General features: G+C 48.0%; 3 protein-coding genes, 5 long non-coding RNA genes and 1 other non-coding gene across 15 annotated transcripts in view; 6 read left to right on the top strand and 3 right to left on the bottom strand.

Moving 5' to 3' along the window:
* Positions 1-7,960: 7,960 nt before the first annotated feature.
* Positions 7,961-20,270, top strand: PSMC1 (proteasome 26S subunit, ATPase 1). Of its 2 annotated transcripts, none has more exons than XM_081510877.1 (11): positions 7,961-8,085; positions 11,545-11,598; positions 12,648-12,744; positions 13,756-13,880; positions 14,086-14,271; positions 14,457-14,585; positions 15,727-15,823; positions 17,753-17,942; positions 18,409-18,560; positions 18,852-19,006; positions 19,954-20,270. In XM_081510877.1, exons 1-11 carry the CDS (start codon positions 8,044-8,046, stop codon positions 20,086-20,088), a joined length of 1,362 nt encoding a protein of 453 aa, XP_081367003.1. In that variant the 5' UTR covers positions 7,961-8,043; the 3' UTR covers positions 20,089-20,270. The 2 variants fall into 2 exon arrangements, with proteins under 2 accessions (XP_081367003.1, XP_081367002.1); XM_081510876.1 differs by having other exon boundaries at positions 7,961-8,007.
* A 489-nt stretch (positions 20,271-20,759) lies between these two features.
* On the bottom strand, positions 20,760-66,623 carry NRDE2 (NRDE-2, necessary for RNA interference, domain containing). Of its 2 annotated transcripts, none has more exons than XM_081510874.1 (14): positions 66,529-66,623; positions 51,275-51,386; positions 49,688-49,921; positions 45,904-46,053; positions 39,678-40,128; positions 37,822-38,227; positions 35,994-36,127; positions 34,329-34,449; positions 31,935-32,110; positions 28,653-29,039; positions 26,356-27,272; positions 25,203-25,341; positions 22,107-22,178; positions 20,760-21,690 (listed from the first exon to the last, which is right to left on the bottom strand). In XM_081510874.1, the coding sequence occupies exons 1-14, from the start codon at positions 66,584-66,586 to the stop codon at positions 21,565-21,567; spliced, it is 3,483 nt and encodes a 1,160-aa protein (XP_081367000.1). In that variant the 5' UTR covers positions 66,587-66,623; the 3' UTR covers positions 20,760-21,564. The 2 variants fall into 2 exon arrangements, with proteins under 2 accessions (XP_081367000.1, XP_081367001.1); XM_081510875.1 differs by lacking the exon at positions 66,529-66,623 and adding an exon at positions 66,286-66,399.
* On the top strand, positions 28,674-32,374 carry LOC145513889 (uncharacterized). Its single transcript, XR_014059756.1, has 2 exons — positions 28,674-29,294; positions 29,652-32,374. It is a non-coding gene; the product is annotated as an uncharacterized LOC145513889 (long non-coding RNA).
* On the top strand, positions 40,360-41,753 carry LOC145513888 (uncharacterized). The gene is made up of 2 exons (XR_014059755.1): positions 40,360-40,551; positions 40,637-41,753. It is a non-coding gene; the product is annotated as an uncharacterized LOC145513888 (long non-coding RNA).
* Positions 66,414-87,879, top strand: LOC145513887 (uncharacterized). 2 transcript variants are annotated; one of them, XR_014059754.1, is made up of 5 exons: positions 66,414-66,647; positions 69,169-69,336; positions 70,113-70,611; positions 71,624-71,781; positions 72,232-73,307. It is a non-coding gene; the product is annotated as an uncharacterized LOC145513887 (long non-coding RNA). The 2 variants fall into 2 exon arrangements; XR_014059753.1 differs by lacking the exons at positions 70,113-70,611; positions 72,232-73,307 and adding an exon at positions 87,570-87,879.
* Positions 87,880-117,929: 30,050 nt separating this feature from the next.
* LOC145513892 (uncharacterized) lies at positions 117,930-124,449 on the bottom strand. Of its 2 annotated transcripts, XR_014059760.1 has the most exons (3): positions 124,310-124,449; positions 120,795-121,033; positions 117,930-118,249 (listed from the first exon to the last, which is right to left on the bottom strand). It is a non-coding gene; the product is annotated as an uncharacterized LOC145513892 (long non-coding RNA). The 2 variants fall into 2 exon arrangements; XR_014059759.1 differs by lacking the exon at positions 117,930-118,249 and having other exon boundaries at positions 120,212-121,033; positions 123,161-124,394.
* A 363-nt stretch (positions 124,450-124,812) lies between these two features.
* Positions 124,813-134,030, top strand: LOC145513891 (uncharacterized). The gene is made up of 4 exons (XR_014059758.1): positions 124,813-125,101; positions 129,048-129,371; positions 130,784-130,944; positions 132,941-134,030. It is a non-coding gene; the product is annotated as an uncharacterized LOC145513891 (long non-coding RNA).
* Positions 134,031-137,516: 3,486 nt separating this feature from the next.
* CALM1 (calmodulin 1) overlaps positions 137,517-141,800 on the top strand; it is an 8,594-nt gene continuing 4,310 nt past the window's right edge. Inside the window, exons 1-2 of one of the 3 annotated variants that reach the window (XM_081510880.1) lie at positions 138,157-138,342; positions 140,866-140,896. In XM_081510880.1, the coding sequence (XP_081367006.1) occupies positions 138,340-138,342; positions 140,866-140,896 (34 nt within the window). In that variant the 5' untranslated portion in view covers positions 138,157-138,339. Of the gene's footprint in view, positions 138,361-140,859; positions 140,897-141,800 lie in introns of those variants that run through there. The other 2 variants (XM_081510878.1, XM_081510879.1) reach the window with 2 other exon arrangements.
* On the bottom strand, positions 141,387-141,459 carry TRNAG-UCC (transfer RNA glycine (anticodon UCC)). Its single transcript has one exon. It is a non-coding gene; the product is annotated as a tRNA-Gly (tRNA).

Below are 141,800 nucleotides of genomic sequence, written 5' to 3' on the forward strand. Positions count from 1 at the left end.
GGAGATGTGGGACTTAGCAGAACAAGGCTCCAGCTCATTCATGATAATACATTCAAATAATTAAAGGAAAATATGTTAATAATGAGTCAACAATATAGAATATTGACAGGTAAATGCAAATTGTAAAAAAAAAAAGGAACTTCTAGACCTTAAAACTCAGTGGGTTCCATGGGCAGAAGAAAGAATCAGTGTATTTAAAGAAAGATAAATAGAAATTAACCATCTAGAAGACAGGGGGGAGGGGGAGGAAAGAAGGAGCCTGGGAGATTTAGGACAATATCAAGTGTAACAACATGGAAGCAATCATAGTACCAGAAAGAAAAGGAAAAAATGAGGCAGAAAATTTTTATGAAAAATAAATTGCTGCTACCACCTTAAAGTTGGCGAAAAGGGTCAACTTACAGATCCAAGAAGTTTCATGAACTCCATGTAAAACGAAAAGCACAGGGGTACTTTCCTGGTGGTCCAGAGATTAAGACTCCACGTTTCCATGGCAGAGGGCACCGGTTCAATCCCTGGTCGGGGAACTAAGGATTCCACATGCCACACAGCACAGCCAAAAAAAAAATTGTATATAAAAATAACCAGTGTAGGAGAGAAGGTGGAGGGAATTGGGGCGGTCTGCACAGAGGTGCTGGCTGGAGCCCTGGGCTCTCCTCGGGGAGGACGTGCATAAAGCATCGGGGGGCCAGGGGGCCTCCCCGGAGTGGCCGTTAGAGGGGCTCGAGCAGGGGCGGTCGGAGGGTGCGAGGCCCACCCAGACAGGGGAGCGAGGAGGAGACCGTTCTCAGGAGGGCACTGCTGTCGGCTGCACAGAGCCCCGCAGGATTAAAGACAAGGGACCCGAAGCCCCGGGGACAGGACGGTCGTCACACCTCCAGGGCACTCTGCCAACGCCCTCACCCCCTGCCGGGACGCCCGGCTAGCACAGCCTTGCTCAAGGGCAATTTGGCAAAATGACAAACATTTAAAAATACTAACGTTGACTCACTCATCCTACTTCTAGGAATTTATCCTACAGGAATTACTAAGTGTGGCACACAGGCTTCTGCACCTGCACGGCAATAATAACGCCGACCGACTTGTGTTAAGTGATTACCAGGTGCCGAGTCCTCTGCTTGTGTTGCCTCACTCACTGAGGCACACGCCATGCTTACACCCATTTTGCAGATGAGGAAACTGAGGCGTAAAGGAGTTGAGTAACTTAACAAAAGCACATGATATGTGGGAAAGCTCAGGTGTTTCTGACACAGAGCTCCCGCTCCGGAATGTGAAATCAACATAAATATTGGAAAATACTGGCTTGGCATAAATGATGGTGTCTCCAACAATCAAAGTACCACTCTATTGTAAATCTCTTTCCCTTGACAAGGTCAGCTCCATGATCGTGGGATCTTCATCTGACTTGTTCCTCAAAGCCCAAGACAGCGCCTGATACACAATAGATGTTCAATAAACGCATTTATTTCATATTTGTTCACAAGACACAGTCATAAAATGAGTGAAGGAATAGGCCTATATAATGGAATATGTTGTTGTTTAGTTGCTAAGTCATGTCCAGCTCTTTCCGACCCCATGGACTGTAGCCTGCCAGGCTCCTCTTTTCAAGGGATTTCCCAGGCAAGAATACTGGAGTGGGTGGCCATTTCCTTCTCCAATAATGGAATATTAAAGGTCATGAAAAATTATTTTTTCAAAGAGTAATTAATGACATGAGGGAAATATTTCTGATAAATGACTGTGATACCATTTTTTAAGTAAAAAGGAGAAATACATAGTACAGTCCAAATTTTGCTTAATTTTTTATTATACACAGAAAAAACAGCTTAAGGAAACACATCAAAATGTTAATGGGGTTATATATGCATGACAGAACAGTGTGACTGGCTTGTATTTTCTCAGTTACATGTTCTTCTTTATTTTTTAATGTCATGTAATGAATATCTGTCACTTCAGAGTTAGGGAAAAAAGTATGAGCGGGATCAGAAGAGTGAGGGCTTCCTGGTGGCTCAGTGTAAAGAATCTGCCTGCCAGCGCAGGAGACACGGGTTCGATCGCTGGGTCGGGAAGACCCCTTGGAGAAGGAAATGGCAACCAATTCGTCAGCAATAATCACCCAACTCTGGTGGGATTCTCAGAGAAAAGAAGGGTAAGGAGACACAGCTGAAGTAGAGATCAGATCTGAGAAGCAGGCAGAAGATGCCCTGGGGTGGATGGTGTTACAAGAGAGGAAAAGAGTTTCCTCTACCCGCTTCGGTTCAGTTTGTGGGCACAAGTGAATTCAACTGAAAAGAGACATAGTAACAGGAGCCAAGGGTTTATTCATATGCATTTGGGAGCTTGGAGTATAAAGAAAGCTGAGAAGAATTGATGCTTTTGAACTGTGGTGTTGGAGAAGACTCTTAGAGTCCCTTGGACTGCAAGGAGATCCAACCAGTCCATCCTAAAGGAGATCAGTCCTGGGTGTTCATTGGAAGGACTGATGTTGAAGCTGAAACTCCAATACTTTGGCCACCTGATGTGAAGAGCTGACTCATTGTAAAAGACCCTAATGCTGGGAAGGATTGGGGGCAGGAGGAGAAGGGGACAACAGAGGATAAGATGGCTGGATGGCATCACCGACTCAATGGACATGAGTTTGGGTGGACTCCAGGAGTTGGTGATGGACAGGGAGGCCTGGTGTGCTGCAGTCCATGGGGTCTCAAAGAGTCAGACACAACTGAGCGACTGAACTGAACTGATATGGGAGCTGACAAAAGAAGTAGGTAACTCAATAAATGGTTAAAGTTAGAGGCTTGGTGGTGGTGGTGCTCAGTACTCTGTCCCTGGAATTTTCCAGGCAAGAATACTGGAGTGGGTTGCCATTTCCTCCTCCAGGGGATCTTCCCGACCCAGGGATTGAACCTGCATCTCTTGTGTCTCCTGCATTGGCAGGTGGCTCCTTTACCAGTGTGCTACCTGGGAAGCCCTGAAGTTAGAGGCTTATATGCCTAATTTAGCAGGGGAAAGGGAAGGAGGAGAAAAGGCTTCTATGGAAGAATAAATAGGTTTCTTTAGGAAAGACAAATGTATTTTAGGAGAACGAATGGGAGATAAGAAAGTTTGGGATGATGTTTGTCTGTTCAGGTGTGAGTAGGCTTTCTGTCTTCAGGGCCATGAAACTCCCCCAGAGGGAAGACTCTTGGCAAGTTTAGTCTTGGTCTCTCTCCTGGAAGTAACTCCCCCAAGAGGAAATTCATGGCAGCCTCACTTCCCAAAAAGAGAAAGTGTTAGTCGCATGGAATTCTCCAGACAAGTATACTGGAGTGGGTTGCCGTTTCCTTCTCCAGGGGAACTTCCCAACCCAGGGATCGAACCCACGTCTCTCGTGCCTCCTGCACGGGCAGGTGGGTTCTTTACCACTAGCCTCACCTGGGAAGGCCCATTTCCCAGAAGTTGCAGCTTTCAGTCAGATAAGGCAGCTCCAAGGTATCTTTCTGCCTCTGCTGACTCTCACACATTTTCAGCTTCTAAATACTCTTCGCACCAGCTCTACATTTCTGGCTAGCTCCCCGCAGCATCTAAGCTGAGACCTGAAAGTTAAGTAGGAGGAAGCCAGGCAGAGATGTCCCCAAGCAGAGGTCGTGGGCCCCCCAGGGGCTGGCTGAGACACTGAGCAACCGTTTGTAAAGTGTAGAATGTGAACTTGACGCTGCATCCCAGTTCTAAAACCCTCTGTATTTTCCTGTGAAAAAAAGATGAAAATAAGGTTGAGAGCCAGCATGTCTAAGTTGGACCTGACTGCCCATTAGTGATGTGGTAGGAGACGGCAATGGCACCCCACTCCAGTACTCTCGCCTGGAAAATCCCATGGACGGTGGAGCCTGGTGGGCTGCCATCCATGGGGTCGCTAAGAGTCGGACACGACTGAGCGACTTCGCTTTCTCTTTTCCCTTTCATGCACTGGAGAAGGAAATGGCAACCCACTCCAGTGTTCTTGCCTGGAGAATCCCAGGGACGGGGGAGCCTGGTGGGCTGCCATCTATGGGGTTGCACAGAGTCGGACACGACTGAAGCGACTTAGCAGCAGCAGCAGCTCAAGCACCTCATTTAATGTCTCTGAGCCCCAGCTTCTCATCTGCAAATTGGGGGGTAATAGGATAAACTCAAAACATCCTGTGGGGTCATCTGAGCCCCTGTCTAAGAAGGTGGCCAGCGGGCACTGGGTAAGAGCAAGTGGAATCCAAAGTTTTTAGCTTTATTTCATGTATCTTGGGATCAAGTGACAGAAGCGGGCAGAAGTGAGGAGTGGCTGAGCAAGGAATGTCGGAGAGGGTGCGGGGGCAGCTTGGGCGCTTCAGAGGAGCAGCACCTCCAAAGGCAAGGTAAATATTAATAATAATCTATTTAATTTATAATAATTAAAATTACAAGGAGCATCTATTAATAATCCGACCACTGGGAACCATTTGGTTGCGTGGCGCCCCTGCTGGTGCGTTTCTAAACTGCAGGTACCGGTCACCTCTCAGCCCTCCTTGTCCCCCAGCTTCAGGAAACACACCCAGTCACAGGCACCCTGGGTGCTCAAGCGGGGCTTTGCTTTCAGTAGCAGGTTATCCAACTCCCAGTCATCTTACCTACACCCTTTATTTTAAAAAATAGTTTCACATAAATATAGGCAGTGCTTACTACAGGCCAGGTACTGTGTTAAGTATCAAGTAGTTCTGTGAGCGAAAGAGTTGGCTTAAAGCTCAACGTTCAGAAAACTAAGATATGGCATCTGGCCCTATCACTTCATGGCAGATAGATGGGGGAACAGTGGAAACAGTGGCTGACTTTATTTTTCTGGGCTCCAAAATCACTGCAGATGGTGACTGCAGCCATGAAATTAAAAGACGCTTACTCCTTGGAAGGAAAGTTATGACCAACCTAGGCAGCATATTAAAAAACAGAGAAATTACTTTGTCAACAAAGGTCCATCTAGTCAAGGCTATGGTTTTTCCAGTAGTCACGTAGGGATGTGAGAGTTGGACGGTGAAGAAAGTTGAGCGCCGAAGAATTGATGCTTTTGAACTGTGGTGTTGGAGAAGACTCTTGAGAGTCCCTTGGACTGCAAGGAGATCCAACCAGTCCATCCTAAAGGAAATCAGTCCTGGGTGTTCATTGGAAGGACTGATGTTGAAGCTGAAACTCCAATACTTTGGCCACCTCATGCGAAGAATTGACTCATTGGAAAAGACCCTGATGCTGGGAAAGATTGAAGGTGAGAGAAGGAGATGACAGAGGATGAGATGGTTGGATGGCATCACCGACTCAATAGACATGAGTTTGAATAAACTGTGGGAGTTGGTGATGGACAGAGTGAAGCCTGGTGTGCTCCAGTCCATGGGGTCACAAAAAGGTGGACACAACTAAGCGACTCAACAACAACAAGAAGAACATTCTCTATTGGAGTCTAGTTGATTAACAGTGTTGCGATAGTTCCAGGTGTACAGCAAAGTGATTCAGGTTCACATATACACATTATCTATTCTTTTTTTTCAATTGGAGTACAATTGCTTTACAACGTTATGTTAGTTTCTGCTGTACAACAACATGAATCAGCCATATGTATACATATATCCCCCCCTCTTAAGCCTCTCTCCCATTCCGACTATCCCGGCCCTCTAGGTCTGGGGAGAAGCTTCCTTCCTAACTGAGTCTGTCTTCTAGGTCCTGGAATCTTTCCTTGCCCCTGTGAAGCTAGTTTCTGATCCTGGCTTAGGAAGCAGAAGCACATTTTTCTCTGCTTTGCACCAACAGATTATAAATTTTGTGAGCAACATGTGACCATCCGATAAAGAACAGAACGAGGAAATCAGGAGAAACTTGTGTATTAAAAATACTACTAATAATAACTGTAGCTGATGCTTAAAATTCTAGGCACTTTAGTCCTGAAACAAGGACTCTGTGAGGGAGTTAAGCTGTTTAAAAAATTTTATTGGAGTATAGTTGATTTACAATGTTGTGTTAATTTCAGGTGTACCGCATGGTGATTCAGTTGTATATATATATATATATACACAACAACAACAACACACACACACACACACATATATACAGACACATATTCATTCTTTTTTTTAGATTCTTTCCCCATATATACAGTAGGTCTTTGTTGGTTATCTATTATATATATATATACATACACACACACACACACACACACATTGATAATAGTATGTGTATGTTAACCCCAGCTCCTAATTTATCAAGGGAGGAACTCTTTAGGCTCCTGTTTCACAAATGCAAAACTGAGTTACAAAGGGACTTAAATAGCTCACCAAGACCACACAGCTCCTCAGGGAGAAGGTCAGGAAGGAGATTGGAAGTGGCAGCCCACACTCTTAGCCCCTGAGCTGATTGCCTATTCAATTGTTCTTCTTTGTTAAATAAAAGATTTAGTATATTGTGGAGAGATATTCTGAACTGTTGGTTTCTTCCTATATGTTGACGGCTGTCAGCTGAGTGAATACAGGAGTCCGTGATGGGGAGAAAAGAGAGGACCAGGTTTGCTCTGTGTTAAGAAGTACTTCTTAGTGAATATCCTCCAGAATAACTTAAGTTGAGACTATTAGCCCATGTTCTTCAAATGTGATGCCATCTCAGGAACACGACACTTCTTCAGATTACACACAGATGGCCTAGATATTCTGCACAACTCTGGATTCGCTTTCAGCAGTCACGAAGGGAGAGCTGTCTTGTCCCTAACCTATCGCATCATTTCATACATGAAGTAGATGCCAGATTTGTTAGTGGAGCCTGACAGTATCATGACTTTCCATTACAGTGTTTTAGTGGTGATGAAACGGAAAGAGTAATTTCCTGTTGTGTGTTAGATAAATATTTTTAGTGTTTCAAAATTGGGCAGGGAGTTGCCAGGCAGATCAGACAAACCCATCTCTCCAGTTCAGCGTTTTGAACACCTGCTATGGAAGTTTCTGGAGACTAAAAGGCTGCTTGTCATCTTTATTTTATTTTTTAAAGGCTGTTTTGAATGTTACAATATTGCTTCTGTTTTATGTTTTCGATCTTTTTGGCAGGGTGGCATGTGGGACCTGATGCTGAAGCTCCAATCCTTTGGCCACCTGATGTGAAGAGCTGACTCATTGGAAAAGACCCTGATGATGGGAAAGACTGAAAGTGGGAGGAGAAGGGGGCGACAGAGGATGAGATGGTTGGATGGCATCACCGACTCAATGGACATGAGTTTGAGCAAACTCAGGGAGTTGGGGATGGACAGGGAGGCCTGGGCTGCTGGAGTCCATGGGGTCGCAAAGAGTCGGACACGACTGAGTGACTAAACTGAACTGAATGTGGGATCTTATCTCCCCAGCACTGGAAGGGAGTCTTAGCCCCCTGGACAGCCAGGGAAGTCCCAGCTTTGTTTCTTTCTGATGTCCTGATGGATGTAATAAATGAGGGTACAAACCCGGTGCAAGATGAGGACTTTTAAGACAACATTCGGCATTTTGACCAGGTGTCGTAAGTCATCAGGAAAAAAAACAAACCATCAGGTTTAGATGCTTCATGAGACAGCTTCTCAGATGAGCAGATTAATTCCAGAGACCAAATTAGACGTGAAATGCTGGTGCAAAAGTATATGTCAACCTCGCGTTCCAAAGGCTACTCCAGTTCCTGGAAAAGTTAAGGCAAGGTCTCAGTTTGATTTTGGCCTATTTAAAATTGTTTATATCTTCACAATTGTCTTTGACAGCCGAGGTCATCGTCTTAACTTGTTGACAATAACCTAATAACTGCGATTTAAGCATTTTTTTCCAGTGAAAGTTCAATAAGGCCCACGTCTCGCTTGTGAGTTAGAGCATCAACACCCTTCCGCTCGCACAGGCCCAGAGGGCGCAACCCGGTCCTCGCGAGATTTGGCCCCTATCGGCTTCCGTGGCGCCCCCGGCTACTTCCGCCCCTGACGCACCGCCCTGGCGGTGCACTTCCGGCGGCGGCGGCGGCTCGAGCGGCCGGAGCAAGATGGTGAGTGACTAAGGGCTTCGGCTGGCCGTGCAATAGATGCAGGCGGCCCGCGGCGAGAGAAGCCGGGCGCTGCCGGAGGTACCGGGTGCGCCCGCCGGCCCGGTCTCCGGGGAGGCACGAAGGCGCCTGGGGAGCGTGCTGAGGACCACGGCTGGCCGGCCGGCCCTTCCCCGGGCCCGGGGCTCGGCGCCGGGCGGGCCCCTGGGGCGGCAGGGCGGCTGAGGTGGGCTGGCTGTGCCCCTCTGCGGCCGCGGCGCTGCGTATCGGCGCGGGGAGTTTCGGCCGGAGCCTTCTCGAGTCACCGGGCCGAGCGCCTCGGGGCCGCGCGGCGGGGGGGGGCGGTGGGGGCGGTGGGAGCGGGTGGTGGGGACCGCGCCGCGCGGGGGCGGTGGTCCGGCCCCTCAGGGCGCCCTTCTGACGGGGCGCTCGGAGCGGACGGCCCCTCGGGGCCTCGCTTAGCTCGCGTTGGTTTCTTCGTTCCCGGTTTGATGCCGCTCTCTGTGGGCGGGGGTGGGTGGGGGTCCAGGCTCTGCTGTAGGCGCTGCACACACACGGGACGGGCATGGCTGACCCAGTCTTTGCCTCTTGAAGCATGCATTCGCTGGAAGGCAGGTTTAAAAAACAAGGGAGAGAGAGGAAGGAGTATGTGATATGCTACGTAGGGGCGGGATGGGGACGGACGAGTGGCCATTGCTTATGGCTGGTCTGTGCAAGGACGGGAGAGGCGGCTGTTTTACACAGGGTGTCAGCGAACCTCAGTGAGGAGGGGAGACCTGAATCCAGTGAGAGGGGAGCCCGTGCAGGCATCCAAAGAAGACTGGTACTGGTAGGACTGGAAGTGCAGAGGGCCTGGGTGGAATATGTTTGGTCTGTAGGGTGAGCAGCAGCAAGTCCCACTGCAGACCCAAGCAGGTCTTGGAAGGACTTTTTGGTAGCAGTATTCTAGGCCTGACAAGCACATGGCAAGTACTTTTCCAACATTTGCTCGTTATTCTTCTCAACAGTCTCTGGAGGTGATTATTATCATCCTCAGTTTACCAAGGAAGAGCCTGAGGCAGGGCCTGCGGGTGCGCTGTGATGGACCAGTGACCCATGCAGTAGAGAAACGCAGATACTGGTGTCCAGTGGCCAGGAGTGTGCTGTCTCTCCGACCAGCTTTGTGACAGCTGTCGAGTCACTTAACCCTCTGAGCCTCGGTTTCCTTATCTGTAAACTAGGGATAATGATAGTGGCAACTTCATAGGATCTGTTTGTTTAGCACACCGCTTAGTGTTTAGTATAATACATATAGTTACTTAAGACGGAGAAACATCATGTAAATGCCGCAGACGTGGAGAAGTTTGGGGCTGACTCGGGGAAATGTCCTCCAATGGGGCCAGACCTGGAGGGTAGTGGGAAGGGTAGACAAACCTGGGAAAGCTTAGTTGAAGGCAGTTTGGCAAGGGCCAGGCGTGCCAAGCTAGAGAGTTTGGACATTACGCCATAAATGCTGGGGAGCAGTTGAAGGTTTTTGAGGCGATTTAAAGGGTCAGCTCTTTGTTGTAGAAGGTAATATCCGAATGGGTGAGGGAAGAGACTAGACCTGGAAACCTCAGTTGGGAGACAAGCGGTCCAGTAAGATACGGTAGCCTGGACAAAGCCAGAGATGGGAGGGGGACAGGAAAGCGGAGACCTGAACCAGAATGGATTTCGTTTCGGAGCCCAGACTTTTTAACCGGCCTGAGGAGGTCCTGACCCTAACATTTCTTATTCAACGATAACATTGTGTTGGTGAGGAGGTACCATGAGTCATGCAGATTCGAAGCGGTTTTACATCCGTTACTCACTTTAGCAACACAGAGGGGCTAATGTCATCCCTGCTGTCCAGTTAGGACACCAAGGCTGGAGAGGTGACTTAACTTCCCTGAGGTCACATAGACTGTTAGGGATGAAGTCAGAATTCAAACCTGGATGCATTTATTTCCATAGCCCATGTTCTTAGGTGCATTGCAATCCTCATCTAGAAAGTAGTAATAATGAACTCTACCTTGAAGGATTGTCTGATGTAAATATGATAGTGAAGGAAAATGCCTTGTACAGACTTAGGCACATAATAAACACACCACAGACAGTAGCTGCCCCAGTCAACAGCACGTTTCCTTAGGGGTATAAGGAATTGTTAAAGGCCTGTAACTTGGACAGCTTATTGCAGTAAAACTAATTGTGTTTCCCCAAATTTCTCAGAGCCGTTAATTACCTTCTTCAGAAGAAAGTGAAAAGTTTTAAGAATCTTGCAAGTGGGGAAATAGATTTGACCTTAATTCCTTTAGGGGGTTGTTTTGTCTTGATAGTGAAGCTGGTGATTCAACTTACAGGTTCCTATGTGGAAGTGATTTGAGGGGGCTGAGAGGGCCCTCTAATTAAGTAAATTCACTATTGCATATTTAAAATGCTGTTGTTTCTGAGACCTCGCTATGTGTAAAACATTGTCCTGTAACTGAAGGGTCTGTTTTAAAATCAGAAATCCTCCTGAACTTATTAATACACTAAGTTCTTGATAGCTTAAGGTGATACAACTTTTTGAAGTGGGAAGAAGGACCTGCCTGAGTGCCCTGGACTTATGGGATGGGTGATATTTAAGCTGCCATTGAAAGGAAAGTCTCCGGGATCTTGGTGTGTCCTTAGTAAGGAGTAAGTGATTGACAGATGATTGTTGGATAGGTTAAATGATTTAGCTCTCATCATGGCCCAATTTCATCCTCTTGGTGGCCTCAGCTAGGTAGGTTTATATTAGAAAATGTCCAGCTCTACACGTTCCCCTCAAGAAGGGGTGGTTAGGATCTTAGTCTCATGACACATGGTACATGCATGCTAAGTCACCTCACTTGTGTCCAGCTCTTTGCGACCCTGTGGACTGTAGGCTGCCAGATTCCTCTGTCCATTGGATTTTCCAGGCATTCTCCATGGAGTGGGTCACCATGCCCTCTTCCACCCAACCCAGGGATCAAACCCATCTCCTGCATTGGCAGGCAGGCTCTTTACCACTAGCTCCATCTGGGAAGCCCTTATAACATATTACATCTTTTTCTTAATAGCATTGTCTTTGATTTAAGATGCAGGCTGTGGCTAGGTGCAGCACTGATCTACCAGCAGCTTTTTGGGAAAAAGAAATTGTGCCACGTTAAATTTACACATTGACGGCAAGGTGTATCTTGAGTTCAGAAATGTTACAATGAGGGGAAAGTGTTTGTGTATTACAATCACAGGAGAAGAAGGGTTTTTTGAAGTGATGGTATTCTAAATTTATGTTGTTGTTGCTTAGTCACTAAGTCGTGTCTGACTCTTTGAGACCCTATGGACTGTAGCCCGCCAGGATCGTCTATCCATGGGATTTCCCAGGCACGAATACTAGAGTGGGTTTGTTATTTCCTTCTCCAGGGGATCTTCCCAACCTAGGAATCAAACATGCATCTCTTACACTACAGGTGGATTCTTTACCTCTGAACCACCAGGGAAACCTCCCTGAATTTATACCTCTGCTTAAATTTTTTTTTTCAGGGTCAAAGTCAGAGTGGTGGTCACGGTCCTGGAGGTGGCAAGAAGGATGACAAGGTAAATAAATATGAAACCAGATGTCTGTGATGTGAGTAAATTGTGGAAAATGTCAGATCTCAGCTGAGAAGTTCTTTGGCAAGTCAAATACCCTTTTCATGTTTAACAAAAGATCATTGACCATCAAGTAGGTACTAATGAATTAATAATTTTTAGAGGTGTAAAAGTAATAATATTACAGAAGTGTTAAATGGTCTGTGATTTTAGTGTTTAATGTCCTTAGGTGTGAAGAGTTTTATCAAATTATTTAACTCCAGCTTCTGGCATGTAACTCTGAATTCTGAGCTCTGTTCCTTACTGAATGATCTGTTCAGTTCAGTTAAGTTCAGTCGCTCAGTCGTGTCTGACTCTTTGCGACCCCATGATCCGCAGCACCCCAGGCCTTCCTGTCCATCACCAAGTCCCGGAGTCCACCCAAACCTATGTCCATTGAGTCAGTGATGCCATCCAACCATCTCATCCTCTGTCGTCCCCTTCTCCTCCTGCCCCCAATCTTTCCCAGCATCAGGGTCTTTTCAGATGAGTCAGTTCTTCACATCAGGTGGCCAAAGTATTGGAGTTTCAGCTTCAACATCAGTCCTTCCAGTGAACACCCAGGACTGATTTCCTTTACGATGGACTGGTTGGATCTCCTTGCTGTCCAAGGGGCTTTCAATAGTCTTCTCCAACACCACAGTTCAAAAGCATCAATTCTTCAGCGCTCAGCTTTCTTTATAGTCCAACTCTCACATCCATACATGACCACTGGAAAAACCATAGCTTTGACTAGACGGACCTTTGTCAGCAGAGTAATGTCTCTACTGAATGACCTATCAGTGTATATTATATATTAAAAAAAAAAAAAGATAATTATGTTCACACATAAAAGTTGAAAGAATGAAAAACAGATCTTTTTGTTTATTTTTTTTTAAGGACAGTTTTTAATAACATCCTAAAAGATAGGGAAAATTATATCACCTGGAAATAGATGATGGTCCTGCAGAAGTACGTTTGTGTTTTAATATGATCTCTGTGATTTTTTTTTTCCTATGCTGTTCTGAAAACCCAAGGACAAGAAAAAGAAATATGAACCTCCTGTACCAACTCGAGTTGGGAAAAAGAAGAAGAAGACAAAGGGACCAGATGCTGCCAGCAAACTGCCCCTGGGTAAGACCCGGTTCCAGTTCCTGGGGGCGCCGTCCCTGCGCGTACAGCTCAGAGGGCTGAGTGTGGACAGACAGGAAATAGTGCGCGGTTGAAGCTCCAGGCCTGTGACTTTGTGTGGCATCCTCTAGGTTGGAATAAAAGCTATATTTTAGTTTTAACAGTATACAGAGGATACAAGTGTGCCTCACTTCAAGAAAGTCCATTAATTTCCTTTAAATAACCAGCTTCTCTGGGGTATTAGAGTGTAAGGTAGGGTAAAAAACTCAGGTTGAGCTTGATTACCTTAGAGATGCACTTATTGCATGAAAAAATGGAATGCCACTGTATTGGAACTCACAGCATGAGTTTATGCTTGAACATAAAATTTTTCATGTCTTCCTGCTAAATAAGGAGTAAAACTCAAACCAGGTGGCAGACCCAGCCCGCCTCTCCGCCCTCCGTCTCCCTCGCTCCCTTGCGTGTTGTTCACACGCCCCGCTCGCACGTCAGGGCCTCGGCTTCCCTCTGCTTAAACATGTCCTTCTCCAGTCCTTCCATGGCCGCCTGCGTCTCGCCCCTGCAGGCTTCAGCTCAGATACCTCCACCCTCATCTACCACCTAGACAAGTCTCTTCCAGCTTAGGTGCAGTAAACTAATTTTTAAAATACTGCTCAGTTAATAGTTGAGTCAGACAGTTAAAAATGCGCCATTAACCTACTGTAGTGAATCAGTATGGTGTTGATAAAGAAAAGGTCATCAGACCAGCAGAGGAGCATATAAAGTGCAAACCCAGAGTCAAGCTACGGGTAATTAGTACGTGGTAAAGGTGGCATTTCTGTCTGTTCGTCCCTCTCCCCTCTGCCCTTAGGCACCTGCTTACTTAGGGTCACTAAACTGTATTTCTCAGAGTCTATCCAACTAAAATAAACTAAGCTTATTTTAAGTGTTAACGTCCCCTCCTCCAAGGGTGAACTGAATTAATTGCAAACTTCAGGCTCCAAGTATAAGAAGACTCTATTTTTTTAATTATAGTGACACCTCACACTCAGTGCCGGTTAAAATTACTGAAGCTAGAGAGAATTAAAGACTATCTTCTCATGGAGGAAGAATTCATTAGAAATCAGGAGCAAATGAAGCCTTTAGAAGAAAAGCAAGAGGTAAATTGAGAAATTAAAACTCGTTTCTTTTACAAATTGAATTCTGTTTAGAACTTAGAACTAAATAGTTGAACCTTTCAGGCTTTAATGAATTATTATTTAGTTGCCTTGTAAAAGCACCAACTGCTTTTAAATTAAGTGAACTATCAGCATCATCTACTTTTTAGGTCTAAGCTGCTTTTTCTTCTTGCTCTGCTCTTAATAGGAGGAAAGATCAAAGGTGGATGATCTGAGGGGGACCCCAATGTCGGTAGGAACTTTGGAAGAGATCATTGATGACAATCATGCCATCGTGTCTACGTCTGTGGGCTCAGAACACTACGTCAGCATTCTTTCATTTGTAGACAAGGATCTGCTGGAACCCGGCTGCTCAGTCCTGCTCAACCACAAGGTAAGTTGATGGTCTCGGAAAGCCCCTCGGAGCGCTGTCTCTTGCCTCTTCGTCTGTCCACCTGTCCCGTGGAAGCCGACTGCCGGAGCACTCCTGAGGGCAGAGAGGATTCTGTGATTGTCACCTCATTGTCAACAGGGGGTGAACCTCAGGTTCCGGTGTTAAAACTCCCTGTTTCCTGTTAGGTGCATGCGGTGATCGGGGTGCTGATGGACGACACAGACCCCTTGGTCACAGTGATGAAGGTGGAAAAGGCACCCCAGGAGACCTATGCTGATATTGGGGGGCTAGACAACCAAATCCAGGAAATTAAGGTACGTCTAGGAGCCAGCCCTGTGCTTTCTTACTGCTGCCTCGTTCAGGGTGCTTGGAGCTGTTCTGCATGTTTTCTCTTGTAACGTTGTCTTGGGCTGCGTCGGGTCTTTGCTGCTGTGCCAGGGCCTTGTCTTCAGTTGTGGCCGACAGGGATACTCCGTGGCGGTGCGTGGGCCTCTCGCTGTGCGGCTTCTCTCGGTGAGGGCCCCGGAGCAGGCGGGCTTCAACAGCTGTGACTCATGGCCTTGGTCGCCTCTTAGCACGTGGAATCTTACTGGAGCAGGAATCGAACGTGTGCCCCCTGCCTTGGCAGGCAGATTCTTAACCACTGGGCCACCAGGGAAGTCCTGTTTTTTCTTTATTGATCAGACCTGTAACTGACTCAGAGCTGGCTAGTGGCGGTATTTTGTGTTGCTAATACTGAGTTAGGTAACAGAAGTAAGAATAAATTATATGATAGTTCTTATAGCAGCTGCAGCTTAACATGTTTTATATGTAACATTTAATAATTACCTGTGTGAATATGTTTGCAGTTTGTTGATTCCAGCTGTGGCTACACAGAAACCAAGTGATGTCTGGGGTAGGGCGGTGGCACTCACGCAGTGCTGGCTCTGGAACATAGTCCAGCTCCTGCCCCAGTCCTGGGGTGGGGGCACATGGGGCAGCCCTATGAGGGCAGCCCTCTGCGGGCTTCTCGTCTGTAGGAAGGTCATTCAGGGCCGTCACAGACCTCCACAGGGACTCTCAGCTGGGAGGTGGCCGTCATGGCTTGAGGTGGGACAGCAGCAGACAGCCTTGCCAGCTCCTGCCTGCAGTTTCACTGAAACGGGTGAATTTAAGCTTTAAATTCCTTCTGCTCAGGAAGGGCAAATGTTACTGTTAAATGTTACCCAAGGCTGACTTTTTTGGGAAATTGGGCGCTGTTAGAAAGACGGGAGGGTGCTGGGAGACCCCGTAGGACCGAGGTCCTCTGCAGCATGTCCTTGCTGTCGGGGGAAGTCAACATCGTCTCTAACAAGACTGAGGGAAATTTTAGCTTGTTTTTGTTGCAAGTGAGACACACTCATGATGCCAGTTAATGAATAGGATACATTTCAGTAGGAAAGCCTTTCATTTTTACCAAGTGTTTGTTTTGTTTAGGAATCTGTGGAGCTTCCTCTCACTCATCCTGAATATTATGAAGAGATGGGGATCAAGCCCCCCAAGGGGGTCATTCTCTACGGTCCGCCCGGCACAGGTGTGTGTGCTCCCGTTGGTCGCTTTCCAGGCACTGAGCTCCCTTCTTGACCTGCGGCATCGGCGGGGTATAATCACTTGGCCGTTGAGTGAGGAGGCCTCCATTCCTCAGTTTAAAAATGTGCGCTCAGTGACACGTGGGGTGTTGTGAACAGGCAGCCCTCTGGACACACACTTGTCACAGGAAGGCGCATCGTGTGTCTCGGAGGCGTGCTAGGAGACTGAGCCGTCTCAGGCTGTAACTGCAGGCCTCACAGAGTTAATCTGCTGCCAATCGGAGGAATCAATAGAAAGGGAGCAGCAGGAAACGCCCCCAGAAATGCCGGCTCGGTGTGGGTGCCCGTCCACTCCCCAGCGCTCCTGAGGCACACTCGGACGTGCTAGATGCGTGTGTCGTGAAACAGTGTTTTTCAGTATTAAGAGTAACGTAAGTCTATTGAAAATAGTTTGTAAAAAAAAATAGGAACAGGGCGCTCACTTTGTCTGTATATTGGAATCCCCGTGGGAGCTTTCGAAGACGCCGATGCCTGCCCCCTTCCCTGGAGACTCGGTGCGCGCGTCCGGAGCGTGGCCAGGCCTCAGCACCGAGGTGCGGGACCACCGCTGTGAGGGCCGTCCTGGGCCGCTCAGACCAGTGCCTTCTCCTGGGCCACTGGCAACTGAATGAGTATAACGTCGGATGAGTAAACAGATCAAGATAAAAACGCGTACACATACTTGGTTCATTAGGCGGGAGGTTGACCTCGGTGAGTTGTGTAGTCCAGGCTCAGTAAACTCACTGCTCTGTAAGTTCCAGAGGAAGGGGGGGCATTTGACTGAGTGAGCTGAGCCGTGTTCCCAGGAGGATCTGTATCGAGGCCCGCCCACGCTGGAGGGACGGGGAGGCGCCGTGCTGAAGCAGGGAGCTGCTGCAGCCCGTCGTGTTATAGCCCAGGAAAGGAAGTTTCGAGAGAGGCCAGCGACATGTCGGGGTCCCCCTGCTCCCTGGACATCCCGGCAGCTGTGGTTGGCTGCTTCTGGACTGGCAGATCTCCGCTTAGGAGGTCCTTTGGGTCTTCTGTCTGCGGCCCTTAGCTGATGCCCTCAGCAGGTAGTCCAGCCCTTTCATAAGCATCCGAGCCTGCTGCTGGCTGCCACACTGAGGGGCTCACTGCCTCACCTTGTGGCGGAGCTGAGGTCTCGGTCCTCCTTCCCGCTCGCACACAATCCTGTGTGTCACCTCTGCCAGCCTCCTCCCTCCCCCCCCAGGCCCGAGGGTGGTCCTCTGCCAGCTCTCACCATCCCAGGGCCATGGTCTCGAGCTCTAAAGTTCTCAGGGTGGGTACTCTTGCTGACTCGCGTTCTCGACTTGAAAGGGAAGTGTCAGCAACAGAGCAGGGTTGGAAGTTGTCAGGGCTGCCCTGAGATCACCGAGGAACGTCCCACGAGGGCACAGCACAAACAGGGAAGTCTCCTGAGCTTCCAGCAGCGCTCAGCCGTGGGCTTTGTCAGGGGCTGGTCCTGGCTCGGCGCACAGAGCCCTTGGATGCCCTCAGGTCGCCGCAGGGCGCTGCAGGCCTGCTCAAGGACACTCTGTCCTTCGGTCAAACCTAGTGCCCCCAGGGCTTTTATCATCGCTCATAGTTTTGTAGGAGTTGAGTTTGGTTCTCTAATCCTGGTTGAATAGGGTCAGGTGAATATTATATGCAACTTTGAGTAACTTGCAATAAAAATATTTTCTGACATTATCATGATGAATTTAGGAAGACAGTTAAAAATAATCAAAATATGTATTTTAGGGTGTTTTTTTTAATTTCCTTGTCTGCTTTGAGCACATGCTTTTCATAGAGGGATCCACCAATTCTTGGTGTCTTTTAAGGTGGTAATGAGAGTTCTAAAGTTAAAACAGCACTTACGGTCTTTTCCCTTTTTCTTTTCCAATCTAAAATAGGTAAAACCTTGTTAGCCAAAGCAGTAGCAAACCAAACCTCGGCCACTTTCCTGCGAGTGGTTGGCTCTGAACTTATTCAGAAGTACCTGGGCGACGGCCCGAAACTCGTTCGGGAACTGTTCCGAGTTGCTGAAGAACATGCACCGTCCATCGTCTTTATTGATGAAATTGATGCAATTGGGACGAAAAGGTAGACTTTCTCTTCCTTCTCTTGGTGTCACTAAGGGGTAAACACGGCGCAGCCCTGCTCTGAGAGTGAGGACCACGGGCAGGCCTTGGGGCTGTGGGTTGGTTTCCCGCGGCCCCCATTGTGCACCCCATGGATGCCGTGGGTTCCGCTGCCCCGTGTACCAGGCAGCAACTACCCGTCAGTGGGTTCAGTCTATCCGCAGCCGTGCCATGAGCACCGGCTCTGAGCCCGGCACCTTCCGGACTCTGGAGACAGCGGTGAAGATGAGTCTCTGCCCTTGAGGAGCTCACACGTGGAGACTGAATAAAAATGATACAATTTCAGGCACGAAAATGGCTGCACAGGAGATACTGTGGTGTTGGGCCTGGGCTCGGGCGGGTGTGGCACGGGTGGGGACAGCCGAGTCTCAAGTGCCCTCACCAGCTGGGCCGCGGGGGCTGCGTGTCTACCTTGCTGCTGTTCCCAGGTACGACTCCAACTCGGGTGGGGAGAGAGAGATTCAGCGAACCATGTTGGAGCTGCTGAACCAGCTGGATGGGTTTGACTCGAGGGGAGACGTGAAAGTCATCATGGCCACGAACCGGATAGAGACTCTGGACCCAGCCCTCATCAGACCAGGTCACGCTTGCGCCGGCTGCATCGCACTGGCCTGGATTTGTATTTCTAAAGGGCGCTTTGGGGAGGATAGGTTAAGAGGTGATGGCTACAAAGGCAAATACTGCCTTGAGACTAAGAACTTACCAAAACTATGTCCCTCTGAGATGATATGAAGTGGGATTGTGATGTACTCTGTGTAGCCTGACCTTTTTAGCCTCGAGATGCGTTTTTAAGGTTTGGCACAGGACACTGTGTGACTGGGATGAGGCGTGAGGCGCCGGGGCCGGGACTGAACACCCCGTGTGCCCACAGGCCGCATCGACAGGAAGATCGAGTTCCCCCTGCCTGACGAAAAGACCAAGAAGCGCATCTTCCAGATCCACACGAGCAGGATGACGCTGGCCGACGACGTCACCCTGGATGACCTGATCATGGCTAAAGATGACCTCTCTGGTGCCGACATCAAGGTGAGGAGCTGGGCTGGATTGTACCTGTTTTATCACGTGTTCCCAGACGCCGAGGGGGCTGGGCATGGTGGCCGTGACTGGGCACGGCCTGCTCCCTGCAGGGCTTCTGGGTGGACGCTCCGGCTAGCGGGGGCGCACACGGCCTGGTCCCGCTGCCTGCACCAAACTGCGTCTCATTGGCATCTATGGAACTAGGCTGGTCTCGGCGGGGGGCGGGGGGGGTAAGGTGAAATTATTTTAAAATCTTAACTTTTTATTTAGAAAAAATTTTCAAGCCTTCAGAAAAGTTGCAACAATGGTCAACACTCATATACTCATCACCCCTACTTACCAAATGTTACCCTTCTACTTGTCTTTGTGTGCAGAAACAGTTTTCCAAATCACTCGAAGTAAATGTCCTAAAGGCCATAATCCAATAAGAATCTTCAGTGCCAGGAGTGCGTTTTTATCACATCATATTGCTTGGGTTCTTGTTTTACTTTTGGCAAGTAATTATTGAGAAAGTGAATATATTTGAATACATACTGTCTGAAACTTATATTTAACCAGAATATATGTTAAGACTGTAGGTAAATGAAATGGATGTCACTGTATGTGGCCTCTAAGTTTCTGGATATCATTTTATGTATTTCTTAGGAGGATTATTCCCTTTAACGAAAGCAGAGCTTTGAGGATTTACTGACCTGCCAGGCTACACAGCTAGTTAGAACCCAAGACAGGCTTCTTCCTTAATGAAATACTCCCAGTTTCAGCCACCTCAGGTCCTTTGAGAAAATAATTAGAATGCTTGAAACATTAAAAATCTAATCTTTCCCAAATGGTTTGAAAAAATTTGTGTTTGGCCTGGATGCCAGCACCAGATTTCAAAATAGTGCTCTCTGAATTGTTAGGATAAAAAGTATTTCACTTCTCTGAATACACTGTTCATACACTGTTCTTTCATACAGGCAATCTGTACAGAAGCTGGTCTGATGGCCTTGAGAGAGCGCAGAATGAAAGTAACAAATGAAGACTTCAAAAAGTCGAAAGAAAACGTTCTTTATAAAAAACAGGAAGGCACCCCGGAAGGGCTCTATCTTTAGTGGACCACATTTGCCTTCCAGGAAAGGCGGGGAGGGTCCCGGCCCCTGGAGGGGTGAGGTTGGGGGGCCGCCTGGGCGCCCGTGTGCCCGCTGGCTGCGGTTGGCAGAGCGTCCCGTGTCCCGAGCGCGGCGTGTGGGGCCCCGCGGGCTGCCCGCGTCCCAATAAAGCGTGCTTTCTCTAACCGAGTCCTGTCCACACACGGCACGCTTGGCGGCAGGAGTGGGTGGACCCCGGTGTGGGGAAGCTTCTGGGTGACCAGGGGCACTGCGGACTGAGTCCCTGCCGCCCCCATGGCACAGTCCCGGAGCCGGTGGCAGCTCTTACCAGCAGCCGCTGGCTCACGAGCGCACGGCCGGCCAACTTTGCTGTGAAGGCAACGAAGTCTGCGACCCCCCGGCCGGGGCTGCGTTGGAGGGTCTGGGGCAGGAAGGGGGTTCCCCGCGGACTTTCACAGGGGCAGCCCTGAGGAGGTCAGCACCTCGTCCCTCTCTCGAGAGCTCCGAAGCGCCAGCGCCGCCCCTCGCCTGTCTGCCCCTGTTCGGCGCTCTGAGCCCCCGAGACCCGCCCCCGCCGCGCCGCGCCCCTCCCCCCAGCCTGCGTCCGGCCGTTTCTGGCCCAGGTTCCACACCACCTGCTTTTCTGGACGAGGGGCCAAGGAAATTCACTTTCAGCAGTTCTAGAGAGCATGATTTAATTAGAAACGCAACGCAGAAGTCCAGTTTTTTAAACAGCAGGACCTCGGAGAAGACAAAGCCTTTCCGCTCCCGGCTCTTGGAGACCGGCATGAGCGCATGGCGCAGAGACGGGACGGCGCGGGCTGCGCGCTCGGCGACTGTGGCCCCGAGCCCACTCCCCTGCAGCGGGGTCCTTGTTTGCTCACGGTCCTCTCCGTCGCAGTCCCCTAACACGCGGTCCTAGAGCCCTGTGTGACTCGGCAGGGCCGGGCAGGCCAGGGTCTCCCCTGGGCATGAGCTCCAGGCGACGCTGACTGCCGGTCCGTAGGCGAGGTGTCCGTGAGTGGAGCTCAGGGAACAGGAAGGACACGACACCCTGCCGCTCTGCTCCCAAGAGACAGGCAGAACGGGCTCACCAGCTGCAGGGAGGAGGGCCTGGTGGGTAATCAGACCTTTCTTTTGACTGCAAGACCCAGGAGACTCAGCAGGATCCCCAAGGATGCCCACAAAGAACCTTCACCCGGGCTGGGCTGGGGACAGTGGACTGAAAGGACCCACAGGAGCCCTGACGGCCGAGCCCTGACAGCTTTGGTGTGATTCTTGTCTGCATGTATATACACGTATTCACATGTATCATGTGCAAAACAATAGCTTTGTGTCGTTTGCACATGCAAAAACTGTGCAAGAGGTGAGACTGATGGCCCAGACACGCCCTGTCAGGGAAGCCCTTCAGAGGCGTCTTGGGGCTGGTCCCGGCCTCCAGCGCGTCGCGGGCGTCCCAGGCAGGCCCGCTCGCGGCCTCTAGTCCTCCAGCAGCAGCTCCAGCTCCTCCAGTGGCAGCCGCACCCGCAGCTCCTTCTCCGTCATCAGGTCCACGACCTCCTGCATCTCATCGGGGAAGTACTCCACGGCGTCCATGTACAGCACCTGGGCGGGGGCGACACCGGTCAGCGGGCGGCCCCCCGCCCTTCCCGCCCTAACTCAGGGCCCCTTAGCGAGCTCCAGGGGGCAGAGGGGAGCGCGGCCTCTCTCCAAGGTGGGCTGGAAGCTGGTGACGCGGTGGTCCCCAACTGTGGGCTCTCAGCGTCCCCTGACCCGGGCGCTTCAGGGCAGAGTGGAACACGGTCCCGACGTGTTCGTGTTCGGGGTCTGCGCTGGGCTTTGGCAACTGCTGGGAACCAGCCGCCCCCAGCCGTGCCCCCAGGGCAGGAAACAGGCCCCGCAGGCTGCAGGGGGATGCGGGCCGTGGGCAGCCCTGGGGGGCCGGTGCCCATGGCACGGACGGGATGAGGCCTGGCAGGAAGGCCCCTGAGAACCCAGAGACCACGGCCTGTAGAGCTTACCTTTGCCCAAGGACAGTTCTGCAGTGCTTTGTAGAACACACCCTTGCTTCTTTCTTTGTTTCCTAAGGAAACCTGAAGCAAGGGGGAAAAAAGATACAAAACTGAGAAGCTGGAAGAATCTAAGGCCATCGGCTACAGACCCGCACGGGGGCTGCGCGGGTGCGGGGCCACGTGCCGTGGGCCGCCTCTCGGCCGTGAACACTTCTGACGTGTCTTCATGGCCTTTCCCGCAGGCCACCACACCTGGTCTTACTAAGCGTGCCGAGAACAAGGGTGATGACAGAAAAGGCTTGCTTTAACACAAGCCGTTTTCTGAAAACTGTCATAGAAATGAGATGACCAGGATTAACTGACTCAATAACCTTATCAAGAGCAAATTTCTGATCAGGAATTTCAGTCTGAGAGTGCGCAAATATTCAGCACATTTCTACTCGAAGCACATTTTTATACAAGGTGTGTGTGCTAAGTCGCTTCAGTCATGTCTGAGTCTGTGTGACCCCATGGACTGCAGCCCACCAGGCTCCGCTGTCCGTGGGATTCTCCAGGCAAGAACACTGGAGTGGGCTTCCATGCTCTCCTCCAGAGGATCTTCCCGACCCAGGGATCGAACCCGTGTCTCATGTCTCCTGCACTGGCAGGCGGGCTCACCACTGGGGCCCCCTGGGAAGCGTTGATACAACACTCAAGTAAGGAAGCCAGAGCGGCAGCCAGTCTCCCCTCCACCCCCTCCCCCGGGAGTCACAGCCCCCCCGGCAGTTCCATGGGTGGGCGCCCACAGCTGTGAGGGGGCTGAGCTTGCAGAGCTGAAGTCTGCTCTGAGGCCTCCTGCCCACTGGCCTCCCCAGATGTCCCGTTCCCACTGCAGCATGTGCCAGCAGCTGCCCACTGGGCAGGGAGCAGACAGGGCTGTAACCAACCCCTGGAAGCGCAGCTGACGGCTTTGGGAGCCTCCCTCCACAGCTCAGGGCCTCTGTCCCTAAGGATGGCCTCGCCTCCCACAGAGATCCTCCACGTGGATGCCCCATCGGGAAGCCCGTCCCCTTGGGCTGTACCAGCATCCCTGGTCAGCTCCAGGCAGGGCTCACCCCTAACCCCGGGACTCCCGGCTCCCTCTCGGCGGGAGCCCGGGCTGTTCTGAGGCTGGACTCAGAAGGGACGCCCGAGAGGCGGGTGTGAGCTGCCCACCCGCACATGCCAGGGCCTGCGGCGTCCTCTGCTGGGACAGGAATCACACTGAAGGCTCGGTTCTTGAAAGAAATTCTCTATTAGTGGGCTTCGTCCACTGCTGCATTTGTGAGACACTCAGGTAACCCTGGAATCCAGCAAACCCAGGCAGAAGCTGCCCAAGCCTCACACAAGAACTGCCCTCTGCTGGCTTCCTCACCTGCCGGCCCCTGGAACAGGCCTTTGCCGAATCAGGTGTCACAGGGTAGACGCCAGGTGAAACCGAGATGGTGACTGTTCTTCCCCAGGGCCCCAGGCTCCTGCCAGCCGGGCCGTCCCAGCCGACACCTCACGTGTTGGCTCTGATTTGATTTCCTTCACCGTTTTTGTTGAAGTGTTAGGAGCCCACCCAGACGCCTCAGGAACTGGTAGGGGAAATCACTGCTCAGTTAACTCTTGGTCTGATGCTAATCTTTCCAAAAAGAAGACATTCCCTAACAGCCTCAATCTTTTTTTCCAAGTCAACAAGAATTTTTCTATCTACAGTCCAACCAGATCATGGCAGATCCTCAGTAAAGATACTGCAAGCCTGCACGTCACCCTGTCTGTCTCTACCTGGAAAAGACTGGAAGAAGTTAAACTGGTGAATCTGCAAGCTCTCCCTCTTCATAAGTGGAAAGGTCTTTCCGCGGCCAGGCTCACAGGGCATCAGCACTGGAACCGGGGGAGCGTCCGACACGCTCCTTTGGCCGAGGGGCCTGGCGACGGAGCGGACCCCGACGGCCGCCCAGCAGCCCTCCCGTGTCCCCTGGTGAACGGGTGGGCCGCGTCCCGGCCGCACGGGGGCAGGGACACCACACGGGTGTCTGGACTTCTGGGGGCTCCCATCCCACACAAGGGAGGCAGGACATGAAATCTATGCTTTTGAGCATGAAGAATAAACAGTAAAGCCACAGAAACTTTGGTGGTGATTCATCTTGGTGCCGCCTGGTGCCCACTTGTGCTGGGTGTCTTGACACCGTATGAGCTGCTGTCTTGAGACATGCTACCCAGGCCGTTCAGAGCTCGGGGGAGGCGCTCCCCGATAAGTTCCAGACCCTAAGAGGCTGGGGGAGGCCCAGACTTCTAACCCCGAGCTTCTCCTAGCCCCTGCCTTCCTCTCTCTGTGTCTCTTTACACCCCACTCTGTCAAATGTCACTGGGAAATGTTCAAATACTTTTATCTACTTCTGAGAAATTATCCTATGGAAATAACCAGAAATATACCTATTTTTATAAAGAGGATCACTCAGGGGTTCTGAAAGGTACAGTAGTCAGTGGAAGTCACTCTGATGTGACTTAACAGCCTTGAGCATTGTCTAGACACTCAAGTGGCCTGGAAGACTGTGTTTCTAAAAAACCATGAAACTTGGCAGTAGATGTATTATAATATAGGAAGTCCAGCCCAACGTCAGGCCTTTAACCAAAGGCAAAGCCAACTCAGACCCCGTGAAACCCAGGAACCACCTTTCAGCCTGCAGAACACATTGACAAAATGAAATCGCCGTGGTGCTTCTAAGTGAAAACAAAGCTGCTTTGGAAATGCCTATTTTAAAAAACCACAGTCCAGACTGAATCTTACCTTTTAGTAACAAACAGAATGAGGACCTGGAAATTCTTAGAAGCAGAACAGCAACAAATTTAGGTCTCTTTTGAATGAAAAGCTCTCAGACCAATTTCCAAGTTGTTGCCTGGACAAAGTCAACTCACAGAAACTCACGTGACATCCCGGGGCTGCCAACGGCCCAGGCGGCCCTCCCCAGTCAGTCTACCAGGGCCCCTCCTGGGTCCCGAGCGCACCCTCACTCTACCAGGGCCCCTCCCGGGTCCCAGCGCCCCTGCCCTGCTCTTATGAAGAGGAAGCAGGAACAAACGCCCGGCGTCTTTTCTTACCAGGAAGTTCAGGTACATCCTCCACAGTAAGGGGCACTGGCTGCCGTGGTCGCTCTGCATGGCATTCTCAAACAGGGCTCTGATCCGGTGCGTCAGGCCGGTCTCGGGAAGGGTGGCGTGGACCTCTCTACCGTCTACCCTGCAAGACAGAGGCTCAGGTGACTCTGGGACAACCGCTCATGCTGACGCCGCAGCAGGGTCAGCGACGGGGGTCGGAGCGCATTGCAGGCAGTGCTGCCCCTGGGTCTGGGGGCGCGGGGTGCGGGGTGCGCGTACGACGGGGCTCCTCCAGGGCCAGCGGAGTCCACCCTGAGGGCACAGAGACTCCTTCTCTCAGGAGAACCTGCCCCTCCGTCAGCAGAGTGCACATTTACCGTGAGACCTTTCAGTTGAAAAGAGAGGGAATAAAATTCTAATGGAAGGAGTGAAAAACAAGGAAACTGAAGTAGTATTCAGAGGCAATCCTGAACACCACCTTTCTCAGGTCAGAGTAAAACAACAAAGAAGGTTCTAGAAGGAACAATGATGCCTCAGCTAACACGTGCCCGAGCCTACTGCTTAACCTTCAGACATGAAATACTGTTATCCACACAGAGACATTTAAAGCATGGCCCTGTTATCAGCAGTGGTAATAACAGCCTAAGTTATTTTGGACTCGCTTTGTGCTCAGCACTCTCTCTTCCCACCCTCTGAGGTAGCTCTTTAATTATTCCCATTTTACAGAAAGGGAGCCGACCAGAGCCACGCACTGCCCTGCCCAAGACCACACAGCTGCTGAGTGGAAGCGCCGGGCTTGGACTCCAGGCCCGAGTGCCCGCCCACACTTGCTCTAGGAGGTCTCAGGCGCCGTCAGCAAAGCCCAGGACGCCCGGGAGCCAGTCCTGGGGAGACACCCCGGCAGCCCTGACGAAGGGGCCGCTCTCTGCGCTCACTCCTTTTTCAACACACTTTCCGGCCGCTCCTTGGAGATCTTTTTCCTTTTTCAAGACGTTTCCCTGTAACCCAGAGCAGGCACCGCTCCCCGCCCACCCCGGCAGGCGGTCCAGGCCTGGGCCGCGTGCATTTCTGCCTTCCAGAGGCTGGTGGGCCGTGGGAACAAGGCAGGACCATGTGTAGAGGCTGCGGGCCCCCGACCGAGGCGCTCTGTAGTTACCTCTGCACAGTGTCCACCAGCCTCTTCCTCATTCTCTCCGCTTCAATAGCAAACAGCCATGGCTCCAAGGGTTTGGCGGACCTGGTGACCGCGTGGAAGAATCTTCTGGTCCTGCTGGCGCTGTGGGACTTGCTCTGAACCTGCACGTACGACCTCCAGAGAAGCTGGTTGCCCGGGTACAACCGTAAAGCCTCTGAGAGCGCCTCTCGCAGGGGAGCCAGCGGGTGGACGGCAACCCTGCCATGGAACCTGAGCAGGCTGGTGTGCATCAGGGTGACGGCCTCCAGGGCACTGCCCAGGCCCGGGGAGCCCGCGCCGCCCTCCAGGCCGGCACCCTCCGCGGAGACAGAGCCCCTGAGCCCCGCAAACACCTGCTCGTAGGCACGCGCGGCGGCGTCGACCCCCACGGTCAGGTACTGGAAGAGCATGAAGCACTTGGCCAGGCTGACCAGGCGGCTGAAGCGGTTGGGGGGGCCCGGGTCGGGGCCGCGGCACTCCCCCAGACAGTCCTGCAGCGCGTGTTCGTACGCCTTCCGAGCCTTCAAAACGTGCACGGCCGAGATGGGTCCCGCGTAGGGCCCGCAGGGGCCGCCCTGGGTCAGCCCGGTCAGCACGTGCACGGCGCGGGCCGGGGCGGGCGGCGACAGCTCCGCCTCCAGCGCGGCGTAGAGCAGGCCGAGCTCACAGAGCTCCCCATCCTCCAGGCCCCGGTTCCCCGCGGCGCCCAGGGCCGCGTCCAAGACCTTCCGGGCCTCCTCTGTGTTGCCGAGCAACCACTCCAGGTGCGCATACTGCTGCCAGAGGCAAAAGCTGTTGCGGTTGTCTGGCTCCTTGAGGAGATTCTTGGCTAGCTTTTTGCAGTTCTTTCCTTGTGACCTTAATCTCTTCTTGTTTTTAGTGTGCAGACACCAAATGACCTAAAGGTAAAAAGGAAAAGAATGCCTTCAAATGCTCCGTGAGGTTATAGACATCGCTTTGTACTGTTGAGTCCCCTGGTGGGTAAAGAATCTGCCTGCAATGTGGGAGGCCTGGGTTCCACCCCCGGGTCAGGAAGATCTCCTGGAGAAGGGAATGGCAACTCACTCCAGTGTTCTTGCCTGGAGAATCCCATGGATGGAGGAGCCTGGCGGGCTACAGGGCTACAGTCTATGGGGTCACAGAGAGTAGGACGCGACTGAGCGACTACACTTTCTTTCTTTGTACTGTCAGCTGCATGAAGCCACACGAGGCGTCTACACTGCCTGCCTCCGTCACATATCTGGTAAACACGGAGGCTCCCTGAGAAACAGATCAGGGTTCCAAGGCCACGGGAGCCCTGAAACGAACAAGTCCAGGTTTCCATCTGACACTCCTGTAAACAAGGCTTAGACACTCCAAACGTTCTTCTTCAAAGATAAGTGATCAACAAATGTTGTTGTTGTTTAGTTGCTAAGTTGTGTCCAACTCTTTTGGGACCCCATGGACTGTAGCCCACCAGGCTCTTCTGTCCATAGGATTTCCCCAGGCAAGAATACTGGAGTGGGTTGCCATTTCCTCCTCCAGGGGACTTTGCCTGACCCAAGGATCAAACCCGCGTCTCCTGCATTGGCAGGTAGATTCTTTACCGCTGAGCCACCAGGGAAGCCCCATCAGATTTTACCAGACACTATTTTAATAACACAGCCTGGTGTGTGCCATTTGCAATTAAAGGAACAGAACTTTGGATGTTAAAATTTAATTCTAGCTGCTGGCCAGCAGAGGGCAGAAGAGTCAATCCTAGACAAATTTCTAGCAGATAATAGAGACTAAAAAGCAGGTACGTGGCTTATTTTATCTATTTTAATAAGTTCTTAAATCCTCTAGCCCAGCTTAAGCTCAAGCGTGGTCCTTAACACTAACTGCTCACACAATCACGTGGTCCTTAACACTAACTGCTCACACAATCACGTGGTCCTTAACACTAACTGCTCACACAATCACGTGGTCCTTAACACTAACTGCTCACACAATCACATGGTCCTTAACACTAACTGCTCACACAATCACGTGGTCCTTAACACTAACTGCTTACACGATCACAGACATCTGGTAACAAAGAGTCAACACAACAGACAGGTCCGGTCACTGACGAGCTGGACTCAGTCTCCCGCCCCCCACTTCCCTGCAGCCCCTCAGAAGGGGTAGCCACACACGGGGTGCCCTCGGGTCCCTGGAGGAGGTGCTGTGGCCCAGCGCCCTGCAGAACGCTGAGAGCCCAGCCACCCCACCAACACATTAGGAGCCGAGGTCCCCACCCAGGGGCGGGGGCCCGGCGTTACCTTGGTGATCTCATACCGTAGCCAGGAGATGCAGAGCTGAGACCTCTCCCTGCCTGCAAATAGAGGCATCGCCAGGTGGAAGACGTTGCGGATAAACTCCTCGCCCTCCCGAGTGGGACCCTGGGGCCAGCGCCGGCCACCCAGAGGCTCCATGCGGCCCACACAGCCGACGCCGGAACAGGAAAGGTCGAGAAAAGTCAAGGGCTTTTCATCATAAAGTTCATTGTCGAAGATGCTGTTCTCGTCCATGGCCAGATAGAGGCAGGAGGCGGGAGGGCTGAAGCCAGAAGGCACCCCCAGGAACTGCAGGAAGGCCGCAATCAGCTGAAACTGGAGACCCGGGCTGGAAAGTCGGACCAGAGACTGCCCGAGATCGTCGAACAGCACCTGCCAGGAAGGCAAAGACCGAGTGACCGAATGCAGCGAACAAACAGGCCTTCACGAGTTTCCCACGGTTCGTTCTGAACTGTGTTTATTTATGGCTGTGCAGGGTCCTTGCTGCTGCGGGGGCTCCTCTCGAGCTGCGGTGCCGGGCTTCTCACTGCGGAGGCTTTTCTTGCTGCAGAGCCCGCGCCCCAGGGCGTCTGGGCTCTTCCCGGACCAGGGATGGAGCACGTGGATTCTTTACCACCGAGCAGCCAGGTAGCCCCTCACCACCCCCAGCAATTCTTTTTATATGGATATGCGCCAACATTACTCAAGTTTAAACACACAGGAGCTAGGTTTTCTGTAAGATGAGGCAAGCTGAGGGCGGGCAGGCGGTGCCGGGGGCAGCGTCTCACAGAACGCTTGGGCCCCCTCCTGGGGTGGGCAGGGGACACAGCGGGGACTTTCAAAGTCGCCTAATGGATTCACAGGAAATCCAGAATTGCATTCGCTTCTGAGAACACATGTCGTTGCTTTTGTAGTTAGTTGCATAAGTCATAGTTGGGAAAAATTTTTATTTCAAGACAGAAGAACATTACTATTTTGTGGTTTCTTTGTACCAAATTGCTTCAGGAAATGAAAAATATGCTCCAAAATATATAAACAGCAGCAAAGCAAAAAGGACACTGCGGGAGCAACGGGCCATGCTGGGAGCAATGATAAGGGCCTCATACTAACCGTGTTCACCGCTGACTTCACATAACAGCTCCAAACCGTGAGGCCCCGGGGCCTATGCTCCGCCTCCCAGCCTGCCTGCCTGCCTGGTCTCTGGCCCTCAGCAAAGAGGAAATCAAAACACGAGCACAACAAAACGGGTCTACCTGGGACTCGACCCATCAGAACCACCGATCAGTCAGAAAGCTTTTCTCCTCCAGGTTTTCACTAAAGCCAAGAAATCTGAGAAACTGCTCACAGCAGTGGCTCCAGGAACAAGCTTCCGGAAACCGTCAAATTGCTGAGCCTCGAGAACTAACTTCTGGAGGTCAGCCAGGAACTTGGTAAAACCCACCAACGCCAAAGACAAACCCCACCCGCCCTTCTGAAACCTTCAGCTCCGCCAGGGCGGGGACCTCGCACGCAGACTCGGCTCCCTGGGAAGCCGGGGCCTCCCCCCTGCCCAGAGAGCACCTGTCTCCTTCTCCCCGATCCCGGTTTCTTAACCGCAGTCTGGACACCCCATTCGCTGTCCTGGGACACCCCAGGTCCTCCAGGGCCTGCAGTCATGCCGATCCCTCTGCTCGAGCGCAAGCTCCCGGATCAAACAGATGCTCACTCAACATCCAGGACTATCTAGAGAGGCCTCGACCCGGGGCAACCTCTGTGCAGACGCTGGGGACGCAGGTGGCAACAGAAGTGCCCGCCCCCGAAGCCCGCGCTTTGTCAGAGCCCGGGAGCCTCGCTGCTGTGAAACCTCTCGGTCTGTGCCTGTGACTGTCACAGGCCGGGCACACCGTGGACCCAGACCCTAACTCGCACATGGGTTTTTTCACTAAACATGTCCCCCAGGACCACATGACCCATGGCTGGTTGAATCTGAGGCTATGGAACCTGGGATGCAAAGTGCTGACTACCAAGTTATACTCAGATTTTCAACTGCTGGGGGCTGATGACCCTAACCCCCTCATTGTTGAGGGTAGACTGTAGTTGGCATTTTGTCAAAGCGGCTCAATTCCAGGTATTGAAATAGAATTTCTTCCTTTATTTTAATGGAAAACTTCTTGGGTTCCAAAATCACTGCAGATGGTGACTGCAGCCATGAAATTAAAAGACGCTTGCTTCTTGGAAGAAAAGCTATGACCAACCTAGACAGTGTATTAAAAAGCAGAGACTTCACTTTCCTGACAAAGGTCCATATAATCAAAGCTATGGTTTTTCCAGCAGTCCACATCCACATGTATGGATGTGAGAGTTGGACCATAAAGAAGACTGAGCCCCAAAGAACTGATGCTTTTGAACTGTGGTGTTGGAGAAGACTCTTGAGAATCCCTTGGACTGCATGGAAATCAAACCAGTCAGTCCTAAAAGTAATCCACCCTGAGTATTCACTGGAAGGACTGATGTTGAAGCTCCAATACTTTGGCCACCTGATGTGAAGAGCCAACTCACTGGAAAAGACCCTGATGTGGGAAAGACTGAAGGTGGGAGGAGAAGGGGATGACTGAGGATGAGATGGTTGGATGGCATCACCAGCTCAATGGACGTGAGCTTGGACAAGCTCTGGGAGACAGTGGAGGACAGAGGAGCCTGGCGTGCTGCAGTCCATGGGGTCACAGAGAGTCGGACACGACTGAGCAACCGAACAACGACCACGGAATCATGCAGAGCTGCCAGCCATCCAGCAGGGCACCAGGCCGTGAGGGAGGCAGCCTGAGTGCCGGGCAAGTGCCAGCGGCTCAATAAATGCTGCGTCCTCGCCAGGAGGACGGGCCTGCACACCCACTGTCCCCACGGCCTGCACCTCCTGCCCCCATCTCCCGAGTCACACGCACACACGCATCTTCAAGGGTCACGACAGGGAAAAGTGCACACAGAGGAAGAATCTAGGACAGTGACTCCGTGGTTTCCAACCTTGAGCCCTCAAGGCTTCATGTGGAAAACTAACTGAATAACCTGGGAGACAGTCTCTGGAGGGCTGACCACCAGACCCAACCGCCTCCTCAGGCACAGGAACCAGCAGGGCGAGTGCCTCGAGGCTCCTCCATCACCAGCAGCCAGCGCAGCCCTGCCCGTTTTCCCGGGAGAGGACGTTTCTGAAGACGGGAGCAGGAGTGGGTCGGCCTCTCCCGAGCCAGGCGGGGGCTCAGACAGCCCAGCGGGACTGGGAGAGCGCAAAGGCCCGCGCAGGCGGGCGCTCACCTGTCTCTCCGGGTCCTCGCAGTCCTCCTCCGTCTGCTTCCTGGCCTTATCCGGGCGCCACGGCTGCCACTGCCTGCGGGCTCGGGACCGCTCGGCGGCCAGCCAGATCTGCCACCGCGGCAGAGTCTTGTCTCCAATCTCCTGCTCGTCATCCTCCAGCTCCTCCTCGTCATCATCTAGGCGAGAATAAAACTTCCAGCAACTGAACCAGCAGACAGCGCCACCCTCAACCCTTAATCCATCTGCTCAGGCCAGGGACCGGGTGGACACCTGGGGGGCTGAGATGAATGTAACCCTGGCCCGGCCTTCTGGGAGCTCAGTGGCATTTACGGACTCTCCCGTAATCAGTCAGGTTCCCAGAATAGGAAGGTGAGCCGATGAAATCAGATGATTTTTTATGCTATCACAGCAATTAAAAATGGGAATGACATATTTTAGAAGAGAACTGTCCAGGAGAACTTTCTGTGATGATGAGAATGTTCTAATCCTGTGTGATATGGTAGCCACATGTGACGTGCTGGGCACTTGAATCGTAGCCAGTAGAATAACTGAATTTCAAATTTTATTTCAACTAATTTAAATTAAAACAGCCATGTGTTGCTAGCAGCTACTGTACTGCACAACAGAGTTCCAGAATGCTAAAGACATTTAATGATACCACTGCTTTAGATTTTCTTAAGCCATCAGAATTTTTAGCCAGTGGCCCTATGATTATCATGCATATTCATTTTTTTTTTTAAAGAAAGAGGCAATTCAAGATATCCTATATTTTATTTTACTTTGTTTCCTAACCCTGAACATGCAGAAGAAAAAAGGAAAAAAGTCTAAGTCTTCTATTAAAGTTCAATATTTAAAAATAAGCAGAGTATGTAAAATGGTACGGCCACCCAGAAAACAGTCTGGCAGTTTCTTATGAAACTAAAATGCACTTACCATTAAGACCTAGAAATTGTATTCTTGGGTGCTGATCCCAGAAAAATGAAAACCTGCATTCACACAAAAACCTGTACACTAGTGCCCACAGCAGTTTTATTCATAAAAGCCCCAAACTGGCAATAACCCAAGTGTCCCACAGTAGGTGACTAGAGAAACTATGGTACAGCTATGCCACGGGCAGCACTAAGCAATAAATACGAACAAAACTGCTGATGTACGCAAGAATGTGGACGGATCTCATGGGGATTCTGCCAAATGAGAAAAAGCCAATCTTCAAAAGTTATAGAGAAAACCCCTGTTGGAGAGGGTGTGAGAAATCAGAGCCATGGTGCGCTGGCGGTGAGGGCGAATGGTGCAGCTGCTGTGAGGAAACGGTGTGAGGCTCCTCACAGACTCAGGCACAGAACCGCCACGCGAGCTGGCAGCTCCACCTCTGGGTGTATTTCCCAAAGGACTGAAAGCTGGGACTCAAGGCTCAAACAGGTATTTGCACATCCACGGTCCTAGCAGTGTATTCACAACTGCCGAAAGGTGAAGCGATGCGCCATGTATATGCGATACGCGCGTGCAGTGGACAATCATTCAGCCTTAAAAAGGGGAGAAATACTGGCACACGCCCCACGCTGTACACACCTTGAGGACACCACGCTAAGTGAGACAGACAGTCACAAAACACAAACGCTGGCTGACTGTGTGCGTGTGGTGCTCTTCAGGCGGTCGGATCCATGGAGACAGAAAGCCGGGCGGCAGCGGTCGGTGCAGGGGGGCCAAGAGGAGGAAGTGGGGAGTCAGTTGAATGGGTGTGGGGGCCGTTGGGGGAGACGGAAGAGCTGAGATGGATGGAGGTGATGATGGGTGACAAGTGTCTGAATTTAACTAATGTCACCGAACTGCACAGTTAAAAATTGTGTGTGTGTTTTACAACTAGGAATGCTGAAAAGAGTTACATTTGATTCCACTTATATAAACACGTGAGAGAACATGGCAGTGCAACGGAAATGCAGAGGGCCCTCGCGGTGGGGTGGGGGCAGACCGGGAGGGGGCCTCGAGGGAGGCAGGACCCTGCAGCGAGACGGGCGGGGGCTGCGTGTGGCCGCACACGGGATAAACTGCAGAGTGCGGAGCAGACACAGGCGGAAACGGCGAAATCTGAGCAGGCTCTGCCGAGTGTACCAGCAGCAACTCCCCCCCGGGGGCAGCAGGGTGAAGGGTGCACAGAACCTCCCTGGGTACTCTCTTCCCCAACTTCTTGGTGGGGGGGAAGGGGCTGCTTTAAGGTGTCTAAGGGGAAGAACGGCCTCCGCGCCCAGGTCATTCACTTCATGCATTTCTGACACTTTGGTGTCTGTGTAACGCTCCTGAGTTACTCATGAATAGCTTACACACATAAACAGGCCAGGAAGACGTGAAAAGCCCGCGAGGAAGAGGCAGCGGCCGCTCCCCTGAGAGGCGCCTCACCTGGGCTGACGGCCACCCAGCCGCCCCACTCCTGCTGGTGCATCCAGGCTCTCCAGCCTCGGGCGCCCTTCTCCCCGGCCCGGGGCTCGCCGCTGTCCCAGAAGGGCTCAAAGAACTCCACCTGTCGAGGTGTAACACATGGAGGTTAGCCCGCCACGTTCAGCTCTGTGCCAACAAGCCCCGAGTCCCTACCGTGTGTTGGGAAGATGTACTGAGGTTTGGTCATGCGCTCCAGAGTATTCGAAGCCTCCAGCGCATGGACTGGTCCTGGGCCAGGCTTTAGCACAGGGCGGTGCCCCGACCCTCGTCAGCAACGCCTCCCATCACAGAGACTGTCAGTCAAGGGGTGGGGATGAGGGCAGCTCTGACCCTGACCCCCGACCCACGCCCCAGGCTCTGCAGAGAAACTGAGTCACTTCTGCAGTACAGCATGTTCTTCAAACAGCAAAACATGTCTTAAAATAACTGTGTTACCTGGCTTGCTATACTAACAATCAGTTATGTCAATACTAACCAGTATTCCTGAAACAATTTTGTCCAGAAAACAAAGATTAAAAATAATGATGATAAAAATAGTTTTCGCAGGCAGTTCATGAAAGCTCCACAAGATGGAGACTATAGCCTGTCACGAAAGACCTTCGAAAGTCCACCACAAATTGAGGTACCCTGTCCATCTCCTACCAGACCCTCTTCGTCAAGCAAAAAACTGAGTTTTCTTAAGTGGAAAAAGGGAAAAGAAGGTTTTCTTATATCCCTCCCCTCCCCACCTCAAGTTAGGATCAGTGTTGACAAAGCACCAACATGTAATTTCACTGCAACTTTAGCCAAGGTTTTAGGTGGAGGAAAGGTTAACGAGGGGAGACTCATGAGACCCAGGTTGGAATCAGGCAGGAGAGGACCCGCGGTTTAAAAGCTGCTATATGGACTTCCCTGGTGGCTCACTGGTAAAGAATCCGCCTGCCAACGCAGGGGACACGGTTCAATCCCCGGTCCAAGAAGATCCCACATGACTCGGAGAGACAACTAAGCCCCTGCACAACAGCTACTGAGTCTGCGCCCCAGAGCCCGGGGGGTCACACCCCAGAGCCCGGGGGTCACGACTCCCGAGTGTGCGCCCCAGAGCCCGGGGGGTCACGACTCCCGAGTCTGCGCCCCAGAGCCCGGGGGTCACGCCCCAGAGCCCGAGTGGTCATGACTCCCAAGTCTGAGCCCCAGAGCCCGGGGGTTCTAAGTACTGAAGCTGAAACACTCTAGAGCCCCTGCTCTGCAACAAGAGAAACCACTGCGAAGAGAAGCCCAAGCACCACAAGCAGAGAACAGCCTGCGCAGATACAAAGACCTAGCCAAATAAATAAATAAAATTATGAAAAAAATTAAAACAGCATGATAACTGCTTCCCTGGAGGTGGGTGGTAACTAGCATTTAAACAGGGGCTGAAAGTAAGAAAAAAAAAGACATCAGTGAGTCTTTATAGCTGGGGAGGTGGAGGGATCGTCTTTCCGCTCTGCACACCTCACTGCTTTTGTGATGGAATTTTCCTTGGACTGACAGCATATTTCTGAGAGACAACCCTCAACTGATGTAAGAAGGATATAAATATTTTGAAAATACTACCACCAACTCCTATTACTCACACCCCTCCCCAGAAGACGGCAGGACACGCACCTGGCCTTTGGTGGGCAGGCCCTTCACACTGTCGGGCTTGAAGAACGTGAAGTCGACCATGGCCTGGAACAGAGAGACGGCCTTCTCGGAGTGACCAGCCTGCCGCAGGAAGTGGCACTGCTGGAGGAAGAGGGCTGAAGGCGGGAGAACAAAGGGGGCAAGCCCTGGTGAGCACCTGGGAAGGGAGAGAACAGCTCCCACAGACGTGCAGTTCAGCACCCAGGACGTCTACTCCCTGAAACCAGTGACTGCCACAGCTTCAAATCGGTGAGACACACAGCTCCTGATTTTAAAGGACCCAAATAACAGTACTGCAATCATAGTATATTTATTCTCATTTTTAAAGGAAATGGCCACAAACAGTAACAATAAAACAACACCAGAGGATGGTCTGAATATTGGTTATCAAGTACTCAGAGCTCACTGCTGCTGCTGCTAAGTCCCTTCAGTCGTGTCCGACTCTGTGCGACCCCATAGACGGCAGCCCACCAGGCTCCGCCGTCCTGGGATTCTCCAGGCAAGAACACTGGAGTGGGTTGCCATTTCCTTCTCCAATGCATGAAAGTGAAAAGTGAAAATGAAGTCGCTCAGTTGTGTCCAACTCTTAGCAACCCCATGGACTGCAGCCCACCAGGCTCCTCCGTCCATGGGATTTTCCAGGCAGGAGTACTGGAGTGGGGTGCCATTGCCTTCTCCATCAGAGCTCACTATTATGCGAAAAATTCTCGGAAAAGGATGGCGCAGTAGATTTTTTTTTTTAATCAGGGAGCCAAGCTCTGTACTCAGTTGATCACTAGATGGCATTATTCACCAGCAATTTTCATCATAGACTCAGTCCTGCTGTAAACAAATCTGGGTTCCATGTTTGAAATTTTCAGTTCATTTAAACTGAGGTACAGTTCTCTTTACAAGATACCATTAAGCTGTGTGAGCATATCAACACATAATATCAAACATGAGCCCCTTTAAGGCAGTGATGTAAATGCTTATTATTTCTACAGCAATGTATTTCTTCTGTCTTTAGAAATTAGTAGCAATATTCAATAGCAGGGGTTTGATTAAAGAAACACCTGCTACTGAGCCAGACCCTGAGCTAGGCTCACCATATACCATCTCAGCTGACAGGCAGAGCCCTCCTGTGAAGCAGGTACTGGACTGCTGTTGCTGGGGGAGAAACTACAGTTCAAACAGGTTAAGGAACCTACCCAAGGTCACACAGGAGCCTGGGAAGGGCAAACCCAGCAACTTAAGGAACCTACCCAAGGTCACACCAGAAGCTGTGAAGAGCAAGCCCAGCATTCAGGTCAGGAGTGATACACTCCAGTATAACAGGCCATGTCTGGATCTCATTACTGGACAAAATGTGTAACATAGTCTAGTCTCCTTCGGGACCTACTGAAAATGTTGACAGTATAATGATGCCAATAACCTGTATCTATCAGTGATTTCCAGCCAGCCAGGGCACCCTGCAAGCGTGACCGCCTAACCCCCACAACGGGGTGAGATGTGGGCATCTCAACAGATAAGGCCCCCAACAGCCAAAGCAGTTAAGAGACTGCATTTACCTGAATAACAAGTGGAAAAGTTGAACTTCCAGTCTGGCGATATTTTCCGGACTGTACTGGCTTAATGCCTCCTGCTACCCAGAAGGTGGGGGGTGGGGGGGGCCCATCATCAAAAGGAGTCATAATGTCATAATACCCTTTTTTAAGCATCAGTTTTATCGACTTAGACTTTCCTAAAATAAATCAAAGATAAACTATTTTCAACGAAGCCAAAAGAAAGAACCGCCCCCTCGCTTAACGGGACTGGGTCGTTGTCTCCTTACCAAACATGGCCTCCTCGGTTCCCGGCAGCTCGGGGTGGGAGACGATGCTGCCGTCCCTCACGGCGGACAGGGTGCTCAAGCACTTCCCATAAAGACTCTGAATTTTTGATACGGAGAAGGTGCTGAACTGGCTCTGGCAAAATAGCAGGTATTTCTGCCAGAGGGCTGTGTTGTTGGGATGCAGGAAGATCAGCTTCTGCCACTCCTTGACCAGAGCGGCGGGCTCCCAGAACTCGGCGCAGAGCCTCAGCTTGGCGAGCTTCAGGTCCACGCTGCTGGGGTTGCTCTCGATGGCCCGCTCCAGGATGGCCAGCTTCTTCTCCAGGACCAGCCGCAGGGACCGCTTCTGCGTCTCCGGCTCTCCTTCCTCCACGACGTAGAGGCCCGGACTTCTCATAACCTCGTCCTCGACAACAAAAACACCAACTCACATGGGCAGGCGGAACCAGGGACCCTTGGGGTGTCCCCTGCTTGTGGAGTGACTTACAAGGCCCACAAGGTGTCTCACGCCACACAATGAACTGTTCTTCGGGTTGGTAGCTCTGGTCTTGTGTTTGGGATTGGGAGTTTAGTCGGTAAGCCATGTCCAACTCCCTGAGACCCCATGGACTGTAGCCCGTGAAGTGCCCCTGTCCATGGGATTCTCTAGGCTAAAGTACTGAAGTGGGTTGCCATTTCCTCCTCCAGGGGATCTTCCCGACCCAGGGATCGAATCCCCATCTCTTACATCTCCTGCACTGGCAGGCGGGTTCTTTACCACTGGCGCCACCTGGGAAGCCCTATCCACTCTCTATCTCTTGAGAGTCCCTTGGACTGCAAGGAGATCCAACCAGTCCATCCTAAAGGAAATCACTCCTGAATATTCATTGGAAGGACTGATGTTGAAGCTGAAACTCCAATACCTTGGCCACCTGATGCGAAGAACTGACTCATTGGAAAAGACCCTGATGCTGGGAAAGATTGAAGGTGGGAGGAGAAGGGGATGACAGAGGATGAGATGGTTGGATGGCATCATCGACTCAGTGGACATGGGTTTGGGTAAACTCCAGGAGTTGGTGATGGACAGGGAGGCCTGGTGTGCTGCAGTCCATGGGGTTGCAAAGAGTTGGACACGACTGAGTGACTGAACTGACCTGAACTGATTTACTTATTTATTTATTTACCTGGCTGTGCCAGGTCTCAGATGCAGCTTGCGGGATCTAGTTCCCTGGCCAGGGATTGAACCCGAGCCCTCTGCATGTGGAGCATGGAGACTTAGCCATTGGACCACCTGGAGAGTCCCTGTCATTTTAAACTTAGATTTCTGTATCAATAACTAGCAAGCAGTGTCTTGAAAACGTTTTCTGAATAGCCGATTTTACCAATAACACGAATGTGGGACAAGTGTGATAATTACATAAGTGGTTCCAAAAATAAGTGGGACAAAGGCAGATCCACGTATTTCAGAGAGGGAGCTGGGAGCTCTGACCACATCACTCCATAGACCACCCTGCGCCTCCGCACGTTCTCCCGGCGCTTCGGGAACGCCTTCCCGCTGCGTGGCGCGCGCCTACCCCCATTCTGCTCACGGCTCACCATCTCTTGGAGGCCATTTCTTACTCCCGAGTGGCGAGTCAGCCCCTCCTTCCATCCCCAGCTTCTACGTCCTAGCATGTCCTGCCCCGACTGCAGTTACCCCTCACACGTCAGTCTTCTTCACTGGGCTTTGAGCAAACTCAGGGCAAGGACTGTAATCTAATCTTTAGAGGCCTGGCACCGGGTTCCTCGCAGGAGCTCAAAATTCACTGCAGAAGAAATCAGCGCCCAACACTCGGGCCGTCATTCCCAGGTAGGAGAACTGGGACAGCGACGCTTACCTGAAAGGCAACAAAGGCCATCCACAGCTCCGTGTCCCGAGGGTTCTCCCGAACCTTCCTGTTAAACTCCTCCACCCTGGCCTTCAGGAGCGCGCTCTCCCTGTCGCGCTGTGAGTCTGGTGGCCTGGACTCCTGCTCCGAAGGACCCTGTCCCTGTAACCACTGCGTAGTGGCCTGATCGTAGATGCCCAGAGGGTTCAGCCAGCTGGTAGCAGGGGGAATCGCATCGTCCGCGCCCTTCACCGGGATAAAGGAGAGCGGCTCCAGCGACGGAGGCGCGGGCTGACTGCTGACGGCGGCTCCTTCCACGCGCATTAATCCCACGCTCTTCTTCGTAAAATAGCGCTCGATGTGCTTGTGTGAGCGCTTCTTTTCTGTGGAAGTCCCCTCCCAAGATACACACTGCTTCTTAGGGTTGAGGCCGAGGCAGGAGTCTCCTTTCCTCTTGTATCTTACGTTTGAAAAAGAAAATGGGTTACCGGGAGAATGCACACACTGGCTCCAGGGACTGAAGACCCAGCAGACACGCTATCGCTCGGCCAGTTAAGTTCACGTATTCAAACCCACCTTCCCTTCAAATTGTTTCTATCCAGAGAAGCGCGAGGACTTTCCCTCTACTGTGACATTTCGTTTACGTCTCCCGAGTTACACATCATGCCTGTCTCCCAGATCTTAGTACCTTACACCCCCCTAAGCTCTGCACAGCGCTGTCATCGCGTCCTCTTAGGCCGCACAGCCGCTTGCGACAGGCAAGTGGGAACCATCGTCTCCTCCTTGACGTCCTTCTTAAATAAGGACGCAGAGGCCTCGGGTGAGCCCAGGTCATCCGTCGCCTGGACCAGTCCCTTTCCCTCCGTGCCGTCTACTTCAGAAGGTAACAGAGAGCTCTAAGGTTCTTTTTTAATCCTGAGACAAAGTGTGTCAAATAAAATTACATGTGGCTATTTTCTCCTCTACAGGAAAAGAGGCTGGGTTCTAAAATGCTTTTATGGATCGTGTAGGCGTCCCCGGAGCTACAAACACATGACTACTGAGTATCTGCACAAAAGCAAAGGAAAACTGTGCCCTTTTCCGTGTGTGCTACACAAACAACTCAATTAAAAAACATCGGCAAAAGCTCTGAGCAGAAACGTCAGGAAGGACACGACTGGCCGATGAGCACATAAACAAGCGGTCAGCGTCGTGAGTCACCAAGGAAAGGCCAATGAAAACCACGGTGCGGCAAAGCAGACCCCAGAACAGCCGAAACGAAAAGGCCTGACGCCGCCAAGGCCGGCGAGTGACGTGTGGGGCGACCGGGACGCAGGCGCTGCTGGCGGGAACGTAAACCGGCAGTCACTTTGGGAAAAGGTCTGGCAGTTAAAAAAAACCTAAACATAGGCCTTACCCCAGGACCCAGCAATTCTCCTCCTAGGTATTTACGCAAGAAAAGGAAACCACAGCCCTACACACAGAGCTGTACACAAACGTTCTCGGCACCCTTCTTCCTAACAGCCAAACCCTGGAGAAAGCCCAGGGGCCCATCTACAGAAGAACGGGTAAACGGACGGTGGTGTGGCCACGGACGGGGCACTCCCGCCAGGAAGAAGGAACCAACCACCGATGCCACAGCCGGGTGAAACGAAAACGCGACAGCGAGTGAACGGAGTCAGACACGGAGGAGTACAGACGACACGATTCCATTTACACGAAATTCTAAACCAGACAAAAACGATCGCTGATGGAACAAACTCAGGACAGTGACCTTCTCGGGGAGGTGGGGTGTGGACAGAGTGGACCGGAGCCTGAGGAAACTTTGCGGGAGGCTGAGCGGCGGGCGGACGAGTGCCGTGCGCTGTGTTTCCAGCCGCTGCCCTCCGCTCGCATCCCTGCTGAGCTCCGCTCCGGCCAGACCAGCAGCGGCAGGACAGCAGACCCTCACGGGAGCGCCGACGCCACCGGGCCCGCCGACCCCACCGGGCCCGCGTCAGCCCGAAACCACTCCCCTCACCACACCTCTGTCCGGGGAAACTGGTCTCTGGTGCCAAAAAGATTGGGGACCGCTGCCCTAAGAAACAAGTGTTAAGTTAAAAACGAGCTTTGTTCTCCTTAATTACTATCTTCACTAAAGTCAACAGTGTTTTAGATATTCAGCTAATCTCTTACAAAACGTCTGCTGAGTTTTCTGACTTTAAAACTGTATTTTGTAAAGGTGATTTTAACAGCTTCCTTTTGTAGCAAACTAGATGAAGATGATACAGGAGAAAAGAGAATGCAACTATTAAGTATCAACACTCAGATAATGTACATATGTATTATGTACATTCATTTACATATCCGGTTTTTAAATAGCTGATATATAGCTTCAGGTTTTTCTCCCTACTTTTAAGCATTTCTTCATACCGTTAGTTTTAGAAAACAATCATTTTTATTGACTTCAAACTGGCTCACTGGAAGTGTCCCATAAATTATTTAACCATTTTCCTATTGTTGGACATTTAGGTTCTACCTAATTTATCACTTATCACAAACTCTTCATTACTGGACCGGACCTAGGATGTAATTTAATGCAATGGTTCTCCCAAATAAAGGCACTTTTCCTATAAAATCCTTATCAAATAATCAGCTAGTCTTCACTTGAATAATTCCAGAGGTAGGAACACCCATTTTGTTTGGAGGTTCAGTGAATGATATCAAATGTATCTATTATAAAATCAGATATAGGCACTTAGGGGCTTCCCAGATGGTGCTAGTGGTAAAGAATCCACCTGCCAATGAGGAGAGGCAAGAGACGTGGGTTCGATCCCTAGGTCAAGAAGGTTCCCTGGAGGAGGGCATGGCAACCCACTCCAGTACTCTTGCCTGGAAAATTCCATGGACAGAGGAGCCTGGTAAGTTACAGTCCATGGGGCTGCACCAGAGTCAGACACGACTAGCGACTGAGCACGCGCGTTAGGCATTTAGTCACCAGAAGAAAAAGAGAGAGAGATGAAACGAGAAAACGAAAGAGGGCAAGGGCTGGGGAAGAGAACATGTTTAACTCAAGTGCCCAACTCTGTCCTGAGTCCACTCAGCGGGTCTGGGTCCCGGAGTGAGCTGGGCTGGGCAACATAAACCTGCCTTTCCTTTGGCGAATTCAAATCACACAGGCCTTCTGAGAGTCTTGACTGCCTTGGTCCAAATTCCAGCTTCTTCGTTTACTAAGCTGGGTGACCATAATCAAGTTTTAAAAAGCAAACAAACTGTGCCTCAGTTTCCTCATCTGTAAACAGGGACTGTAACAGTAACTTATGTTGCAGAATTGCTAGAATGATCAAAAAAGTTTATATATGTAAAGGGCTAACCCGTACAGTAAGGACTAGATGAGTTTAAATTATCATTATTATTTCATACAACTTGGCTCCTAAACAAGAGCCAACTATTTCAGCTGGTGGATAGCCAAAGAAACAATAAACTCTTCCAAAAATGGCAAAAAAAAAAAAAAAAAAATAGCTGAACTTCACTGACAGTGTATCAGTCCTAGGGAACTTTCCGAAGGTAACCTGACCCGTTTACCACAGCGCTCCCACACGCTGCACGCCATTGCTGGGATGCTCATACTCTTAGATCTGCTTTTATGCTGCGCCAAACTTCCACTCGCCGGTCCTGGTGCCGCTTCCCAAGCTACACAGGACACTGCCAGCCCACCCTCCCAAGTGCAGCGAAGCCTACAAGACGATGACCATGTCCCTGACACAGGCTGGACCCACCAGCCCTCACCTGGTCCTCACGTGATGGCGTTAGCCAAGTGTCTGCTCACTGTCTTGTCAATGCTCATGGTTTGTCAGGATCTCTCTTAACAAGTGTGCAAATTCAGGACCTGACACCATATTCCCACCGTCCTGACCAGCTCAGCATGCCACGGGACCACCACCTCCCCAGACTGGGATATTAACAGTTGTATAGCTATTAATCTGGGCAAGACTTACCTGACTTGAGTTTTAGCAAATTACTAGGAAATCTCACCAATGCCCTACACCCTTTGGAGTAGTCTCTTTGCAGTTTAGATGAATAAAGTGTCTCTAATAACTTCTTCCTCAGCTCTGGGCCATTCACCAGCAGAGGTTCAAGAGCCACTCTCTGTTAATATTGCTGCCTTTTAATCTAGTACTAGATAGTAAGCCTTCATCTTTGCACACCAATTTCTAATTCCATATCAAACATTTCTGATATCTGAGTGTGAGGCACAGTAGGAATTACAATTTGCAGTTTACAAATGAAGACACAGGGGCTCAGAAAGGTTAAGTCAGTGGTCCCCTTTTTGGCACCAGGGACCAGTCTCCTGGAAGACTTTTTTTCCATCAGTGGGAGGGATGGCTCCGCACTGAGGAGCAAGAGATGAAGCTGTGCTCACTCGCCCCCCACCTCCGGCTGTGTGGTGGGGTTCCCAACAGGGTACCAGTCATCGACCCGGGGGCTGGGGACCCTGGGTTACGTGACTTGCCTGCGATTATGGTACCAGTCAATGGCAAAGTCAGAAGGAGACCCAGCATCTTCTGTTTCCCAACCTAGAAAACGTCCTACCACTGAACCTGTCTCTTCTTTGGGGATGGCGGAAGAGCATCAGAGAAGTGTGGGTGTAAACCCCAACTCTCTAACCTCCTGGCTGGGTGACCTTCCGACGGTACTTCATCCCTGAGATTCCTCTCCCTGGCTGGGTAAGATCACAGCGCCCTCCTCGGGAGCGGCTGTGAGTCGGCAGGCTGACTCCAGCAGGAGAAAAGCACAAGCAGGCACTGCCCGCTCCATGCCTGCCGGCGTGTGCAGGGTCCGCCCGCTCCATGCCCGCCGGCGTGTGCAGGGTCTGCCCCACATCTGCGGCATCAGAGACCACGGAGCACTTCAGGGAGCATTAACACCACTCCAAAATACACAGAGACACTGTCAATATGAGCGTCATTAACCCCCTGCCATGAGGTTTCAGCTGACAGTACGCAGAGACAAACATGCACCAAAAAATAACTGATTCAGCTCATCATGAAGGGAATTATAACTGGAGTTGCTTATGTGGTGAGCTACAATGTCACGCTGAGTGACACCCTAATTAAAAGGTGGAGGGGCACCGAAGGGATGGGAGTGAAAATTTACTTTAAAAGGTAATCAGCCCCTGAAGAATGATCACCAACTTCAAGGCCTCCTCTTGGCCGTATATTCCATGATTCTCTACCTTCAGTTTTCATTACCTACTAGCTGTTTTGGAGCAAGAGACTGTGTATTAGTGTTCACTATGTCCTACAAAGTACTTACTAAGTATCTGAAGAGTTTATTGAGGATTCAACTATTTTTGATTGACAGATTAGAGGAGAAGAGCATCCCTTTTTTACAAGAACTCCTTTTTACTGGAGTACAGTTGCTTTACCACGCTGTGTTAGTTTCTGTTGCCCAAAGTGAACCAGCTACCCCTGTACACACGCCTCGTCCTTTTCTGATCTCCCCCCCTGCAGGTCGCCAGAGCGCGCTGCGGAGGGTTCTCTGCCCTGGACACAGGCTCTCAGCAGCTGTCTGCTTTAGGCTCCCTACGGCCAGTGTTTACGCGTCAGTCCAGCCTCCCGGTCCCTCCCCCACACACCCCGTCCCCGTGGTGTCTCTAAATCTGTCTCTCTGTTTCTGCTTTGCAAATAAGATCATCTATACTATTTTTTCTTGATTCCACATATATGCATTAATATACGATAGAGAAAAACGCTTAAACTCATTACTGAAGCAAATACTATCACCTGTTTTTATGGTTATCTGGTGACATATGCTGGAAACATTATGAAAAAGTTATCATTTAATGTCATTTTTTTAAAATGGCATGCGTGGGGTGGGGTTTGGATAAATAAAAGGCTTTTGTAACTTTTAAGAAAGGCATACAGATTAAACCAAATGGTTTATGGATAGTCACAATCAGTTCAAGTATTTTTAGACTCATTCAATCTACAAATATTCATTGAACGCCTACCGTGCCACACACTATGCCAAGCGCCATGGCTGAGTAAGATTAACCCAACCTGGATCCTGATCTCCAGGTTTAAACTTTTATTTTACAGTATGAGATTACTCACCTTCTCCTGTGTATGCCTAAACAACTGAGCAATGGATAAAGCTCAACAGAGTCGATGGTGGGGTCGGGGGGACACAGAGACGGAGACGGTGCTGAGAGCTCGGAGGAGAGAGCAGCCCCCTCCCCCCAGCGACGACCGGAGAAACACTTGGTGACACGCACCTGGCAATGTCTCCTCGGTAGAGAGACTTATACTCCCAGTTGGCAGGGTCCGGCTTCTTATCCGTCCGGAAGGTTTCTCCCGTCAGAGCCTGGATGTCCTCAAGCCAGACACAGCGACTTCCGCTATCAGCGGCGCCATCATTTCCTTGCCTGTGGGACAGAGGAGGGTGAAGAAGAAAAAGGCAGAGGCGCTTAGAAACCCCCCAGTTACATATTTCACGTCTCAGAGACATGAAGGTGAGACACGTCAGAGCCCACGTGGCCTCGCGCGCACCTCCATGCAGACAATGTGCACGCACCCTAAAGACGGGGCTGGGGCTCCTGCTCCGGAGGATGGGCTAAAGCACAAAGCGAAGACTGTCAACTTATCCCAAAAATAAATGGGAGAGGTATAGGTGTCTTTAAGAAATAACAATAATAATTCATTTAAATGATTATAACTTGACTTTCAAACGTATTTACACACAAGGTTTTTTCTTGAAAGGAAGGAAGAAAGAAAGAAAGGAAGACATGAAGGAGGGAAAATAAGGCTGCCCTGACTTTGCCTGATTTATCTGAAAGTGCTCAGATAATTTATTTCAACTCAAAACTTAACAACAGAACAAAGCCACGGTTCTGGAGGCTTCAGTCTCCAGTGTCGCTTAGACGTGGTCTCAGTCTCCTTACAGTCTGGGCTCTGTGCAGGGTGTTCTGCCTGTACGCACGGACCCTGACCTAAAGGGCAGAGGGTCCACTGGAAGACAAGACCCTTATTTATCGCTTTGAACCAACTTGTGATGTGGCAGACTTTCAGCTCAGACACAAAAAGAACTGGTTCCCTAGGAGTCAAATAAGAGGAGGGGAAAGGTTCTTCTGGCATCTAACACCTTTCTTCCTCTAAAGAAAACCATTCATAATGCTGCTGACACAAGAGGCTGCCAGCGGGGTCACGACAGCCATCAAGCGTTGCTCCATCCTTGCCTGTTGGCTCTGCCCAGATAGAGATCAAGATTCTCCAGGCTTCTAAACCATTCCTGGCTGGGAATGCAAGGGTATGGTATTCCAGGGATGCAAAGTAGCTACTCAATAACTATTTGCAGGATGATGCATCTCGGGTTAAAACACATGGTGAGTTTTAACTCACGCCCCTCCAGAACAACTGTGGAGGGTTTTCTGATGACAAAACCGAAAGCAGCAGCAAAGGGGATAGAAAGAGATCGATGCATTCGGGAAAGAGATGGAAAGCCAGCTGGGGGTGGGAAGGGCGGCTGCAGACCATGCTCAGGGAGCAGCAAGCCCTTCACGCCTCCCCTACTGGGTCCCACAGGCAGGAAGCAGGATGCGGTCTGGGCTGTGTACACGGAAGGAAGTGCCACCACCTGGAGGTGAAGAAGAGCTCACCCTAGGAAACAGAGATCATCAGAAGCTGTGGGGAGGCTGTCCCTGATCACCCTGAAATCATAGTCCCACACAGGACACAGGCCCCCCAACCACCCCAAGCAGCTTTCCTGACATCACGGGAAGACACTCATGACTCACTAACATCTTAGCCCCTTGTCTACATGGAAACAAGCACTGCTTCCTGGTCGCCTTCCCAGGAAGAGGCTGCACCAGCGAGTAAGGAAGAAAGAGACAAGAGCAGCCCACTCTGAACCCACTCCAGTGTTCTTGCCTGGAGAATCCCAGGGACGGCGGAGCCTGGTGGGCTGCCGTCTATGGGGTCGCACAGAGTCGGACACGACTGAAGCGACTTAGCAGCAGCAGCAGCAGCAGCAGCTCACTCTGACCTTCACGGGGAAGCTCTACAAAATACCAAGGCTTAAAATCGCTGTCTGGATCATATAGCTGCCAAGATGCTGTAAAGATCACTTCTGATGTGGTTAAGCACAGACTGAAAATAACTATCTTTCAAATTTCTTATGGTTGCTTCTGTACCATTTCAGGAAATCCTTTAAAACTTATTTTCCTTGGTCATGTAAAGAAAAAAAAGACAAACAGTTAAAGATGAGTCTTTGGAACACACAGCCACTAATGTATTTTGCTTTGAAGATGCACTAAAAAGCAAGAACATCAGTGATACATTCATTCACTCACTCACTCACACTAACAGAAATGTACTGGAGTCTTTCCTGCGCATCGGGCCCTGCGCCAGCTGCCGGGGGACCCGACGGCAAGCCAGGCGGGAGTGGTTTCTGTCCACATGATGCTGTGGTGGTTTAGTTGCTCAGTCATGTCCGACTCTCTGTGACCCCATGGACTACAGCCCTCCAGGCTCCTCTGTCCATGGGATTCTCCAGGCAAGAATCCTGGAGTGGGTTGCCGTTCCTTCCTCCAAGGGATCTTCCCAACCAGGGACCAAACCTGCTCCTCCTGCATTGCAGGCAGATTCTTGACCACTGAGCCCCCAGGGAAGCCCTCCTGCCCCCAGAAATCCAGCCCAATTTGGAACCTTGTGGCTGGACTCCTTTATTTCTTCCTCCTCTAGGGCTACAGGTGCAGCACCTGGGACACAGAGTGGGCTACAATAAATGTGGACCCTCTGAGCCCCAGAGGCCTGCGGCCTTCTTCCACGCGGGTCTGACGACAGAGGACCCTGGGAGGCACGCTGTTTGCGTCCCTGACGGAAACCACAGGCCAGATTCCGGACTCGCTCCAACCAGAGCTCTCACTGACATCGTGGGGACTTTAAGCACACAGCAGGAACAGATAATCCCTGAAGAGCTGCAAAAGCCTTACCAGCACCAAATGTTTTTAAGTGTGCCATGGGGAGGACTTAAACTTTTCTCTCATCTAGACCACACGAACAAAGACAAGAAAAAACAAGGCAGATGAGGAATAATCCAAGTCGTTTCACCACAAACCACCTGCCTCTCGTGTGGGGAAAGTGTCCCTCATGCAGGGGGACATTAGACTAAGCAGAGAGGAAAAGCTGTCACGGGGCCGACCTGCAGCGTGCCTCGCACCCGGTGCTCAGGGGAGACGGCAGGCAGGAAGGCAGGGAAGAGAAAGGCCCCAAGGGGAGGGAGTGCTGCGGTCAGGAGCCACTCACACCTTCAACACAGCGGTTCTAGACAAAGGCGAGAGAAGGACAAAAGCAATGATTCTTTTCAGGGCTCTACCAGCCTTAACCGGACAGAGAGAGAGTGGGTCTGGTACACACCCAGGGTTTTCGTTTTTCACACTCCTTTCCATGGCGGTCCGTCTCAGGATATTGAACAGTTCCCTGTGCGGTGCAGCAGGGCCTCACTGCCTGTCCACCCCACACACGACAGCTTCCATCTGCTGACCCTCCCCTCCTCACCCGTCCCTGCCTTCACCACCCGCTTCGCACCCACGTCTGTTCTCTGTGTCTGCAGACGGGAGTTTTGATGTGAGTGACTGAAAGATTTATCAAGAAAGAGAAAGCTAAGATAAGTTTCTTACTCTTTATAAAAGTGTAAAACTAAATAGTCAACTGGCCCATATGCCCACTGTGAGGCCTGTTTGTCATCTTTTAAAAATCCTGTAGGCTTTTTGTCTGAATCAGATTTTGATACAATCATTGCTTAGCCCAGATAACATTTCTCAAATAAAATCACGGCCCTATTTTTTTAATGAAAGTTTTCTTTTTCCTTTTTTCTTCTTTTCTTTCGCTGACCTAGTGACACAGCTCTTTCTGGTTTTTTCCCCAGCTTTACTGAGATATGTATTCACTCATTTTGATTGAGCGGCTAACGCACCATTCAAATGTCTCACTTGCAGCAACAATGAAGGGAGAAAAATTCAAGAGTTAAAAACCACAGACATTTGAGAACAGAAAACCTACTTCGATTTCTCTGATTCCTTTTTACTGTCCCTGATGCTTCTGGAAGGTTTGTCCTTTTCAGAATCAGTGTCTGACTCGGACCCCCCACGCCCCGACTGCCCGCGCGTTCTCTTGGTTCTCTCGTGGTGCTGACGCTTCCTTTTCTTCTTTTTCTCTTTCTTCTTTTTTCTGCTTGTTTCTTTGGGCTTTCTGTTAGCATCACTTTCATCTGAAGGCTCTGATTTCAGAGGACTCCTGTTTGGGAAGGTCAACATTAGAATTATTTTCAAAAGAGAATTAGGGAAATAATATGCAAATAAGTATGCAAGTAAACAAACATGCAAAAAGCAATTCTCTATAAACATCCACACAGGCTTACTATTTGCTCATACATTATACAGTACCTTCCTGGCTTATACTTACCTGGGAGATTTAAAAGTTGGCTTATAAATTTATCTTCAAGATTTAAGAGTCGGACCTAAAAATAACATTGGCTGAAGAGATTCTAATCTTTATAGCTTCTAAACCTATATTTTCATAGCTATATATTCTTAATCTACCAGTTATCAAATACAGTATTTTAAAAATCTATAAAAGGTTTATTTTCAGTCCTATATATTATGCCAGGATGTCCTTAATGCCAAAAAGAAAAAAAAAAGGGTTCAATGCTGGTCCTTGTTTTTGAAAGTAAGAATGAGCTCTTTCTCATTACTCCCCCCCAGTATGAACTAGTCTCAGTTTCTAAAGGCTTCCCACCCTTTTAGGGTGCATCATATTAATGAGACCATTTGGTCTATATTTGTGAGAGAGCTCATTTCTCAATCCAGTGATCTATAACAAAATTCTTTCAAAAGCTGGGCAGAGATGTGTCCACTTTGCTTTCCCTAAAGTTTTCATGAGATTTTTATCCTATGTTATTACAAAACCTCCTCCTATTTTTGCATGCAACTTCTATCTTTATGCAACTAAAGAAATATCTGAATTATAATATTCTAAAGGTTACTAATGAGGTTAATAAAGTTACTTAAGAATCACAATGATGCCATTTCCCTCGTGGCCTAATTATTGGCAGTAACTGTGTCATGTACTTGCCACTGCAATGCAAAGGGGGAAAAAAAAGGGTGATCTGTAAAGAGTGAGGTTAGGGAAACCAGTCACAGATCACCTCGTTACATTCGATAAAAGAAAGAACTTTTCCTTAACTCTTTCATCACAAGGTTTTCTAAGAGTCACTACTCAAGCTAAGCTATGGATGGTACGCTGACAAAGACTAAAAATCCGCGTATCAAAAAACTACCGTGGGCTTCCCTGGTGGCTCAACGGTGAAGAATCTGCCCGCCAATGCAGGAGACATGGGTTTGATCGCTGGTCTGTCAGCGAAGATCCCACTGCCATGGAGCAGCTAAGCCTGCGCGCCACAAGCCCCGAGCCCACGGACCCGCAGCCGCTGCCCCACAGCCCTCGAAGTCACTGCCGCGAGCAGCCGGCACCGTCAACGAGACGGGCTCCCACCCTCCGCAACTGGAGAAACCCGCACAGTGAGGAGGACCCAGCACGGCCACAAGTAACACAGGGACAAACACAGTCATTAAAACAAGCAGAACCCACCTTGTCAGTGGTGACCCTTCAGAAGGAGCGGCGGTGGTGGCCTCTTCAGCTTGTTGGCTCAGAGATGTTATGGTTCCAACACAGAAGCTCGGGTTGCGAAGCCAGTCCAGTTCTGCACACGGGCAAACGGGGGAAAAGATGAGTGAAACCAGCTCAACGGGCTTTCCCACGCTGGGAATCTACCTTACCATCCTAATTCACAACCAGCGTCAGCCAAACATTCTGAACAGTCCACAGAAGCTGAAGGGAATCCATGAAATTCTTATTTCACAGGGCATGGGGCTCTAACGCACTCTGAAATATTTAAGACTGAAATCCTCTTGCGGTATCAGGCTGCGGCTTAAGCAAAAGCCACATAACAAGAGTGGCCTAAAATGCAATGAGACTATGTGTTCCATCCACACGCTAATAAACCTCCCGAAGCATTAGGTTTTCCTGATCCAAATTTGATTTAGACAATTCTGAAAAGTTAAAAAAAGGCCATGCATAAAACCTACCATACTTAACTATTACAGAAGATTCAGGTACTTTTATTTTTTAAAAAATTACAATGTTCTATCTTAGTATAGGTAACTTTGATCTGTTATACACTAACGTTGGACTTCCCAGGTGGCTCAGTGGTAAAGAATCCGCCTGCCAAGGCAGGAGACGTGGGTTCAATCTCTGGGTTGGGAATATTCCCTGGAGCAGGAAATGGTAGCCCACTCCCGTATTCTTGCCTGCGATATCCCTTGGACAGAGGAGCCTTGCAGGCCACAGTCCGTGGGGTCACAAAAGAGTTGGACACAACTCAGCAACTAAACAACAACAGTCTTAGTAGAGTAACTTAACATAAGCTTTTCCTTATAACAGTACTCTGTGAAAACAAAAACGGAAGGTATCAACTTTTTAAGTGAATGCTAAAATTATACAAGATGTGAATAATGATTATCTCTGGGCGGTGAGGTTAAATGTCTAAAATATTTCTTCTTCCTGCTTATCCGTTCATTTCTGACTCTTCTACAATTTACAGTTTCTAAATTACCTATCTTCTAACTTTCGGCAGTCTTGGCGGGGAAGGAAGGAGAAACGTGGGGTGGCAGCGAGGCGGCCCACGGAGGGAGGTGCCTCGTCCTGCTCTGTCTGGGAGCCAGGGCATAACCCATGCTCAGGAGGAAGAACGCGGAGAACGGTGGGAGTCAGGAGAGAGTGGGGTGAATGACACTGTGTGACAGCTGTACTGGGACACAATGTACAAGGCTCAGCCGCCCAAAGCGCACCAGTCAATGGTCTCCAGCGTCTCTAGAATTCCGACACCATCACCGCAATTTTAGAACGTCTCCACCCTCCCCAAAGAGACCTACACTGTCCGCTGTCACTCTCCAGCACCCGCCTCCTGCCCGCCCACCACCCCTCCACAAGCCCTAGGCAAGCACTGGTCTACTGCCTACAGATTTGCCTCTTTTGAACATTTTAATATAAACAAGATCATTCAATACATATTCTCCTGTAAGTGGCTTCTTTCACTTGACATAATGTTTTCAAGCTTCATCTATGCTGTAGCATGTATCAGTACTTCACTCCTTTTTACTGCACAATAATCTCATTGGAAAGGACCTTGATGCTTAGAAAGATTGAAGGCAGGAGGAGAAGGGGGCAGCAGAGGATGAGATGGCTGGAGGGCATCACCATTCAGTGGACATGAGTTTGAGCAAACTCTGGAAGATGGTGAAGGTCAGGGAGGCCTGGCATGCTGCAGTCCATGGGGTTGCAAAGAGTTGGACACAACTTAGGGTCTGAACAACAATCATTTTAGTTTACGGATATCCATTTTCAGTTGAGGGACATCTTATCCACTGTCAGTTGGGGGACACTTGGGTTGCTCCCACCTTTTGGCTGCCGTAACAAACCCTACTATGAGCGTTCAGGTACCGGTTTTTATGTGGACACACGTTTTCAGTCATCTTGGGCAGCCATCCAGAAGCAGAACTGCTGGGTCCTATGGAACCCATGTCCAGCACTCTGAGGAACTGCCAGACTGCTTTCCAAATGGGCCGCACCGTTTATAATCCCATCAACAAGGCACGTATGAGGGTTCCAATTTCTCCACATCGCTGCCAACCGCTCTTCGTCTTCCAGATCCCAGGCATCCAGCTGGGTGTGCTGGCTTTTCCGCTGTGGTTTTGATTCCAGTCCCCGGGTGACTCAGAATGTTGAGGGTCTTTTCATGTGTTTGTTGGCCCTCCGCATTTCAGGAGAAATAGTTATTCAAATCTTTGGCCCATTTTTCAATCGGGTTGTGTTTTCACTATTGAGTTGTAAGACTTCTTTATGTATTCTGTATTCTAGTCCCTGATGCTGAGCGCGTTGTAGTGAGGAGGGGATATTGGAAGGCACGTTCCGACGTCTCACTCACTGCTGTATCCCCAGCACTGAGACCAATGCCTGGCACACATCAGTAGGAGTTTAATAAACATTTGTGTGAAAGAGGGGGTGGAGGAAGGAAGGATAATCCCTGAAGAGAAAAGAGAAAAGGCACAGGAAAAAAGGGAAAGAAGAGAGGGAATCTAGCTATGGAGGGCCTGACTGCAGGCCAAGCAACAGATTAAGCCATTTACATATTTTAATCCTCACAACTGCCCTCTGCAGGGGGGACCACAAGCTTCACTGTACAGAAGGGGAGACTCCAGGGATGGCGTCACCCGGACAGTCTGACTGAGGGAGCGCTGTACCCAGGCTTTCTTCTGTCGTCTTTCTCCTCCTGGGGCGGTTCCCTGCCCTTGGGCCTGCTTTCTGGCAAGAGGTCTGTGAAAACAGTTCCTGCTGCTCACTGAGATCCACTTATTTTCACAATAATTGGATCCTACCAAAGTGAAGGACAGGGGCGCCTGGCACGCTGCAGGCCGTGGAGTCGCAAAGGGACGGACACGACTGAGCAAAACCAACAATCACGAACGAAGGAAACGCGGGGAAAGATGGAACAAACAATATGCAAGGAGAGGTACTCTCAGAGGAGTCTGTCGGAGTCTTACCTAAATATTCAGATAGCGAGAACAGCCTGGGGAAAGTAAACACGTACGCAGAACCAGCAAAGCTGCGCTCTCCAGCGGCCTTCAGGAGGCATTTAAAAGCTTTTTAGGAGGAAATGGCACCCACTCCAGTACTCTTGCCTGGAGAATCCCATGGACGGAGGAGCCTGCCGGGCTCCTGGAGTCGGGGCTCCCACAGTCCATGGGGTCACAAAGAGCTGGACACGACTGAGCAACGAGCACAAAGATGCGTTTAAGGTTTGCCATATGGGGCCACCGTAGAGGGGAAAAAAGTAGTTTATAAAGAACTAAAACTCCTGGGTTTTGAACTCAAATCATCGTTGACCCGCTGAGTGACCTTCATCTCAATCAAATGACCTTTTGTAGGAAAAAAAAAGTTATTTTGATGTGGTAAGAAGTTGCTGCAGCTTTTTTGGGGGGAAGGGGCAGGGCAGCTAGCATATTAGCAGTGAACACCTGTGGAATATTTAATATTCACTGGATGTCAGGCCTAGAAAAATTGGGGAGATCACCTAGTCCAGAAATCTTCAAGTTTTTTACCAAGGAACTCACTGTTGAGACACAGTCTTTCAAAGAAGAGAAAAGGCAGGATGCGGACGCCCAGGGCTCGCGGGGAGCGAAGCCTTGGCACCCCTCCCTCTTCCACCGATCAGCAGCCGGAGGCCCAGGGAAGGGAGGTCACACACACACCGACCCTGGCTCTCAGCCCTGCATCCAGCCCCTTCTCACCGCGCCCCGGCGCCAACTCTTCACGTCCTCAACAAGGCACTGTTTGTCCTAAGTCTCCTTGCAGGTGGCACAGGGGACTATTACGGCAGTTTTCCTATTGTGATCTCATTATCTGCATGTCAAGTCTTCCCATCATATTCTAAGCAAAAGGTCAACAACTCAGAGCTTGACAGGGACCAGATGAGTAGAGATTCCCGTGAGACTATGGAGAGTGGCAACAGAAAAAAAGAAAACGACAGATGAAAACACCCCGCCAGCCACACTACGCGGAACTACGCGGACTGCTTTACAACTCTTGCATCCAGGGTTCCAGCCTCCACTCCTCCCGCTTCCTGCTTCCCAGCCCAGGAGCAACAGGAGGGCAGGAGCCACGACGGTTCACCCCTGCGTTCTCTGCTCCTAGCGCAGCGCCTCGGTGCAAAGTAGCTGGAGTCAATAAGTATTTGTTGAATAAATAAAATGAATGAGGATCTGAATCATATCTTTGCATCCTTGTACTGCAGCACCTGATTTACAGAACTAAAAGAATTTGAGATTGTCAAAAGGATGCCATTATCTAGGTATAAAGCTCAACTTTATAATTCTTCTGGTCTTCACTGTAAATGCAGATTTAATCATTAAAGAATGGAATATCAACTGCGTGTACAGGCACAGTTCCAGGCTTTGGAGACACAGTGGTGAACAAGTCCCTGTTCACCTGGGACTTATGTTTAATCGTGTGTTTAATCGTAACACTGCACATGATACATTTGCATTGTTAAATTTTAATTACACAGAATCCTGGAAAGCTGAGATCAAAAGATAATTATAAATCAGATTGCAAAGTCCTTTTCTATATTTACTTACTTCCTCAAATAATTTACAAATGCCAATTATGTATTTAGATAATGTGCTAATACCAAGCAGGACGTAACATGTCTCAGAGGACTGGCAGGGTACCACACGCCTAGGGTTTAAGACAGGAAAGCTGACCGGCTCATAAACCTTTTGTCCCTGCAGGTAAGTAAATCACAGGTTGAAATTTACCTGGAAATTAGCACCCTGCTATATGCATACACATGTCTAAGAAAGGAAGAAGGGGGAAAGTACCAGGCAGAAAAACAACTTTAGACCCACTGCCTAACAAAACCAGGCAGGAACTGTAAGAACCACATTCTCTGTGACTTTGCACAAAATAATATGAATCATCATGAATACTTCAAGTGCAAATCTTTTTATGATTATGTTAAGTTTCTTATATAATTTTACTTCTCCATCACTAGGGATAATGCTTTGATTCAATTCCACTATAGATGGAGGAGGCTTCCCTGGTGGCTCAGACAGTAAAGAATCTGCCTCCAATGCAGGAGACCTGGGTTCGATCCCTGGGTGAGGAAGATCCCCTAGAGAAGCAAATAGCAACCCACTCCTGTGTTCTTGTCTGAGAAATCCCATGGACAGAGGAGCCTGGTGGGCTACAGTCCACGGGGTTGCAAAGAGTCAGACATGACTGAAGCAACTAACACACACGGATAGAGGAAAGAAGGAATTGTCACAAATAGATTCCAATGTCAGACACAAACTTTGAATCACGACTGGATAAAATACCCCCATTCTGCACCCTTCCTCATTGTGTTACGGTACCCCCCGTTTTTCTATAGTTCAGTTTACGCCACTTGTTTTTTCCCAAAAGGCCTACATGAGTACCTATTTTCGCTAACCTAAAGAAATCCAAAGAGGATTTCGCGCTTACAGGAAAAAAAAAAAGGCAAAAAGCAAAAGGAGCATTCAGCATTTGTTTTGCAGCGAGCACCCCAGGCAGACAGGGGCCCCGCCATACTCCCTCCCCGAGAACCACGCTCAGCATCTCAGCACCAAGCCACCGCAGCGTGGAACCATCTCTGCTTTATCCGGATTTACTGCGCATCCCTTAGCAAGGTGCATCCCCTAAGGTAGGGTAAAATTGCTTCTCCACTTAGGGAAGGTTTCACAGGAAAGCTTTACCTTCCAGGAGAGGAAACCAGTGTAACATAATAGCACTGACTGTTCCCATGAACAGAGGCAAGCACCACCCCTCCAGGGACGATAATCCCAAAGACGATTCCAGGGCTCTATAAAATATGCATTAGGGAAGGGGGCTATTCCTTCAAAGAACAATGAGCCAAGCTCTCGGTTGGGATGGAGACTCCTGGCTCCTGACAAAGAGTCTAAGAGCACAAGTATTCATGCAGAAAGCTCCTGGAAACATGGCTGAGAACTGCATGGAAGACAGTACAGAGACCTCCGCAAGGCCAGCCTTCCCAGAGGTAACACAGCTCGAAGAGACCCGGGGATCCAAAGGTAAAACGTGAACAACCAAACCCCAACGCTGCACTATCACAGTGTGGCTCATAGGACATTTTCTGGTATCGGAAGGACCCAGGTTCAAACACCGGCTTCTTCGTCTACTCGCTGTGCGGCTCTGAACAAAACATTAACCCCTCGTCTCTCCCAGCCTCCCCTTCCATCCAGCACGTCTTCACTGCGAGTCAGCCACCGTTCTGAGTTCTGGAGATGTTCAGTGAGCAGGACACGCCCAGGATGGCCCTCAGGGAGCTGACCACGGGCACTCAGTCACGTGCAGTGAGACGCGGGCCAGTAATGAGGAAACCTACAGGGACAGTGACCGCGTAGGTAGGCTCCCTAGTCCAGACTAGGCAGGAGTAAGAGAAAGCTGCCCAGGAGAACAGCTCCATAAGACCAGACCGATGAGAAAACAGTGGCCCACATGCTCCTAGGAGGCATCAAGGCAGGGCGGACGGCTTATACAGGGGCCTGAAAGGGAGAAGGCGTGACTGTCACACAGGAGGCGCTGTTATGGCTGAACCACTGGGAGTGAGAGGAAGTAGGAGGCAAATGGAGCCGGAGAGGCTCAGGGGCCTCAAAAGGCTGTGTTGGTGCTAGCGTTTACCTGAAGAGCAACAGAATCAGGCCTACGGTTCAAAAGCTCAGCAGCAAAGAGGCATGTTTACGAGAACACACGCTGCTTCATCTTCATCAATGCCCAGGCCCAGCTTGGTCCTGGGGTAGGTGTGGTGGAGTGGGCCTGGGGCTCCTCAAGTGAGAAGCCAGAGACAGCAGGAGGGTTTAAATGTTGTGTACTATGGGTTTTAGTTCTGGAATTAAAATACGCAAAATTAAAAAAAAAAAGTCCATGATTTTGAAGCTAGATTGCTTGGAACTAAGTCAAAGCCCAAATCCTGCCTGTGTCTGCTCCCTTCTCCTGAAAACTGCTCACAACAGTACTGACTTCATAGAGTTGTTACGCGGATTCAATGACTTAACACGTATTTGTAAGCATTTAGACTAGTGAATCGCACATAGTTTATTTACCAAAGTGTACGTGATTTAAAATATTGTGCTAATTTGTGCTGTACAGCAAAGTAACTCCGTTATACACGTGCGTGTGAAGTCGCTTCAGTCGCTCTTTGCGACCCTATGGACTGCAGCCCGCCAGCCTGCTCAGTCCATGGAATTCTCCAGGCAAGAAGACTGGACTGAATTGCCAAGCCTTCCTCCAGGGGATCTTCCTGACCCAGGGATTGAACCCACATCTCTTATGTCTCCTGCACTGGCCGGCAGGTTCTTTACCACTCGCGCCATCTGGGAGGCCCACGTTATATACATTCTCCTTTACATTCTTTCCCATTCTAGTTTACCCCAGGATCTGGATACATTCCCTGTGCTGTCCAGTGGGCCTTGCTGTTTATCCATTCTATACAGAATAGTTTGTACCCACTGACCTCAAGCTCCCAGTCCACCCCGCCCCCATCCCCTTCCCCTTTGGCACAAGTCTGTTCTCTATCACTGAGTCTGCTTCTATTTCACAGATAGGTTCACCTGTGCCATACTTTAGACTCCACACATAAGTGCTATCATATGGTATTTGTCTATCTCTTTCTGACTTATTTTATTTAGTGTTTTATTTATTTATGTAGATAATCCCCAGGTCCACTCATACTGCTGCAAATGGCAGTCTTTGGTTCTTTTTCATGACTGAGTAGTACTCCATTGCATATCTGTCCTGTTTTCTTTACCCCTTCACCTGTTGATGAACAGTTAGGTTGTTTCCATGTCTTGGCTATTGTAAACAGTGCTGAAATGAACACTGGGGTACATCTATCTTTTCAAAGTATTTTCTCCAGATATATGTCTGCGAGTGGGATTGCTGGGTCATATGGTAGCTCTGTTTTTAGTTTTTAAGGAACCTCCACAGTGTTCTCCATAGTGGCTACACAAACTTACATTCCCACCTGCAGAGTAGGAGGGTTCCCTTTTCTCCACACCCTCTCCAGCATTTGTTATCTGTAGACTTTCTGATGATGGCTATTCTGACCAGTTTGAGTTGGTACCTAATTGTAATTTTGATTTGCTTTTCTCTAATAATTAGCAATGCTGAGTATCTTTTCATTGTGCCTACTGGCCATCAGTATATCTTCTTTGGAGAAATGTCTACTTAGGTCTTCTGACCATTTTTCAATCAAGTCCTTTAGTTTTTGTTGTTGAATTATGTATGAGCTATTTGTATATTTTGGAAATTAAGCCACTGTCAGCTGTATCATTTGCAAATACTTTCTTTCACTCTGTGGGCTGTCTTTTCATTTTGTCTATGGTTTCCTTTGCTGTGCAGAAGCCTGTAAGTTTAATTAGTCCCATTTGTTTGGTCTTTATTTCTACTGCCTTAGGAGACTGACTAAGAAACCATTGGTAGCATTTATGTCAGAGACGGCTTCCCTGATAACTCGGTTGGTAAAGAATCTGCCTGCAAAGCAGGAGACCTCAGTTCAATTCCTGGGTTGGGAAGGTCCACTGGAGAAGGGATAGGCTACCCACTCCAGGATTCTTAGGCTTCCCTTGTGGCTCAGCTGGAAAAGAATTCACCTGCAATGCGGGAGACCTGGGTTCAATCCCTGGGTTGGGACGATCCCCTGGAGAAGGGAAAGACTACTCATTCCAGTATTCTGGCCTGGAGAATTCCACGGACTGTATAGTCCCTGGGGCTGCAAAGAGTCAGACATGACTGAGTGACTTTCACTTTAATGTCAGAGACACATGAACTTCCCAGGTGGCTCAGTGGGTAAAGAATCTGCCTGCAATGCAGGAGAGCCAGGTTCGACCCTTGGGTTGGGAAGATCCTCCGGAGAAGGCAATGGCAGCCCACTCCAGTCTTCTTGCCTGGAGAATCCCATGGACAGAGGAGCCTGGCGGGCTACAGTCCACGGGGTTGCAGAGTCGGACACGACCGAGCAACTGAGTGCAAGAGCATGGTCTCCTCCATTCATTCATAAGCCTCATCTCGTCCATCCCAACTCTGTCCAGATGCTTGACTCCCAAGCAACGATGTTTTATTCGAGTAGACGACCCTCATCAATCTGATGATGCAGCAAGAACGGGAGGGGTCGCACCCGGGGCCCTGCTGCTCCTGACACAAGGGAGGCCCTGGGTGCCTGGTTGCTGGGACGATGGATTTTGCTGAACTCAGCCTCCCCAGAACGCTTACTGAGTATGATGCCTACTTAAGTCCTGGCTTAACTCTTCACAGAACTGAGAGAGTGGAGGGCAGAGCCTCTCTCACTTGCTTTGGTGCTGCTGCCCAGGAGTTGTGTTTTTTTGTTTTTAATTAAAAGTGCACACATCAGTAGTAACACCATCTTACGTTTTCATAACATTTTACAGCGTAAGGCCAAAAATACAGTACCTCTGTTTTTAACAGCAAAACACCAGAAATAGTTCTAATGTCCTTTAGAGGGACGGACAGAGTAAAGGGAGGGACACTCACTTGATGGAGCACTAGGTACCAGTCAGAAGAACTGAGAAAGGGTTATCTTCTCCAGTGTAGAGTGATCGCTGCGATTTTAGGTAAAATGCAGAATGCTCTGCAGTTAAGAAACAGAAGTGGGGGTGGGGATAGACTTGGGACTTGGCATTAACAGATACACAGTACTATATATAAAACAGAGAAACATCCGGAACCTACTGTACAGCACAGACAGCCATATTCCATAAAAACCTGTAATGGAAAAAATCTGAAAAAGAATATACATACGTATATAAATATGTATATAGCTGAATCACTCTGCTGTGCACCTGAAACATGGTAAATCAACTATAAAGAAGAAAAGGAAGAGAAATGTAGTTGCTCATATTAAAGATAAAAAAAAGGAAGGATATCATTGACTAATAAAAGTTCTAACTGGTAAGGGAAGGTTGGAGAACAGAGATGGAAGTTTCTTAGGTGAAAGACCCATGGGCAGCTTCATAATGGATGTCACAGACTGTCCAGGAATCCACTGGTCCATCTTAACCACTAAAGGAGAGAAAACTAGACAGCTCAGCCTCCCAATCTGGATCAACAGCAAGTGCAGAGCAAACCCAATGAGGTATTTTCAAACTGAACCTAACTCTCTACATCTAACTACCAGCTTACAGGAAACTCTACTGTTCATACTGTTTATGGGGTTCTCAAGGCAAGAATACTGAAGTGGTTTGCCATTCCCTTCTCCAGTGGACCATGTTTTGTCAGAACTCTCCACCATGACCCGTCCATCTTGGGTGGCCCTACATGGCATGGCTCAAAGTTTCATTGAGTTAGACAAGGCTGTGGTCCATGTGATGAGATTGGTTAGTTTTCTGTCATTGTGGTTTTCAGTCAGAGAAGGCAATGGCAACCCACTCCAGTATTTACCTAGAGAATCCCTTGGACAGAGGAGCCTAGTGGGCTGCTGTCCACGGGGTCGCACAGAGTCAGACACGACTGAACTGACTTAGCATGCCTGCATGCATTGGAGAAGGAAATGGCAACTCACTTCAGTATTCTTGCCTAGAGAATCCCAGGGACAGAGGAGTCTGGTGGGCTTCTGTCTATGGGGTTGTACAGACACGACTGAAGCGACTTAGCAACAGCAGAAGCAGCCCTCTGATGGAGAAGGGTAAGAGGCTTATGGCAGCTTCCTGATGGGAGACTGACTGAGGGGAAACTGGTTCTTGTTCTGGTGGGCGGGGCCGTGCTCAATAAAGCTTTAATCCAATTTTCTGTTGTTGGGCGGGGCTGTGTCCCCTCCCTGTTATTTCAGATAGGACACTGAAGGATGAACTCCCCAGGTGCCCAATATGCTACTGGGGATCAGTGGAGAAATAACTCCAGAAAGAATGAAGAGCCAAAGCAATAACACTCAGTTGTGGATGTGACTGGTGATGGAAGTAAAGTCTGATGCTATAAAGAGCAATGTTGCATAGGAACCTTGAATGTTAGGTCCATGAATCAAGGCGAATTGGAAGTGGTCAAACAGGAGGTGGCAAGAGTGAACGTCAACATTTTAGGAATCAGTGAACTAAAATGGACTGGAATGGGTTAAATAGTAGATACTAGTATATCAACTACTGTGGGCAAGAATCCCTTAGAAGAAATGGAGTAGCCATCATAGTCAACATAAGAGTCCGAAATGCAATACTTGGATGCAATCTCAAAAATGACAGAATGATGTCTGTTCGTTTCCAAGACAAACCATTCAATATCACGGTAATCCAAGTCTATGCCCCGACCAGTAATGCTGAAGAAGCTGAAGTTGAACGGTTCTATGAAGACCTACAAGACCTTCTAGAACACCCAAAAAAGGTGTCCTTTTCATTATAGGGGACTGGAATGCAAAAGTAGGAAGTCAAGAAATACCTGTAGTAACAGGCAAATTTGGCCTTGGAGTACAGAATGAAGCAGGGCAAAGGCTAACAGAGTTTTGACAAGAGAATGCACTGGTCATAGCAAACACCCTCTCCCAACAACACAAGAGAAGACTCTACACATGGACATCACCAGACAAACCGAAATCACATTGATTACCTTCTTTGCAGCCAAAGATGGAGAAGCTCTATACAGTCAGCAAAAACAAGACCAGGAGCTGACTGTGGCTCAGATCATGAACTCCATGTTGCCAAATTCAGACTTAAATTGAAGAAAGTAGGGAAAACCACTAGGCCACTCATGTATGACCTAAACCAAATCCCTTACGATTATACAGTGGAAGTGAGAAATTGATTAAAGGAACTAGATCTGACAGACAGAGTGCCTGAAGAACTATGGACAGAGGTTCCTGACATTGTACAGGAGGCAGGGATCAAGACCATCTCCAAGAAAAAGAAATGCAAAAAGACAAAATGGTTGTCTGAGGAGGCCTTACAAATAGCTGTGAAAAGAAGAGAAGTGAAAGGCAAAGGAGAAAAGGAAAGATATACCCATTTGAATGCAGAGTTTCAAAGAATAGCAAGGAGAGATAAGAAAGCCTTCCTCAGCGATCAGTGCAAAGAAATAGAGGAAAACAATAGAATGGGAAAGACTAGAGATCTCGTCAAGAAAATCAGAGATACCAAGGGAACATTTCAAGCAAAGATGGGCACAATAAAGGACAGAAATGGTATGGACCTAACAGAAGCAGAAGATATTAAGAGGTGGCAAGAATACACAGAAAAACTATACAAAAAAGATCTTCATGACCCAGATAACCACGATGATGTGATCACTCACCTAGAGCCAGACATCCTGGAATGTGAAGTGGGCCTTAGGAAGCATCACCATGAACAAAGCTAGTGGAGGTGATGGCATTACAGTTGAGCTATTTCAAATCCTAAAAGATGATGCTGTGAAAGTGCTGCACTCAATATGCTAGCAAATTTGGAAAGCTCAGTAGTGGCCATGGTGAAGAAGGAATTCCTGGGGCCTGGACTCCATCTCAGGCCTGTTCGTGCTGATCATGCTCGGCCACCTCTCTAATGGACTCTGAACTCTGTGCTTAGTGCCTGTGGAAATGACAATAGAAGGATAAGACCCCTCCAGACAGGGGAACCTTGAAGATCGTATCCAGGTTACTCATCGCCTAAGAGAAAAAGTACACTAATCACCCCTGTCTCTGGACAGGCCGTACATTTTTCTGTACCTATGGGAGTGTAACCTCGGGCTTATTGATTATTGGCCAATTGTTTAACTGTTTGAACACATAACACCTAAATGATGAGATTATTGTGATTATATTTACCCTTCCTTTGTTTATGTAAGTCTCAAGGAATTTGGGGTGGTGAGTTCGGACACCTACACATGGGGTATAAAAGATTTTCACAAGTGCTGGTCGGGGTCCTTGGCTAAGAGGAGACTCTGCCTTGGGCCCGCCGGTGTAATAAACTGCACTCCACTACCTGCATTGTCCTTCTGAGTGAGCTTGCTTCCCAAAACATGTGGCTATAACAATGGGACTGGAAAAGGTCAGTTTTCATTCCAATCCCAAAGAAAGGCAATGCCAAAGAATGCTCAAACTACCACACAATTGCGCTCACCTCACACACTAGCAAAGTAATGCTCAAAATTCTCCAAGCAAGGCTTCAACAGTACGTAGACATAGACCGTGAACTTCCAGATGTTCAAGCTGGATTTAGAAAAGGCAGAGAAACCAGAGATCAAACTGCCAACATCAGTTGCATCATCAAAAAAGCAAGAGAGTTCCAGAAAAACATCTATTTCCACTTTATTGACTATGCCAAAGCCTTTGACTGTGTGGATCAAAACAAACTGTGGAAAATTCTTAAAGAGAAGGGAATACCAGACCACCTGACTCGCCTCCTGAGAAATCTGTATGCAGGTCAAGAAGCAAAGGTTAGAAATGGACACGGAACAACAGATAGTTCCAAATAGGAAACAGAGTATGTCAAGGCTGTATATTGTCATCCTGCTTATTTAACTTATATGCAGAGTACATCATGAGAAATGCTGGGTTGGATGAAGCACAAGCTGGAATCAAGATTGCTGGGAGAAATATCAGTAACCTCAGATATGCAGATGACACCACCCTTAAGGCAGAAAGTGAAGAGGAACTAAAGAGCCTCTTGATGAAAGTGAAAGAGTAGAGTGGAAAAGTTGGCTTAAAACTCAACATTCAAAAAACTAAGATCATGGCATCTGGTCCCATCACTTCATGGCAAAGAGATATGGAAACAGTGACAGACTTTATTTTCTTGGGTTCTAAAATCACTGCAGATGGTGACTGCAGCCATGAAATTAAAGGACGCTTGCTCCTTGGAATAAAAGCTATGACCAACATAGACAGCATATTAAAAAGCAGAGACATTACTTTGCCAACAAAGGTTCTTCTAGTCAAAGCTATGGTTTTTCCAGCAGTCATGTGTGGATGTGAGAGTTGGCCCATAAAGAAAGCTGGGTGCCGAAGAATTGATGCTTTTGAAATGTGGTGTTGGAGAAGACTCTTGAGAGTCCCTTGGACTGCAAGGAGATCCAACCAGTGCATCCTAAGGAAATCAGTCCTGAATGTTCACTGAAAGGACTGATGCTGAAGCTGAAACTCCAATCCTTCGGCCACCTCATGTGAAGAACTGACTCATCCTAAAAGACCCGGATGCTGGGAAAGATTGAGGGCAGGAGGAGAAGGGGACGACAGAGGATGAGATGGTTGGATGGCATCACCAACTTGATGGACATGAGTTTGAGCAAGGTCCGGAAGATGGCGATGGACAGGGAGGCCTGGAGTGCTTCAGTCCATTGGGTCGCAGAGAGTCGGACACGACTGAGCAACTGAATTGGAACTGACGGGAAATTCTAGGGTAGAGAGGGGCTTCCCTGGTGGCTCAGAGGTAAAAGAATCGGCCTGCCAATGCTAGAGACCAGGAGATGTGGGTTTGATCCCTGGTTGGGAAGATCCCCTGGTGGAGGTCTAGGCAACCCACTCCAGTATCCTGGCCTGGAGAATCCCGTGGACAGAGGAGCCTGGTGGGCTACAGTCCGTGGGGTCACAGAGATGGACACGACCGAGGCACTGCGCAAGCAGCACTAAGGTAGAGAAGCATGTTACATGACACCATAAGGATTTGGTGGACAACGTCTGTCGGACAAAGGACCCAGTTTCCTCACTATGTGCCACAATGTTTAACAATGCAGAGCTCCTGGGAATGTTCAAGGCTTGGGTAAAGTATGTAACACCACTACCTGGCCTACAGTCAGCCTTCAGCAAATAGATGCCAGTGCTTATTCCTAGCAGCTGTGCCCACTACGCTTGATTGGGCTTCGGACCCTAGTTTTCTAGCTCTGGTTCGGCCAAAAGACAGGAACCCAGTAAGCGCTTCAGAAGTAAGGAAAACGGGGAAGCAAGCAAGCTGTAATGAAGCACACCCAGCGCTTGCATCAGGAGTCTCCCCCGTGAAAACACCACTGCTGCCGTTTCACCGGGGAAGTAACCGTGCCTCGGGAAGAAAGCCGGGCGCAACGACACGGCTGTACGGAAGCCCGGCCCGCGGCCTCCCCGCCTCTCTCTCCCTCTGGACGCCACAACTCCGAGAGGCCGGCCTCCCAGAAGGCCCTGCAGCGCCGCGGAGAACTCTGGGATACAAACGGATAAACAAACCCAAGGCAAGCGCCGAGAGCCGGCGCGAGGGACGCCCCTCCAAGCCCGCCGAGCGCCTTCTTCATCCCTCCTGGGGGCTCACCTTTCCTCCCGCTGTCCGGAGCCTCGGCGACACCCGCAAAGGCGGGGAAGAGAGCCATGGTCACAGGCCGCGCCGCCTGCTCACCCCACAAAGATGGCGCCGGGAGCCCGAGGCCGACAGTAAGGCTGTTGCGGTGGCGGTGCACTCTGGGAAGTGTGGTTTTCTCTGTCGCTCGCTGAGCCTAGTCCTCAGCCATGGGAGCGGGGCGGAACAAAAAAGGGGCGGAACGAAAAGGGCGGGGCAGGGCGGGGCGGAACGAAAAGGGCGGGGCAGGGCGGGGCGGAAGGGACCTCCTCCCCGTAATCAGCACCTGCTTGCTGCTTTGAGAACCAGACAATACAGAGATGAGAGTGGAGGTACCAGTTCTTCAGAGCAGAAAGTTCTAGGAATTTGGAATTCTGATTCCGCTCCTGAGTTCACACCCTGACGTCCTGAATGAGTCAAATTAATTAGATTCCCCAAGCTTTGTTTTGATGAAATAAAAATTCATATTTTAAGGCTAGATAGAAATTGAAAGGAAAATTTTCTCTGCCCACTGTGCGTCCTCCCTCCCCCTAGTGTGCACTGTGTATCTGCATTTGGCATTAAGGAGCCCTTCCCAGTGACAGAAGGCCTTCCCAAGAGGCTCAGTGGGTAAAGAATCTGCCTGCAATGCAGGAGGCCAGAGTTCGATCCCTGGGTGGGGAAGATCCCCTGGAGAAGGAAATGGCAACCCACTCCAGTATTCTTGCCTGGAGAATCCCACGGACAGAAGAGCCTGGCGGTCTAAAGTCTGCTGGGTTGCAAGGAGTCGGACACGACTGAGTGACTTGAGTGCAAGCACCCAGTCTCATTCTCTCTTCCAATGACAGAAATGCCTGCTCAGCCATGAACATCAATTTATTTTGTTTGTTTGTTTGTTTTGATGCCAGCTAGGTAATTCCTTAGAAGATAACATTCCTTTCACAGTCCTGTAAGGGAGTCACCGGTAACCCACCACACAGCTTGTAAGTGCAGACTTTTTGGTGAACTCTACACACAATGCCAGTACGTCATTTCCCTTAAAGATGGTGACTGATGCAGAACAGATGCTCAGAGAGACTTGGGAGAACACTGGGTCACATATTATGGAAATTCTTGGCTTAAAGCATACTTATGACTTTATTAGTGTTACTAGCCATATTACTTATCTTCTGTCTAATCTATAAGATGGTTTCTTGCATCACCCAATGTGTGACTGAGCCTCAGAAAAAATTAATGTGATTAGGTGACCTGAAGTGATTGATCAAATACACAGTTCTATAAGATCAAAGAGTGTAATGGGGTCATTCTAGGTATGGGAGAAGCAACAAGAGAGGACCGTTTGCTGGACTATACAGACTAGTAAGACGGGCCGTCCAGGGCTCCCCCGTGGTCTCGTGGTTAAGAATCTTCCTGCTGATGCAGGGGACACAGGTTCTATCCCTGATCCAGGAAGATCCCACACATCTCAGAGCACCGAAGCCTGCGTGCCCAAGCTACTGAGTTAAAGCGCCAGAGCCCAAGAGCCACATCCACTGAGCCCAGGTGCCGCAGCTACTGACGTCCCCACGCCCCGAGCCTGTGCTCCGCAGCAAGAGAGGCCACTGCAAGGAGAAGCCGGAGCACCACAGTGAAGAGGGACTCCTGCTTGCCACAACTGGAGGAAGCCCGCGCGCAGCAGTGAAAAGCCAGCACAGCTAGAAATAAAGAAATAGTCTTAAAGACAGGCAATCCAGAGGCTTTTGGTTACCATTAAATGAGCCTAGTCCAGTAACAGTACATCGAGTGCCCTATCAAGAAAATATTTGCCTGACCTGGGAATGAGCATTCCTAGCCCATGACAAACTGGTCATGAAATGCCTCCCAAACCTTGGTCGCAATTCAGACCAAAAGGGTGGGGATTGTAAAATAAAGAATGTCTCCCACCATCCAGTTCTACAAGAATCAAGTCACTAGGCACTGAAGCCACTGAAAGGAATTTGTGAAAGGAATTCAGGGCAAGTATCAGGATGAGATTTTGCTCTGGGAGAACTGCAGAACTGACCCTCAGGTAGTTAGAGGTTTTCAGAAGAAAATTTTATGAACCCAAGTTCTTGCATCTTCCTGTACTTAGAAAAGCACTAAAACCATTAACTAAGATATCAGTTCCTCCCAAATAGCAGTAACCTTCTACTAAGATGAGAGTTAATTGCATGTAAGAAAGTGAAAGTGTCAGTCGCTCAGTTGTGCCCAACTGTTTGTGACCCCATGGACTGTAGCCCACCAGGCTCCTCTGTCCATGGGGATTCTCCAGACAAGAATACTGGAGTGGGTTGCCATTTCCTTCTGCAGGGGTTCTTCCCAACCCAGGAATTGAACCTGAGTCTCCTGCATTGCAGGCAGATTCTTTACCATCTGAGCCCCTGGGGAAGCCCTAATTGCACGTAACCATTCACCACAATCACACACATGCTTTCCTCCTCCTATACCTCTTCAGAACAGTTCTCAGAGTTATCTGGGAGATCATCTCCTGGATTATAATCCTTAGGTTGACTCAAACAAAATTTTCCATTTCTTTCCTAGATTGACTATTGATTGTTAATTTTTTTGTGTTTATAATCCTTAGGTTGACTCAAACAAAATTTTCCATTTCTTTTCTAGATTGCCTATTGATTGTTTATGTTTCTGTGTGTGGACGGTTTCCTTTGCACAGTGTTTAGAAGGTTAAATGAGCACGGAGGTGAAATGCTCAGACTTGTACCTGCTCATCAAACGCACTTAATCCAAGTTAGCTATTACGTGAGTTGTGACTTCAAGTTTGACTCAAAGGTGTGTGAAATAGCCAAACTTCAAACAATGTATCATTTTAAATACGTTACGAATGTAAAAGAATTCAAGGCCTTCTCAAGCTCAAAGATTTTTGCTGGTTAGAAAATAAATTCACCCACTTATGAACTATTCTTGACTTAGGGAAAAAAATGAATCTAATAGAGACTGTTACCAGAAATACATGGTGAAGGAACAATTTAAAGAGTTCATACTATCTAGAACCCCTAACCGTGGAGCTTCCCGGGTGGCTCAGATGGTAAAGAGTCTGCCTGCAATGTAGGAGACACAGGTTTGAGCCCTGGGTCAGGAAGATGCCCTGGAGAAGGCAATGGCAACCCACCCTAGTGTTCTTGCCTGGAGAATCCCGAGGACAGGGGGGCCTGGCGGGCCCCAGTCCGTTGGGCTGCAAAGAGTGGGGCGCAACCGAACGACTAACATTTCATTTCATTTTACTATCTAGAAGCAATCAGCCAAATTTAGAGTGGGAAATTATAGAAAACAGCCCAATTTCTTCAATGAATCAACATCTTTAAGGGTACAAGAGACTGCAATAGATTAAAAAGATTTTAGGGTTGTATCAACCAAATGAGATATATGGCTCCATTATGATTCTGGTTGGGAAAATTGTAAAAAGACGTTTTTTGAGACAGATGGTAAAATTAAAAATGGATAGGGTATTAGATGACATCAAGTAATTCTTGTTAAATCTGTTAGATATACTAACGTACTATGGCACTGAGGTTACTTTTTTTTTTTTTTCTTCTTTTTTTATTGAGGTTACTTTTTTAAAGTTCTTATATGTTAAAAATACATACTGAAGTATTTGCAGGTGTAAATATGTAAATGCATGTATGGATGTGAGAGTTGGACCATAAGGAAAGCTGAGCCCGAAGAATTGATGCTTTTGAACTGTGGTGTTAGAGAAGACTCTTGAGAGTCCCTTGGGCTGCAAGGAGATCCAACCAGTCCATCCTAAAGGAAATAAGTCCTGAATATTCATTGGATGGATTGGTGCTGAAGCTGAAGCTCCAATACTTCGGCCACCTGATGTGAAGAACGACTCATTGGAAAAGCCCCTGATGCTGGGAAAGATTGAAGTGGGAGGAGAAGGGGATGACAGAGGATGAGATGCTTGGATGGCATCACCAACTCGATGGACATGAGTTTGAGCAAGCTCCGGGAGTTGGTGATGGACAGGGAGGCCTGGCGTGCTGCAGTCCATGGGGTCGCAAAGAGTCGGACACGACTGAGCAACTGAACTGAACTGAAAGCTAGGTAATGTGAATGTAGCAGGAAGAATATTTTGCCTTTTTTGTTAGGTATACCGAAATGTTTCGTAATACAACATTTTTAAACTAGAAATTAAAAAACTTAGTTTTTAAAAAGCATAGCAGTAAAAAGGAACAACATACTGATAGATACAGCAACATGAATGAATCTAAAAATCTATGCTGGGTAAGAAAAGCCAGACACAGAAGTGTCCTTACTGGGTGATTCTGTTGATGTAAAATTCTAGAAAATGCAAATTAATATATAGTGACAGAAAAAGAATCAGTGGTTTCCTGGCTCTGAGAGCAGAGGGAAGGATATTCTATGTTGGGGGGGTGGTGTGGAGGATCTCTTGGGGTGATAAAAATGTTCTGTATCTTGATTGTGGTAGTAGTGGTTTCATGGACATGTAACCATAGTTTTTTTTTTGAGCTTAAAGATCTTTTTTTTTTAAACCTTACACTAAGGTTTTGAATTTATTGTTTCAATAAACTGAACACTAATCTTTTAAACTAGGGCTCAGTATCTTTCTGAAAATGGTCACATAGAAACTATTTTAGACATTCCAGAACATACGGTCTCTATGGCAACTGAAATTTGAATTTTCACATGTTATAAAATATTATTCTCCTTTCTATTTTTTCCAACATTTGCAAATGTAAAAACCATTCTTAACTAATGGGTCATGCAAATCAGCGTGGGCCAATCGACACTCATAGTTCACTGCCATGCCGAGCTAAGTCACTTCAGTCGTGTCCAACTCTGTGCGACCCCATGGGCCCCCTGCCAGGCTCCTCTGCCCGTGGGATTCTCCAGGCAAGAATACTGGAGTGGATTCCCATGCCCTCTTCCAGGGGATCTTTCCAACCCAGGGATGGAACCTGCATCTCTTAAGTCTCCTGCACTGGCAAGCAGGTTCTTGACCACTAACGCCACATGGGTAGTTCATTGGACCCTTGCAAACTTTTTACTGTTAAACAAAAACAAAAGTAAACTTTTGAATGTCTTCTCTGCACAGGAAAAACTACCCCAGAAATCTTGACCTCAATAAAGTGAACAGACTGGCCATGAAAATGAAAAAGACATTGGCATGAAACAGGGGCTGAAAACCATAGAAAAGAGTCCTTAAGCAACAGGAACAGAGAGATTGTCAAGAAGCAGTTGGACACCAAGTAGGTAGGTGTGTGTGCGCAGTGCTTGTTTTCTGGTAAAACAGCATCTACATGATTCACAGCAAGGAGATCAAACCAGTCAATCCTAAAGGAAATCAATCCTGAATATTCACTGGAAGGACTGATGCTGAAGCTGAAGCTCCAATCCTTTGGCCACCTGATGCGAAGAGCCGACTTGTTGGAAAAGCCTCTGAGGCTGGGAAAGATTGAAGGCGAAAGGAGAAGGGGCGGCAGAGGATGAGATTGTTAGATAGCATCACTGACTCAATGGATATGAATTTGAGTGAATTCCAGGAGATAACAGAGAACAGAGGAACCTGCTTGCAGTCCATGAGGTCTCAAAGAGATGGGCATGACTTTTCAACTGAGCAACAACAACAAATCATAGGAAAAAAACTAGGTAATGGACACTTTTTGTTTTGGTCAATTTGCCTTCTCTTTTCTGAATCCACAGGGTGGTCCTGTTAATACAACGTGGCCTTGCTGTTCTGGCCCCATCTGATTGGCCAGGGTGAGGATGTGACCCAAATCAGCTGCATCTTCAGTTGGTTGGTGCTCAACCCAGCTCTGACCCAAACTAGGCCAAGCAAGGTTCTTTTCCAGGAATTTTGGAGCTAGAACCGACAAAGAGAAGCTGGCCTCTCATTGTGTGTCTGGACTGCAAGATACTATAGTCCAGGAGCTGGTGGACAAGCAGAGAAAAGCCTGCTGTGGAGAGAGAAGGATGAAAGCAGATATGAGTCGAAGAAGAGGGATACAGAGATTTTAGAACTCTGAACCTAGTTGTTCCTGGAGCCTCGGTTCTATGCATGGATTCTGGAAACAGCACAGTGTCTCTATCATGGATCCCTCATTTCAGTTAAGCAGATCCCACGTGACTTTCTGTCACTTACAACCAAGAGTCCTAAATGATACGGAATGAATGAGTGAATGAATGAATACATGACAACATTTCCACACTCAAGGTCATAATCCCAGAGCCTGGAGGTGTTCCAATTAGTTTCAGTGATGATGAGACTTTTAAACTGGCATGAATATCACAGAAGGGAAACCTCAATAAAATGGAGTTGGGAGGCCAGATGGGTCTCTCCTGTACATACCACCTAGTCTCAATTGCAGGAAGAACTGTCTACTACAGACCCCAGTAGAAGAATCATCAAGAAGGAGCCAGCAATTACATGTGCCAATAGGAAAAAGACGGACGCTGTGTCTGCGACAAGAAATCCAATACCCCAGCAATGCAGCTGATGAGAAACTGTCCTTACCGGAAACTAATACTAACTATTCTCTAATTGTTGTTGTTCAGTCACTAAGTCGTGTCCAACCCTTTTCGACCCCATGGCCTGCAGCCTGCCAGACTTCCCTGTCCTTCACTATCTTATCAGCCCCTCCCAATGTCCTCCTTTTCCCTATAAAATAATTTTCCTCTCCTTTGTTTATTGGACTTACATATGGCTTTGGCTGTAGCTTGCTTGTCCCAAATTGCAATTCCTCCTTTATTCTCAAGTAAACCTTTTTTTGCTCGTTAAATAACTGACTTTTATTTCTTTTAATTTGTTTTTAACTGAAGGAGAATTGTTTTACAGTATTGGTTTGCTTTCCGCCATACCTCAATATGAGTTAGCCATAAGTCCTCCCCTCTTGAGACTCCCTCCCGCCTCCCACCCTTTCCCACTCCTCTAGGTTGTCACAGAGCCCCAGTTTGAGTTCCCTAACTGACTGTTATTTTTAAGGTCAACATTGGTCTGTGCTGAAATGTAAAAACTCTTTCATCTTGAGAAGGATGGAATCTTCACCGACTAGCTCAGGCAAACTGGAGTAACAAGTCGACCAACTCTTTCAATCTTAAGGAATTTTCTGTCAGTCCCTATGCAGTAAAAGAAAGACAGTGTGCCTTTGGAAAACAGGAGGAAAAGACTCGAAGCCACCTCATTCCTGTGATCTGCTTTTTTTTTGTAGGGGAAGAGGGGGTGACATGTCTTAGGTTGGAGTGCCTTAATATGCGGACACAACCCCAAGCAATAGTTCTTCTGTCGTAGCCTGACTGGCCTCTTTATGCCTTACCATGCTCAGCCACTCATGTGTGTCCAGCGCAGTCCTGTCCGAGTCTCTGTGACCCCGTGGGCAGTAGCCCCCAGGCTCCTCTGTCCATGGGATTCTCCAGGCAAGAAGACTGGAGTGAGTTGCCATGCCTCCTCCAGAGGATCTTCCCAACCCAGGGATCGAACCCGAGTCTCCTGTGTCTCCTCCATTGCAGGCACCAGGCAAACCCATTATTGCTGACCCTCTTCCCTAATTTCTGTGTCCTGTGTGTAAAGAATCCGTCTGCCAATGCAGGAGACACAGGAGACTCCGGTGTGATCCCTGGGTGGGGATGAGGCCCTGGAGGAGGGCATGGCAACTCACCCCAGCAGTCTTGCCTGGAGAATCCCACGGACAGAGGAGCCTGGGGGGCTACAGTCCACGGGGTCACAGAGAGTCGGACACAACTGAGTGAGCAGACCCCCACCGCCACTGCCAAGGTGGGCCGTGTACACAGATTGTTGGAGAACAGATGACGCCTGACCAGTGCAGGTATAAAGTGAGACAGGAGTTCAGAGGAAGGGATTGAAGGGGGAGACATGGGGTCGCAAAGAGTCAGACGCGACTGGAGCAATGAGCGCACACACGCGCCTTAGCAGTAACACACGCACGTTAGCAGTAACACACACGTTAGCAGTAACACGCTACCACGTGCACACACGCCCGTTAGCAGTGACGCTTGGCAGCAGTGTTAGCCTTTGGAAGAGTCTTTAGGAGGACACATAGGTTTACTCTCCTATAAGCAGGGCCATGTAGTCAGGCTGAGGGCGTTACCCAGGAGCCGTGGAGAAAAGGGATTCTAACTAGGTATTTAAAAGGTTATATGAACTTTCTTGGGTAGCTTACTCAAACTAACATTTCTCCCCAAGATGCCCTGAAAGTTTTCCAGTCTCTGTTATGAGTAGAGCTCTTCCAGAAAGTGTGTATGTTTTATGAGTTAAACTGATAATGAAAGGGATCACTGAAACAGCACAAGTCTTTTATTCTTTTTAAGTGATATTTACTAAGCAAATAGCTAAATTCCCAACATACAGGCTACATTTCTTTGACTAGGAAAGCGCCATTTTTAAGAATTGGTAGCTTCCATTCAAACCTTCCTTTGTCCTGTTGACTTTTCTCTCCCTAGTGATTCTCCAGGCTGAGGGTGTCGTGTTGTTTAAGTATCGGGCAAGCGTGGCTGGTTTTTCTCTTCCCCTCTTGTTCCCTTCTGCACTTCTCTTTTCACTGCTTCCTCTCATTTCCAAAAGAACAAAAATGTGCCTGTTTTTCCACCAGTAGTTTCCAGTTGCAAATGAAAGTATCTACATTAAATTGGCTTCACCTTGCACCCACCTTTTTAGGAATGCGGAGAGGAACTGCTCCGCCAAGCATTTAAGCAAACAGCACGTGCTTGATACAGGAAAACAGGTTTACAGGAAATTACAAAGAATGTGTGGAATAATTGCCCATACTTTCATTACCCAATGACAAATACTATTTTGGACTATTTCTACAGAGGCCCTTTCTTTCCTTTTCTGTTTTTCTGGGGTCTTAGTTTATGAGTATGTTTTTCATCATAGTTGTGATTACCTTTCCTCCTAATATTCTACTTAAGCGTGTCTGTTTACTAGAAACCTCATAAATATCCATTAGATGTGTTAGGTAGTTACGATAGGAAACAGGAGTCCAAAATGGCGGTGGCTAAAAGACAAGGAAGGGAAAAGCCGGCGAAAATGGAACAAAGGAAGGTCAAAGGAAGGTCCGCGGACCGGAGTGAGAACTTCAGGTAGAACAGCACTCCTGGCTAAGCCCAATTTGCACAGGGCAGGCCCGGGGGAGGAAAAAAACATAGAAAAAGCGGAGCCAAAGCATGCTCTTGGTCTGTATCTCTCCCTCTCTCTTTCTCTCTCTTTCTCTCTCTCTCTCCCTCTCCCTCTCTCTCTATCTCTTTCTCTCTCTCTCTCTCTCTTCCACGTGCATGCGCTCTCTCTCTCCCCCACGCGCTGGGGCGCTCTTCTCTTCGTGTCTTTGGGTTGACAGTTGGCAGGCCCTCATGCTTTGAGGATGGATTTCCCTGCTATTATCTAAATGAAAGAGCTGTAACACTGAGCTGTAACACTGATTCGTCTAAGAGCTATAACACGGTCCGTTCGAGACCTGAGAGCTATAACGGTCTGTCCAAGACCCGAGAGCCGTGACCCGCTGAGGGCTCTAAGGTCCATCACTCCACATCTTTGTGTGATGAGGCAGAACCAAGGAGCATACGCTAGCCTGACACTTTGGCCACCTGATGCAAAGATCCAACTCATTGGAAAAGACCCTGATGTTGGGAAAGATTGAAGACCAAAGGAGAAGAGGGCAGCAGAGGATAAGATGGTTGGATGGCATCACCGACTCAATGGACATGAATTTGAGCAGACTCGGGGAGACGGTGAAGGACACGGAAGTCTGGCGTGCTGCACCCATGGGGTCGAAAAAAGTCAGACATGACTTAGCAACTGAAAAACAGCAATATCTACCAGTAGCCAAGAAGGATGTTTGTAATGAGGAACTGCCACAGTTCTCGAAACCTGGCCTTCCCTGACCTTCCCTGAATTCCAAAGGTTTTCAAACAGTTGCTAATCAAGGAAGGAGCAGCCAAGAAACCACCTGAACAAGATTAAAGGGACCAGAGGAGCTCATCAGATTAAGAGACCAATCATTTCAGATGAGACTGAGAGAAAAGAAAGTGAAAGTTGCTCAGTCATTGTGTCTGACTGTTTGCGACCCCATGGACTATACAGTCCATGGAATTCTCCAGGCCAGAATACTGGAGTGGGTAGCTGTTTGCTTCTCCAGGGGATCTTCCCAACCCAGGGATCGAACCCAGGTCTCCCACATTGCAGGCGGATTCTTTATTGCAGGCTGAGCCATCAGGGAACCGCTGAGATGAGATTAAGGTATTACAAATCTGCTCACCCCCTAATCTTGTCAGCAACCCAACCCTGGAACCATTGTTCTAAAACGTCTCATCAGATCCTCATGGGTTGGTATGTGTGTGTGAGTCACTCAGTCCTGTGGACTCTTTATGACCCCATGGTCTGTCCATGGAATTCTCTAGGCAAGCATACTGGAGTGAGTTGCCATTTCCTTCTCCAGGGGACCTTCCCAACCCAGAAATAAAACTTGAGTCTTCTGCATCGTAGGCGGATTCTTCACCATCTGAGCCACCAGGGAAGCATAGTTTTTGGAGGCAGGAGCCCGCCATGTCCACCTTTGCCTGATTAAGTAATCAAGCTGCCCTTTCCTCCCGTACCCAAAACTGTCTCCAAGATTCAATTCAGCATCAGTGTACAGAGAGGCTGAGCTTCGGGTAATGCGCTGGAGCGTGAGGAGTGAGGTGGTCAAGATGGAAGCCAAGGAGGACAAGAGGACGCTTTCTAAAAAGACAAATAGAACTTCAAATAACGGAGGCAAAACTCCATGGAACATTCCCTCAGCGGTGACTACGGTGACTACGTACGTGACATGCCAACAGTATCTACAGACATCTCCAGGAAAAAAGGACAAAGGTAACTATAAATAAACAAGGAGTGCTGGCAGCGAGGGGGAGGTGGGGATTAGCTGCCTGGGAGGGCTGCTCACCTAGGTCTTGATGAAGGAGTTTGCGGGCCAAACAAAGGGGAAGACACACGCAGGCGGAGGAATAGCGTGTGCAGAAGTGCAGGTTCCAAAACAGCAAGGTGGGTCTTCCCTGGTGGTCTTGTGGTTAAGAATCCACCTTCCAGCTAGGGGACGAGGTGCAATCCCTGACTGGGCAACTGAGATCCTGTTACCTCGGAGCAACTAGGCCTGAGAGCTGCAACTAGAGAAAGAAAAAAAAACCCACAAGGTATGTTCAAGGACCCTCAGCCAGGGGATGCGGCTGGGGACAGGTTCTGGAGAGCCCTGATGCTGTGTGTTATACAATAAAGAATTTGCCTGGTCCTTGTTTCTGATCCTATCTCAGTGGTAAACACTAAACCCTTGGAATTTCCTGAGTGATTCTTTGTTACTCATGGTGGCCCCTGGCCACACCTGCTGTTGCTTAGTCGCTAAGTCATGTCTGACTCTTTGTGACCCCCTGGACTGCAGCGCCTGAGTTTCCTGTCCTTCACTATCTCCTGGAGTTTGCTCAAACTCATGTCCACTGAGTCAGTGATGCCATCTAACCATCTCGTCCTCTATCATCCCCTTCTCCTCCTGCCCTCAATCTTTCCCAGCATCAGGGTCTTTTCCAATAAGTCAGCTCTTCACATCAGGTGGTCAAAGTATTGGAGCTTCAGCTTCACCATCAGTCCTTCCAATGAATATTCAGGACTGATTACAGAATGTAATGAGTTTAATAATATCTGTTGGAATAGGGTCACTTAAAGTAGGCTTATTAAGCAAAGATGGTCTAATTCAAGTCATAGTTTTACAAAAAAATTTACAAACATGTTTGTGTTACAAATAATTTGTGAGAATTCGGAGTTCATATTGAAATGATATTTCAATCCAAAAAAAGAAAAAAAACCCAAGTGAAAGAAATGAAAAAGTTACCAAAAAATGGAGAACAAAAAATAGCTCCTTGTTTTTTATTTAAAAAAAAAAATAAAAAGCAAAAATATCTTTTAACTGCATGCTAAGTACTATGCTCTATGCTGATGATAGACTTTCATTCCAAGTAAGGGAAATATCATTCAAGATGCCTTCAAGGATCTCATAATTCAGAAGGGGAACACAAAACTTAGCAGATAGATAATGCTCATAAGATGACATGGTGGGACAATGAAAGAGATTTTTTCAGTGTAACTGCAGCAGAGATGAAATTAAAGACCCAGTTGGTAATAGCGACGCCCTTCTTCATCCCATTCAGAATATTCTTTTTAACCTTGTAGTAGGACCTGAGAATGCCATTTAAATGAAAATACTCAAGTAAACTTGCCCATTTAAAATGGTCCACAATAATCACAAAAGTCCACAAAAGTCTACAATAATCCATTGTAAATTAAATGGCATAACACTGGTTTAAAACTACGTAGACAGAATAGAATAGAGTACAGAAGCAGAATTTGATCTAAGTATGGTATTCCAAATCAGTGAAGAGAGTATGGGTTATTCAATATATGATCGGAAATAAATTTTAATTTGGAGGAAAAATTATATCGTATCCATAGTTTCTCTTATTGACAAATTCTAGTTGGATCAAAGAGTAAGTATTTTAAAAGCACATGAAGAACTATAATAAAACAGTATTTTAAAAATCTTGAGTTAAATGAGATCTTTCTAGACATGACACCAAAGTTAGAAATTCTAAAAGGAAAATGCTCACAGATTTTTGGTTAGGTTAAAATTTTAAACTTCTGAATTATGGAAAACTGTCAAAAACAAAGGTAAAAATTAAAAGAACAACAAAACAAAAAGCGACCTACGTTAAGGGGATTCTTCCTCAGTCCAGTGGTGAGGACGCCACGCTTCTACTGCAAGGGGCTCGGATTCGATCCCTGATGGGGAACTAAGATCCCACAAGCCTCGTGGTGTAGCCAACAAGACAAAACAGAGCCTAGGTCATCTGGACTAATATCCTTTAGACATGTAAAGAGCTCTTATAAATGAGTAAGAAAAATGTGACTTCCCTGATAAAATGGGAAAATGCAAATGCAATTCACAAAAAGAAGCTTTTCGAATAATCATGTGGGAAGATAGTGTTCTTATTAATAGTCAAAGAAACGCAAATTTCATCTCAATAAATGATGGTGAGGATATTAAGCCTGAAAATATCGGTTTGTGCAGAAAGCAGACATTATTATGTGCTGGTGGTGTAAGATACCTCGGTAGAAATCTTCTAGATGGGAATATGGTAATACGTGTAAAAGAGTAAAAGGAGAAAAGAAAATAGAGGCAGGTTGGTGGGAAGAGGAGATGCTGAAGGGAATATTTTCAAACTAGCCCTTTTCAAGAAATTGACCTTATAGTTTATCTAATACATGCTTCAGGTCAAGGTGTCAGCAGGGCGGGTCTCTCTAGAGGCCTCCTGGGCCCGCAGATGGCCACCTTCTCCCTGTCCTTGAGTGGCTTTGCTCTGACATTGCCTCCTCTTCCTACAAGGACACCAGTCATTAGATTAAGGCTCCACCCTTATTTAACCTGAATTACTCTGAAAGCCCTGTTTCCAAATACAGTCATATTGAGGGTTAAGACTTCAACATATGGATTTGAAAATTGTGAAAGTGTTGCCTCTGACCGTGACCCTGTGGTCTGTAGCCCGTCAGGCTCCTTTGTGAATGGGATTCTCCAGGCAAGAATACTGGAGTGGGTTGCCATTCCCTTCTCCAGGGGATCTTCCCCGCCCAGGGATGGAACTTGGCTCTCTGCAGTGCAGGCAGATTCTTTACCATTTCAGCCAAATAGTGAAAAAGCGGAAAGAACCTAATGGTACAGAAAGTAAAATATTACACAGCTGCACAATCATGAGGTCAGTTTATATTTATTAACATGGAAAGCTGCCATGATATATGACGTGGTTGTTTTTTGTTTTTTGGTTATTCTTTTGGCTGCACCCTGCAGCTTGCAGGATCTTAGTTCCCCAACCAGGGATTGAACCAAAGCCCTTGTCAAGGAAACCTGGAAGTCTTAACCACTGGACCGCCAGGGAATTCCCTGTGACTTGTTTCTTAATAAGTTTTAAAACAATAGGCATCGTATGATCACACTTTTGCAAAAATATCTGTGTATATTTGAAAAATAAAGCTTATGCACTCCAAGGTAAATACAGTGACATCTGGAGAGTACAGTTCTGAAAAAATACATATTCAATTTTATCTTTTTATGAATAATATATAATGAATATCTTAACCTTTATGATAAAGGAGAAAAAAAGTTATTTTCAAAAGAACAGATTAGTCCTAAATTTATTTCTCCCAGGATTATTTAAAGAAATGGCAAATTCTGATTGCTAATTTTTTGCATAAATAATTGCAAATTGTGAGCAAGTGACTCCACAGGGTGCACGCACACGGAGGCCACTGACGTGAGGCAGGTTACAGCCTTGAGTGGAAGTGATTCATTTGCAAAAACATTATGGACATAAAAAAGAGTTCATTAGGGCTTGCCTGGTGGTCCGGTGGTGGGGAGTCTGCCTGTCAAAGCAGGGGACTCAGGGTTGATCCCCGATCCGGGCAGATCCCACATGCCTCAAAACAGCTGAGCCCGTGGGCTGCAACCACTGAGCCCGCAGGCCGCAACTGCTGAAGCCTGCGTGCCTAGAGTCTGCTCCGCAACGAGAGAAGTCACACAGGAAAACTCAGAGGAGCCCCGTTTGCTGCAACTAGAGAAAGCCTTTGTGCAGCACCGAAGACCCTAGTGCAGCGAAAAGTAAACAAATCTTTAAAAAGTGAATTAACAATGGAACTTACGGGTGTGTTTAGTTGACACTGGGAATCATTTGGTTAACTTCATTACTGTAGCCTGTCAAACTAAATAATTTAAACCAAAAAGCCCTGTTAGAATAGACAAATATGCTGCAAAGACAGTAGATTCTTTTTTTAGTAACGTGGATTCCTGTGCACAATTCCAACACCAACTAAATGGAGTTTCACAAATAAATTCACTCTCACACCTGGGAAAAAGAACCAACATAACAGCATATGTTAGTTTGATCCCTGTTTGGTTTATCCACTAATTCAGTCCCCAAAATGACAATTCTTTTAGTGAAAAAATCATCCCAATTTGCTACTAATTTTGAGGTAGTTTTTGTATTTAAAGAACCAAAATTCCAGGTAGGTCCCTCAAATTCGAAGACCTGAGCCAGGAAATGCCACCTAGTGTGATGGCCCTTCAGACTCAGCGACGCTCCAGTGTGGCTCTCTTCTGCATCGTCGATGGTTCTGCTGCAGCCGGAACCTTCACGATACAGCTTGATTTGCCTAAACAGAAGAAACAGGTCTTTCTCTGTTAGGTTGAAAGGTGGCATCAACGATGGAAATTCATCTCCTGATTTTTCAACATCCTCAAATATTTAACTAACTGATTTATTGGGACAAGCGAAAGCATAATGTCTTTCAACCTCTCTTGGGATTATCAAGTAGCTGATCGCAACCTTTCACAATCCTTTAGCATATGGGTTGCATAATCTTTGGGGAATTCTCCAGAATGTGCTCATAATGTTTTCCACTTTGACATTCAAGTTAATTATCACTATTGAATCTTTAATACTTAAGAAAAATACGTTGCTTAATTTGTTCATGAATCAGTGGTTTAATAAATGCCAGCATATATATTGAATTACGTTAATGTTTAATATCTTTTTGAGCAGTCGAAAGTGCATTAAACATTAAAATAAAATTAATTCCCACTTCCCCATTCTTACACTTTAGGTAATGTTGTTTTACACTGTGCTGTAGTGTGTTCTACAAGTTGACGTTCAGTGTTTTGAATTAATGAACTTTGTGGTTTATTTACTGCCTGGGGTGTCGTTCATTGATTTTTCAATCACTGTAAAGCTTCATACATCAAGGCATGACACCCTGAGCAATCAGATGAAAGGTACTAGGGGAGTTTTCCTTCTAAATGGGATCATGTAATAAAGACAGAGACTAAATTAACATCTCTAATAGGCCAGCCGGCACCCCACTCCAGTACTCTTGCCTGGGAAACCCCATGGATGGAGGAGCCTGGTAGGCTACAGCCCATGGGGTCGCAAAGAGTCAGACACGACTGAGCGACTTCACTTTCACTTTTCCCTTTCATGCACTGGAGAAGGAAATGGCAACCCACTCCAGTGTTCTTGCCTGGAGAATCCCAGGGACGAAGGAGCCTGGTGGGCTGCCGTCTATGGGGTCACACAGAGCTGGACACGACTAAAGCGACTTAGCAGCAGCAGCAGCAATAGGCCAGCCAGGAACACTGAACTCCGTGTTGGTCGGCTTATGAATGACCTTGCGGAAGTGAACCTTTGAGAAACAGAAGGTTCAGGAAAACCTGATCTCCCGCCCTTGAGTCACTGCAAACGTTCATGACAAGCCATCATCGTCCACAATACTAAAAAGCAAGAATTTCTAGGATCCAGTGTATGAGCAAGTGGCAGCCGAGATTTTGAAAGTCCTGACATGTCATATCTTCTTACCAGTGTTTGGAACTTCCAGAAGTGATGGATATGCTTTGCACCAACACCTAACCGTGACCATGCATTTGACTTCTTTCCATACTTCTTTCAGTAAGCACTGACAAGATTCCTAGCCCTGCCCTGGGCTCCAAGACTGAGAGAACAGAGCGCAGAGATGACAGTCCCCCAGAGCTGGATTTTTTTTTTTCAATCTCTTGAAAGCCTGTGTCATTGCCAGGAGGAGCATCTGTGTAGAACGTGGCCCCAGTGAGGAAACTCACAAGGAGATGAGGCCGAGGTGAGCAGAGGCTCCCACAATCACAGAAGAGTGAGATGCCCAGTGGAAACCCAGAGAAGCAGTTGGCGAGGCGACAGACAGGCTCAGTGGGAGTCCAGACAGAGCCCCAACAAGCCACCTCCCTGATGAACCCACAACCACAGGGCCCCAGCCTCCTCAGCCAGCTTGACCCACTCACCCAGGCATCCCAAACCCACAGGGACTTCACATGTGCCAATAGAAAGGGAAGCCCTTCACCTGGCGTGAAGGGTTCACTTCAGAAGGAAGAACACAGGCAGAAAGGACAGATCAGTTAATGCCTCAGGAAAAACAGGCCTGATGACGAGGCATTGCACCCCAGAAGGCCGGGCTGCCCCTGGGTTACTCAGGCAATTTGAGACCAAACCACACGAAACCCTAGAAGGAAGCCTGTGCATGAGATGAGGGGGTAGCTGTGGATTAGCTCATACTAATAAACCTTCACGAGACAGCTCTCGGGGCTCCCCTGGTGGCTCAGATGGTAAAGAATCTGCCTGCAATGCAGGAGACCCTGGGTTCGATCCCTGGGTTGGGAAGATCCCCTGGAGGAGGGCATGGGAACCCACTCCATCTGGCCTGGAGAATCCCCATGGACAGAGGACCCTGGCGGGCTGCAGCCCATGGGGTCACAGGGTCAGACAGGACTGAGCGACCAAGCATGGCACACAGAGGCCTCGTCAAGAAAATCAGAGACACCAAAGACGGGCTCGATAAAGGACGGAAGTGGGAGGGACCTAACAGAAGCAGAAGATATTAAGAAGAGGTGGCAAGAATACACAGAAGAACTATACAAAAAAGATCTTCACCACCCAGACAATCACGATGGTGTGATCACTCCCCTAGTGCCAGACATCCTGGAATGTGAAGTCAAGTGGGCCTTAGGAAGCATCACTACGGACAAAGCTAGTGGAGGTGATGGAATTCCAGTTGAGCTATTTCAAATCCTAAAAGATGATGCTGTGAAAGTGCTGCACTCAATATGCCAGCAAATTTGGAAAACTTAGCAGTGGCCACAGGACTGGAAAAGGTCAGTTTTCATTCCAAGCCCAAAGAAAGGCAATGCCAAAGAATGCTCCTCAAACTACCGGACAGTTGCACTCATCTCACACGCTAGCAAAGTAATGCTCAAAATTCTCCAAGCCAGGCTTCAACAGTATGTGAACCGAGAACTTCCAGATGTTCAAGCTGGATTTAGAAAAGGCAGAGGAACCAGAGATTAAATTTCCAACATCCGTGGATCATAGAAAGCAAGAGAGTTCCAGAAAAGCATCTACTAGTGCTTTATTGACTATGCTAAAGCCTTTGACTGTGTGGATCACAACAAACTGTGGAAAATTCTTAAAGAGATGGGAATACCAGACCACCTTACCTGCCTCCTGAGAAACCTGTATGCAGGTCAGGAAGCAAAATTAGACCCAGACATGGAACAACAGACTGGTTCCAAATTGGGAAAGGAGTACATCAAGGCTGTATATTGTCACCCTGCTTATTTAACTTATATGCAGAGTACATCATGAGAAACGCTGGGCTGGATGAAGCATAAGCTGGAATCAAGATTGCCAGGAGAAATATCAATAACCTCAGATATGCAGATGACACCATCCTTATGGAAGAAAGCGAAGAGGAACTAAAGAGCCTCTTGATGAAAGTGAAAGAGGAGAGTGAAAAAGTTGGCTTAAAACTCAACATTCAAAAAACGAAGATCATGTCATCTGGTCCCATCACCTCATGGCAAGTAGATGGGAAAACTATGGAAACAGTGAGAGAGTTAATTTCCTTGGTCTCTAAAATCACTGCAGATAGTGACTGCAGCCATGAAAAAGAAAGACACTTACTCCTTGGAAGGAAAGTTATGACCAACTAGATAGCATATTAAAAATCAGAGACATTATTTTGCCAGCAAAGGTCCTTCTAGTCAAAGCTATGGTTTTTCCAGTGGTCATGTATGGATGTGAGAGTTGGACTAGAAAGAAAGCTGAGTGCCTAAGAATTGATGCTTTTGAACTGTGGTGTTGGAGAAGACTCTGGAGAGTTCCTTGGACTGGGAGGAGATCCAACCAATCCATCCTAAAGGAAATCAGTCCTGAATATTCATTGGAAAGACTGATGCTGAAGCTGAAGCTCCAATACTTTGACCACCTGATGCAAAGGTCCAACTCACATAAGAGACTTCAAACTCTAGTTTTAGGAATTTTATTCCTCTCTCAAAAACATAACCTCTGTTTTCTAGAATTTTCCTCATTCTCTTCTGGCATCTCTTAGCTGGTGAACCTGCCCTCAGTCCTTTGGTCACCTCCAATTAGAACAGGTGTCCCTGCCAAAGCCATTGCCTCCTTGGGCACAGGGCTGGTCCCCAGTCACTGTCTGTCATACAAGCGTCCACCTGGCCTGACCCCCTCCCGCCCCCGCCGCCCTGCCGCTTTCCATCAGGCTGTGCTCTGCTACATTCAGGATCAGTTTCCCAACTAGGGATTGAACCCACACCCCCTGCATCGGGAGCGTAGAGTCTTAACCACTGGGCTGCCAGGGAAGCCTCATGACCCCTCATTTCCTCTCCCCAATCCTGTTCCCTGCTTCCAACCTTTCCTGACCCAGGTTCCATCCCTGGGTCAGTTCAATCCCTGGGTCAGAAAGATCCCCTGGAGGAGGGTAGGGCAACCCACTCCAGTGTTCTTGCCTGGAGAATCCCATGGACAGGGGCGCCTGGGGGGCTACAGTCCACGGGGTCACAGAATTGGACAGGACTGAGCGGAGCACAGACCCTGGCACCGATGCCCAAGGTGCCTCTCTGATCATCACACTGTCTTCCGCCTCCTCCTTGACTTGAACCAGCCCTTTGATGAGGTCTGTATAAGCCCCTCCTGGAGGTCCGTACCCAGGACAGGTAGGCACCATGCCGGCCCTGCTTCCTCCAGCTGAGAAGAGCAAGGCAGTTCAGGAAATACCGCTTTTGAGAGTCAAGGAGAAAATCTTATTGCATATCAACTCTTTTAAATATGTATCTATTATGAACGTGTGTTTTGGCTGCTCTGGGTCTTGGTTGCTGCACAGGGGCGCGCTCTCGCTGGGGAGCACAGGGGGGACTCTCTGGTTACCGTGCAGGGGCATCTCTTTTCGCAGAGCGGAGGCTCCAGGGCAGGAGGCCTCCAGCAGCCATGGCGCGCAGGCTCCAAGGCGCAGGCTCACGTGTCATGGCTCACGGGCTTCGTTGCCCCACCACACGCAGGATCTTCCCGGCTGAGAGATGGATCTAGCCTACTGTACATCGAAAGGCAGACTCTTACTCACTGGACCACCAGGCAAGCCCTACATCAACTCTTGTAAATAACGTTTGTAAGACCTGGTGGATTTCTTGCCTGATCCTTCCTCAGTAAAGCGGGATGGTACATATCTCAGAGTCGTCACTCCAAATGTTCAGTTCCGTCGCTCAGTCATGTCTGACTCTTTACGACCCCATGGACTGCAGCACACCAGGCCTCCCTGTCCATCAGCAACTCCTGGAGTTTCCTCAAACCCATGTCCATTGAGTCGGTGATGCCATCCAACCATCGCATCCTCTGTCTTCCCCTTCTCCTCCCGCCTTCAATCTTTCCCAGCATCAGAGTCTGTTCAAATGAAGGTTGTACAGAGTTACAGTTCATCCGATAAGATGGTTCACCCACTAACAGGACCACACATTGGAGTCCCTGGCTTGAGTCACCTCTCTTGTCACTCAGCATTCTCTGATCAGAGACAAGTGCTGTAAAAACAAATAAGCCCCAGGATCCAGCTGTTGCAAGCTCTGAGGAGCAGAAGAGCTATTAGAGTTTCTGTGCCATAACCACCAAATGGGTCCTAAAAGCAACGCAGCCCCTGGAAAGTAGCAGAAGTATCTTGGCGGGTAAATCACTGCCCAGAAGCACCCAGGAAATTCATTTTAAAGTCTCTGCTTTTGGGTTATCTGAAGAGCCTGGATGAAGAGACCGAGCGTAGGTTGCAGTGATTGGAGGTTATAGGTTCCTAAAAAGTCATAACTCTTTCATCTCCAGCTGGGGTGGCTCAGCTGCACCCTAGACCCACTCAGGGCCCTGCACAGCCTGCCTGGTGACCTCCAGACCCTGTGAGAAGGTGGTAACAGCCTGGGAGGGTGACCGAGGGAAGATTCAGGGATACGTCCCACCCTTAGTCTCCAAAATAGGTGGGTCACTTGGGCCCCACTTAGGAGAAGTGAATTCCCCCCCAAAAGTATCAGAGTTGTGATTTCTTGCAGAGAGTGGACAGCAGCCCTGGATATTTGGGGAACTAACCATATCATTTCCCCTTATCTCTCAAGAGATCAGTCCCCAGATGCACCAACTGGACTGCAGGTGATGGGATCAAAAGATGCTGCTGCCCCAGCCGCCAGCTGGGGGTAATGTTGGCAGAGAAGCCGGGATGGCAGAGGCCCGCTGTGCTGACCTGCTGCCCCTTCGCTCACAGACACTGGAAGCAGCATTGACAGTCTAAGACCTCTTGATGTACCTGTTCACCTTAAACTTGTTTTCGTAACTATGATTTTAGACGGTCAGCTTTTATCCTGATCTTTAGCCTTCATCTTACATTTAATCTGTAAGCTTCATAATAAATATGAATGCATGCACTTACTTAAGGATTCACTTAGCGTCTATTTCTTTGTGTGTGGCTTTTATCACAGCAATCGCAAACTCCTCTAGGAGGATCATCTGCATAAGTATTGCCTCTAGCATATATACTGGGAAATACTAGATTGCTTTCTGCTTATTGTTAATTCAGGGAACCCATTCATTCTCAAAATGTAAACTCTCTGCAATCGAATCAAATGATTCAGGCCTCCGCCTCCAGCCAGGCCTCCCGGCCTTTGCTTACAGCCCCAGACAGGTGTCCAAGTGCCCCGAGCACACCTCACTCACCTGTCCCCTTGTCTGAAAATGTGTTCCCTTCTCTCCCAGAGTCTCCCTGCTGACTCCGACCAACTACACTGCAAACACTCCTGCATTCTCTGGGGATCCCAAATCACCTACTGGAATCCGTGAACCAGCCTTCCAAAGTCACACATCACACTTGGTACATGTATGAATATTTTTCTGGGAATCACCCATAGTTTTCATTATATTCTCAAAGGGTCCATGACCCTCTGATCCAAAAGGATGGAAATGGCCTGTCATTTTAATCGATACTCTCCTTATGTTATACTCGCAACAGTCAAGCAGCCTCCGGGCTGACCCCCTGACTGCACTGTCCTTCCGGTCCAGTCTGCTCACCAATGCCACTCCACTGACCGTCAGTGGAGCACAAGGGTCACCGTGCTTAACTCTCTCCCATCCCCCTGCCCACAGGAGCCGCTCAGTGGTCCCACCACACCCCTTTGTTCCTAAGGAGCTGCTTTCCTACCTCGAACGCGTCCCCTGTCTCTCCCCACACCCATCCACACCCCGCAGTTCAAGGACCAGCCAAAGACACAACATCCCAGACCAAGGCCAGCCCACAGGTGGAGTATAGTTTCAGATGACAGGAGACCTGAGTGGGGATGTGGGCCCCGGGGTCTACAGGACTGGAAACGTCTGCATGGAGTTGAAAACCTTGGAAAAGGATGAGCTCCCCAAGCTTTCACCCTTGAGGATTAAAGAGCTCTCCAAGGCAAACAAAAGCGAAAACAGGCAAGTGTTTATACTCAATGTCTACAGCACTCAGGTGTGGACCCAGGGCTCTACAAAGGGCCCGCTTGAACACTTACAGAACAAATGTGGAATGTTACATTCAACACAAGACGTCTGATGGGGGGATGGGAGCTTCATAAGGTTAAAATTCGCCTGCAAAATGTTGTGAACAAAGTACTTTGCAAAAAATAGGTGAATTATTTCCCTAGTCTTTGCCTCAAAAATTGTAATTTAGAAAAGCATTGGAGTTGAAAGTGGTTTAAAGCGGCAAACAAAAAGTCAAATGACATCCTTAATCGGTGCCTGTTAAATATACACCTTTCTAGTAACATTTTTCATGGATATGATGATGAAGTTAATCTACAGTAGACAGAGGCAAAGTACAGTTTGCGTAAATGACTAGTAACTCTGTATGGCAGGCATTTCCTTAATTACTGTTACCTATGCAACTCACCCCAGGCGCAATTATTTAGGAAAGAATTCACGTCTTCCTAGCAACACGTTCTAAACCATTACTGTTGGTCTCTAAGGAGAAACTGTGTCTGCAGTTAAGTTAGGTGTTTAATATTATGAGTCAATATTAATATTAAACTGGGGCCGCAGAGAGAAGAAACGGGCAGGTGCACGGCCGCAGAACCACGCCACAGACTGCTTCTGAGGCAGGCAACCGTGAGCTGCCAAACTGCGTGTAACTGCGACGGCAGGCCAAGCAGGAAGCTGGCGGCGCAGCAGGCGGGCCGTCCCTCCTAAAGGCCCCGGGCGATACAGGTTCCACCAGCGCTTCGTCTTCGTCCGCAGAGGACAACGGGTAGAATCAGAGCTGGGCAAGTCTGGTCAGCTGCAGCTGACCAGGGTCCCAGCCTCTAGGCGCAGAGCTACCCCAAGCCTGGCTTCTCCCTGATCACCAGGTCTCCACCAACCTGACAGCAGTTTTGGAATTCCCTGCCCCCTCCCCCAGGGCTTCGCTGTGCTCTTTGAACCTCCACACACAGGAGCCCTTGAATTTATTTATTTATTTTTTTAAACGTATTTATTTATTGATTTGGTGGCTTGGGTCTTTGTTGCTGGGCACAGGCTTTCCCTAGTTGCAGCGCACGGGCTTCTCGCTGCGGCGTCTCCTCTTGCTGTGGAGCACAGGCTCTAGGAGCACAGGCTTCAGTAGTCGTGGCTCGGGGGCTCAGGAGGTGGGGTTCCCGGGCTCTAGAGCACAGGGTCAGTGGCTGTGACTCACAGGCTTAGTTGCTCTGTGGCGGGTGGGATCTTCCCAGACCAGAGATCAAACTCACGTCCTCTGCATCAGCAGGCAGATTCTCATCCACTGTACCACCAGGGAGGTCTGAGCTCTTTATTTTTATTTATTTATTTTTTAACAACTATTTATGTATTTGGCTGTGTCGGGTCTTATTTGAGGCAAGCAGGACCTTTTAGTTGTGACATGAGAACTCTAAGTTGTGACAGGCGGGATCTAGTTCCTTGACCAGGGATGGAACCTGGTTCCCCCAGCATTGGGAGCACGAAGCCTGAGCCACTGGACCATCAGGAAATCCCAGGAGTCCTCGAAACAACCTCAGCCCCAAAGTTGGCTTCCCATAGCAGCCCATCAGTGTCCAGACCACACCGCCCAACTCTGCCCCAAACCTAGAGAAATTCCAAGTAGGAGCCCTCAGCCATCACGGCTCTTCTCATCTCACACGTGACGAAACAGACGCCTGGAAGATCCAAGAGCTGGGCCCGCACCCTGATCTACGCCCAGTCCAGAGGACGAGTGTTGAATCCCCATGCGGCCCACTGACAGTGATGCGGGGGAGCCGGCTACTCGGGAAGTGAGAGTGCGGTGCTCAGGACGCCTGAGCACCTGGACCTTTGAGGACGATCGGGAAGCCCGGTTCCAATCGACTGGAAGTTTTCCTTTCACAAAGTGATCTCCTGCCCTGGCCAAACCTTCCATTCCTTTCCTCTGGAAACAGCCTTGGATGCCCCTTGTCATCATCATCCAGCTGTGGGCACAGGGACTCCAGTCTATGAGACTCCCTTGAAAATGCAGTGAGCGCCGGCAAAGGATGGGAGGAGGAGGCTGGAGCGATAGCAGTTTTTGATGCTGTTCTATAGCAAGGCCCAAGTACAGAAAGCCAAACTCCGACAGCAGGTGTTTGCAGCAACATCAGGGTTTATTTGCAGCAAGGGCTTCTCTGGTGGCTCAGTCAGTAAAGAATCTGCCTGCAAGGTAGGAGATCTGGGTTTGATCCCTGGGTCAGGAAGATCCCTGGGAGAAGGAAATATCAACTCACTTCAGTATTCTTGTCCGGGAAATCCCATGGACAGAGGAGTCTGGTGGGCTACAGTCCAGGGGGTCGCAAAGAGTCAGACACGACTGAGCGACTAAACCACCACCAAGCAAGGGAGCAGGAAATCAATCTCAGATCCACTCCATCCTCGTCTCTGAGTTAGGACTGTTTTCAAGGGGAAGAACAAAGAACCTGGAATTAATCATCTTCTTGTGCCATTTCCTAATCGTCGTTTCGGGAGTCAGGATGTCTCTGTTTGTGATTCTCTGGCCAGACGATCCATGGCTCAGGCATCTGTGAGCTCATCTTGCCCTAAGTCTTTCTGTTAGCGACGATCTGTATAACAGCAATTTTACCATGTTAGTATTAGCGACAACAGCAATCTTCATCATCTGACTCTGATGAAGTGTTCCCTTGGCAAAGGACCGAGGTCAGAGGGGACAGGAAAGGGACTGAGGTTTTGAATGGAGAGGTTAACCACAAACTCCGTAAGGGAGCTCAGTTTTAGGGGACTCGGTCTCCCTGTCAGTGACCAAGTCCTTGACCTGAAAGCTGCCTCCGGTGCCGTGTCTTCATGAAGGGCTTTGGCTGGCTCAGAGAAGCCTGGCAGCTCATAGGCTTTGGAGAGTCCCCATCCTGCCTTGTTTCCACCAATTAGAGCTCCCTCGGCCCTTTCCTCTCTCCTCATTGGTTCAGGCTGATGGCCCAGGTCTGAAGCAGAGACATGGGCTGAGCTGACTCACTGAGGAACAGTTACTCCTTCCAGAGAAGACTCGCCATTCATTTAGACACTGGAGCAATTATTTGCTGGCTGACAGTTGTAATTACTTTTTACTGCAGGTAGGAAACCATTCCAGAAGCCAAGCTAATAGAATTACTGGTTTCTGAAGGGCTTTTGGAACAAGTAATTTTCAAATAGTCAGCACAGCATGTCCAGTGAACTTTCCACCCGGGATAAATCCCTGCCTCTGGGGCTTCTCACGGCGGGCAAGATGTGGGCTCCCAGATGGGACCCTTTGGAACAGCAGGAGTAATTTTCTTCCAGGACCATTTGTTTGAAAATGGAACTTGAGCAAATCATACCTGGAGATATTTCATCTTTGTTTTGTTTAGTCGCTAAGTTGTGTCTGACTCTTTGCAACCCCATGGACTGTAGCTTGCCAGGCTCCTCTGTCCATGGGATTTTCCAGGCAAGAATACTGGAGTGGGTTGCTATTTCCTTCTCCAGGTCATATTCCCGACCCAGGGATCAAACCCACGTCTCTTTCGTCTCCTGCATTGGCAGATGGATTCTTTAACCTTAGTGCTACCTAAGAAGCCCTGATATTTCATGCTGTTGTTCAGTCGCTAAGTTGTATCCAACTCTTTTCTACCCCATGGACTGCAGCACGCCGGGCTTTCCTGTCCTTCACTATCTCCTGGAGCTTGCTCAAACTCATGTCCATTGAGTCGATGATGCCATCCAACCATCTCATCCTCTGTCGTCCCCTTCTCCTCCCACCTTCAATCTTTCCCAGCATCAGGGTCTTTTCCAATGAGTCGGTTCTCTTCATCAGGTGGCCAAAGTATTGGAGCTTCAGCCTCGCATCAGTTCTTCCAATGAGTATTCAGGACTGAGTTCCTTTAGGATGGACTGGTTGGATCTCCTTGCTGTCCAAGGGACTCTCAAGGGTTTTCTCCAACACAATTTGAAAGCATCAGTTCTTCAGCACTCAGCCCTCTTCATGGTCCAATTTTTACATTCATACATGACTACTGGAAAAACCACAGATTTGACTATGTGGACCTTTGTCAGCAAAGTGTTCTCTCTGCATTTTAATACACTGTCTAGGTTTGTCAACGCTTTCCTTCCGAGGAACAAGCGTCTTTTAATTTCATGGCTGCAGTCACCGTCTGCAGTGATTCTGGAGACCTAGAAAATAAAATCAGCCGGCACTAAATCATTCTTCTAATTTTTAATTACTCTGGGAGTTGGCATTAAATTATATCAACCAACTAGACAGGTTTTGTAGCGATGGCAGGGTAGATAGTTTTCCCCGTCACAGTATCCCGTGGTAATATCTCCCTCCATGCTCCCCATTTCTGAAGGGAAGTTAAGGGAAAAATAAACCCAGAGGGCCTTTAGGCAAGGTTTCTAACAAGAGAACCAACAATTGTAGACAATGATTTTGCAACAAGGTTCTCTACTGATAAGAAAGAGTCCCTTTGAATGCTTGTCAATGTTGGATCCTGTAAGCTGATCTGACATTTAACCGAGTTTGAAAAGCACATCCGTGGTCTGTTGGGACGACAGTTTCTTTTACTGAGAAGATGTCCAAGGTGTTTTTTGCTGTTGTTGTTGGTATGATTACTAAGACATTCCCACTTCCTGCTTTGCCATCCGCTGGTTAGCTGAGCTCTGGTTCTGAGTGGCCATGGCTGCTCTCTGGGCATCCATGAATCAGGTTGTCCTGGCACCTGCCCGGGAGAAGGAGCAAATGCAAAACTGTATGACTTGGGAGAAGACTTAGGTCTAGTATCACAAGAAGAGACAGTTATACCTTTAAGAAGATGAGAAGACTGAGTTGTTGAGAAAAATCAAGAGAGGATGAACTATATAGACTGTTCATCTGGAGACCATTTTTCAGCTTTATTAAAAGATAATTGGACTTCCCTGGTGGTCCCGTGGTTAAGAATATATCTGCCAATGCAGAGGACACGGCTTCCATCCCTGGACTGGGAAGATCCCACAGGCCACAGGGCAGCTAAGCCCGGGTGCCACAACTGCTGAGCCTGGGTGCCATAGAGCCTGTGCTTCCACAACGAGAAGCCCCTGCTAGAGAGGAGCCCCTGCTCACCACAACTAGAGAAAGCCCGCTCGCAGCAACAACAACCCAACACAGCCAAGATAAATAAAATCAACAAAAAAAAGATAATTGACATATAACATGTATAAGTTTAAGGTGTATAATATGATAATCTGATACACATTTATATTGCAAAATACCACAGTAAGGTTAATCATCTCACATAATTACCATTTGTGTGTGTGTGTGTGTGTGGTAAGGACATTGAAGACCTACCCTCTTAGTAACTTTCAAATATACAGTGTGTGTGTGAGTCATTGAGTCGTGTCCGACTCTTTGTGACCTCATGGTCTGTCCATGGAATTCTCTGGGCAAGCATACTGGAGTGGGTTGCCATTCCCTTATCCAGGGGACCTTCCCAACCCAGGGATCGAACCCGGGTCTTCTGCATCGTGGGCACATTCTTTACCAGCTGAGCTACCAGGGAAGCATGGACAACACCGTACGGTGAACTCTGCTGTAGTCCCCTGCTGCGCGGCAGTCCCTGGAACTGCTGGAAGGTTGTGCCCTCTGATGAGCGCCTCGCCCCCCGCAGTGCCTCGGCACCCCGCAGCGCCTCATCCCCCACCCCCCCGCAGCACCTCGCCCCACCCCCCCCAGCACCCAGTTCCTGGCAGACGCCGCTTTCCTCTGTTTCCCTGGGTTTGGCTTCTTCAGATGCCATGTACAAGTGAAATTATTTCCTACTTGTCTTTCTCTGTGGAGACTATTTTTGGGACTTTTTGACATATGATCAATGCATAGAGATCTGTTAGGGATCCAGGAATTTTCTGCTATCAGTTTGGTTTATTGATACACAAATTCATTACAGTCTGGGATCCCCACAGAAGGAATTGTAACCCCACAGCAAGCTTCCTTTGCAGCTCTCAGGAATCAAACACCTTCATTTACTGTTAGGGAAGTTGAAAGGATGCTAGATAACTCTTCAAAGCCTGAAAAACGCTTAGCTAAAAATCATAAAGAAGGTTTAAGAAAATGTTTATTTAATGTTACACAACCCTGAGCATTACCACAACCCTGAGCATTACCACAACCCTGAGCATCACCACAACCTTTGCGAGTCGTTCTGACGGGGCACTAAAGAGAGCGAAGTCGCTCAGCCGTGTCCCACGCTTTGCGACCCCATGGACCTATGGACTGTAGCCCCCCAGGCTCCTCTGTTCCTGGGATTCTCCAGGCAAGAATACTGGAGTACGTCGCCATGCCCTCCTCCAGGAGATCTTCCCGAGCCAGGGATCGAACTCAGGTCTCCCGCATTGCAGGCAGATTCTCTACCGTCTGAGCCACAATCCACAAAGTGGCACTGAAGTCACCCTCAATCACAGGCCCCTAGCTCTAAACCATTAGGGGGGTCGAGTTTGCAAATTATGAGCATAAGAGTCAAAACAAAAGTTTGGAATCATACAGAACTGGGCTCAAATCCTACCCTACTACATTCTGCCTGTGTACAATCCTGTCTGCTTTGTCTGGCACCCAGTAAATGCTCAACAAACTGTGACCAATACATTAACCACTCTAATGAATCACGCTTCCTCAATGACGCACATCATTAACGCTTCAAATGGTGCACGCTGTGCCAGCCAAACCTCCTTTATGGAAGATCTAACATTCTGGGTGTTGACGAAGAGTCTAAGGTACCCATGTGACTTATGCTATCACAGCAGGTCAGTGTGGTCACTCTTCACACAGTGTGGTCAGTGGGCCCCTGCCCCAGAATCACCAATCGTGTACGTTTGTAAAACTGGTTTCTGGCAGGCAGAAGTCAGGCTGTACTGGTCGGGACCGGCCAGACCATGCTGCAGAGACAGACACAAGCTAGACCGTCAGGGAGCCCACCTTGAAGGGTTTACTTCCAGCTCTGAGCGTCCTCCGGGGTGTCTCATTTCCACCAGGGCTCAGGGCCACAGGCAGTTTCTCTCTGGTGGCCCCACTGTGGAGATGAAACCTCTCGCTGTTGACGTGGCAGGTGAAGCCCATCAGGGTGACTCCTGGCACATCGACTCACCGTCTATCAGCCAGAACCTGTCGTCTGACCCCATCCACTGCCAAGAGCTGAGAAGAAGGGTGAGGAGGGTGGATATTTGGTGAACATGAAATGTCTCTGTCTCACTCACTGAATCTGCTCCAGGGTTAGGATCTAGGACACTACATTTTTGAACTCCCCAGATGATAGAGTTCAAAGTTATAGGGCTGTGATTATCTACTGCTGGCAGTGTTCCTTTGTGGGATAAGTAATTTGAAACAATGGAAATGAGAGAGTGGCTCTGTCAATCTAATAACTAGAGTGAGTCTGAGAGTCTAAGACATTAGGCTCTTTTCTTACTCTTATGTAAGTGAAGCTCTTAGGCACAGACGCCTCTCAAATCTTCTCTGGCCCAGCCTCTCCACTGCCTTGGAACTGTTGTATACTCAGCCAGGTTCTCACAAACCTCAAAGCGTACATTTCTACCAAGCCTGTGCCCATGTCCTGGGACATTACCAATACCCACCCCCCCAGGGAAATTCCAAGGCTCTGTGACTCAGGAGTCTTCCTTAACTGTTCTTTTTCCTCTTCCTTAACTATTCCTGTAAATAAAATTATTAGACATACACACACACACACACAAACACACAGGAAAAGTTAAGGAAGACTCCCAAGTCACAAAGCCTTGGAATTTATTTATTATATTGTTTTATTTTAAATATATTTAAGTTTTTAATTTATTTTTAAATTTTATTTATTTTTTACTTTGGGGTGTGCTGGGTCTTCATTGCTGCTTGGGCTTTTTTCTAGTTGCAGCAAGCAGGGGGCGGGGTGGGGGGCACCCTCCAGCTGCGGTTCGCAGGCTTCCCTTTGCGGGGGCCTCTCCCGTTGCAGAGCACGGGCACCAGGACGCACAGCCTTCAGCAGTTGCGGCTCAAGGCTCGGTCATTGCGGTTCTGGGCTCAATTGTTGCGGTTCTGGGCTCGGTTGTTGCGGTTCTGGGCTTGGTCATTGCGGCACACAGGCCTCAGTGCTCCGTGGCCTGTGGGATCTTCTCGGACCAGGGATCAAGCCCGCGTCTCCTGCATTGGAGGGCAGACTCTTCACCACTGAGCCACCAGCAAAGCCCTCTATTTATTTTTTAATATTCATTTATTTATTTGGCCTCACTGGATCTCAGTCGAGGCCTGTGCGATATTTAATTGCAGCATGTGGAATCTAGTTTCCTGATCAGGGATTGAACCTGGGCTCCCTACATAGAGAGTGCGGAGTCGAAGCCACTGGACCACCGGCGATGCGGGCTTTTTTCTGTTTTTCTGACCTCCCAAAGGCAGGGATCAGGACGGCATGTGTGTCCTTCAGCACACACTGTGCTGTCCCCTCCCTTCCTCCGTCCCCTGGTCCCCCTGCCCAGCTCCAGCTTCTCCTTATCTGGCATTGCCCTCAGGGTGATGACCTCGCCTTCACGACAAGCCTGTTCTCACTCTGTGGGATTCAGAAGACTCCTCTCAATCTCTCAGACTTTCTGAGCCCAATCCCCCCTCCGCTGTCCCCGCAGACTTAGCTCAGGGTCCCTGTTGGTGCTCCTCTGCATCTGGGGCACTGGGAGCCCCGTGAGGGCGGAGAGCAAGCCCGCCCCTCTCAGGACTGGTCCCCTCTCAGGACAGGTCCTCTCTCAGGACTGGGTCCTCTCAGGACTGGTCTCCTCTCAGGACTGGGTCCTCTCTCAGGACTGGTCCTCTCAGGACTGGTCTCCTCTCAGCACTGGTCGCCTCTCAGGACTGGATCCTCTCTCAGGACTGGTCCTCTCAGCACTGGTCCTCTCTCAGGACTGGGTTCTCTCCAGACTGGTCCCCTCTCAGGTACTCTCATCACTGGTCCCCTCTCAGCACTGGTCCTCTCAGGACTGGTCCCCTCTCAGGACTGGTCCCCTCTCAGGACTGGTCCTCTCTCAGGTCTGGTCCTCTCAGCACTGGTCCTCTCTCAGGTCTGGTCCTCTCAGGATAGGTCCCCTCTCAGGACTGGTCCTCTCAGCACTGGTCCTCTCTCAGGACTGGGTTCCCTCTCAGCACTGGTCCCCTCTCAGGTCTTCTCAGCACTGGTCCCCTCTCAGGACTGGTCCTCTCAGCACTGGTCCCCTCTCAGGACTGGTCCTCTCAGGACTGGTCCTCTCTCAGGACTGGTTCTCTCAGGACTGGTCCCCTCTCAGGACTGGTCCTCTCAGCACTGGTCCTCTCTCAGGACTGGTCCTCTCAGGACTGGTCTCCTCTCAGCACTGGTCACCTCTCAGGACTGGGTCCTCTCTCAGGACTGGTCCCCTCTCAGGACTGGTCCTCTCTCAGGTCTGGTCCTCTCAGCACTGGTCCTCTCTCAGGTCTGGTCCTCTCAGGATTGGTCCCCTCTCAGGACTGGTCCTCTCAGCACTGGTCCTCTCTCAGGACTGGGTTCCCTCTCAGCACTGGTCCCCTCTCAGGTCTTCTCAGCACTGGTCCCCTCTCAGGACTAGTCCTCTCAGCACTGGTCCTCTCTCAGGTCTGGTCCTCTCAGGATTGGTCCCCTCTCAGGACTGGTCCTCTCAGCACTGGTCCTCTCTCAGGATTGGGTTCCCTCTCAGCACTGGTCCCCTCTCAGGTCTTCTCAGCACTGGTCCCCTCTCAGGACTGGTCCTCTCAGCACTGGTCCTCTCTTAGGACTGGTCCTCTCAGGACTGGTCCCCTCTCAGGACTGGTCCTCTCAGGACTGGTCCCCTCTCAGGACTGGTCCTCTCAGCACTGGTCCTCTCTCAGGACTGGTCCTCTCAGGACTGGTCCCCTCTCAGGACTGGTCCTCTCTCAGGACTGGGTTCCCTCAGGACTGGTCCCTTCTCAGCACTGGTCTTCTCTCAGGACTGGTCCTCTCTCAGGACTGGTCCTCTCAGGACTGGTCCCCTCTCAGCACTGGTCCTCTCTCAGGACTGGTCCTCTCAGCACTGGTCCTCTCTCAGGACTGGTCCTCTCAGGACGGGTCCCCTCTCAGGACTGGTCCTCTCTCAGGACTGGGTTCCCTCAGGACTGGTCCCTTCTCAGGACTGGTCCCCTCTCAGCACTGGTCCTCTCTCAGGACTGGTCCTCTCAGCACTGGTCCTCTCTCAGGACTGGTCCTCTCAGGACGGGTCCCCTCTCAGCACTGGTCCTCTCTCAGGACTGGTCCCCTCTCAGCACTGGTCCCCTCTCAGGACTGGTCCCCTCTCAGCACTGGTCTCCTCTCAGGACTGGGTCCTCTCAGCACTGGTCCCCTCTCAGGATTGGTCCCCTCTCTGCACTGGTCCCCTCTCAGGACTGGTCCCCTCTCAGCACTGGTCTCCTCTCAGGACTGGGTCCTCTCAGCACTGGTCCCCTCTCAGGATTGGTCCCCTCTCTGCACTGGTCCCCTCTCAGGACTGGTCCCCTCTCAGCACTGGTCCCCACTCAGGACTGGTCCCCTCTCAGCACTGGTCCCCTCTCAGGACTGGGTCCTCTCAGCACTGGTCCCCTCTCAGGATTGGTCCCCTCTCTGCACTGGTCCCCTCTCAGGACTGGTCCCCTCTCAGCACTGGTCCCCTCTCAGGACTGGTCCCCTCTCAGCACTGGTCCTCTCTCAGGACTGGTCCTCTCAGGACTGGTCCCCTCTCAGGACTGGTCCTCTCTCAGGACTGGGTTCCCTCAGGACTGGTCCCTTCTCAGCACTGGTCTTCTCTCAGGACTGGTCCTCTCAGGACTGGTCCCTTCTCAGCACTGTTCTTCTCTCAGGACTGGGTCCTCTCAGGACTGGTCCCCTCTCAGCACTGGTCCCCTCTCACGACTGGGTTCTCTCTCAGGACTGGGTCCTCTCAGGACTGGTCCCTTCTCAGCATTGTTCCTCTCTCATGACTGGGTCCCTTCTCTGGGCTGGTCCCCTCTCAGGACTGGTCTTCAGGGTCTGACGCCACACTCAGCACACAGTCGGCGTGAAGGCACAGAGGACTGGGAGGAGGGGGCGCCACATGGGGTCTGGCACCCGTTAGGCACCACATAAAGCGTATAGAATAGAGTAGATGACTATCCAACAATCCTCCTCCACTTAGGTATCTCAAATATCCATGAAAGTCTTTCATCAAGCCCCAAATAATACACTAATTAAAACTGACTATTCATCTGCATGGAAATGGCACTTTTTCTTTAGAGGACTTGATAAGCAAAGCCATCTTCACTGGAAACCATGTCCTGCAGCCGTGATCAGAGATGAGAACTAGAGGTGGGACGAATCATTGTGTTCAGGGCGTCTGAGGAATAGCCTTCTGCAAGGAGAGCTCCGTTTTAATTTGCAGAAAAATAATTTTGAGTAAAACCAAGTAAATTAAGAGTAAATTGCATGAGTGAACTAATTCCCAGTTCAAGAAGGGCTAACAAATGAAAGTGATATGAAAAAAAAAAAAGAAAATGATATGGTTTTTCTTAATTCACAATATAATCCAAAAATATTTGGGGGAGTGAAAATAGTAGTGTTAATATTTCTTACATTCCTGAACATTGACAACTGTATTTACCTACACATAATAAATAATGAGCCAGAAATATATTCACAGTGTATTTCTAGGAGCATGTTTGTATTTCTAGGATCCATTTAAACATTATACAATGTGTCTTATGTCATAAACTGTTAACAATTTTATTACAAAGGTTTTCTTTGTCTAGGTCTATTCTTTCACATTTTTAAGGCAAGACTTATCACCTCTACTAACCAAAGATTTCCAAAAAATGACCCTCAAATAGGAGATTCTACAAAAGAGGGTAGTGTTCTAATAATGTAGAGATAAAGAGAGATTGATGAATTAGAAATAGTACATGGGAGATATTCGATTCTTTAAAACATAATTTTAATAATATATGAAATATTTAGAAGCTATAGACAATCAAGAATAATAAAATGAAAATCAGTCATAATTCCTCCCCAAACAGATAGCTACTAACTTTTTAAATTTATCTGAAACTGCACACAATGTATAGTGTAGAATAGAAATCAAACTTTATTTTTTTTTCCTAAATACAGTTTAGCCAGTTATCTCAAATTATACCATTGGGTAAAGCCTTAGAAGAAGTTAATTTACACTTAAGCAAACCAAGATTGTACCTGTGTTGGCAGCTCTTCCTGGTCTTTTGCTTTTGCCATGGTTCCAAACTTTCTCTGCTCTCTGCCTGAAGGAAATACTCCAGCGGTGGGGGCCATGCTGCCCACCAGTCCCCAGCCCCCACGCTGGCTCCTTCCTTGAGAAGCTGGGAGGATTAGTCCAGCCAGGATGGGGAGTTCCAGGCCAGTAACAGGTGAGCAAACAAGTGGAGGAGAAAGGCTGCTACAGACATCTTCTGAAAACCCGAATGCATGTGCCCAGGATACCACTTCTTTGAATCTAACTGAAAGAAATACTTCCGCATATGGACAAAAAGTAAGAGAAACAGTGACCACTGCAGTATTATCAATTACAGCAAAAATATCAATAGGACACTGGTTACAGAATGATACATATATATTATGGAATACTTTGCAGAGAGGGAGAGAAAGTCTGCAAAAACATATTAATGAAAACCAAGTCATAGAATGATGTGTTTGATTTGATCTTGCTCATGTAAAAAGAACCATCATAAATGTGTATATATATCCATGTAATATACATATATACACATTTATATATGTATTCTATATAAAATATAATATGATAAATATATAAAATATGTATACATATATACACATATGTATTCATGCTCAGTCATTAAGTCAAGTCTGACTCTTTGCAACCCCATAGACTGTAGCCCAACAGGCTCCACTGTCCATGGGATTTCTCAGGTAAGAATATTGGATTCGGTTACCATTTCTTCCTCCAGGGCATCTTCCTCACCCAGGGATCAAACCCGTGTCTCTGGCGTCTCCTGCATTGGAGGCAGATTCTTCATCACTGACTCATCTTCCCATGTGGCTATATACATATATAAAGACATGTAAAATAAATATATACAGACTTATGTATGTAATATATAGTATACATTTAAAACATTTAGGTGTTTTTACCCAGAAATGATTTTGAAAAGATGTAAATCCCACTAAGGAAATCACAAATGGAGTTGATAAGGGGAGTGCTGGGGAGAGAGATAGCAGATACATTTTTCTTACATCTTGCTTTAAACACTTACTATTTTAAAAAATCTTTTACAGTAAAAAGAAATACTGGAGTGGGTTGCCATTTCCTTCTCCAGTGCATGAAAGGGAAAAGTGAAAGTGAAGTCGCTCAGTCGTGTCTGACTCTTAGCAACCCCATGGACTGTAGCCTACCAGGCTCCTCCATTCATGGGATTTTCCAGGCAAGAGTACTGGAGTGGGGTGCCATTGCCTTCTCCAAAAAAAAAAAAGAAATACAGGAAATGCTTATGCAATGTTTTCAAGAGAAAAATAAAAGTATAAGAAAGAAAGACTTTCACAGAAACCCTCAGCCCATTTACGCCGCGTGAACAGCATGTTCCTGACCTGCCTCCCCGCGCGGGCTCAGTTTTCACCAGCAGGTGCAGCTGAAGCCCTGTCCACAGGTTCACGCCCGTGACAGGAAGCCTGATCCATGAAATGCAGGGAGGAGGCCGGGGAACACGGAGCCTCAAGACTGCTTCTATTAAGGACCAAGTCAACTCACAGTTTTAAAAGATAGAAGGAGCCAGACATGATGAAGACAACAAAAAGAATCATCACCCTCACGCAGAGGACTAGGTGGATTTTGTTCTGGGTTGGGCATAATTAGACCACGGCATGAAAAAAATATATATATATATAACTTTTTTTTTACTGCCTCAGAATGAAAATACAAAAGATGTGCCTTGAAATGACTGAAAATCACAGTTTTATTTTTCAAAGTGGAAATGATTAGCTTCCCTGATGGCTAAGATGGTAAAGCATCCACCTGCAATGTGGGAGACCTGGGTTTGATCCCTGGGTCAGGAAGATCCCCTGGAGAAGGGAAAGGCTACTCACTCCAGTGTTCTTGCCTGAAGAATCCCATGGACAGAGGAGCCCGGTGGGCTACAGTCCACGGGGTCGCAGAGTTGGACACGACTGAGTGACTTTCACTTTTGCCACTGTGGTGTATCTTAGCAAACTGATTGACTAAAGACTTGGCCTTTGGGTCTTCCTATAGTTATAGCAGGTGCCAGATTACAGTCTATTAAACGGGAGCAGGAAACACCTGCCCTGGCCTGCAGCATCAGCCCAGTTCCCAGGGCCCTCTGAGAGAGAGAGGCATGGGGGAAGCCCCCGGGAGGGAAGATGTGGGCCCCCCTCCGTCTGAGGTCATAAGGAGAGCGCTCCGAGGGCCCCTGCTCCTCGGAGGCTGACTTCCGCCGATGAGGGAAATACACAGGGAAAGGGAGGGGGGCGTACAAGCAGTGGATGAACACTGCTGCCACTACCACCTTTTAAAGGTCTTGTGCTAGAAAATGTCACTTTATTTCCCACTTGCCACCCTCCCCTTGCCCAGGGGTGAGGGGAGGGAGAAATGATTTGCATGGATACTTGTATGAAAACGTAGACCCTGGCAGTCTGTCTGCTTCTACACGGCAGGGGTGGGCAGCGGTGGGCAGCGGGAAACCTCAGGAGAGAGCTGAGAGTTGAGACCACTCACAGGAGTTCTGCGGGTCCGTGCGATCCCACAGCCCTGCTCTTATCCCCCAAGGGGCAAAGCCCCGGAGTCCTGTTAAGTGAGGCGGTCCCTCCTCTTTCACCCAAGTCCACTCTCTCTGTTCCATCTTCTCTTGTTGCGTGCTTTCAGTTACCCTTCTCTTGTTTGAAAATTTAATCTTGACTCCTCAATTGCAACTTTTCAGCATCCTGAAGGCCTTCCCATTTAAAGAAAGATAAGCACGCTCTCTTGTTGTGGACTACATTTTGTTCCCTCAAAATCCATATGTCGAAGTCCCAACCCCGCAGTGTGATGGCATTTGGAGATGGAGCCTTTGAGAAGTGATGGCATTTAGATGAGATCGTGAGGATGGAGCCCTCGTGATGGGATTAGGGCCCTTGAACTGAGAGAAACCAGAGACCTTGCATCCTCTTCCCCTCACCTCCTCACCCCCCTCTCTCTCACTTCCCACCGTGTGAGAGCACAGGAAAGAGGTGACCAGGACAAGCCAGGAAGAATTCTCACCACAAACCACATGCTGACCCTTGATCTCGGACTTTCAGCCTCCACCACTGTGGGAAAATAGGCGTCTGTTGTTTAAGCCACCCAGTCTACACCACCCTGTTACAGCAGCTGCGCTATGACAGTCCTATACTCTGCTTCTGGCGACCACTTCTTCCCTCATTTCACAGTCAAACTTCTGGAAAGCGGCAGTGTTTTCTTCCCTTGCTGGGGTGCGTGGGCTTCTCTCGTGCAGCATGGGTGGGCTCCACACACGAGAGTGGACACAGCAGAGACAGCGTGCTGGCCTCTCTAGTCATGGCCCACGCACTGAGCTGCCCCACTGGCACGCGGGATCTTAGTTGCCCACTCGAGGATCAAACCTGTGTCCCCTGCATTGGAGGCTGGATTCGTAACCACCGGGCCGGCGGGGAAGTCCCAAAGTGCGGCAGTGGTTGCGCAGACTGCTTTCACCCCCTTCCTCCCACTCCTCAAACCCCTCCGGTCTGGCTCCCTCCAATCTCACTGCCCCAGATCGTCTTTCCGGAAGGTTACCAATCACTTCCACATTGCCGCATCTGCTGGACATCCTTGACTCTCTCGGCTCTGTCTGACCCCTCCCTCTTTCTTCCCCCGGCTTCTCTGAAGCCATGCTCTCCCTGGGTTTCCCCTCCCCTCCCTGGCCACTCTGCCTCAGTTTCCTCTGTGGGCCATCTCCCATCATTGCCCTCAGCCCTCTTCTCTTCCCCCTGTAGGCTTTCTTCGACCAGGGTGCATACCTTCAGTTACCACCTACATGCCAGTGATTCTGACTTTCATCTTCATCTGGGACCTTCCCTCTAAGCCCCAGATCTATAAATGCTGACAATTCCAAGAGGGGCACCCCGGGCCTAACATACCCAAACCGGTCTCACAATTTTGCCCCTAACCTGCTCCATTAGTGAAATGAGTCAGAAATCCAGGACTGAATCGTCCTTGACCGTGGCCTCCTCCACCCTCCATCTGATTCATCGTCAAGGCTCACTGATTTTACTTTCTGTGACCACTTCCCTCTCCATCCCTTCTTCTCTCACCTGCTGCATTGCAGAAGCTTCCTAACTGGCACACCTGCGTCTATTCATGGGGTCACCAACCCACTCTGCACACTGCAGCCAGGGTGATCTTTCTCAAAGTGCACATCTGATCATGTCTTATTCCTACTGCGATTCTCCAGTGAAGTTTCAATGCTTTCACATTATGACCAAAGTCCCTAATGTAGGCCTAACCACTACTCTTTATTTCCACTCCATCTTCCTCTCAGACCACGTGTCCCCTCGCTCTCTAAAACTCGGAGGCCACGCTTGCTCTTGGCGTGTACTGCGTCCCCTGCCTAGAACACTCTTCTGTTCCTCTACTCTGAGTCCTCTTATAGGTTGAATTGTGGCCTCTAAAGAGATATGATGAAGCTCCAACCCCCAGGACCTCGGAATGTGACCTGGTTTGAACACAGGGTCTTTACAGAGGTCATCGCGTTTAAAATGAGGTCATTAGGGTGGGTCCTAATCCCATAGGACCGATGTTTTTATTCCAAAGAGGCCATCTGGGCAGAGACAGACAAGGCCAGAGGGAAGGCGGTATGAAGACACAAGAGAAGACAGCACGTGCCACGAGCTCTGCATCCAGAAGCCAGAGAACACCCGTGGTCGCCCGCACACACAGAAGCTGGCAGAGGCAAAGGTTCTCCCCTGGAGCCACCAGACAGCGCACGGCCCTGCCGACACCTTGATTCCAGGCTTCCAATCTCCAGAATCACGAAATGATACATTTCCGAAGTTTTAAACAACCCAATTTTTGGTACTTGTCATGGTCCGGGCGTGGGTTGGAAAAGAATTTCCAGGCACGAGACAGAATGTGAGGGAAATAGAGTTTATTAGAGTGGGAGACGCTGTTAGAACAGCGGGCCGGCTCAAGGGAGAACCGACGTTGAATGGGGGTCCTTAGTCCACTTTTATACCCAGGGTACAGGGAGTGGGACGGGGTCTTGTGGGTCATTTGCTGATTGGATGAGGCAGGTATACTGGGTGGGGCAAGAACAGGGCAAATGCCTTCTCCCTGTGGGGCAGGAGAGGGGACAGGCGACACCGTTAATGGTCACAACACGGGGGAGGGAAGGGTGATAAGGGTCTGGTTTTTCCTGAGGTTCCAAGGCCCTCCTTGGTTTTATCTGCTCTTTTGTCCTTGGGTCACCACAGATTTCTCATGGCAATCCTAGGGAAACAATATATACTATCAATTCTTCTGTCTCATTAACTCCCACTCGGTTCAATCGGACTTTCCCAGGGACTATGTCCTGGATTTCCTGGCTGGAGCCCTTATTATATGTACATGGCACTCTGTTCTCCTCTTCCTAGCACTTCCTACAGTTTTAACTTGACACTTATTTATACAGTTATTTGACAGAACCTCTCATTAGACTATAAAGTCCACTGCAGTAGGAATAGTGCCTTCCTTTAGTTTCTTGTGGAACACCCTGTGCCTAGCCTAGCACATCACACATATAAATATTCGCTGAATAAATGAACGAGAGAAAGGAATCAGAGGGGCATGCTGGAGTTGGGACTAGGGACTAAGACCTTAACAGACAATCAGGGACATAGTTTAACAAGAACTAATTTCCAGAGGGCCCCCAAATACCTCTGCTGTCAGCTGATGCTATCCGTTCATAAGAAGAAAAGTTTGAAATGCACATATCTCTGAGAGAGATAAGACATTAACCTAAAGTTTCATTAGCATATTAATAACACCCTTCCCAGAAAGTAAGCTGGAGAAGAGGGTGTGGAGAAACACTGAATCATGACTCTGAATGTCTGAAGATGTAAGCTGTGACTTGATGGGTGAATGGTGTAAAAAATAACCTTTCTTATGTCACAGTTTTGTTAAGAGTCAGCTTACCATTGGTCAGAAATAAACTGCAAGATTACCACTTACCAAGTGTCAACAAGGGGCTTCCCAGGTGGCACTAGTGGTGAAAACCTGCCCGCCAGTGCAGGAGACGTAAGAGACTGGGGTTCAACCCCTGGGTTGAGAAGATCACCTAGGGGAGGGCATGGCAACCCACTCCAGGATTCTTGCCTGGAGAATCCCATGGGCAGAGGAGCCTGGCGGGCTGTGGTCCATAGCGTCGCAAAGAGTCGGACATGACTGAAGCGCCCTTCCCAGAGGATTCTAACACATGCCTCACTGACGCCTGGCATGCACAGGCAGCCGGGGAACTATTTCTACTCAACTAGATGATGCTGGGGCTTCCCTGTGGCTCATCTGGTAAAGAATCTGCTTGCAATGCAGGAGACCTGGGTTCAGTCCATGGGTTGGGAAGATCCCCTGGACAGGGGTATAGATACCCACTCCAGTATCTGGCCTGGAGAATTTCATGGACTGTATAGTCCATGGGGCTGCAAAGAGTCTGACACAACTGAGTGACTTTCACTTTCACTGTTGACACTAATAATAGGGAGGGAACGCAGCCCCACCCATCAACAGAAAATTGGATTAAAGATTTACTGAGCATGGCCCCGCCCATCAAAACAAGACCCAGTTTCCTCTCAGTCAGTCTCTCCATCAAGAAGCTTCCATAAGCCTCTTATCCTTATCTGTCAGAGGGCAGACAGACTGACAACCACAGTCACAGGAAACTAGCCAATCTGATCACACGGACCACAGCCTTGACTAACTCAATAAAACTATGAGCCATGCAGTGTGGGGCCACCCAAGATGGACGTGTCATGGTGGAGAGTTCTGACAAAACATGGTCCGCTGGAGAAGGGAATGGCAAACCACTTCAGTATTCTTGCCTTGAGAACCCCATGAACAGTATGAAAAGGCAAAAAGACAGGACACTGAAAGATGAACTCCCTAGGTCAGTAGGTGCCCAATATGCTAATGGAGATCAGTGGAGAAATAACTCCAGAAAGAATGATGGGATGGAGCCAAAGCAAAAACAACACCCAGCCGTGGATGTGACTGGTGATGGAAGCCAAGTCCGGTGCTGTAAAGAGCAATATTGCATAGGAACCTGGACAGTTAGGTTCATGAATCAAGGCAAATTGGAAGTGGTCAAACAGGAGATGGCAAGAGTGAACGTCGACATTTTAGGAATCAGCGAACTAAAGTGGACTGGAATGGGTGAATTTAACTCAGATGATCATTGTATCTACTACTGTGGGCAAGAATCCCTTAGAAGAGATGGAGTAACCATCATAGTCAACAAAAGAGTCCAAAATGCAGTACTTGGATGCAATCTCAAAAATAACAGAATGATCTCTGTTCGTTTCCAAGGCAAACCATTCAATATCACAGTAATCCAAGTTTATGCCCCAACCAGTAATGTTGAAGAAGCTGAAGTTCCAAAGAATAGCAAGGAGAGATAAGAAAGCCTTCCTCAGTGATCAATGCAAAGAAACAGAGGGAAACAACAAAATGGGAAAGACTAGAGATCTCTTCAAGAAAATTAGAGATACCAAGGGAACATTTCATGCAAAGATGGGCACAATAAAGGACAGAAATGGAAGGGACCTAACAGAAGCAGAAGACATTAAGAAGAGGTGGCAAGAATACACAGAAGAACTATACAAAAAAGATCTTCACGACCCAGATAATCATGATGGTGTGATCACTCACCTAGAGCTAGACATCCTGGACTGTGAAGTCAAGTGGGCCTTAGGAAGCATCACTATGAACAAAGCTAGTGGAGGTGATGGCATTACAGTTGAGCTATTTCAAATCCTGAAAGATGATGCGGTGAAAGTGCTGCACTCAATATGCCAGCAAATCTGGAAAACTCAGCAGTGGCCACAGGACTGGAAAAGGTCAGTTTTCATTCCAATCCCAAAGAAAGGCAATGCCAAAGAATGTTTTAACTACTGCACAGCTATACTCATCTCACACGCTAGCAAAGTAATGATCAAAATTCTCCAAGCTAGCCTTCAACAGTACGTAAACTGGGAACTTCCAGATGTTCAAGCTGGATTTAGAAAAGGCAGAGGAACCAGAGATTAAATTGCCAACATCTGTTGGATCAGCGAAAAAGCAAGAGAGTTCCAGAGAAGCATCTACCTCTGCTTTACTGACTACGCCCAAGGCTCTGACTGCGTGCTGCTTAGTCACTCAGTCGTGTCCGACTCTGCGACCCCATGGACTGCAGCCCACCAGGCTCCTCCGTCCATGGGATTCTCCAGGCAGGCGTACTGGAGTGGTCTGCCATTGCCTTCTCCTGCGTGGATGACAACACACTGTGGAAAATTCTTAAAGAGACAGGAATACCAGACCACTTTATCTGCCTCCTAAGAAATCTGTATTCAGGTCAGAAAGCAACAGTTAGAACTGGACATGGAACAACAGACTGGTTCCAAATTGGGAAAGGAGTACGTTAAGGCTGTATATTGTCACCCTACTTATTTAACTTATAAGCAGAGTACATCATGAGAAACCCTGGGCTGTATGAAGCACAAGCTGGAGTCAAAATTGCTGGGAGAAATATCATTAACCTCAGATATGCAGATAACACCACCCTTACGGCAGAAAGTGAAGAAGAACTAAAGAGCCTCTTGATGAAAGTGAAAGAGGAGAGTGAAAAAGTTGGCTTAAAGCTCAATATTCAGAAAACTAAGATCATGGCATCTGGTCCCATCACTTCATGGCAAACAGATGGGGAAGCAATGGAAACAGTGTTAGACTTTATTTTGGGGGGCTCCAAAATCACTGCAGATGGTGACTGCATCTGCAGTCACGCTTGCTCCTTGGAAGGAAAGTTATGACCAACCTAGACAGCATATTAAAAAGCAGAGACATTACTTTGCCAACAAAGGTGTGTCTAGTCAAAGCTATGGTTTCTCCAGTGGTCATGTATGGATGTGAGAGTTGGAGTATAAAGAAAGCTGGGCACCGAAGAATTGATGCTTTTGAGCTGTGGTGTTGGAGAAGACTCTTGAGAGTCCCTGGGACTGCAAGGAGTCCATCCTAAAGGAAATCAGTCCTGAATATTCATTGCTGAAGCTGAAACTTCAATACTTTGGCCACCTGATGCAAAGAACTGACTCACTGGAAAAGACCCTGATGCTGGGAAAGATTGAAGGCAGGAGGAGAAGGGGACGACAGAGGATGAGATGGTTGGATGGCATCACTGACTCAATGGACATGAGTTTCAGTAAACTCCGGGAGTTGGTGATGGACAGGGAGGCCTGGCGTGCTGCAGTCCATGGGTCGCAAAGAGTTGGACACAACTGAACGACTGAACTGAACTGAACTGAGACAATGCTGGGGGCCAATGAGAGGACATGTAGCTGGCACCCACTCAGAAGGGAAAAATCAAGCCCTTCAGTTCTGAGCACAAGGTACTTCTGCTAAAATTAAAATGGAAAAATCTTCATCACTGATCAACCTCCAGATCCCACAGGGTACAGGCCACCGCACACAGCCAGTTAATAAAGGAGTCATCTTTTGGGGGAGGTCAAACTTCAGAACCCAACAATGACAGGAAATGATCCTTATGTTTTATTAAAAAGGACTTGCTGAAGATCAGCAGAAATAGCAGAGAATCTTGAAATGAGTAATTTCTTTTATAAAGCATTTGTAGAGCTACAGGAATTCAACTTCTTGCTCTCTACTGTTGATATGACTTTAATGGCAATAGAAAGGGAAAAAGATTTTTCTTCACTGCCCCAACTCAGGGTATTTTCCAGAATAATGGCTAAATATCCCCCAAATGCCTCCCATTCGTACTCTCTGAAATTGTTATGGTTAATCATTTAAAGGACTGCTCTACAGCTTACTAAAATCTTAGACTTTTAGAGTTAGAAGGGATCTCCAAGCATATCCAGTGAAAAAACACATTCTACAAAACGTCCAGTAGTGACCTCCACTTATGTTTGAGTGTTCATAAGAGCAACGATCTAGTTTACTTCTTCTATAGCCAAATTATTCCCTTATTAAGAAATTATACTCAAGATTTTCAGAATATATATACATCTTGTTACTTGTGTGTTTATGTTCAGTCGTGTCCGACTGTTTGTGACTCCATGGACTGTAACAGCCAGGCTCCTCTGTCCTTGAAATTTTCCAGGCAAGAATACTGGAGTGGGTTGCCATTTCCTCCTCCAGGGGATCTTTCAAATCCAGGGATTGAACCCGTATCTCTGGCATCTCCTGCATCAGCAGGCGGATTCTTTACCGCTGCCCCGCCTGGAAAGCACGTGGAGGTCTATAAAGCCAGGTGAAAGTGTTAGCCGCTCAGTCATGTCTGATTCTTTGGGACCCCGTGAACTGTAGCCCACTAGGCTCCTCTGTCCATGGGATTCTCTGGGCCAGAATACTAGAGTAGGTAGCCATTCCCTTATCCAAGGGATCTTCCCAACCCAGGGATCCAACTTGGATCTCCCACATTGCAGGCAAATTCTTTACCATCTGAGCCACCAGGGAAGCCCTATAAAACCAGTTGGCTCCATTTAAATTTTAGACTGGTAACTTATTCTTCCAGAAGTAATTGCCTAAAGAATTACTTAATTGCATATTTAAGCAAAAGGCACAAAATTGGCAATGATTTTGTTTTGGACTCATGGCCTCTGGAATATTCCTGTGGCAGGAGTAAAATTAAGCTAGACTTTGAACTGTAATAAACAGCTACACACTTAAGTTTCAACATGTGAATTACACAGTTGCATTCTTTCCCCAAAACCAGCTTTAAGCATTAGAGTTATTTCAATCTTCACCTTTTTTAGTGAAACTTTTACTTCATAGAACACTTATTTGTGAGGTATCTTTCCTGTAGTGACTCATTTTTATGAACAATCTCATTTCTATAAAATATATTGTTGGCACATGGTATAGTCATTTAGTTTTATAATGACAGTATATTTTAAGAGTAAAAGCAAATATAGATGATTCTGAAATTCTGGAACATGAATTGAGCATCTGGAAGTAAAAACCAAAAGCTTTGTCAAATATGTTTTAAGTGAACTAAAAAGAAAACTTTTAACTCTGATCAGAATTTTAAAACATTTTAAATATTCATAAAAATCTTAAAATACATAACCAAAATAAACAGAAAAATACAGAGGTCACAGGCTTCTGATTGGGTTCAATGTGAAAATTACACTTCACACTATTTCCTGAAAGTCATTGATAGGACTCAGTCAAAACAAGACAGAAAATTCTAATGAAAGGGGATCTGATAATTAAATATGAGATGATTAGCAAAAGCATTTACCTTCCAAGAGGCAGCAGGAAGAAGGCAATCTCAGCCAACATCTCTATTCAGCAAAAAGGGAGCCCCGAGAAGCTACAACGGTCTGGCTCGACCTCCCCCACCGTTCTCTATGATTGAGAGCGGCTGCTGCTGTTTGATTCGGGTTTTAAGGCTCCATACTGATGACGATTAGTTAGAGCAAGTGTTTGCACTGTCAGCCATGTCCAAATGCTGCCTTCTACTACAGCATAATAATCACGTTTCAACTTGAAAGGGATTAGAAGCCCCACAAAGACTGAAGGATATTGAAAATAAATTGAAAACCAGTGGGAAATAGCGCATCTTTTCATGAAATCAGCAACCTTAAACAAGGGAATGACCATTCTTGCCCCACGTGAAATCTCAGAATGGTCTTCAAAAGCAATCCTTAGAACATTTCAGTGTCTCAAATTATATTAGTGGGAAGGGGGGGCATAACAATTTTACTTGGATCTGTGTGGGACAAAACAAAACTTAATTAGAGATAAATTCTATAATTTATTTAGGAAGCAGAGTCTCTTTTCCTTGGTCTTTTTATTTGCAATATTTTAAAGTTACAGCTTTGAAAGAGTTGAAAATTGTTTCCTACTAACTCTCCCATGTTCATTGTGGACAAAAGTTCTGTGTTTTGGATCCTTTACATGATAGAAGATAAATACTAGGAGGAGACCAAAGGAGTGAATTCCACAAACACTCATCCTCGTTGCAGTGGGAAACCATCAACTCTCATAATTTATAGCTATGTAAAAGGGATAAACGAAGGCTGTTACACTTTAAAACCATGGATGAGTAGCTGATCACAGCTTTCATGAAATGCGCAGGCCAGCACTTGCCCACAACCACTTCAAAGAGCCATTCTCTTGTTCCAAACAATTTCAAAAGCAAAGGAACTACCTACAGCTATTTAGGAAAATTAAACTAAACTTTGAAAATGAAATTAAATGCTGCCTAGAAAATAATTATTGGGATCAATAAACAATTAAAATTGGCAAGAATTTGCTTGCCATTGCGGGGGACGTGGGTTTGATCCCTGGTCTGGGAAGATTCCACATGCCGCGGAGCAACTAAACCCATGCACCACAACTACTGAGCCCAAGCACCCGGAGCCTGAGCTCCACAAGAGAAGCCTGCACACTGCAGTGAAGAGCAGCCCCTGCTTGCTGCAACTAGAGAAAGCCCTCAGCCTCACTGAAAACCCAGCACAGCCAAAAATAATGAATAAAATAAAATAAAATAGATTGAGAAGTCAAAAAAAAACTGCAGGCAGGATGTTCATAGATTTACTCGGATTCTTTCCTAGAAAGCTAAATTAAGAATTATCAAAGAAAATAAATTTCAAAATACTGTTTAAACTCCTTTGGAAGTAAGCTACATATATACATAAGTAGGTATTCTCTTGATTTGTTCGAAAATCATCTCCTGACACTAACTACCCTGTATTTTGGTAGTACCATTTAGGATCCATAAGATGGCAGGCCTAGATTTCACAGTGATAGTCTTAGAAGTGTATGAATACTGGTTGCCTTGAAATATATATTGCACATTATCAGCAGTGTGTGGCTAGTAATAATATTAAGGGTATCCATCAGATTAAATTCGTATATTATGAAGCAAGGGAACTATTAAGGAGTGAATGGATTCTATTAGTTCATAATGAATCACAAACTACTACAGCCAGAAGAAATCTTACCATCCCCTATTTCAGTTTTGCCTTTCCCCATATAAGGAAACCAGAGTCTAGATTTCAGCGCTTTGCCCAAGGTCAGCAGAGAGAGGATTTTAAATTGCTTTTTCTCGTCTTTTGCTCTCCCATCTCTGGCATAGTTTTTTAAATTTTGTTTGTTTCGTTGGCCGTGTGGGGTCTGGCCGGTGGCCCTCAGCATCTACCTCGCGTGACGCGGTGTCTCCTGCCGGCGTGCCGGCACAACAGTGGCAGTGTGCGGGCTCAGCTGCTCTGAGGCCTGTGCGGTCTTAGTTCCTTGACCAGAGATAAAACCCACGTCGCCTGCATTGCAGGGCAGATCTTTAACTACTGGACCAGCAGGGAAGTCACAATTCATAATTTTTTAATGAACGTGAAGGGAAAGTCACTCAGTTGTGTCCCGCTGTTTGCGACCCCATGGACTGTAGCCCTCCAGGCTCCTCTGTCCATGGGATTCTCCAGGCCAGAATACTGGAGTGGGTGGCCATTCCCTTCTCCAGGGGATCTTCCCAACCGAGGAATTGAACCCAGGTCTCCCGCATTGCAGGTGGATTCTTTACCATCTGAGCCACCAGGGAACTTTTAATGAATGTAACATAAAATAATTAGCACCGAAACTTTTTTCTAGATATCCTGACTGTGATTGCTACTTGAAATATACTTATTTCCTTAAAAATTCTCAGCATATTGACTGGCTAGAAATCTGTAAATTAATCAATGTCATGAAAAACACAGACTGAGGAAGGACTTCAGGTTACATGAGAATGGAGACATGGCGCCTGAACACAATGCACGATCCGGGATTTCACTTTGCTGTAACGACCTGCACTGGGAAAACCTGCAAATTTTGAAAGAAGACTGTAGACTGAACGTTATGTTATTACGTCCCCTTTCTGATTTTGACCGTTGCACTACAGCTATGTGATAGAATGGCCTTGGTTTTGGAATTATACACTGAAGTGTTTAGGGACAAGGTTTTTATGTCTGCCGCGAGAAGGAGCGAGCACAAGAGGACATGTACAAACGTGCCAACGTGGCAAATGTTAACGTTTGGGAAATCAAGTGACACGAAGGTTCTGAGCACTACCCATGGAACTTCTCTGTAAGTCTGAAATTATGTCAAAATAAAAAATCAAAAGAAAGAAATCAGAAAGACAACTTTTTTGATGGCTACATGTAGAACTACAATGGAAACCAGAAGTAGAAAGATTAATGGGAAGGGCAAAATTGTCCTGAAAAGAAAGCCTATTTACTGACAATACTATATTTCTCTGGAATTTGAGTTTATGATAATAGACATAATACAGTATTCTATCTACCATAGAAAAGGTGCCTCTGGCAAACATTGGTAGAGGAATTCTTATTTGATAACATAAATGTTGCTATAATGTCATTCTGTTTGTGGCTTGCATCTTTATTTTTATGTTCTGCTTTAGCAAATCTTTACAATAGCCAGTATTGTAACTTAAAATCTCTTCACAGACAATTCACAGGAAGTTTCATTAAGATTCTATGTAAAAACACACCCCAAATAATTAAAGACAATTTTGAGACTATGAAATAGAAAACATACACAACAAATAGAAAAGCAATTAAATTTCTCCCCAAAATATGACATTTCAAAAATTTTACACCAAAAGAGGGGAGGAAAAGCAAAACAAAACAAAACAAAAAAATGAACTCTAATACGTGCCTTCCCTGAGTGCACAGGTAGCCTATTCTGATGTCCCCAGGATTTAGCACATATAAATAACCCTGCTTACTATTTGTTAGGGAATTCAAAGAGTCTGGTAATAAATGATTTTCCACATGATTATTAACAAATGCATTTTTCAATCACTAAATGTGTAATTCTTAGTAAAGAATTACATAGATTTTGTCTTCTGTAAATCCTTATTTATGATTTATACATCTTAAAGGTAAAATGCCCCTGAATTGAGACTGCAGTTTGGGCTGAGGGGGAGGCAGGAGGATGCTATTGGTGACTTTCTTGTTATCTGAGTAGGCAGTGCATTCACTGGGGCTTTTTAAAATATGCTTAAAAGTTTACATTTACTATATACTACTTTACATTTATCAAATATCACATAATAAAGATGTTTTAAAAGAACATATGTAGCATTTTCCCTTTTAAAAGCTACATTACAAAATAGAATTTTTCTTTCATTTCTCTTTTCTCTCCAACTATTTAATAGTTGTTGATTCAGATGTTCAACCTTTATTTACTTAGCAACTATTATATGCCAGACTGTTGTAAGTATTGAGGATGTAAGCAAACATAAATGTAACTAAATAAAAAAAGAAAACCATGGTCCCTGCCCGCATGCAGGTTAGTTTAGTTGTGAGAATGAGGGCAGAGCTATGTGTAATTCTTTGCAAGTTCAGTACTTTTACAACGCTTTGCCCAAGTAAAAACCTCAATAATATTCACTGATGACGTTGATGATGTTTGCACCAGCTGTAGACCCTTTTGACGGGTAGAAGATTCTTTATGTTGTAATTAGATCATGCTACCATTTAAAATAGACTACATCCAGCAGTAAAGAAATCTGTCATACTGGATTCCTAAAGGCCACTTGAAATTGCATCCTTTTGGGAAATCTCAACAGCCTTGTTTTGCTGAAATAATAATCACAGCAACAGGTTTTCAGGTAGAAGTGAAGAGTTGTGACGTTTGTAAAGTTGGCTTGGTATCCAATTATACCACTATTAATAATCCACACAGAGAAGAAATTCTCAAGTGATAGCTCGTGTTCCCTCGATGCATCTCTTACATACGCGAGTTTTACACAAATTCATAAATTTCAGGTTCCAGATGACAGGCTTTCTCTTTATCAATCTTTCTGTAACAAAGTTTAGCAAACCTGATGCTAATTAGGAAGAGCAGCACAGGGGAGCATCAAACAGCCCACTGGTAAACTGTTCTGCAAATAACTCACGCAATCACTACTCATTCTCTTCAATGAAAATATTTTTTGAGATAATAAACAGTGATCAAAACATCAATTGTATTAAATCTCATGCGAAAATGCTCTGTGAAATATCCCATTTATGTACTCCAGTGCTTACCTGACTTTAATTATATATATTTTGGGTTACACAAAATTTAAAATGAGAGACCAGAACTTAAACACATCAAAGACTAGGTTTACCAATATGGCATATTATAATTTGAAAAATGCTTGTACCAGTGACAAATCAGAACTTGTACCTTAATGGAAAAAGTGATGCTAAATGTATTGCCTCCCAAATTTCAGTAGCCAAAGATAGCCATCTTTTGCTTTAAAGTCTTATGACTAAAACCCGACAATTCAAGTATTGAAATAGTTCCCTTAGTGCTACTTATACATTTAGTCAACTAAACTACACATGAATGTCTACACAGATACATCATATGTTATCATACAGTGGTAAAGTCTAAACATATTACACTGAGCAGGATTTTCAGACTTCGAGTCTGAAAGTCTAGACTCTGGCAGGAGTTGCAGAATTATTTTATATGTTTTACTGGGAGGTTTCTACGGCTTTTATTAGACTCTCAAAGGTGTTGATGACCCAAAAACCATTAATAACCATGACCACAGGGGACAGCAATCAGCACTAACACTCAAGGGTTATCTGACATATAGAAAGAATTTAATCAATAGTGTTGAATGAATCTTGAATGAATAAACTTTTTCTATAGTATCGTTGAATTTTCAACGCTATCATCAGAGATATGTTGACTAGAAAAATCAGAAAAAACAAGAAGAAAGATGATGAATCAAGGTTGAGTGACTACTATACACAGGACAAAGGTGCAAGTAGAGGGAGTTTTTTTTAAGGTACTTTCAGTTTTTAATGAACTTATAATCTAATCAGAATGATAAAAACACACAAATTAGGCAAGAATATTAGCAAAGGGGAAAAGGTAGCCAGGGTTTTATATAATGTATACTAGAATTTTTTTTTTAATTTTATTAATTAATTGATTTTTGGCCGTGCTGGGTCTTCATAGCTTCCCGGGCTTTCTCTAGCTGTGGCAAGCAGGGGCTACTCTCCAGCTAGTGTGCGGGCTTCTCATTACGGCGGCTCCCTCTGGTGCAGAGCGCAGGGTCTAGGGTGCGTGGCTCAGCGCTTGAGGCTCCCAGGCTCTAGAACACAGGCCCAGTAGCTGTGTCGCTTAGTTGCCCTGAGGCATGGAGGATCCTCTCAGGGATCGAACACTCGCCTCCTGCATTAGCAGGAGGGTTTTTTACCATTGAGTCACCAGGGAAGCCCCTAAAATGTACACTAGAATTACTGAAGAGGAAAAGCCTTTCCTAGGTTTGAAGGATGTTTTTACAAAACCCGAAGCACAAAGGGTAGGGAAAGGTGGAATAGAAGGGGTTGGAATAAATGAAACTTCCCCCTCTCTGCTCCTCTTTTTACCATCTCTGGTGACTGGGAAGAGAGCACCAAGTGGAACACAAAATAACCCAATGGTTCTTGAAGGGCAATTGTTCTTGAAGCTCTTCCTCCTTAATGCTAACAATTTGGGGGGGGAGGGCAGAAAAACATCTATTTCTGCTTTATTGACTATGCCAAAGCCTTTGACTGTGTGGATCACAATAAACTGTGGAAAATTCTGAAAGAGATGGGAATACCAGACCATCTGACCTGTCTCTTGAAAAACCTGTATGCAGGTCAGGAAGCAACAGTTAGAACTGAACATGGAACAACAGACTGGTTCCAAATAGGAAAAGGAGTACGTCAAGGCTGTATATTGTCACCCTGCTTATTTAAGTTATATGCAGAGTACATCATGAGAAACGCTGGGCTGGAAGAAACACAAGCTGGAATCAAGATTGCTGGGAGAAATATCAATAACCTCAGATATGCGGATAACACCACCCTTATGGCAGAAAGTGAAGAAGAACTAAAGAGCCTCTTGATGAAAGTGAAAGAGAAGAGTGAAAAAGTTGGCTTAAAGCTCAATGTTCAGAAAACTAAGATCATGGCATCTGGTCCCATCACTTCATGGAAAATAGATGGGGAAACAGTGGAAACAGTGTCAGACTTTATTTTTGGGGGCTCCAAAATCACTGCTGATGGTGATTGCAGCCATGAAATTAAAAGACGCTTACTCCTTGGAAGGAAAGTTATGACCAACCTAGATAGCATATTTAAAAGCAGAGACATTACTTTGCCAACAAAGGTCCATCTAGTCAAGGCTATGGTTTTTCCAGTGGTCATGTATGGATGTGAGAGTTGGACTATAAAGAAAGCTGAGTGCCGAAGAATTGATGCTTTTGAACTGTGGTGTTGGAGAAGACTCTTGAGAGTCCCTTGGACTGCAAGGAGATCCAACCAGTCCATCCTAAAGGAGACCAGTCCTGGGTGTTCATTGGAAGGACTGATATTGAAGCTGAAACTCCAATACTTTAGCCACCTCATGCGAAGAGTTGACTCATTGGAAAAAACCCTAATGCTGGGAAGGATTGGGGGCAAGAGAAGGGGACGAGAGGGGATGAGATGGCTGGATGGCATCACCAACTCGATGGACATGGGTTTGGGTAGACTCTGGGAGTTGGTGATGGACAGGGAGGCCTGACGTGCTGCGATTCATGGGGTCGCAAAGAGTTGGACACAATTGAGCAACTGAACTGAACTGAGGGGCATCGTGGTGGGGAGGAAGAAATGGCAACCCACTCTGGTCTTCTTGCCTGAAAAAGCCCATGTGGACAGAGGAGCCTGGCAGGCTGCGGCTGCAAAGAGTCGGACACGACTGAGCACGTACCGTGGTGGAGGTGAGGGTGCCGACGTGACCAGGGTGTAGGAAAATTACCCCTCCAGTGCTCCAAACCCGTTAAATACCTTTAAGGGTGTACTAGCCCAAAGTCTTTCTCCTGAAGGCACATCCCTTGAAAAATTTTAGTTCACATTCAGGAAACACACCCAATCAAGAGCCGTATTTGGAAGCATAACTTGTCGGCTCTCCAGGCCACTGCTGTCAGCACTCTCCCTCTGTGAGGTTTCTGAGTTCAGGTAAAAGGCCAAGCCCAGCTATCGTCTATACCCTTTCCCCATGTGGGTGTCATGAGCTTTTGTAAAACTGGAGCAACACATTTTGCTTACTGATCTTATCCCTTTCATACAGAAAAACATGTAGGCGATATATGCTGAAACCAACACTGGAGAAGACAGTCCAGAATTCAGCCCAACCATACTAATATCTGTTGCTTTTTTATTCTTCACCTCAAAGTACATAAAGTACTGTAAGTGAACAAGTATCATTTCCTGGACCTTCTCTAATCTCACTGCTAACACTTTAAGGTTAATGCGTGGACCAACTACTGTATACAGTAAATGAGTTCAACTTCCAGCTCTGTCACCATGGGTGAAGCCAGGCAAGTTATTTCTCCTAACCTCAATTTATTTGTGAAAAGGAATGAAGAGTAAGGTTTTCATGAGCTATCAATGAGATACTGCAAGTAAGGATATTGTATGGCACCTTGTGTTTGCCATTATTCTCGTTGTTTTCAGCACTCTGTCTAGTGTCTCTCTGTAAAATTCACCTCCCACTTTGCTGCCACGTAATTATTAACCCCCCTCTGACTCGGTCAGTCTTGTCAAAAATCTGCAATGGGTTCCATGCACACAGGAGTCTTATCTTCTGGCCTGCAGTGTGTGGCCATTCTCTATCTAGCCTTAACCAACCTGCCTCCGGCCTGTCTCCCATGGGGCCCCTTGGTAACAGACAGCTTCTCCTTCTTCCACAGCCCCTGCTCTTTTCAGCTTGGTTGCTTTGTTCCTCGGTATTCCCTCTGTATGGAATGCCTTCCCAGCGTACATCCATAGCAGTTGCTGATCCACCAAGCGAGCTTGGATGCCACCTCCTCCACAAAGCTCTAGCAGCGAGTTCTCCTTCTGGATGCCTGATACTTGTTTTCTTTCACCTTGAAAAAAAAGTGTTACTTAGGGTCACATTACTTCCCAACCTAAAATGTAAGTCCTTTAAAAACCAAGGTTCAAATCAGTTTTATTTTATATCCCCAGGGCCTCTAGAGGCCACACTCACAAACGAGACTTGAATCAAGTCCTCATAGTAGACGGTGAGGACAGAAGACGGTAAAATAAAGCACTGAGGGGGTCCAGTGAAGGGAGAAGTTATACTAGCCAACTTCGCATTTGAAGGAAATCTTTAAGGATATTAGAACTCTGTTAGGCAGAGATGATGGAAATCAGAAATCTAGGCCCAGAGAGCAACCTGAATAAAAGATGTAGGGGGAAAAGACTGAAGCACAGTTCATATGGCCGAAATTTAGGAGATGCAAAGAGTAGCAGGTTATTAGGACAGAAAGGTCAGATTATAGGAAGACCCTGAAGGAATTCCTAAGAAAATGGGACTTAATCCTCGAGGCCAAAGGAAGCCATGGGCGGTTGAGGACAAAAATCATATAGTCATATGTATGCTTTAGAAACACTACTCCATCAGCTGGGCATAAGACAGAACCAGGGGTGAAAGACCAACTTTTGCAATAGTTAGAAAACAGTCTTGAACTATATTGTTGACATATAATGGCAAGAATGCAAACGCAGAAGAGAATAAAAGAGGACAGAGTGGAAAGAGAACTGCAGTGGGGTGAGGGAGAGGGAGCAGGGCTCTGAACCTGGCCTACATGGAGACAATTCAGTCCATGAACTTGGGTGGAAAAGCAGAACATCTATCTTCACTAGCCTCTAAGTGAAACGCAGCAGCATTAGGCTGCACGAGATTGGCAAAGGGGTCCACGGCATAAACAAGAACTTCTGCACTCAAGTGATGGACTGTTTGGAAAAGTCTTCACCAGAGACTGGGCTTCCCTCAAAGCTCAGTTGATAAAGAATCCGCCTACAATGCAGGAGACCCCGGTTCAATTCCTGGGTTGGGAAGATCCCCTGGAGAAGGGAAAGGCTACCCACTCCAGTATTTTTGCCTGGAGAATTCCATGGACTGTATAGTCCATGGGGTCGCAAAGAGTCGAACATGAATGAGCGACTTTCATTCATTATCAGAGATAAAGATTAGCACTGAATAAGAAACTTCAAAAAGAAGAAAGGTAAATTCTGTGTGGGGACTGAGAGAAGGAAGAACAATAAAGATGGATAAAATCATGTTTGACTATGTTTGAGGCCCAAACCCACACTTGTCTCACACAAGGACATCCCTTTTCTTGAGCCCAGTAGCCTCCAGCTGTGGGGAAATTTAATCGCCTCTACATAATTGGAATCTTCATTTCCTATTCTGTTCATCCTCCCCTTTTGTGGCAATGAAAACAATCCAAGGGTGACCAAGTGTCCTGGTTTGCCTGGGACAGAGGGGCTTTCTAGGACATGGGGCTTTCTAGGACATGTGCCTTTGATGCTAAAACCAGGAAAGACCAAGCCAAACTGATGAACTAGCTAGTCACCCTAAGGGCCCTCAGATCTGGCACTGCATGCTAACAAGGCTATATTAATACTATGCTTCAATTAATAAAAACACCAGGCCATTTAAGGTTTATTTTAGATCTGAGTTTGTCCATCTGTTCTTCCCACAAAGCAGAAAATATTGAAGGAAAATCTTCCTATCACAAGGTCAGACAGTTATGGGCACTCGAATGCTTTAGCGAATGAATATTATCAATAGTTCTACAATTTACCAAGTCCTGGCACATTTCTATCTTATGTAATGCTCACAAGGACTGTGAGACAGACTTGTTCTCTTCACACTATAGAAGAAACCAAGGCTCTGGAGGATTTCGTCCTTTGCTCTATCTCACAGTGCAAGCAAAGCGGCTGACTCCAGCACTGTAGCTGCTGAACACTGAATTACTGTGTGTTCCACAGCAGCACGAGGGGTTCTTGCTACATGGAGATTATGCAAAACTGCAGTTGTCTTTCTTTTGCAGTGTCCACGAACTCTAGCATTACACTGATACACAGTAAAATGCAGTGCTAGCTTTGGGAAGAAGGCCCCTTAAGGTAAAGTGAGGCCTGTGTGAAAACGAGTAAAAGCCAATGATTAAGCGTTCAAACTTTGGGTAAGAGAAACAATAACTTACAAATCAAACTGTATGGCAAATGGTATCAAACTCTTGCTCCCACCTGCAGCCTCTAATTAGAAAATCTTGTAAGGCAGAGACTGCGCCTGCCTTGGTCAATACTGGAATCAATACAGACCCACGTGCGCCTGCAATGACCAGTCCAGTATCTTGGATAGGGATGGGAGTGGTGAAAGCCTGGATACACAAACCTGGGTAGTCAGTTACTGCTAGGACTTCATACATGGAAGCAACCTGGCCCTGCCGGGTTTATTGGCCCTGCAATTCACCAACGCCCTCTCCCTGCAGCCTTGGCAACGCCCACACCACGAGGCAGCTCCAGAATTCACCTTTGGATAGCCACGCCAAACCAAGTTTGCACCTGTGCGGCTCAAATAAAACCCAACCAAGACATCGCTCCCACTAAAGCAGACGACCGTGGCCTTTTCCCGTTTCTCTAACTCTAACCCACCCAGGGAACATTGCTTTTTCTCTTCACCCACATCCACCGACGGGGGTCCTGAACCACGAACACTTTTGCTACAGTAAAACATTAAAAAAAAAAAGAAAAGCGGGTTTTTCTTTTTTTCTGCGGGTTTGGATATCAGAGACGAGCGAAAGCCGGATGCACACACAAACATAACAGTTGCCTAAAAAGGCAACCAAACTGGTACAATCAAAATAATTTTCAGCCAACATCCCGCAGCGTGTCTGTCAGGCAAGCTCCGTTTCGCTCCCGCAGGTCACGGTCTCTGGAGCCGGTAGTTTCCAAGACGGCTGTTAGGATTTACAGCTCTAAAAAATAAAAAAAAAAAACAACGCATTCCCTGCAGACGGGGACCGCGCTCGGCGTGAGCAAGAATCATGACGTATTCGGAAGAGGTTTCCAGAACTGCCTTCCAGCCCGAGCAAGATGCCCAGGGGGCGAATCTCCCTGTCGCGCCTAGAAATGGAGAGGAGTCAAAGCGCCCTCCCGGCACCCGCCGACGGAGCGCACACCCAGTGGTCTGAGGCCAGCGGCCTCAGCCTCCTACCAGGCCCGCCTCAGCCAGAGGAGCCGCTAGCCCTCCAGTTCTGCCCCCGCCGCCTCCTAGGACCTCAGCACACACGAGACTGCCCACCGCAGTGGAAAAAGGGAAGAGAACCCCCCACCCCCCTCAACACACACACAAAACTTCTGTCGCAGAGCCTTTCTCTACCGGCCCAAGGGCGCCGTGAGAAACCCCGACGAGCCCGGGGCGCCCGCGCCGCCCCTAGTAAAGATGGCGGCCACAGGCGGAGCCGCTCCCTCCCCGGGCGCCCGGGGCCCCTCAGCCCACAGCCGTTCACGCGGAAGCCCTCCACGCCCACCGCGGCTTGACGCATTGCAGGTGCGGAGCGGCCAATCAGGCGCCTCGACTCTTTCCGGCCAACCACTGCAGGGTCGCGCTGGCCAATCAGAGCGCCCTTCTCTGACTGAGCGAGGAAAGCAGCCTCGGCAGCGCCAGCTAAGCAACCGGCTCCAGGGCAGCGCGTTTTGGAGGCTGTGAGTCTCGATTCCGTGTGCTCCTCCGCCGAGAGATATAGTGCCCACGCCCCTCCCCGCCCCGCCCCGCCCCGCGAGCGCGCGCGCTTGAACGGCTTCGGCGCGAGGCTCGGCTGTCCTCTCCCTCCCCGAGCGGCAGGAGGCGGGTAGTTCTAAAGAGAAGGCTGGGTTCCTTTGCCTTGCTCTTGGCCCTCCGAGGGGCAATCTTGAGCCATCCTCGCCCTCCTGGCTCGGTGAGGTCGCGCTCCTGACAGCTCGTCCGACACGTTCTGTCAGGTGCTGCCGGAGAAATAAGGGAAAACATCGCCTTACCTCGAAACCCTGACTTGCTCGGCCTCCGAAGGCGACCCTTCCTGTTTACAGGCGGATGCCCAGTCCCCCGGGAGCGCTCTCGCGGGCACCTTTGTTTCAGAGAGACCTGTTTTCGTTTCCCTCAGGTGGTTTTCTTACCTCGTCCCGCGGGTGCGGGTTTCCCGAGCCGGCCGAGGCGGCCGGGCCGGAGGGGGACGCTCCAGGGGCCGGCCCGGGGACAGAACCGACGGTTAGCTCCTGGGTAGACCAAGGGGCAGTTTCTTGAGTCATGAGGAAAGACTCTCCTAGATAGAGAAGGCTTGGCGAGATAACATGTCAGATGGGCCATCAGTTCAGTCAGTCAGTTCAGTCGCTCAGTCATGTCCGACACTTCGCGACCCCATGTACTGCAGCAGGCCAGGCCTCCCTATCCGTCGTCGGAGCTTGCTCAGGCTCACGTCCATCCAGTCGGTGTTGCCATCCAACCATCTGGTACTGTTATAGCCACGCGTTCCGGGCAACAAGCTCACTCAGAAGGACGATGCAGATAGTGAAGTGCAGTTTATTACACCGGCGGGCCCAAGGCAGAGTCTCCTCTTAGCCAAGGACCCCGACCAGCATTTGTGAAAATCTTTTATACCCCATGTGTACGTGTCTGAACCCACCACCCCAATTTCCTTGTGACTTACATAAAGGAAAGGTAAATACAATCACAATAACCCCATCATTCATGTGTTAGGTGTTCAGACAGTCAGTAATCAATAAGCCCGAGGTTACATTCCAAACAGTTAATAAGCTAGAGGTTATAGAAAAAATTTATGACCTGTCCAGAGGAAAGGAGATCAGTGTATGTTTTCTCTGTGATGAGTAACCTGGATACAATCTTCAAGATTCCCCTGTCCGGAGGGGGTCTTATCCTTCTATTGTCGTTTCCACAGGCACTAAGCACAGAGTTCAGAGTCCATTAGAGAGGTGGCTGAGCCTGATCAGCACGAACAGGCCTAAGATGGAGTCCAGGCCCTATGACTTCCCTCTTCAGTACCACAGTCTGCCTGTGCAGAGTCTGGGGACCTCTCATCCCGCTCTGTGCAGTGAGCAGTCTGAGACCCAGAAAGATCAGTCCACCTTCCTGCAGTCTCACCGCACTTGAAGAGCAGAGCACAGACTAGAATCCAGGTTGTCTGCCTCCCCAGCTCGTGCTATAGTGACACCCCATCTTCTGGAGCTTTTGCTGTACTGTGAGATGACTCAGAAAGTCCCTTTTACATTTATTTTCACACTGGAGGGAGAGTCCCCATTTACCAAGAAGTTAGGTTTACCGTAAAGTGTATCCCAGGCTTATCTTCATGTGAATCAGTGTGCCACAAAATATTCCTCTGAGCTTACTTCAGTCCTAGTACATATTACACCCGCCCCTTTTTGGTGGTCAGAAAAGTAGCTCACTAAATTGTGAGCTCCTCAAGAACAGGACCTATCAAATTTATTTTCATATTCTCAGTGTTTGGTGAATTTCATTTCCATAAGCTTAATAACGTTTTATTGAAGGAATAGATGAGCAAATAATTAAGACAGAGGTAGAAAGAAAACCTGGATATGAAAGGTTCTTTTGAGTTCCAAGAAAATCAATCAACCGATACTTACTGAGACTCTATCCTATAGAAAGTATAGTTTCTTCTTTCAACACCAGTTTTTTTTTTTTTTTTTTGAATTGTTTCCACTTGCTTTTAAATTAAGGAAATATCATCATTATGGGACATTATCTTTTGAAATAGCAGGGTTTATTTCCAAGCTTTCCTTTGTATAGTCTATTATGTCCTTTGAAGAATACAGATGTAGAAGAAAATGATTTTTTAAAAAATCTGACTCATTCAAAATTGCTTACTTTCCCCTTTTATTGTTGCTTTTCTGTTCTTTGTAAAGAGATGATGTCCTCTACCCAGCTTTTGATTATTTTTGGCAATTTTTGGAAATAAATGCCCAGGATTGATCAGTTGGAGTAGTCATGGCCTAGTCTGTTCTAAGTATTTTAACTAACATTCAGCAGAGTAAGAACTCCATAATGGTCTTAATTTTTACCATTTATAAAAAGATGTAACTCTTGAGTCAAGTCCCCTGTGACCTTAGCTCTATTTGTAGCCACATCTCCAGGGGTCTCCTAGTTACTAGGGAATTCTGCACAAGTTCCTCACAAGTTTTACAAGCAAAATATTTAGAATCATAAAATTCTAAATCTGGGAGGAACCAAAGTCCATCTGGGTCCCCTTTTCCAATTTTCAGATAAGAAAACTAAGTTCCAAGAAGTACAAGTTCAGGACAGAGCAGCCTTTAGGATCTTACTAGACTGAGCTTTCCTTTGACCTTTGAAAACATTTTAATCAAAGATTAATCATTTTAAGGGGAGCAGAGGAATGTTATCATCTGCAAGGCCTCCAAGTGATGGAAAATCTCAAGATGACTTTTCTTTGGACTTTGTGATTCCATTTAGGGATTGGCTGTTCTGAATTGTTCTCTGTGCTAGGCCTTATCTATTCAGCTTGTTTAAAATCTTTGCCCTTCATTTAAATTGCTGACACTTTCCTCTTGTTAAGCTTTATCATATTTACTTACAGCTTCTTCAGGCTAGCAGAGGTCCCCTTTTTTATTCCTAAAAGAGCTCAGAGAAGCTAATTATTCTTAAATTGAAGTATAGTTGATTTGCAGTGTTGTGCAAAGCTCATTTTTTGAGATGAGTAATAAATGAAAGCAAAGGTAGTTATACAATTATAATTCTTTCATAATCTTCTGAAGTGTTTTTCAGGATATTCAAAATGCTAGTAAAAAATAATCATGGTTATGTCTTCATTTTTCACTATGCAACTTATAAGCTGGTTCCTAAAAACTAGGTTCTTTTCTTTAGTTGATTAAAACAGGTATAACTGAACTTTCAGAGTATGGTGCTTTTTCACAGAAAGAAAACCTTGTTCCATGACTTTAACAATGCCTAACCCTCTAACCTAGCTGACCACCTTGCGAGTGTTACAAGCAACAGAGTTTAGAAAGTAAAAAATGGCTTTGTGAGGGCCTGTGGTATCACCACACAAAACAGAGGTTGAAACCTCAAAGTACCTCAAAATACAAAGTTCCCACAGGTACAAAGTCCTGAATGGCTTTGATCAGTTTTTGACCTTTCTTTAGGATTTGAAAGTCAGAAATACCTCTCTTAGAATCACTATGTCAATAGACCATTTAAAGCATGGCTTCTATATTTTGCTGCTATCCAGTTTTAAGGTCATTTTCTGGTGACTCAATCTGCCTGCAATGCGGGAGAACTGGGTTCGATCCCTGGGTCAAAAAGATCCCCCGGAGAAGGGAATGGCTACCCACTCCAGTATTCTTGCCTGGAGAATTCCACAGGTAGAGGAGAATTGCATGGATAGAGAATTTACAGTCTATGGATTCACAAAGAGTAGGACATGACTGAGTGACTTAACACCTAGGTTTCAAGCTTTGTGTGAAACAGGCGCAACAAGGAAACTGCGTGTGTCAGCGGAGAGCTGGAGCACTGAAACGTGAAACTATAAACCGGTTCTCTGAGTCACCAACTTCTTTGGCTCTAGAAGAGGGCGACGACTCAGCAGCATCCCAGTGATGTGGTGGAGGGAGTGAGGCTGCGAGGGCTTGTTGCCCTGGGTACCAGCCTGTTGGGGGCGCTGAAAAATGGGAAGCCCAGGATCTTCTCACTGCTAAACTGTTGGAGTCACTGAAACTGCCTGATTCCCTGACTGGTTCTGAACTGCCTTCTATCTGACCTTTGCCATATTTAGCTGATTGATGTTGTGAAATATTACAAACAACCACAGTTTGTATTTGTTTAGGTCTTTATTGTTTACAAACTAATTTGACATTCTTTTCTCCTATGTAACCCTCACACAAGCCCATGGCTGAGTCTGTGTGGGTAACTGGCTAAGGAAATAGTCATTTAACCTGGCAGATAATATCGCACAATATTGTCCTTTTTTGGGGAAATAACTGTTTTCTTTGTCAGAACAAGAAAAATAACAAAACCTTTCACTGAAAGAAGACAAAATTTCTGTCCCTCGCTTTGGTTTACAGGGGAGAATGTGAGAAGAAAGGCGCCCACCAGTACTCGTGGTATAGCTTGAAAACTCTCCTGAAAGCAAATCTTCCCAGTGGCCAAAACGATCCAGTCATCTTGTGGTGGTGCCTAGAGTTGGTTTATTAGCCAATGACTCAGAGTCTCTACTTAGAATGAATAAAACTCAAAAGCATCTTCACTGGACTTGGACAGAGATACGCCCAATTTTTCTGTTCAACAACCTGCCTTTGGCCGTATTTTCTCCACACAGGAAGCTGGGAATGGATCCAGTCACGTGAAAGTGGGGAGAGAACTGCTGAAGAAAGGAAGGCTCAGCCCAGGTATGTACTTGTTCAGGGCTGTAGAAGGGTAGGGGTCAGCATCAAAGCAGAAGCAGTCCAGCCTGCTCCTGAGGGAGTGTGACCCACTGCACTCCAGGGAGTCTCGTTTCCTGTGGTAGTTCCGGTGGCGGGATTAAAGCAGAAGACTTCCTTTTCCTTTTCTCTCTGCTGTGGAAAATTCATATCTCATATTGTCTCTAGCCCGATAGTGAATTGAGCTCAGCACTAATCAATTAAATAATCTATTGATATTTATTACCAGGTACTGAGCTGAGTTCAGAGTATAAGATGGTAGCTTCTGCTAGTATGAGGAGATAGAACATATGAAAAGATAATATCAAGTAGGAATGGGTAAAAGGTGTAGGAATTCAGGAGACAGGAAGAATTATTTTGAACTATAGTGTTACTCACTCAGTCATGTCCAACTCTTTGTGACCCCTTGGACTGTAGCCCAGCAGGCTCCTCTGTCCATGGAATTCTCCAGGCCGGAATACTGGAGTAGGTTGCCATTCCTTTCTCCAGGGCATCTTCCTGACCCAGGGATAGAACCCAGGTCTCCCACACACAGGCAGACTCTTTAGGTCTGAGCCCCCACCAGGGGTTGAGCCTGTGCCCCCAGCACTGGAAGGTGACGTCGTAACCGCCGGGCCACCAGGGAAGCACTGCTTCAGCTGTGATCGTTGGGAAAATGTGAGAGATATGTGACTTAAACAGGACATGAAGGACCGGGAGGATTTAGGTAGGTGGTAATGAAATGGACGGGGCTTCCCAGGGAGCTTCCCTGGTGGCTCAGCTGGTACAGAATCCACCTGCAATGCGGGAGACCTGGCTTGGATCCCTGGGTTGGGAAGATCCCCTGGAGAAGCGAATAGGCTACCCACTCCAGTATTCTGGCCTGGAGAATTCCATGGACAGTCCCTGGGGTCACAAAGAGTCAGACACGACTGAGCGACTTTCACCTTCCCAGGTGGCTCAGTGGTAAAGAATCTGCCTGCCATTGCAGGAGGCTCAGGAGACGGGGGTATGATCCCTGGGTTGGGAAGATCCCATGGAGAAGGAAATGGCAACCTCCTCCAATATTCTTGCCTGGAAAATCCCATGGACTGAGGCGGCGGCTGGGCTGCAGTCCATAGCGTTGCAAAGAGTCAGACATGACTGGGCACATGTACATGCGTGTGCGCACACACACACACACGGATCTGGACAGGTATCTGGACACTGGGAATGGCATGGAAAAGGCAGTGAGTTGGGAGGACACGATGGTCTTTCAGGGGTCAGAGAGGAAACCAATTTATCTGAAGCAGAAAATCCATGTTTGTAGAATAACAAAAGTAATGCTGAAAAGTAGATTAACAATGTGTTGAGTGGCTTTGAATGCTAGACATGAGGCCTTCACGTTTTATCTCCTGTAGGCACTAGGGAGCCTCTGCAAAGTTCTGAGCAGGGAAGAGAGGATGAAACTGCGGTGGTGGCTGTGCTGGATGGATCACAAGGGAACAAGTCGTCAGGGATGAACAGAGAATAACACATGTGAGACTAAAAATTTGGGGGACCCTCAGGATTCTTGATCCAGGTAAACATGGATGTTCCTTCCTTTTTTCTTTTTTAAAGTTCTAGAATGGGGTTCTCAGTCTAGCTTGGTGCAGCCCAGTAAGACTTCTCTGATGATGGAAATGTTCTACACTGTTCAACTAGGTAACCGCTAGGTGACCCCGCTAGCCATGTGGGCCTACTGAGTACTTGACGGTGGCTAGTGAAACAAAGGAACTAAACTTAAAGTGTAATTCATTTTGATTTAGATAGCCACATGTCACTCATGGCTAGTGGACAGCACAGCTCCAGAGGCAGGACAGAGTTATTCGTTATGAGTCAAAACCAAACCACACAGTTACCAGAGTAGATCTTAGTTCTGTTGGCATTCGTGAGGCCCATTCTTTGGTATAATCCACAATCAGCATCAGCTTCTCTGATTTATCATTATGGTCCAGTTTTCTGCATATCATGACCTCAATGAAAGTACCAGTTGGTGCTGACCACTGGCTCCGCCCTTCAGGCAAACTGAGTCACCCCCAAACCTACCATTGCAGCTTGCCACTGCGGCCACAGAGCCCTCCACTGACCTAGTTGTTAAATCATCTGGAAACTGCTAAATGCCTCTTGTAGCTTGAACGTCTTAAACCTGCTTTCTAGCATGTCCCCAACTCCAGCACATATGGTAGAAATGAGATGTTGTTGCTTACTGTTCAGATGCTGATTGAAGTAACTTTGGCACTTGATTTTTGGGTTAATGGAGAGAATGGTGATTCAGGAAATTGCCAAAATAATATGGCTTACAGAATACTTTGCTTGGTAGGTCAGAGCAATTTAAAAAAAAAAAAAAACAGTTTGAATTTAGTGTAAACAACTAAGGCAAAAAATTATGATCTTCTCCCACTGGGCATTTTGGAATTTGAATACACATACTTGGTCCCTAAGTCTGTATAACTATTGGCTGCCTGTGACTTAAGATCTCAGTCCATTAAAGCACAGATCTCGTGCAGGAGGAAATGGCAACCCACTCCAGTGTTCTTGCCTGGAGAATCCCACAGACAGAGGAGCCTGGGGGGCTACAGTCCATGGGCTCGCAAAGAGTTGAACATGACTGAAGCAACTGAGCATGCATGCAAAGCACAGATCTCATGAGGCCCAAGTCATGGGTCCGGTCTCATTCTTTGTTGGTTATTTTGCTCTGTTCTCTATCCCTGACCTCAGCTGGCTGTGTTGCATATTCATGACCTTGGTCCCAAGGGTGGACCAGGTGGAGGGAATAATGCAGATCCATCACCACAGCTACTAGCAAAACAAGCACAAGCGCTGTGAATGCTGGGCAAGACTTGTCCTCTACTATACAAAGTAATCTAAAAACAAACAAGAATGGGGCACACGTACGAGGGGAATGGTGCTGTTTCTCTTTAGATCATTAACACGCTGCGGACTGCGGTGAGCTGAAACACACAGTGGAGTGTGTAGTGGTCTGGTTATGATTCACTTAAAATTCTAGGACACGAGATAGACATAGGGCTTCCCTGATGGCTCAGCAGGTAAAGAATCCGCCTATAATGCAGGAGACACAGGTTCGATCCCTGGGTCAGGAAGATCACCTGGAGAAGGGAATGGCAACCCACTCCAGTATTCTTGCCTGAAAAAAATCCCATAGACAGAGGAGCCTGGTGGGCTGCAGTCCATGGGGTTGCAAAGAGTTGGACACAACTGAGTGAGTAAGCACGCGTGCATGCAAAATAGACATATGCTAAAACTGATAATGTTTTTCTCATGGCAATAAGTCACGGCTTAAAACTCACTTATTTCCTTATGATGGTAACACATTTAATATTTAAATGTAATGTTAGGATTTTGGCTGTGTTCTTTACCTGAGAGTCATTCATAAAAGATCATAGCAAAAAAAGATATTGTAATAGCAAAAGTTTAAGTGGAAAAATAGTGAGGTATTTTGTTATTGATAGTGATAGTAAAGCTTATATAATAATCCTGTATAACATTTAATGAAATGTAAATCCACACACCAACAGCACGAGCCTGTTCTGGCTATTGGAGATGATTAGTGAGGAAGAAAATCCCAAATGGTGGATCATCATCAAATAATACTGGACCATGGGACAGAGAAGGAGGCAGCTGTGGATGGCGGAGAGGTCGAAGACAAGATTTCTTTCCTGCGAGATAGCTCAGGAGAGGGGCTTCAGTTTGGGACTGCAAATTTCTTAAAGAAAATTCTCTAATCCATCTATGAAGACACAACAGCCTATGGTTATACTGAATGAATTTAGACTTGTTACTTTGTAAAAACCATCAAGCCAAGCATTCATCTCTCTCCCCACCCCACTGCCCGCACATACAGAGTCATTTTCTCAGAACAATGTAAGCTCCATGGGAAGGCTACAAGGTCTGTCTATCTACCTACCTACCTATCCATCCATCCATTTCTCTCTATTTAGTTTAAAATAGCAACTCCTCAGCTTCCCTGGTGGCTCAGCGTAAAGAATTTGGCTGCCAATGCAGGAGACAGGGGTTCAATCGCTGATCCGGGAAGATTCCGCGTGCCGCGGAGGACCTGAGCCCGTGCACCACAACCGCGGGAACCACAGCTGCTCAAGTCCCAGCGCCCTAAAGCCCATGCTCCCCGGCGAGAGAAGCCACCAGTGAGAAGCCTGCGCGTCACAGCTGGAGCGAGGGCCCACCAGCTGCAGCGCGAGAAAAGCCGGAGCAGCAACAAGGACCCAGCACCGCCGTAAATAATAAATACATCTACAAAAATAAAATGCCAACTCCCGAGACATGCATCATGGGATAGGACTGGGATTAGAGAGTTCACGATTCTCTTTCATTGACAGCATCGAGTCCTCAACTATATGTTTGACGGTAGTAAGTTTCCTCACCTGTTTAGGCCTCATTTGCAAAATGAGAAATGTCCTCTGGCCAGGAAACATCATAAAGTGAATGTTTTGCTTTTTCTTATACACTCTGTTCCTGGTGTGGTGGGTACAGCTATTACTACATTCCTATGATCTTATTTTAATTTTAAATCCTTGGGTAAGAAGTATTTCTTTAAAAAAACAAATTTTAATCTTATTGTGTTCCTTCAAAAAAAAAATTAAAAATAAATTCTATTAAATTATAAGAGATATAGTGTAATGCTTACATGTTTGGTCCTCTGAAATAGATTTTTTCATTTCAACACTTAAATTAGGCAAATCACTGAGTCTCTCAGTGCCCCGGTTTCTATGTAAGGATAATGACGCTGGCCTCACAACATGGGCAGGAGGATGAAATAATACAGTTAGCACAGGGCCTGGCCATAGCCAATGCTCAGTTCAGTTCAGTTCAGTCGCACAGTTCAGTTCACTCAGCTCTTTGCGACCCCGTGGACTGCAGCAGGCCAGGCCTCCCTGTCCATCACCAACTCCCGGAGCTTGCTCAAACTCATGTCCATCGAGTCGGTGATGCCATCCAACCATCTCATCCCGTTGTCCGCTTCTCCTCCTGCCTTCAATCTTTCCCAGTGTCAGGGTCTTTTCCAGTGAGTCAGTTCTTCGCATCAGGTGGCCAAATGCTCAGCAAATGGTAATTTTTAAAAAATGTTCGGCTCTGCCACAGGGCATATGAGATCTTAGTTTTCCAACCAGGGATCAAACCCACGCCCCCTGCATTGAAAGCCTGGAGTCTCAACCACTGGACTGCCAGAAAAGTCCCATCAAATGTTAATTTTTAAGCCATTTCCATTTCTCAATTTGCCCTCTTCACCTTCAATATGTTTGTGTGTACACACACATAGGACATATATGATAATACATATTATACATGTATATTTTCCAATCATATATATATTATAATCTCAGGCACAGGGTTTACAGTTGGAAGGAATTTCTAGATTGAATCCAAACCCTCTGTCTTACCCCTGAGTATGTACAATGATTACATTTGTATTTTTTCTGTTAAACTCAAATGGGTGATCAGGTTAGTGACAGAAATGGTATTCAAATTTGAGATTCCTGACTTGGGGTTGCATTCTTTCTATTTTTCTTCAATTTAACATTACTTTATTCCCCAGTGGCTCAGATGATAAAGAATCTACCTGTAATGCAGGAGACCCGGGTTCAGTCCCTGGGCTGGGAAGATCCCCTGCAGAAGGGAATGGCAGTTCACTCCAGTATTGTTGCCTGGAGAATTCTGTGGACAGAGGAGCCTGGTGGCTACAGTCCGTGGGGTCACAAAGAGGGGACACGAATGAGCAACTAACACTTTCACTTTTCACTTATTTAAATAATCATGGCCATTTTCTCTCAATATCATGACATATTCCATCGTCTTTTGGCTCTCAGTAAATTATGACTTCACAATGCAGTGCTGTGCTCAGTCGTGTCCAACTCTTTGAGACCCCATGGGCTCTAGCCAAGGTGGCTTAATGGTAAAGAATCTGCCTGCCAATGACTTCACAATAATGTGGCTTCAGTTCAGTTCAGTCTCTCAGTCATGTCTGACTCTTTGCGACCCCATGGACGGCAGCATGCCAGGCCTCCCTGTCCATCACCAACTCCCAGAGCTTACTCAAACTCATGTCCATAGAGTTGGTGATGCCATCCAACCATCTCATCCTCTGTTGTCCCCTTCTCCTCCTGCCTTCAATCTTTCCCAGCATCAGGGTCTTTTCAAATGAGTCAGTTCTTTGCATCAGGTGGCCAAATGATTGGAGTTTCAGCTTCAACATCAGTCCTTCCAATGAACATTCAGGACTGATCTCCTTTATGATGGACTGGTTGGATCTCCTTGCAGTCCAAGGGATTTCTTGATTCCTGATCTTTTCATAAATTAGAAAGTTTATTCACTTAAATCTTTAATGAAAACCCAGTGATCATCCAGGTGGTCAGAAGAACCTGCTTCAGGAAATACATAAAGCTTCACATGGTACATTTTCAATTTTCAGATATTAATTTCATTAATATATAATCTGATCTTAGAGTGTCTGAACAAGGGCTCACACTCCATTTTATGCCTCATCCCTGATTCATGGAAAGATCTTGGGCAAGTCACTTGACCTTCTTATATTTCAGTGTGTCAAACTGCCATAAAACTGAGTAAAGCATGACCTCACTACAAATCCACTAGACTTGAAAGCTGTACTTTGATAAAGAATTATCAAAAGAGAACTCTCGCTGGTAAAATGTAAACAATCACAATAATGAATTTTACTATAATAAGTAAGATGACTTTGAAATACAGTCTTTAGCAAATAAAGTCATGAAAAAGTTTCAAAGTGTGTTATTTGGGTGAAATAGGTTAAATGATAGAGGAAGAAACATTATTTTAGAAAATGCCTGGTTTTCAAAACCACAGATTCTAGCAACTTAATTATAAGGAACAGAAGACTATTAGAACCTAATAAACCTTTAAGAATTAAACACATTTCATCTTGAGGCCATTTTTCCTCCTTCTTATACAATGTATACCAAGTTTTAAAATGTATTTAACTAACTACTGTATGAAAAGCCTGGCGAAAGAATACGAATTCCCTTAGCATATTTGGCCATTTAGACTGTAACTCACTGTATTACTGAATATTCTTTTAATTGACTTTGTATTAGTCCCTTTCCCCCTATTTCCAACTTCCTATTAACATACACTTTATTCCCACTCAAGTTTCTGCCCAGGAAGCCAGGATGATGGTGATGATAATCACATTCAGCAGATGATGTCTTTCTCACCTGCAGAGGGAAGGCAGCACCATTCCCTGGCTCGCTGTGGCAGCCTCCCTTTAAATTGCACAGCTGGTTCCCCCTTGCTACCGCATTCCAGAAGGCATATCAGTAAGAACAGTTCCATAGATATTTGTCTGAGGCTATGACACAAGTCCTGGGCACCTACAATGTGCCCAGACATTTTCCATTGTTTTAAAACATCTTTTCTGCAGACTGTGTCAAAACCAGAAACAAGCATAACCAAGCAAAGCCCTTTCTAGCAGAGGTTGTCAATCACACACTTTGCCACATTTTCTGAAAGAGTATGCAAATAATAACTTGCAACTGTTGCCCAGGCCCTGTAAACAAAAGATCAGATTCTGTGCTCTGCCTTGGCAAGAAAAGAAACTGCAGCATTTTGTCAAGATTTTTACAAAGTTCTGGGCTTTACATTTATAACTGATATGGTCCTTTTTCTGGTATACAGAAAATTGAAAATATGAGTAAATTTTAGATTAAAATACTATTTGAAAGGGAATATAATTAAGATTGTGTATTTAAAAATGGTCGAGCTCCATAAACTGTGTGTTCCAACTCTAATCTAGGGGATTCTATGGATCTATTTTTTCCTTCTTTGTTTCTGTGGATCTACGAATAAAGATCTGATCTCTTAGGACCAGGTAACTAACATAAAAAAAGAAAAATCAAAGCATGGTGTTTGAAAGTCTACAGAAGATGGACAGGTACATTAATTTCAGTAAGTCTGGGGTCAGAATGAGTAGTGTTTTCCATAGGAAAAAAAAAGACAGTAGGAGAGGGAGATTATTCAAGCATACAAAAAAAAAAAAAAATCAGTGGAAACGTAAAAACATTAAGGTAAGACTGGCTAAGCATATGAGCATGACACGGATTTAGCAACCGAGCATATATTTGTCTCCGACAGTACTTGAAAAGCAAACGTCTAAGCAGTTTCTTGCGCGAGGACACTTGCTCCCTCCAGACCCCTGTCCTCGGCCGCCGAAGGTGCGGCCGCCCCCACCCTAGAACTACCCACGGCTCCCCAGCGGTGGGGGCCCGCGGGAGACCGCGAGGCCAGGGCCAGCCCGCTGCCCCGGGGCGCGAACTGCGAGGGGCGGGTGGTGGGGGTAGGAAGGGGCCCACCACGGGCGTGGAGGGGATGGGAGTCCCGCCGGCGGGGTGGGCCTGGGGCGAGGGGCGGGGGCCTTCTGAAGCCCAGAGCCACCCCACGTCGGCTACGCAGCCGCTCAGTCTTCGCCCTGGCCGGGGCGGGCACCTGCGGGCACTCTTCGGAGCAAGCGCCCCGCGACCGTCCCCACGTCCCCTCGCCGGGGGTCCCAGCCCCGCCGGCGGCCGCGCGCGCGCAGGGTCGGCGGGAAGCCGGGCACGCCGGGGGCGGGCCCAGGGCTGGGGGCGGGTCCTGGGCGGGACCAGGCAGCGAGGCCCGGCCCCCGCGGCGCGGCGCAGGGCGAGGCGGCGGCGCGGCGGCGGAGGGATACGCGGCGCCGTATATATAGCGCGGGGCGCAGGCTCGCGGCGCGGCGGAGGAGCTGGGAGCCTGGCGGGCGCGGAGCCGTTAGCGCAGTTGGCGGCGTCGGTCGGCGGCGGCACAGCGCTCAACGCACACAGCGCCCCGGCAGCAGCTGTAGCGGAGGCGCCCTGCGGTCCCGGCCCCGGCGCGGCCACTCTCGCTCTCTCGGCCTCCCTGCCTCGCTCGCACCATGGTAGGTGGGGCGCGGCGAGTGCCGGCGCCGCGGCCGCCCGCCCGGGCTCTCCAGATCCTCTCTCTTTCCCCTTCTTTCCCTCGCTGGGTGGCTTTTCCTGGCTTCCGGGTGTTGCGCAGCCGCTGCGGTTCAGGACGCGCTCTGGGTTTGCATCCCGGTTTCCTCGGCCGGGCAGCCCCGTTTACGTTTCGGCCCGTCGTGGGGCCAGGGTTGGCCGCGCCCGGCCCCGGGCGGGGGTTCTGGCCGCGCCGGGGCCCCCGCACCCGCCCGCTCCGCCGTCCGCCCCCGGGCCGCCCTAGGGGCGGGGGGCCGGGCGGGGCCGTGGCCGGACCCCGGCTCGCGGGCGGCGGAGAATGAATGGGCCGGGGCGAGCCGGTGGCGCACGTCGCCGGGGCGCGGGGCCACCGCCGTCCCCTCGGGGCGCTCCTCCCGCCTCCCTCCCGGGGGGCGCGGCGCGGGCGTGGATCGGGAAGGAAGGAGCTGGGGAGGGTGGGGTGGGGGCAGGAAGGCGCGGGGCGGGGGGCGGCGGGGGCGGAAGCGGCGGGCCGGCCGCCCTGCCCGGGCGGGGCCCTGCGGCGGCCCGGGGCCCGCGTCGCCGCGTCCGGCGCCCCTGCAGACCCGCCCCGCGCGGCGGTGGAGGCGAGCGGGGCCTCGGTGCACCGGACGGGCCCCCCCCGCGGGAGGCGCTCGGCCGTGCTAACTGGGGCGGGGGGCGGGGAGGAGCGCTGGCGCGCGCCGCGGTCTCCAGTGGAGACGCGAAGTTTGTGCTCCGGGGGAGGTGGCGGCGCGCTGGGCAGAAGCGGGTGGGAGGCGTGGGGCGCGCTCGGGCCCCGCCCGCGGCGGGTGTGGGGGGGTCTCCCTGGCCTGGAAGGGGAGGCTCCCCGCTCCCCGCTTCCTGGGCCATCTCGCCCGGCGCTTTCTCCGGCCCGCGCTCCTTTCCGTCCGAAGGGAGATGCCCTCCCCGTTTCCGCCTCCTCTGCGCTTCCCCGGCGGCCAGATGCGCCGGTGCGCCTCGCCGGGTGTGCCATCCCTCGGCCGGCAGGGCTGACATCACCCCCCGCCTTACTGGCTTGGCGGTGCCCGCGCACCTCTGTCCGGAGGCCGACGCGGTGTGGCGGTGAGCGTGTCCTTCTGTGTCGAGGCGGGCCGACAGCCTCGATCTCCACTCTGCAGAGGACACTTCCCCCGGCGAGGTGACAGCTTCTCTTGCGAGGTGTGGCCGGCAGCGCTTCCTGTTATAGGAGGCAGAGACGTAGCCGTGGCATTACATAAATCCTCGTGTCTCCTTCCTTCGGTGTAAAGAAAACCGGCGTGCCCTGTCTAGGGTAGGGAGCAGAGGAGACACAGTTCTAATTTGGAAAAAATGTTTCCTCCCCAAGTCAATATGTTGGAACATCACTCTTACTGTGAAAGTTTTCCTTTGAGAGTTCGAATAATCTGCCATCAGCTTTCTACTAGGACTTGTTTTGGAACTGGCTTCATTAGACATCCTTCATTAAAATAAAAATACATATTATCTGTCCTTGAGATCCCGAATTCCCATGGCTGGGAGGCACAAGATCAGCGTTGCAGAGACCAAATAATGCAAGTGAGAATTACCTTCGTGGCATTACCACCACCTCTAGTAAAGTGTGTTTATTAGGAGCAGCTCTTAGATCACCCTTAAAATGGGTAGAGTAAATATCCTCTAGCAAAGGAAATAGTTCCTCTCAAAAAAAGAGGCTACAGTCTCATAATTATGTCGTTTCTGTGTACTTCATTTTTGCAGTTTTGTAACAGCTCAGTTGTAGGACCGTTCCATTTTTTTTTTCCCTGGCTTTTGCATCATAGGATAATTTGACCAAGGACATTAAGTTGGTCTAAATGGTAGGCTTTTAACAAATAACTGCCTAATTTAAGTGATTGGAAAGCATGGAAATGAAGTTGGTAGGATAACCCATTGCTGTATATTTATTTTTTTCCATTTAATTGTATCTCATAAAATAGATATAAAAGCCTGTTAATCCAAGCCAATGCCATTATGTAACTCCAGTTTGGAGATTTGGAGTGCCCGCAGCGGTGCGCAAGGTGCATTGAAAGCCTGACCTGGCCCGGGTCCTGGCTGCAGGGACAGCCGCGGCAGGTTGGGTCCCTCCGTGGATGGCTGCGGGGACTGCGGCGTCCGTGCAGTAGGTGGCGCTCTTCTTCGCAGAGCCGGGCCCTGCGGCTGCTGCAGGGGGCCTGTTGCCACTAGAGGTGCCGTTTCTCAAATGATGAACTGACTTTTCCTAGTTCGACCCCCCGCAGAGCAAAGAGCCAGTAGGCCCAGAGAAGAAAACCTGAAGTGAGACCTTGTCTCTAACTTGTCATCCTTTGTTTTTAAAACGGCATAAAGGGTTCCCTGGATTCTAATTGTTTCTCTTAAATGACATGGCTGAAATTTTCACAGCTGAGAAAGATCACTATTAAAAGACTTAATTGGAAAAGCTGTGCTGACTGCAGACTCCCATGGGTTGAATTATAACCTTTTCTTTTTCTATGCAGGCTGATCAGCTGACTGAAGAGCAGATTGCTGGTAAGTGGATGACTGCAGGGGGTCTCGGTAGACCAGAACTAGGTAGACTCAGTTCTGGTGACGCTTCCGTCTCTCCCCTTAGTCTGAGCAGTTTTCTAAGGATTTTTATTTAAACGCAAACAACAAGCAGAGATGTTTAGGTTAAATGTTACTCCTTCTCAGTCTTTTGGAGATGATGTAAAAGTAAGTGGAACTAAGGACACCCACTTGTTACACTCGGGAGTACTTCACGGGGTGCTGGGCTTTGTATGGAATGAGATGGCATGGAGCCTGCTATTCAGAAATGCAGTTTCGAGTTCTTAACGCCACTTTGTAACGCGCCGTGAAAGCTTGTGCTTGCTATTCTAAATGGGAATGGGTGAGGAGGATCGTGAGGACCACTGTAATCATCAGGAAGGGGATGAAGTTAGTGGAGGTTTCAGCTTTTAATAGTCCCTGGAGGACTTTTTGGGTTTTTTTTAAACTGGGTATGTGGCATGCCGGATCTTAGTTCCCCAACCAGGGATCGAACCTGTGCCCCCTGCATTGGAAGTACAGAGTCTTAACCACTGGACTGCCAGGGAAGTCCCTGGAGGGGTTTTTTGAGATGGTTTCTCTTCAGGAAACCGGGATTGCCTTTGAAATACTCTGAATGCCACGCAGAGAGAACACACTGGTTACCAGGGATTGTCCATTTCTGGTAGCCGCCTCTCCTGTTGCTGTGAAACAAGGAGTTCTTACGGCTGTAGAGATTTCACAGGAAGGGACCTTAAGAGAGCATGCGGACCAATCTTCCCTTGTCAGATTGGACCCAGCACTAAACTGTGTTGAAGCTTAGCTTTAAAAATGTGAGAATTTTGTAGTTTTACGGAACTGGCTGCCTGGAGTGACGTGTGTGCTGTGTGAAGGCGCGTCCAGCGTGACC

This window comes from Giraffa tippelskirchi, chromosome 7 (assembly GCF_054371585.1).
Source record: "Giraffa tippelskirchi isolate mGirTip1 chromosome 7, T2T-mGirTip1v1.2.pri, whole genome shotgun sequence".
Taxonomy (NCBI): domain Eukaryota; kingdom Metazoa; phylum Chordata; class Mammalia; order Artiodactyla; family Giraffidae; genus Giraffa; species Giraffa tippelskirchi.

Excerpts from the sequence above, each read along its gene's own strand:
- PSMC1 (XM_081510877.1), top strand. The coding sequence starts at position 8,044 with ATGCAGGCGGCCCGCGGCGAGAGAAGCCGGGCGCTGCCGGAG. Across the intron at positions 8,086-11,544 it reads GAAGCCGGGCGCTGCCGGAG|GGTCAAAGTCAGAGTGGTGG; the intron begins GTACCGGGTGCG and ends TTTTTTTTTCAG. Across the intron at positions 14,586-15,726 it reads ACCAAATCCAGGAAATTAAG|GAATCTGTGGAGCTTCCTCT; the intron begins GTACGTCTAGGA and ends TGTTTTGTTTAG.
- NRDE2 (XM_081510874.1), bottom strand. The coding sequence starts at position 66,586 with ATGGCTCTCTTCCCCGCCTTTGCGGGTGTCGCCGAGGCTCCGGACAGC. Across the intron at positions 46,054-49,687 it reads AAGGAATCAGAGAAATCGAA|GCAAGGAAATGATGGCGCCG; the intron begins GTAGGTTTTCTG and ends TCTGTCCCACAG. Across the intron at positions 29,040-31,934 it reads GCGAGGACCCGGAGAGACAG|GTGCTGTTCGACGATCTCGG; the intron begins GTGAGCGCCCGC and ends CCTTCCTGGCAG.